This window comes from Jatropha curcas, chromosome 6 (genome assembly GCF_041381405.1).
Source record: "Jatropha curcas cultivar XTBG-Jc1 chromosome 6, XTBG_Jcur_1.0, whole genome shotgun sequence".
NCBI classification, from domain to species: Eukaryota; Viridiplantae; Streptophyta; class Magnoliopsida; order Malpighiales; family Euphorbiaceae; genus Jatropha; species Jatropha curcas.
Window position 1 is genome coordinate 5,810,012 of NC_143156.1, and position 121,896 is coordinate 5,931,907.

A 121,896-nucleotide genomic window follows, 5' to 3' on the forward strand; every position below is an offset into this window, starting at 1 on the left:
CAATATTTAGTTTCTTCAAAGTATAGCCGACAATTTCCTCAATTAACTTGGAGTCAGACCTGGTTATATACATGGAAGATACTAACTAGGTTTGCAGTTAAAATAAAATTCAGGAATCATATAAACACAAAATAATAAAATATGGACAATTGTACTTACTTAATGTTTTGTGAGACCAATCCTGACATTTCTGAAATTTCTCTAAGAGCTTGGCACCAACTATCAACCTTGTGCAAATACTTCGGTTCTTCTCTATGCCTAGCTATGGCATCCCCAAATTTCCCTGTCAGATTTTGAACATGGCTTGGATCTACTCGGTAAAAAACTGGTAAGACCATCTGCTCCATTGTTTTGTTGCACTCAAGTATCTTCACAAGCTCATCCAAACACCAGGGAGAATATGCATAATTTTCCGAGAAAATGACCACTGAGATAGATGATTTATCAATTATTGCCAAGAGGGATGAAGAGATGTCTTCACCCCTGTCAAGTTTTTCATCCACAAAAGCAACTATTTCATTTTGACTCAAAGCTTTATGGAGGTGACTGAGAAATACATCCCGGACATCTTCACTTCTAAAATTAACGAACACATCGTACTGCTTCTCCAGTTTCTTCAGTGGGGAAGTGGAAGAAGAAGAAGCCATACATAGAAGAGAGAGAGAGTTTACAGATATATAGTTGGAGATAAGACTCCAAGATTTCCACTGCAATTACTCCGAAGGAAGAAGATTACACATTTAAAAGCATCAGACAGAAAACGCGTGTAGGAAAGTTGGGTAATTGTTCTGATCTACTTTAATGACCAAAAGTGAAAATCATAGAAGAAAATAAGAAGTCTTTCCTCTCTTTTTGAAAAAATAAATAAGTTAATTTAAACATGAATTTTCATAGTAAAAATATATTAGAAAGTATTATAAAATATTGACAATCAGAGCTATTATTTTGTAATCCCACAACTTTAAACTAAAAATATCTTTTACAAATTATTATAGAATTAGTTGAAGGCCCACGATTTATAGGGTTGGTCGTTTTATGTTGTACATTATATTTTATAACTTGTATTTAGTTTATTAATAAAAGATATATTTCCTCTTGCATTATTAAATTATCATATTATAAAAATGATAATACCATTATTTATTTCAAATAATTATAAAATTTAACTAATATGTCTAGATAATTCTAGATAGATAATTTAAACTGTATATTATTATAGATAATTCTATAAATAGACAAATATTATTTATAAATTTAATTATTACAACGCATAAAAAATACAGAAAATAAATAAAATTTAAATATTAATATATAATAATTCTAAATAAAAAATATTTAATTTAATTTAATATAAAGACTTAAATAGATTAAAAATAGAAAATTTTATACAAAAGAAAGTCTTAACTATTTATCTATGTATATTTTATTTTAAAAAAACTTAAATTTGAAATTTTAAAATTTTTGAAGGCCTAATTAATTTTTAGGTTTTAATTAATTATACATATATATATATATATATAATAAAAAACTCAATCTCCAGTTAAATAGTAAAAAAATAAAGAGAATTTATTAATAATTTATTAAAGAAAAGAAAAAAATACAATTCTTATACTTATGAATACTAAATAATAAACAAATAATTATACAAGAGTCATAAAGAAATAATTATATTATTACAAACTAATGGTAATCAGAGCTATTATTTTGTTATTTAACAACTTTACAATAAATTATAATTTTACAAGATATTAAAAAATAATAAATAGTTATCTTTTATAAAATATTAAGAAATATAACATAATATTGATGAAAATATTATTATTTTGTAAAAATTATTTTAAAAATAATTATCTTTTACTTAATATTATGAAATATTTTAAATTATTATAAATTATTATGCGTTTAAAAATTTAATTGTTTTAATTTTCATTCAAGGCGTTATAGAAAAAGTCATTCCCAAAACCACAATTAGGGTTAGACTTAGTAATAATTTAATATTAAATGTATACAGACGAAATAACCCAAATTTCCACTTCTGCGTTCACTCTCTTTTCCTCCCTCGGCTACTTTCCACCGTCCAAACATCAGCTTGCCCATCTTCTTTTGTACGCCAAGATTTGCTCATTACCCATTGATAGTACCCTTATTATTGTAACGATACTTTTAGCACAGTACCTTGGCTAAACCTATTGGCCGTGGAGGTGAAATTTCCTTATGGATCTCGGTTAATTGAATCTACTGCTCCAGGAATTATATGTGCCCCACGACCACAGTAAAATATGGTGAAAGGACGGATAGTAATATTCTGATAGCGTGTGTTGCTGATGTCATGATTATTAAATTTCAGATCAATTTTATCTTAACAACTGGTTACATAGCAAAAAGTTCAGTAATTATCACAGAGTCAACTGCTACGTCATAAAAATTGGATCCCGCTAATTTGTCACGTCAATCGGAGACACCCAATTGTAATATTTTACAAGTTAAGACACACAATCATTATTGTTCTCCGTTGAGACATCAAAATAGATAAAACATAGAAAGTTAAAACACTAATAGTATAACTATCCCTTAAAAAATTAATACTAATGGAGTAACCTTAGCTCCGTGGAAGAAAATGACCGCCTTGAGGAAGGAATACTTTGGTTTCACTGCAGAATTAAGCAGAGAACTTGAGAAACTTAAAATAATACATCCTCTAAAGGTAATTTAATAATATATTGGTTGAAAATATAAAAGTAATTTAATTTTAATTAGTTATTAATTTTTCTATTTAAATATAATTTTTTTAGTTAATATATTTAAATATAAAACCTTATATGCAATTATGTTGTAGCAAATTATGATTAAAGTATTTTATTTTAAATAATATATCATTTTATATACTATTTTATTTTTTAAATATGATAAGATTATAATAAACATATGAAAATAATATAATTAAGTATATCAAATGGGACCAAGGATTACACAAATACTATTTACAATTGACATTGATTATATTATTTTATTACTAAAATTTCTTATTACGTTTGATTAGTGTAAATAAATAAATAATATTTTTTAGGGTAAGTTGATAACATATTATTTTATATACTATAAATTACAATATATTGAGAATACTAATTAAGAAGTTTTATTACATTCTAATTTAGAATTACTGAATTAGAATCCTACTGTAGAAAAACTGTCCTATCATATATATATATGTTTAGTTTAATTTGTTTTTGGTATCAAGAATTTGTTTATTTTTGTTATCAATAATTTTTGGTTTTGCTATCAAGAATATGTTCTTATTGGCTTAATAATTATTTTATATATAACTGTATATGCTACATAATTATATTTTTTTAATATTTTTGTGGGAACAATGATATGAAAGACTAAACTGATATTCAACATGATAATACTGGCAAAAATAATGAAGTATTAGAACGTTAGTCACAAGAATGGATTATTAAGAAAATAATATTAGTTGATTTTAAGATAAATATTATATTTTTATTATCTATTTATTTTTATATTTTATTTTAGAAAATATTTATTACCTTCTCTAACATTCAAACTCTAAATTCAAGAAAATAAATAGTTGAATAAAATTATATATCAAGTTAGCTAATGGATTTAATTATTTATAATATTTAATGTTCAAAATATTAATAAAAACAAAAATGGGTTAAGAATAAGGTAAAATATTCATAATATCAATTGATGATTTCATTATAATATATCAATTTCGATACATTTAAGTTTCATATTGACACGCCCTAGTTGTTGCTAACAACATTTCTAGCTCGAATTTCACCAAATCTCAAAAATTATATATTAAATCAAGAAAAACATTATAAGAACTATTAATTTGATTGTTTATTTTACATTTAATTAACTATTTGGCCAAATTTAACCTTAAACCATAACTCCAAGGACCTTAGCTCTGACTTGGCTCAAATCATTCCATGAAACTTAAAACTAATTGAGGAAAATGGTGAATTAATAAGAGGTTTATAGATATACATAAGTTAAAATATAAGTGAGAACAACGAGTAACATATAATAAAAAATATGAATGAGAAAAAGAGTAACATATAGTAAAAAAATATGTATGTGTAAATGTAAAAATTATCAAGACAAACGGTTATTAAATCAAATAAATTTACTATCAAAAAATTAAAAAAAATTATGATAATTAGATGAGATTTTTAAAAATAATAGTACTATATAATATAAAAAAGTAAAAAACTAATTTTCAATTAAAAACAACAAGTATAACATGTTGAAAAAAAAAACTAGTGTTATATTACGTATATACATAAAGTGATAATATTACGTATTATATGGTAATACAATATAATATGATAATGCTATTTGATGGATACTAAATAAGGTATATATTAAATATAATAAGAATATAATATTTTTAAGAATTTTAATGTTATTGGTTGAAAAATAAAATTGATTTAATTTTGAGTAGCTATATTATATTAAATAAGATACATATTAAATATGGTCAGTATATAATATGTTTAATTATTAATTGTAATAAATTTTTAATTTGGTTATAATTATTTTCTATAAATAATTGATTATACAAAAAATAAATGTAACTTATTAGTTTATTGAGGAATATATTATAAGCTTTATTATTTAATATAAATAGAAAATAAAACTCACCAGAAATATATACATATAATATAAAAATTATGACATAACATATTATATTAGCAAACCATGTAATATATTGAAAGAATTTTTTTCTAAAAAAAATAACTATAAAGTTAATTATATGTTCAGCAAAAAATAAAAAAAATTATAAATGATGTTCTAAAATAAAAATTGATATATTAAATTTTATAATAACTAATACTTATTTCTCATATTTTAGTAATATAAATAGTTTATGGTATTACATTATATATAAAAAAATTAAGTTAATTAAATTTAAATTGTTATACAAAATTTAAATTGATTGATAAATAGTTTTATTTCCTTTAAATTTAGTTGTCAAAGTATAGCAATGTTTTATTATTATAAATATATAATTTCCTTAACAAGTTATTTAATTATTGAAATTTTATCAGTTTTATATAAAAACTTCCTTTTTGCTTTTGCCAATCACCAATGGCAAGCCCAAGTAGTTTGAGTAACGTGATGCTTTAATAACACCAAGTAAATTACAAATAGTCTCATGCATACTTCAATCTGTATTAGCACTAAAATAAACCTCAGATTTGCTAAAATTCACCTGTTGTCTTGAGGCCTGTTAATAGAGAGACAAACAATGTTTAATAATGAAAGCTTTCGACACTTGTGCCTGAAAGAAATAATACGCATCATCCGCAAATAATAGATGTGCAATAAAAGGTGCTCCTCGAGACACACTACAATCATGTAATTGACCGCTTGCTTTAAACTTTGTCATTAAAACGGAAAGTGTTTCGGCATAGATAATAAACAGATATAGTGATATGAAATCACCCTGGTGGAATCCTCTCTCTGGAATAATAGCTCATACATCTTACCATTATGTATTAACGAGTACACTGTAGTGGTAACCATTCTCATAACATTTTCAACACATGGCACACAAAAACCCAATTTCAACAATAATTGCTTTAAAAAAAGCCATTCGGCTATATCGTAGGCTTTAGACATATCTATTTTTGGGGTAATAAAACCTTGCTTACCTTATGTTTTTCTTTTCTAAAAGTGCATCACCTCATATGCCACCATTACGTTATCATAAATATAGCACCCAAATGTAAGAATACTGTCTTTTTGAAATAACACTAACTAAACAATGTTTCATTCAGTTAGCCACGACCTTACATACAATCTTATCAACGACGTTACATAATGAAATGATTCTCGAATCAAAAACATATATAGACGTCCAGTGTAAGATTTGAGATGAGAGAAAAAAATATATATATTAAAGCGGGAGAAGTATAGAGAAGATGAATGGGAGAAAATTTTTAAGAGGAATTCACCATGCTAATACAATATTAATTATGAATTTTTTCACTCCTGCGTGCAACCTCAGTTATCAGGCGTGCTTTGATGTAAACTGATTAGAAGAGAGTTTAATGTTAAAAATTAGAAATTAAGATAGTTTTAAGTGACAAAACTAAAATGAGGTAGCATAAGTGGTACTGTAAAAGTTGGGGAAGGTCGAGTGAAAATAAACCGAGGTATGTACATATAATAATTTTTATAATTTTATTTCAACCAAAATTGAAAAGGAAAAACAACTCTCTTTCTCTGCAACTACGAAATAGATGTCTTAAACAAGATCCGTGTAATATATTTACGAGGGAGTTGGCATTTTAAGGTTTTGGTGTGAGCCAATAGAATGGCCTCCACGTCGCAGTCCCTCCGCTTTCTAGCTCCGGCCTCCGCCGGTCCCGGTGGCGGCAGCTTTGATGCTCTCAATCGCATACTTGCAGACCTCTGCACTCGTGGCAACCCCAAGGTATTGCCAATTTTTCCGTCTCTTCTTCTTCTTCGTTTTCTTTCTTTTCGTTTTGCGGGGAAATGAAGTGAGAGGGAGACGGAAGGGTAAGAATTGTGCTTCTGTTTGCATTTTGGTTGCGAATTGCGGATTAGTGATGGAGTTAGTTTGGAGTGGAATAAACAAGTGAAGTTAATTTTGGAGTTAGACTTGGTTCCCGGGGGTTAGTGTAAAATATTGTTGAGCTTCTCTGTTTGACAGTCGAGAAAGTGGTGGAAAAACAGTGACAGTGAAAATCAAAATAGTTCTATATCTCTTTCTCAATTAAGGATAAACTAGCTTGAAATGAGCTTGTAGTTGTGTTTTGTTGAGTTTATGAGTACTGGTTTTAGGATTTTATGCTACTTTACTTGAAAATACAATGCAAGAAAGAGAAGTGGACATATGTTTCAGCTTTTCGTTTTGTTGCTTTCTGTTGAATTAATTGTGTAATTTATGTTGGTGCTTTATATTAGCTTCTTTAGAACTTGCTATCTGCCTGATTCAAAGTATGTTATTTATTTTTATTGTTTATGTATGGTATTTAATTTCTGGGCTTTGATGGATAAATTTTGTGCTATATACAGGAAGGCACATCAATGGCCTTAAGAAAACATTTGGAGGAGGAAGCCCGTGATCTTAGTGGAGAAGCTTTTTCCCGTTTCATGGATCAGTTATATGAAAAGATTTCAAGTCTGCTAGAAAGTAACGAAGTTGCTGAGAATTTGGGAGCCTTAAGAGCCATTGACGAGTTGATAGATGTGGCACTTGGCGAGAATGCCTCTAAAGTCTCTAAATTTTCTATTTATATGCAGAATGTTTTCGAAGTAAAACGAGATCGTGATGTGTTGACCCTTGCTAGTAGGGTTCTTGGCCATTTGGCTAGGGCTGGAGGGGCAATGACTGCAGATGAAGTGAAATTTCAGGTTCATTCTAGCTTTATTTAATTGTTAGTATTTCTCTTGCTTTGCATCACCTTACATTTCTTTTTTGTCATAGGTGAAAATGGCACTAGACTGGCTTCGCAATGATAGAGCAGAATATCGTCTTTTTGCTGCAGTCTCAATCTTGAAAGTATAGTACTATTTTCCCTCACAAATTATTGGAAAAAATATTTCTTTTTTTTTTTTTTTTTCCTTGTTACTAGTGTTTAGTTGGAAGACTAAATTGTTTAGTTCGGAAACTCAGTTTGTCTTTAGTCAACATTTTCTTTCGATTTTCAGTAATATCTTCATGGTCGAGACATATACTCTGCATTTTGACCATGGCAGGAAATGGCAGAAAATGCTTCCACAGTATTCAATGTTCATATACCTGAATTTGTCGACGCTATCTGGGTTGCATTGAGGCATCCAACACTGGAGGTTAGAGAGCGAGCTGTTGAGGCATTGCGTGCTTGCCTTCGAGTTATTGAAAAGCGTGAGACACGTTGGCATGTGCAATGGTTAGTACAGTTATGAAATATTTCAATTTATGAAAGTAAATATATTTGGCATCAAGAAGTTCTACTTGGGCGATTGCTTGACCTGTCCTAATTCACCTGGCCACCCATTTGGGGAAAAAAAAAAAAAAGCAAAAATAAGAGAGCTCCGGAAGCTATTTGAGATGTTTGAAGGATGCAATTGGTAGAAGAGAAGAACTCTCATAGTTTTCCTGTTTAACCAATTTTCACTCATTGCACTTTGCATTTGGCAGCTGAAAAGTTGAGAAGTTATCCAGGAGAGGTTCATTTAGGAGCAGGATAATGAATTTAAATACCATTTGGTCAAAATAGACGTGTTTGCTTTTTCACTGTTGAATGCTGAGTTAGGGATCAAGACTCAAGAGTCTTATGGTTGGGAAGATTCTTTTTTGACATTTTCCATAGGTTTGTCTATGTCCTATATAGATCCCATATGCTTTGGCTGGTAAATTTGATGCATTGATGATGGAGGTTAAACTGGGAAGAGGTAGATCTAGAACCATATGGAAGGAAGTTGTCTCAAAAGATTTATTATTTCTTGACGTTAATGGGACTTGGATATGAATAGAATGGAATAGAAACAAAGGAATCATATAGCTGACTCCAACTAGTTTGGGATTAAGGTTTAGTTGTTGTAAAGATGAGGAATATTTGGACCTATAAGGACACCAAATTTCCAATTTATAGTGAATACAAGATATTACACAACAAAAGGTAAATTCTGGTGGTTATTAGTGATGAATAGTCTCTAGAATTAGTCAGTGGATTGGCGTTATAGCTTTTATGTTCTCCGGGTTGTTGCTCTGGTACCAAATGTTGCTGAGGTTAATCTAGTAATGATCATTGATCTTGAAAGAGAGGTCTAATAAAAAAAAATATGGACAATAATTGGCCATGAGGCCCATGACAAGATAACTCAAAGTTAAGAAATGAAGGTTGTGGATTTTTGGTTCAAGCGATGAAAGAAGCCTGTGTCTGAAATTCTTGATCAATTGGAAAAGATTCTTGATAGACTTTGTGCTAGTTGTTTGTTACTTTCTTTTGATTATACCACCAAAAATTGATAAGAAGCTCTTTATCTGCCCCTCTGAATGGGGGAAAACAGAGGGGTAAGAGGAAAGCTCAGAAAAAAATCCTCATTTAGTTGAATGACATATTTGTTGAAGGTCTATATTAGTATATCCTGATAAGAAAATTGTCCTGCTTGGATTTGATGGGCTTCTCTGCTGGTCCTTTTTGTAAGAAAAAAGTGTTTCCTAATGGGTTTGGTGACCTTGGTGCTGCATGCTTGTGGATTTTACTTCCAGGCTTCACGTTCTGAGATGCATTATCTTGTGACAAGAGTAAAATCTAGTATATGCTTTTCTTTTGAAAGAAAATTATGCTCTATTGAGTAATAAATGCTGTTCGGTTTTGCTTTTGAACAGGTACTATCGTATGTTCGAGGCCACACAGGATGGCTTGGGTAAAAATGCCCCTGTTCACAGTATACATGGCTCTTTACTTGCAGTTGGAGAGCTTATGAGGTCAGTTAATACGCCTCATTTATTTTTCTGAAACAGTTTTTGACCTTTTGCTTATGGACTAATTTAATTTTTGGCATAAGAACATTTGTGTTGAGAAATTTATTCCAGTTTTTGAGGTCAGTTTGTCTCAATTTTATTCATTTCAAGTTTTTGAAAATGTTGTTGAGAGTTGGGAATTCGTCCTAGTCATTTAGGGGCTGGGAAATTGAGAGGCATATGGGAACAATAACCACTATTGGTCTTTATGAGTTCTTAGACAGATTGTTCAGGGTCTTGTTAATCATGGCTTCAAGAAGTAAACAAAATGTTCTATATCAAGTGGACTGCAACATAACCTTCTGATGTGTTGTTACGATTTGAGAGAGAGAGAGAGCAAGCTCTGTCTTTTGTCTCTTTCTTTTATGAAAAGAATTTCTGTCCTTTTATTATTTTGATTATGCCCTCTTATTTGGGTATGTTTAAAACCATAATATCGGGCTTTCATTTGGAGGCCTATTAGGCCACAGTTCACCTTTTATATTTTAAATAAAAGGTTACCACTTAATTAGTTACTCACAGATAATCATAATTTATTTAAATGTTAACTTCACAGTATTGACAAGTGTACATTTAATAAGTATAGGTTAGTTCACTTGTAACCTGGAGTTCATGGGTTCAAGCCACAAACAGCTTTCCTGCGAAAAGAATGGGGAAGGTTGTATGCATCAACCCTCCTCAGATCCCACAAATGTGGGATACTTCATGCACTGGCTCTATTGCTGTTTATCTTATCTTTGTAGCTAGCTAGGATTTTCTATTGTTCTGCATTACCTTGGTTTAATCCATATTTAATATTTTTTAGCAGGAAGTGGTAAAGAAGATGATGTCAGCTTATCTCAATGCTCTCACCCTAGAAACCAAGACAAAGCTTCAATGGATGCGTCTTCTCTTCATCTCCTTTAAAACACGAGTGAGTTGATTTTGAAATTTTATTTTATTTTCAAATAAGTTTTGCTTAACTGAATTAATTTCGCCTCATAACATTTCGCATTATATATCAGAAAAAAGAAATCATGTGTTGAAGGTTTGATGATTGGCCGTGGAAGTGAGATCTTAATCAAGGTGGTTGCCTCTTGCTACTAATTGAAACTACTTTTCATTACTAAAAGTTTCATAATATGATTAAATACTTTTCATTCTATAAACAAAGTTTTTTAACATTCCATGGATCGAAATTCAGCCACACTTAACAATCGGATGGACGCCACACTTAACAATCGCGTTGTAATTGCGACGTTTTTCCTCATCTAGAGCTTAGAATTCAAAGACTGTCTTCTTGTTATCTGAAGGGAGCTCAATTCTCTCACTCAAAAAGACCACATGTTCTGAATGAAGGACCAAATCATTACTTGCCAGTGGACAATGAAATTCATAATCCTCGAGATAACCTGGTTCTTTCACAGTCTCGTTCGAGAAAATATAGACTGTGTAACCAATATTTGGTACACCATGCCAAACAGGGTCCAAAAACTTTGGATCTATAACAACGCAGAGACCAAATTGCACCCTCTCGTGTTGTTTGGATGATGAAGACCAAGTCAGAGAATATTCACAGTTATTTTGATACATCATCCTTTGTGGCAGCTCATTCCCAGGGTAAAAAATGTTCTGTACCAAGAAAATTGCAGTTATTTTGATAAAACCTACAGAGAACAGAAATTAATGGCATATATATATATATAGCAGAGGAAGAGGGAGAAAGGCATACCTTTCCCTTCGGCAGAGGTTTGGCTACTAAATGATCCACAAATTCTTTACACTCACCCAAATCCAAATTGAAGCAAATTAGCAAATTCAAATGTAACAATGTTGTCTAGTTGGAATAAGCTGGATGCTGATTTCAGACTAGTGCAATTATTTCCGCATAACCTACATAATCTCGAGAGAGATGGAAGCTCACTTGGTAAATATTTTAGTCTCTCACATTGTCTAAAACTCAAATAACGCAGCTTAGATAGTTGTTTGATGCAATCAGGTATGCTCTCGAAATTATTCCCACCTATAACTAACACTTCCAGTGATGAATCTGAATGGCAGACAGCTAGGAAATTCTGATAGGCCACAAGATTCTAGACTTATGTACCTCAATTGTCTCAACAGATTGACAGAAGACGGTAGTCCTTTGATACGAGTACCTCCAAGACGAAAATGTATTAGAGATTCTAAATCCCCCAAATTCTCTGGCAAACTATAGAAATTTCCACAGTTCCCTACCAGGATATATTCTAATTTTCTAAGATTGCAGATGCTGTCTGGTAGTCCTATTAAACCAGAATTGGTTGCATCTCAGGACCACAGAGATTTCAAATTCCCTATGTTTTCTGGCAATCTCTTTAGATTTACACATCCTCTGATTTGAAAGTTTATTAGACACTTCAGATTGCAAATGCTGTCTGGGAGACTTTCAAGCATTGTAGAGTCATTCAAGTACAGTATGGAAAGAAGAGAGAGAGACCCAATTGATGAGGGCACCTTTTCTATTCTAGTTCGTTGCAAAACTAGCACCTTTACGTTACGCGGGAACTCTGGAAACTCTGCAAGTTTTAAGCACTCAAAGGCACTAAATTCCTGGAGACTTTTCAAATCAAGGAAGCTTGGTAAAGTGCAAAGACTATTGCAATTCGTTAGAAACAATCGAGTAAGCTTGCTCAAATATTTTGGAGAGGGAAACTCAACCAAACTTTCTCAGTATCTCAGATCTAAAAACTCAAGTTTCGCGGCTTTAGACGAGTCTGAAATTCTTCTTAGGTCCTTAGAGTCCCTGAGATCGACGAATTTCAAATTTCCCAGTTGCTGCAATGAAAAAGAAGTGTAAGAATAAAATCATATATCTAAGGTTCGCAAAAACTACCTGCAAACAAGCATTTTAAATCCTACCTGAACTCCACTGCAAAGTTCTTTTAGTTTGCTTCCCCGCATGCGAAGTTCGACCAGATTCTCTACATAAGAACCCAGTGGCAAAGATTTTAAAGGGAACTGATACCAGTGGAGTAACCTTAGCCCTTCTGGCAGAAAATTGAGGCCTTTAGGAAGGTATACTTTGATTTTACTGAGTGAAGCATAGAACTTGAGAAACTTAAGATTATACATTTTCTCAAAGGCTGTAGGTTTTAAATTTAGCTCTTTGGCAGTAGACATGTCCAATGATATGCCTTTAATTGCTTCAGTCCCCTGAAAACAAATAGCCAAAATAAGTGCAAAAAGAAATCCAAAAGGTCATTAGAATTGAAGTTTTTTCTTAAAAAGTAGTAACCTTTTTATAAAGCTCAAAATATATAACAATAATATTACTCAAGGATATTGATTCTTGCCTCAGCTCTTGTGAACAGGGAATATATATCCTTGGGATCCCACAGCCACCAATGATTTCCAAAATGTTTTTCCTCGCGAACAATATCCTTGCCCATTTGCTGTAGCAAGTCATGCATATGTAACTCATTCCTTTGATGGTAATGAGAGATCTATCAACGAGACGACTTATTCCAAATTTTGAACCAGGAACATCGAATAGACTTTCAACGCGATGTTTATCTTCTCCTTCAAACATGCATGCAATAGCAAGAAAGATTTCCTTTTCATTCTTATCTAGTCCATCATAACTTATGCTCAATATATTCTTGATTTTTTCATCAGATACACATTTTAATAGTTCCAATTTGTCTTCCCATTCTTTTTCACTCTTGCCATACAAATTGGAACCTAAAACTTTGAGACCCAACGGAATGCCCTGAGCATGATCAATTGCCATATTGGACAACTCAAAATATCCTGTTCTTGGTAATTGTTGCTTGAAGGCATGCTTGCAAAACAGGCAGAGAGCTTCACTTTTATTTAATTTCTCAACTTCATATTGTGGCACCACGGTTCTTAAGCAATTGTCTATCTCTGCTTGTCATAATTATTCTACTCCCTTGACCATAATCAGCATGCTTTCCGATTAAAGGTTCTACTTGCCGCTCTAAATCATCCACATCATCAAGAACTATGAGAACTTTTTTTCTTGATAGCCTAAGTCTATCCAAACGAGACAATGTACTATGATTACTTGAATTTTCTGCCCCTAATAGATCACAACGAATTTCCTTTTCTACAACACACGATGTGCATTTTTCTAATCTTTTCTTAACATTTGCAACAAAACATCGGCTTGTAAAATGAACAGAAATTCTTTCAAACACTTGTCTAGCAATAGACCTCTCTCCTCCCTGCCCCCCCCTCTCTCTCTCTCTCTCTCTCTCCTTCCTTGTCTCAGATGTCTTCTATGTATGTGAATTATGCTTGCTAGGTGGGTGCTTGAGTGGAGTTCAATCTGATTTGTCATTTGTGAGAAACCTATGGAGTCTGAGAGTTACTTGTAGTGTTAAGAGATTTGGTAGTTGCCTAAGGAAGTATGCTTTTGAGGAATTCTACCATTTGATGCTCAATTTACTTGGTTAATTCCCAATGAGCTTCATTTTCTCCAACTATAAATGAATTTTTTTTTTGTTTTAGTGATTTGGAGGATGCTTTGGAGTTACTATTTTGACTTGTGTTTGATAAATTCTTATCGCATGAGACGGGCTCATACTTCTCTGGTTTGAGAATGTGGTTTTTTTCATCTTATTTTTGACAGACTGATGGAGGAATGGTGGGAATGATGCTGAATGAAAGGTTGATAAGACTTTATGCTTGTGAAATTTAGATTTCTAAAAGTAATTTTGGAATTGAAATGTTAATATTACTGAGGACATCCAAAATCTAAATCAAGAAGAATGGATATCCTTCAGCAAATTGATTAGTTGAATATATTGGAGGAAATAGGATGTAACCAGAAGCTGTTGATTTTCTTTTTTTAGGATTTTCAACGGTGTGTTGTTTTTTTATTTTTAAATTTTTTCCTGGTTGAAATTTAAACTAGATAAGAATGTTATACTATGTTGCACAGAAACCGAAACGTGGAAGCGTGGAAACGTGGAAACGCGGAAATGAACACGGGGAAATGGTATTTTTAAAAATATAGAAAACGGAAACGTGGGGGAAATGTGTAAATATGAAAAGTATAGGGTTTTATTTATAAAACACAAAAAAATAAATTATTATAAACCATTAAATATATTCAATAACAAGTCAAGTCCAATCAATATTTAATGGTATCCAAAAGAATTACAAGTTTCGTACTCATAAAAAATACATGATTTATGAATCTGAATTTTTTTATGTATTTATTTTAATTAAGAAATGAGCTTTTGAGTTTATGGAAATATATTTCGAGAGCGGAAACGCGTTTCCAAGTTATTCAATTTACAGAAATGGCCTCGAAACGCGTTTTCAAGTTATTCAATTTACAGAAATGGCCCCGAAACGTTTGCGTGCAGGAAACATTTCTGAAACATAGATGTTTTACGTAGTATTTTTGTTGATTGCCCTGTCTAGGGTGTTCCTTCCTTTTCTTCCTTTTTTTTGTTGCCTCTTGCTACTAATTGAAACTACTTTTCACTGAATCAATTCCTCTCTTTCGTCAATTGCTGGGTTGAGATCTTAAGGCCCAAACACATGCACTAACTAGTCCTTTAAGGGGATAGTGCCCTTCCCCCTTGTTGTAGTCTGACAGTGTACATGAATTCCATTAAATATATATATGCGATATTCACATGGTATCAATAATTTTGTTAAGTTTTAAAATTATAATAGTAAGATTCTATAGCTTTGATTGGTCATAATAAAATAAAAGTTTCAGAATATTATTAAATACTTTTCATTTCATAAACAAAGTTTTATTTACAAGCCATATTTTTTTTAATTCATTAGAGGTCTTTATGGACCGAAATAACACTACGGGCTACCCAACAGAAGGTGGTCTTCCCCTTAATTTACCAAATTGGTGAAAATAATTATTTCGCATTATTTGTAATGCACTTACGAGTACAAGTCCTACTAAAATAAAAATTATTTAATTATTTTGTTTCCAAATTAAAAGGACAATTACATTAACCTTCTCGTGAAATTTTAAATTCCACCATGTTCTCAACATTTATCATTGCTAGCGTTTAAACATAAATTGCAAAATGACGCACAAACATTTAATCGAGTATAAATATAATTAGAAGAAATGGATTTCTACAATCAGTTTCAATTGATTTAAAATTAAAATTTAATCGAGTTAAATATTCCTTCATCCTCTCATTAAGATGGTAAAATTTATTTTCATGTCCACAATTCAATGTAGTGTCAATAGCATAAGGGTCTAAATTAAAAAATATATATATATTAATTTCAAGTGTCATTTTATATATATATATATATATATATATATATATATATATATATTTTGGTTTAACTTAATTTCTTATTTCTCATGGTATCCCTATTAAATGAATATTAATTATTTAAAGAATTGATAAAAAGATAATTTTGTTAACTACAATTGTTCTTTTTTTTTTTTTTTCTCCACCAATTAGTTTTGAAGACACTCCTAGTCTTAATCAGGGTCCAACCACCTCACGCATCAGCCAATGAGAACTCCAATAAGTTGGTTTCCCTCTGGTGGGCAACCCTTAGTCTTAGTCGCCCATTATCATTCCTTTAGGATAGTGTAGAAATGATTATTTATTACCATTATTGCTCTTAAATTTAAAAATTTTAAGTAAATTGGATATTTACAATCCCATTCACCGATGAAGCTGAGTCCATGTCATCTCAATTGGGCCCCCATTCCAAGTTTAGGAAAACCCTAAAATTTGGCTAATGCTACCAAAAAAAACAAAAGCTTTATGCACTCTGCATAAAGGATAATAATGATTGACATTGTATTGGGTATTTTAAACCACTTATCTTAATACTGTTCTTGGTTTGACTTGGAGATATCCAATAGTTATATTTCAATATTTTGATGATGCCTTTGATTAAAAAGATAATCTCTTGTGTTATGCTTTTATTTTATTATAACCAAAAATCCTAAACCACAAGACCTAAATTGGCATATACCTAATCCCAAAGGGATCATTTGCTATTTTGATGACCTTATGGGCATTCCAAATTCAACATTTCTTTAATTTCCCCGAATACAATCAAGGAACTTATTCCATCCTAGGATTCAAAATGAAGAGGGGTGATATTATCCTCCTCTTTCCTTTTTTTTTTTTTTTTTTTTCCCATTCAAATTATGCTTTTCTGATTCTGTTAATAAATCACTCAATCTAAAAATCTAAACTTGAAAACCAAAATTTCAAAATTATGCATATTCATTTGGAAGGCTATTAGAGAACTAACCATTATTTAAAAAAAGAAAATTACTATTCCAATAGTTATGAAGGGAAATTAAATTAATTAGTCTATTTAAATTATAACATTATCTTCATTTCGGCTTCTTTTGGCAAACAAAAATTAAAACCAATGATTATTACTTGGATTCGGCCTAGGCAAGATTGCTATAAACTGAATATTGATGCGTCTTTCAACAAATTTTCAGCATCCGGGGGTGCTATCCTCCGAAACAGCCATGGTAATTTTGTTGTTGCCGCTTGTTTCCCGATTGATGCCAGGACAGCTTATGATGCCGAGCTTAAAGCTTTGATTTGGGGGCTTTCTTGGAGTATTGATAAAGGTTTTTATCCCATCCAGGTGGAAATGGATTGCCTGGAACTAGTTACACATGTTAATCGGACACAGTGGATTAGAGCAGGTCCTTCGGTCTTGCAGCGTGTTGCTAATTTGTTGCATCTTCACTCTTCTTCCATTCATCACATATGTCGTGAAGGAAATCAAGCTGCACATCTTTTGGCCACTCATCGTAGACTTCACTATACTTCTCTTTCTTTTACCTCTTTTAATTCTTTGCCTCCTTTGATTAAAGGAATTGTACTTTTAGAGGCTATAGGGACTCAATATTTGAGATAGAAATAAAATAAAAAATATCTTTTGCAAAAAAAAAAAAAAAAACATTATCTTCTACCTTAATATCTTTAAAAGGAAAAGAATATTATCGCTAATCATATGTGCCTTGATAGATCTTCTAACATTCTTTAAATGATATAATTAGTAATAAGTTTTAAGTGTATGTGTTTTCTCTTATAGTGTAGATGAAAATATTATTTATACCCATTTGGTTTTTATTGAAAAAATAAAGGAAAAAAAAAAACCTTATTCCTGTCTAGGATACTTAAATATGAATACTTTGAGAAAGGAAGAGAAAGGAAAAGGGTTTCTTTGATATATATGGAAGTAACTTTGGAAAATATAGTAACGAAGTCTAATGTCTTGAAGTTAACAAGAATTTGGCATATATTATAACAACATTAAGGTTGTTAAAATCAACAAGACCATGTGTTTGCAAAGTACCTTTCCCTTTGAGACTGCGAAATTTTGATTATCAAACATGAAAATTGTCTTTGTGGGGCCCACATTAAGTAGATGAACACCAACCCTGATACTTATATTAAAATAAGTGTAACAAAAGAGAGAATTACTTGACACTAACTAGTCTTTTAAGGGGATATAGCCCTTCCTCCTGGTTGTAGTCTGACAGTGTACATGAATTCCATTAAATATATATGCTATATTTACATGGTATCAATAATTTGGTTAAGTTTTAAAATTATAATAGTATGATTCTATAGCTTTGATTGGTCATAATAAAATAAAAGTTTCATAATATTATTAAATATTTTTCATTTCATAAACAAACTTTTATTTACAAGTCATACTTTTTTAATTGGTTGGAAGTTTTTATGGACCCAAATAACACTTAGTTGGAATTTCTCTGCAAAATACTTGGGCTGGCCGGCTCCCCCTAATTCCACTGCTGACTACAACATCCTCAACCTCTTCATCTTTCTCTTTTCTTCATCCTCAACCTCGTCCTCCTCACCTACCGCATTACTAAAGCTAAGGTGAGGATGGACGCCACACTTAACAATCGGATGGACGCCATACTTAACAATCGCGTTGTAATTGCGACGAAATTCCTCATCTAGAGCGTAGAATTCAAAGACTGTCTTCCTGTTATCTAAAGGGACCTTAATTCTCTCACTCCAAAAGACCACATGTTCTGAATGAAGGACCAAACAATTGCTTGACCGTTGACCAAAAAATTCATAACGCCGAGGTATAAACTCCTTAACCTGGAAATAATCTAGTTCTTTCACAGTCTCGTTCGTGAAAATATCGACTGTGTAAACAACACTTAATACACCATGCCAAACAGAGTCCAAAAACTTTGGATCTATAACAACGCAGAGACCAAATTGCACCCTCTCGTGTTGTTTGGATGATGAAGACAAAGTCACAGAATATCCACAGTTATTTTGATACATCATCCTTTGTGGCAGCTCATTTCCAGGGTAAAAAATCTTCTGTACCAAGAAAATCGCAGTTATTTTGATAAAACCTACAGAGAACAGAAATTAATGGTATATATATATATATAGCAGATGAAGAGGGAGAAAGGCATACCTTTCCATTCGGCAGAGGTGCGGCTAGTAAATGATCCACAAATTCATTACACTTACCCAAATCCAAATTGAAGCAATTAGCAAATGCAGATGTAACAATGTTGTCTAGTTGGAATAAGCTGGATGCTGATTTCAGACTAGTGCAATTATCTCCGTATATTTCATATAATTTCGAGAGAGATGGAAGCTCACTTGGTAAATATTTTAGTCTCTTACATTGTCTAAAACTCAAATAACGCAGCTTAGATAGTTGTTTGATGCAATCAGGTATGCTCTCGAAATTATTCCCACCTATAACTAACTCTTCCAGTGTTGAATCTGAACGGCAAAGACAGCTAGGAAATTCTGATAGGCCACAAGATTCTAGCCTTATTTTCCTCAATTGTCTCAACAGATTGACAGAAGACGGTAGTCCTTTGATACGAGTACCTTCAAGACCAAGCTCTGTTAGAGATTCCAAATTCCCTATGTTTTCTGGCAATCTCTTTAGATTTACACATCCGCCGAGATAAAGAACATTAGAGACTTCAGATTGCAAATGCTGTCCGGGAGACTTTCAAGCATTGTAGAATCATTCAAGTTCAGTACGGAAAGTCGAGAGAGAGACCCAATTGATGAGGGCACCTTTTCTATTCTAGTTCGTTGCAAATGTAGCTCCTCTACGTTACACGGGAACTCCGGAAACTCTGCAAGTTTTAAGCATTCAAAGGCCCTAAATTTCTGGAGACTTTTCAAATCATGGAGGCTTGGTAAAGTGCAAAGACTATTGCAATTCGTTAGATGCAATCGAGTAAGCTTGCTCCAATATTTTGGATAGGGAAACTCAACCAAACTTTCACAGTAACTCAGATCTAAAAACTCAAGTTTTGCGGCTTTAGACAAGTCTGAAATTCTTATTAGCTCCTTAGAGTTACTGAGATCGACGAATTTCAAATTTTCCAGTTGCTGCAATGAAAAAGAAGTGTAAGAATAAAATCATATATCTAAGGTTCGCAAAAACTACCTGCAAAGAAGCATTCTAAATCCTACCTGAACTCCACTGCAAAGTTCTTTTAGTTTGCTTGCACGCATGCGAAGTTCGACCAGATTCTCTACATAAGAACCCAGCGGCAAAGATTTTAAAGGGAATTGATACCAGTGGAGTAACCTTAGCTCTTCTGGCAGAAAACTGAGGCCTTTAGGAAGGTATACTTTGATTTTACTGAGTGAAGCATGGAACTTGAGAAACTTAAGATTATACATTTTCTCAAAGGCTGTAGGTTTTAAATTTAGCTCTCTGGCAGTAGACATGTCCAATGATATGCCCCCTGAAAACAAACAGCCAAAATAAGTGCAAAAAGAAATCCAAAAGGTCATTAGAATTGAAGTTTTTTCTTAAAAAGTAGTAACGTTTTTATAAAGCTCAAAATATATAACAATAATATTACTCAAATATATTGATTCTTGCCTCAGCTCTTGTGAACAGGTAATATATATCCTTGGGATCCCACAGCCACCCACGCTTTCCAAACTGTTTTTCCTCGCGAACAATATCCTTGCCCATTTGCTGTAGCAAGTCATGCATATGTAACTCATTCATTGTGATGGTGATGAGAGATCTATCAACGAGACGACTTATTCCAGATTTTGAACCAGGGACATCCAATAGACTTTCAACGCGATGTTTATCTTCTCCTTTAAACATGCATGCAATAGCAAGAAAGATTTCCTTTTCATTCTCACGTAGTCCATCATAACTTATTCTCAATATATGCTTGATTTTTTCATCAGATACACATTTTAATAGTTCCAATTCATCTACCCATACTTCTTCGCTCTTGCCATACAAATTGGAACCTAAAACTTTGAGAGCCAACGGAATGCCCTGAGCATGATCAATGGCCATATTGGACAACTCAAAATATCCTGTTCTTGGAAATTGTTGCTTGAAGGCATGCTTGCAAAACAGGCAGAAAGCTTCACTTGTATTTAATTTCTCAACTTCATATATTGTCGCACCAAAGTTCTTAAGCAATTGTCTATCTCTGCTTGTCATAATTATTCTACTCCCTTGACCATAATCAGCATGCTTTCTGATTAAAAGTTCTTCTCGCTGCACTAAATCCACCACATCATCAAGAACTATGAGAACTTTTTTTCTTGAGCGCCTACGTCTATCGAAAAGAGACAATGTACAGTGATTACTTGAATTTTCTGCCCCTAATAGATCAGAAAGAATTTCCTTTTCTACATCAAACAATGTGTATTTTTCTAATCTTTCCTTAACATTTGCAACAAAATATCGGCTCGTAAAATGAACAGAAATTCTATCAAACACTTGTCTAGCAATGGTTGTTTTGCCGATACCGCCCATCCCCCAAATTCCTACAACTCGTACATCTGGCGACCCAAGGCATAACAATGACTCAACAATCTTGACTCGTGAATCAATTCCAACTAACCCATCATCATAAGCATCATTTGGATACACAATATTTAGTTTCTTCAAAGTATAGCCGACAATTTCCTCAATTAACTTGGAGTCAGACCTGGTTATATGCATGGAAGACACGACCAATGACCCACTAAAAATATAAAAAAATAGGTAACCAAATTTATAAAGAATACTAACTAGGTTTACAGCTAAAAAAAAAAATTCAGGAATCATATAAACATAAAATAACAGAACGAGGACAATTGTACTTAATGTTTTGTGAAACCAATCCTGACATTTCTGAAATTTCTCTAAGAGCTTGGCACCAACTATCAACCTTGTGCAAATACTCCGGTTCTTCTCTATGCTTAGCTATGGCATCCCCAAATTTCCCTGTCAGATTTTGAACATGGCTTGGATCTACTCGGTAAAAAACTGGTAAGACCATCTGCTCCATTGTTTTGTTGCACTCAAGTATCTTCACAAGCTCATCCAAACACCAGGGAGAATATGCATAATTTTCCGAGAAAATGACCACTGAGATATATGATTTATCAATTATTGCAAAGAGGGATGAAGAGATGTCTTCACCCCTGTCAAGTTTTTCATCCACAAAAGCAACTATTTCATTTTGACTCAAAGCTTTATGGAGGTGACTGAGAAATACATCCCGGACATCTTCACCTCTAAAATTAACGAACACATCGTACTGCTTCTCCAGTTTCTTCAGTGGGGAAGTGGAAGAAGAAGCCATAATATATTACTCTAATAAAAAACCCAAAAAAAAAAGAGAAGAGAGATTACAGATATATAGTTGGAGATAAGACTCCAAGATTTCCACTGCAATTACTCCGAAGGAAGGAGATTACACATTTAAAAGCATCAGACAGAATTCTGATCTACTTTAATCATTTAATGACCAAAAGTGAAAATCATAGAAGAAAATAAGAATCTTTCCTCTCTTTTTGAAAAAATAAATAAGTTAATTTAAAAAGAGTGAAAACACTCATAAAAAGAATCAATAAAAAATCTGTTGAAGTTACAGGTGGAGATAAGAATGCTATTGTAGCGATACTTTTAGTACAGTACCTTGGCTAAATCTATCCGCGGTTGAGGTGAAATTTCCTTCTGAATCCCTACTCCCAGACTTATACGTGGCCCATAATTAAAGTAAAATATGGTGAAAGGACAGATAGTAATATTCTGTTAGTGGGCGATATGATATGCAACATGTTGATGATGTCATGACTATTAAATTTCAGGCCAATTTTACGTTATATGGCAAAAAAATCCATTAATTATCACCGAATCAGTTACCGAATCAGCTACCATATCATAAAAATTGATTCCCATTAATTTGTCACGTAAACTGGAGACAGCTAATTATAATATTTTATAAATTTAGATATTCAATCATTGTTGTATTTTATAAATTTAGATATTCAATCATTGTTGTTCTTCGTTGAGACATCAAAATAGAAAAAATATAGAAAGTTCAGACACTAATATAGAATAATTTTCTCTTAAAAAATTAATACTAGTGGAGTAATCTTAGCTCACGGGAAAGAGAATGAACACCTTGAGGAAGGAATAATTTGATTTCACTTCAGAATGAAGCAGAGAACTTGAGAAACTTAAGATAATACATCCTCTAAAGGTAATTTAATTTTAATTAGTTATTAATTTGTCTATTTAAATATAAATTTTTTAGTTAATATATTTAAATATAAAACTTTATATGCAATTATATTGTAGCAAAATATGATTAAAGTTTTTTATTTTAAATAATATATCATTTTATATACTATTTATTTTTTAAATATGATAAGATTATAATAAATATATGATAATAATATAATTAAGTATACCAAATGAGACCAAGGATTACACAAGTACTATTTACAATTGACATCGATTATATTATCTTATTACTAAAATTTCTTATTACGTTTGATTAGTGTAAATAAATAAATAATATTTTTTACAATAAATATATTTTATTAAGGATAAGTTGATAACATATTATTTTATATACTATAAATATATTAAATTAACTATATATTGAGAATACTAATTAAGAAGTTTTGTTCCATTCTAATTAGGAATTACTGAATTAGAATCCCACTGTAGAAAAACTTTGTCCTATCATATATATATGTTTAGTTTAAATTGCTTTTGGTATCAAGAATTTGTTTATTTTTGTTGTCAATAATTTTTGGTTTTGCTATCAAGAATATGTTCTTATTGGCTTAATAATTATTTTTATATATAACTGCATATGCTATATCATTATATTTTTTTAATACTTTTGTGGGAGATAACAATGATATGAAAGAATAAATTGATATTCAACATGATGATACTCACAAAAATAATGAAGTATTAGAATGTTAGTTACGAGAATGGATTATTAAGAAAATAATATTAGTTGATTTTAGGAGAAATATTATATTTTTATTATCTATTTATTTTAATATTTTATTTAGAAAATATTTATTACCTCCTCTAACATTCAAATTCTGGATTCAAGAAAATAAATTGTTGAGTAAAATTATATATCAAGTTAGCTAATGGATTTAATTACTTATAATATTGAATGTTCAAAATATTAATAAAACAAAAATTGACTAAGAATAAGGTAAAATATTCTTAATATCATTGATGATTTTATTATAATATATCAGTTTAGATACACTTAGGTTTCATGCTGACACGTCCTAGCTGCTGCTAATAACAGTTCCAGCTTGAATTTCACCAAATCTCATAAATTATATACTAAATTAAGAAAAATATTATAAGAACTATGAATTTGATTGTTAATTTTACATTTAATTAACTATTTGGCCAAATTTAACCTTAAATCATTACTCCAAGAACCCTAGCTATGAATTAGCTCAAATCATTCCATGAAACTTAAAACTTATTGAGAAAAATTGTGAATTAACAAGAGGTTTATGATAGGTGTTAATTTTATAGTGTTTTTAATATAGTTTTTATTAGATTTTGAGTAAGTTTTATTACTTTAAATCACTTTTAGTATAATTGTATTCAAAAGCTTCCTTGATCTTTAATCCGCTTGATCTAAGAGAAAATTTCAGGAATTTGGCACAGAAAAGAATTTTATAACACAAGGCACTTAACTTGTGGCACGCCCGGGCCGTGCTAAAAGGCACAATCGTGCTAGAAGCCAAGGAAACCAATGAAGAGACAGAAGAGAGCACGGTCTGGGTGTGTCAAAAGGCACGGCCGTGCTACAAGGATACCAGGGCGTGTCATATAGCACGCCCATGGCAGCTCTAGGCAGACTTCCAGAAAAAAGCACGCCCTTCCCGTGCTAAGTGGCACGCCCGTGCCTCAGTGCTTCACTAGACCGTGCTACCTAGCACGCCCCGTGCTTCACTGGCCAGACTTCCAGACTAAAGCACACTCAGCCTGTGCCATGAAGCACGCCCGTGCTGCGCAGGCGGAACCAGCGTGAAATTTATACGCAAATCAAGTTTTTCTCACATGGGCCGACTTCAGGGAGTTTCCTAAACACACTAAACAAGACCTGGACCTACTCTTGGGGAAAAAGGAGTCCTAATCAAGAAGAAATCAAGAACCTAAACAGTCATGATCTCCTATAAAGGATTTTGCACTAAATAAGGATTCTATTTCCTAAAAAGAGTCAGACTTGCCTTCAGGAACTCTATATAAAGAGAGGAACTTCTCATAGCAAAGGATCTCATTTTTTATGCAATTTCCTTATATAGTTCTTTTTCTCTCTCAAAGATTTGAAGCATCGAATAATTGTGCCAAGATTCAAGGAAGCTATCAACATAGTTGAGATACAGTTTTTATTCTAAACTCTTCATCTTGTTTCTTTCTCTTATTATTGTCTTTAAATATGATGAATGTTCCTAGTATGATTGAGTTTAATTTAATTACTATGTCCAGCTAAACTCTTATACTAGGGGTTTGATGTAATTTAATTCGATTCCAGTTTATAATATTAGATTTGTTTTTCTTTGTTCTTGTTATAAATTACTATTGTGCTTAAGGCTTCCAGGCAGAAAATTTCCCCTGGATTGAGTTATTTCAATAATTACATTCGGGAGAAGGGTTATTGATATGAAAAAGATAATAATTTACTTGAGAATAATAACTTGATGCGGAAGCTATATGGTTTGACTCAAGGGAGGTTTTCATAAGTTAATAAATTATTAAGTTGTGAATTCGCAGAACAACCATAAAACCTAATAATCTGATTTATGTTTAATTTCATTATTAAAGATAGGTAATTAAACTGGATTAGAATAGCTAACAATAAATCGGGAGAGCTTGTTAGTAACCTTAGGGTTGTTTCTCCTACTTGAACAATTAAAGTTGATTAATGAACTAATAGAATAAGCTGGATAGAATTAAGTGAAATCAAATTCCCTAGTAGCTTAATCCTCTGAATTCTTTTCACTTGAATTTTGTGTTTGATCTCTTCTATTTTTACTTTAAATTTTATTTACCTTACAGCGAATCTCTTTTATCGTCGTCTAAATAATAATAGGTTAACATAATTTTGGTAATTGATAAACAATCCCTGTGGATACGATACTTTCTTACTCTATACTACTTGTTGCGATTTCGTACACTTGCGAAAAACGCTGTTAAGTTTTTGGCGCCGTTGCCGGGGATTGCGTATCAATATCAATACGAATTACCCTTTTATTAATTTAGACACTCTTTTTATTTTTATTTAATTTTCTTCTAAGAATTATTCCAGGTGTTTTATGCAAAGAAGATCGAGAAGGACTGAACCTCTAGTCTTTGATCCAGAGATTGAAAGAACTTGTCGTAGGCACAACGCTGCAAGAAAAACACGGGAAATAAAACCCGAACAAGAAGCAGACATGGCCAACGAAAACGAAAACATAAATGAAAACATAGTCGGACCACCACTTCAACATCCGGTCCGTACCTTGAGAGATTATACAACACCTAGTTTGAATGGGACAACCTCAAGTATTACTAGACCTAGGGTAGAAGCCAATAACTTTGAGATTAAACCCGCAATCATCCAAATGCTCTCTACCTCGATCTAGTATGGGGGTTTGCCTAGTGAAGATCCTAATGCTCACATTACCAATTTTTTGGAAATTTGTGACACATTCAAACAAAATGGTGTTTCTGAAGATGCAATCAAATTAAGACTTTTCCCATTCACTCTTAGGGATAAAGCAAGATCTTGGTTACAATCGTGTCCCGCTGGGAGTTTTACTACATGGGATGAATTAGCTCAAAAATTCTTAGCTAAATTCTTTCCATCCTCAAAAACCACCAAGTTGCGCAATGAGATAATGACATTTGCTCATCATGATCAAGAGAGCTTGTATGAAGCTTGGGAAAGATTCAAGGACTTGTTAAGAAAGTGCCCCCATCACAGTTTGCCCAAGTGGTTACAGGTACAAACTTTCTATAATGCATTATCTCCTAACATCAAAATTACCTTAGATGCAGCTGCAGGTGGATCCTTTGAAAAGAAAGGAATTGATGAAGCATATGAGTTGATAGAGGAAATGGCAAGCAATAGCCATTACCAAAACAATACCGAAAGGAGAAGAACTGCAGGAGTCTATGAAATAGACGCCATTACAGCACTTAATGCCAAGGTAGATAACATGGTAAGGAAATTGGACATGTTAACTACTAATCCTGTAAATTCTGTTATGCAAGTTTGTGATAGGTGCAATGGACAACATGGAATTGGAGAATGTATCATGGACTCTTTAAATCCACAAACTTTGGAACAAGTGAACTATGTGATGAATCAAGGAAGAAAGAATTACCCTTATTCAAATTCATATGACAACAGGTTAAGGAACCATCCTAATCTATCCTATGGTAATCCTAACAATGCCTTGAATGCACCACCTGGTTTCCACCCTCCAGAAAAGAAATCCCATGATGACCTTCTCACTGCTCTTTCCAAATCACACATGGAATTCATGAATGAAACTAGAGAGAACCATAAAATCCAGCAGGCCGCAATAAGAAATTTGGAAATTCAGCTAGGGCAGTTTGCAAACATGATGGCATCTCGACCTCAAGGTACGTTACCTAGCAATACGGAAAAGAATCCGAAAGAACAAGTGCAGGCTATTACTTTGAGGAGCGGAAAACAATTAGATGAACCACCAAGGAAAGAAAAAGAGGAAATAGAACAAACAAAGGTGCCTATCATTAACTTAGAAGAACAGGAAAAGGTAAAACCCTATGTTCCCCCTGTTCCCTTTCCACAAAGATTAAAGAAAGCACAAGATGACAAGAGCTTCCTCAAATTTCTGGATGTGTTTAAGAAGCTTCAAATCAATATTCCTTTTGCTGAAGCTCTTGCTCAAATGCCTAGCTATGCTAAATTCCTAAAAGATATCTTGAGCAAGAAACGAAAAATTGATGATCAAGAAACGGTAATGTTAACCGAGGAGTGCAGCGCGATTATCCAAAACAAACTGCCTCCAAAGTTAAAAGATCCAGGAAGTTTTTCTATCCCTTGTAACATTGGTAATCTTGACTTTGAAAAAGCTTTGGCAGATTTAGGTGCTAGCATCAATCTTATGTCCTATGAAGTTTTTAAGATGCTTGGTATGGGAGAGCTCAAACCAACAAGGATGTCTTTGCAACTAGTAGATCGTTCAATTAAATATCCTATAGGGATTGTCGAAGACGTACTTGTAAAGGTAGGTATATTCATCTTTCCTATTGATTTTGTTATTCTTGACATTGATGAGGACAGGGAAGGATCTCTAATTTTGGGAAGGCCTTTTCTTGCAACTGCTAGAGCATTAATTGATGTTTATGAGGGTAAGTTGACCTTAAGAGTTGGACAGGAAGAAATTGTCTTTGATGTACTTAAATCGTGTAAACTTCCTATGGACTATGGAGACTGTTTTAGAATTGATATTGTTGATGAATGTGTGGAAACCACTTTGCATGTTGAAAATAACATTAATGAACCAAGCACCCTGAATGAAAAAGAAAAGGAACTTCCTAAGCATGAACTGAAACAACTTCCACCTCATTTAAAACATGCATTCTTAGGTGAGAACCATTCTTTTCCTGTTATTATTTCTTCTCACTTAACACTTGATCAAGAGGAAAGGTTGTTGCAGGTTCTAAGTAGGCACAAGAAAGCATTAGGGTGGTCTATCTCGGATCTACAAGGAATAAGTCCAAGTGTGTGCATGCATAAGATCTTGATGGAAGAAGACTACAAACCTTCAATCGAGCACCAAAGGCGATTGAATCCTAACATGAAGGAGGTAGTCAAGGCTGAAATCATCAAACTCCTAGATGCCGATGTCATCTATCCGATTTCAGATAGTAATTGGGTGAGCCCTGTCCAAGTTGTTCCAAAGAAGGGAGGTATGACTGTTATCTCAAACGAAAACAATGAACTCATCCCTACAAGAACAGTCACAGGTTGGCGTGTGTGTATAGATTATAGAAAACTAAATAAAGCAACACGCAAGGACCATTTTCCCCTTCCCTTTATTGATCAAATGCTTGAGAGACTTGCCGGCTATCCTTTTTATTGTTTCTTAGATGGCTACTCAGGGTATTTCCAAATACCTATAGCTCCTGAGGACCAAGAGAAAACCACATTCACCTGTCCTTATGGCACTTTTGCCTACAGGAGAATGCCTTTTGGGCTATGCAATGCCCCTGCAACCTTTTAAAGGTGCATGATGTCCATCTTTTCTGATATGGTGGAAAAATTTATTGAGATTTTCATGGATGACTTTTCTGTGTTTGGTTCTTCCTTCGATGCATGTCTTCATAATTTATCTCTAGTAATGCAACGATGTGAAGATGCTAACCTTGTGTTAAATTGGGAAAAATGTCACTTTATGGTGAGTGAAGGTATTGTCTTAGGGCATAAAATCTCTCAAAAAGGAATTGAAGTAGACAAGGCAAAAATTGAGGTAATTGAAAAACTACCTCCTCCTAACACAGTAAAAGGTATAAGAAGCTTTCTTGGGCATGCAGGGTTTTACAGGAGATTCATAAAGGATTTCTCAAAAATCACTAAACCTCTTTGCAATTTGTTAGTTAAAGATGTTCCATTTGATTTTGACAAAGAATGTTTAGATGCTTTCAACAGGTTAAAGAAGGAGTTAATCTCAGCCCCGATCATCACTACACCAGATTGGACTTTACCTTTTGAGCTTATGTGTGATGCTAGTGATCATGTTGTAGGAGCTGTTCTTGGACAAAGAAAAGACAAGAAGTTGCATGTTATTTATTATGCAAGTCGCACATTGAATGATGCGCAATTAAACTATGCAACTACGGAAAAAGAATTATTGGCTATTGTTTTTGCTTTTGACAAATTCAGGGCATATCTAATTGGAGCTAAAACAATCGTCTACACAGATCACTCCGCCATCAAATACTTATTGGAAAAGAAAGATGCAAAGCCGAGACTCATTCGTTGGGTACTTTTATTGCAAGAATTTGACCTAGAAATTCGCGACAAAAAGGGGACCGAGAACCTCATTGCTGACCATCTTTCCAGGCTCGAATTGGGGGAAGAAGATACAAGCGAGCCACAAATCAATGAAAGCTTTCCTCATGAGCAACTTCTTCTAGTAGCAAATGCTCAAACCCCCTGGTACGCTGACATAGTTAATTATCTTGTTTGCAAAATTCCTCCTCCCAATTTTTCTTATCAACAAAGAAAAAAATTTTTTCATGATATCAAATTCTACTATTGGGAGGAGCCATTTTTGTTCAAGTATTGCAGCGATCAGCTTTTCAGAAGATGTATACCGGAGACTGAAATAGAAAGTGTCCTTAAATTCTGCCATTCAATGGAATGTGGAGGTCACTTTGGAGCAAGCAAGACAGCTGCGCGTATACTAGAAAGTGGTTTGTATTGGCCTAATCTCTTTAAAGATGCTTATAACTATGTTCGTCTTTGTGATCGTTGTCAAAGGTTAGGTAACATTTCGAAGAGACATGAGATGCCCCTAAATAGCATCCTTGAAGTCGAAATCTTCGACGTATGGGGTCTAGACTTCATGGGACCTTTTCCGCCATCATATTCAAATCAATACATTCTAGTGGCGGTGGATTATGTGTCAAAATGGGCAGAGGCTATTGCTCTTCCAAATAACGATGCCAAAAGTGTAATGAGCTTCATCAAGAAGAACATTTTTACACGGCATGGCACTCCTAGAGCAATAATCACGGACGGAGGTAAGCATTTTTGCAATAAGTATATAGATTCCCTTCTTGCAAAATATGGTGTCACTCATCGTGTAGGTACTCCATATCATCCTCAAACAAGTGGACAAGTAGAGGTCACTAACAGAGAAATCAAAAAGATCCTCGAAACCACTGTTGGACAATCACGAAAGGATTGGTCCAAAAAGCTAGACGATGCTCTATGGGCCTACAGAACGGCATTCAAAACACCTATAGGTATGTCTCCATATCGCATGGTGTATGGTAAGGCTTGTCATCTTCCTGTAGAGTTAGAACATAAGGCGTTTTGGGCCATTCAATTTCTCAATTTTAATGCCAAAGAAGTGGGACAGAAACGCTTATTACAACTGAACATGATGGATGAAATGCGCCTTCATGCCTATGAAAGTGCTAAAATATACAAAGATCGCACTAAACAATGGCACGATAAGCGCATTATCATGAGGGATCTAAAGGTAGGTCAGCAGGTGTTGCTCTACAACTCTAGGCTCCGGTTGTTCCCTGGTAAGTTGCGCTCTCGATGGTCTGGACCATTCACAATCAAGGAAATCTTTCCTCATGGTGCAATTGAAATAGTGGATGGTAAGACAAATCGAAGTTTCTAGGTAAATGCTCAACGTCTGAGAAGCTATCATAATGACAACTTTGAACCCATCAAGAGTACAATCGGTCTTGCTTAACATAAACTAGGCTAAGTACGTCGAACTTAACGACGTTAAGCAAAAGTGCTTGTGGGAGACAACCCATCTAATTTTCCTTGTTAAATTTTCATTTCATTTAATTGTTTTATTTTCAATTTTATTGTTTCAAAAAAAAAAAATTCCCCAATTTTCTCCATAAGTGTTCTTTTATTTTAGTTAGAGTTTTTGTAGGAAAAAGTGAAAATCCAGAGCAAAGCACGCCCAGGCCGTGCTACTAAGCACGCCCGTGCCATGGGGTGAGGGCCCTGCACACCCTAGGCATGCCCAGTAGCACGCCCGTGCGTTTTTCAAGGGTGATGACACTTGAGAGGCAGAGACAAGCACGCCCAAGGCGTGCCAGACAAAACGCCCGTGCCATTGAAAAGGGACAATGACACTTGAGAGGCAGAGACAAGCACGCCCAAGGCGTGCCAGACAACACGCCCGTGCCATTGAAAAGGAACAATCACACTTGAGAGTCAGAGAAGAGCACGCCCAAGCCGTGCTAAGTAGCACGCCCGTGCTACTGAGAAAGGGCAAAAGACCACTTAAGAGGCAGAGAAGAGCACGCCCACGCCGTGCTCAGTAGCACGCCCGTGCTACTTTCGCGAGAATCATCAGCCCAAGGGTCAGAGAAAAGCACGCCCAAGGCGTGCTTGTCAGCACGCCCGTGCCAGGTATGTCCTTTTTGTTGTTTTGCAGGTCAGAGGGGAGCACGCCCAGGCCGTGCTTATCAGCACGGTCGTGCCACGATCAGACACACGCATTTATTGGCGCCCCTATTTAAAGAACACGCCTCCAACTGCCCCACTTCCCATCTCGCACGCCCTAGCCGTCACCTCTTCTCTCTCAAATTTTCTCCTTTCTTCTCCTTTTTCTCTTAAATCAAACACTCTCTACCCAAAATTTTCACATAATTAACTCCAATAATGCCTCCTAGATACAAACGTAGCAGACCCGCATCCTCAGTTGCCGCTCGAAAACGCCCAACTGCGCGATCCACCACGGCTCCTCAACCTCCTTCACCTCCTGCACTTCCATTCGATTTCGCTTCATCCGCTCAACAAGAAAGGTACACAAAATTATCTCTTCGACCTATTTTACCAAATCGATTCATTGATGAAGCTGCTTTAGCACAAGTGGGTCTTAGAGATATTGTGTTAGAACCTCTTAGGCGAATAGGGTGGGGACAGTTTCTTGAAATGAAGGACTTAGTTTATGCTCCATTAACTCTGGAATTCTTAAGTTCTTATTCTTCTTTTATCCGGTTTTTGCCTACATCTCCACCAAGCAAAATTCGTTTTAGGCTTCTTAGTTAGGATTTTGAACTGTCTGTGAATGAGATTAGCCAAATTTTCGGATTCCCCACAGAAAATAGTCAAATTCAAATATCTAGTGATTTTAGTGCACGCAATACTTGGCATGATTTTACAGGTGAAGTAAATTATAATCCTAGATATTCAAAGGCGTCCAAATTAAGAAAACCTTCCTTGCGATACATTCATAAATTTTTGTCCAACACTATATTCGGAAGGAGTGAGAGCGACGGAGTGTTAGGTTTGAATGAATTATATTTTCTGTGGGCTATTGAAAATGGGGTTTTGTTAAATGTTGGGTATTGACTCTGCCAGAGATTTGCAAGGGTGGCTAGAGCCGACAAAGGGGCTATAATGATGGGGTGTTTTGTAACCCGAATTGCTAGATATCTACAGGTTTGGAACCCAGCTAGGCCAATTTATGATAGTGTAGGAGGGGGGCGTGGTACCAGGCTGGATGTCGATGTTATGATTCATATGAAGTTGATTGAAAAAGTTGGGGATGCATATCGAGTAGTAGGTGTCCCAGAGAATGATTCTGATGATGAAGGAGCCGAGGCTGCAGGCGGTGCTGACATGGAGGAGGATATCCCTCCACCTTTTACCTCTTCTTTTGGTGCAGGTACATCTGGTGCGGGTCCATCGTTTCAAGGCACATCAAACATGTCAAATGATGAAGTCCTTGCAAGGATGATGTCTCGAATGGACCTCTTTGACACGCGCCTTAGCGGGATGGAAACAATGATCACAGACCGTTTCCAATCCATTGAGATCATGAATGGCAGTCTTGACTCTAAGATGGACACCATGCAAGGCCAACTCCAGACCATCCTCCAGCTTCTGCAACCACCACCACCACCAGAAAATTGACTGATTTCTCACTTCTATTTTATTTTATTTAGTTTTATTTTATTCTAATACATTGTCTTGGTTGTTTCATTTTAGTTTGGTTTATTTGTTATTGGGATTTTTTTTATAACTTTTTAGTAGTTTTTGTTCTTAATGCTTAGTTCCTATTTTAGCTAAGACACATTCCACAACCATTTTATTGTATTGTTCAATACAATGTTGGTAAGTTTTTTTCTTCTCTCTTACTGCTTTCTTTCTAGTAATGCAATAAGTTTGGGGAATTTATTCACATTGGGGACAATGTGATTGATTGAATTGGGGGAAGGGAATTTTAGCTAAATATTTTTTATTTTTGCTTAACATGGTTGGAATGATTACAAGCAAGCTTGAAGGTGCTCATGTAAACATAATTGATTCTCAATTCTAGCATATTTAAGTTTTGAATTTGAAATTTTGATTTAAACATGTTTATTGATCTAAATTATTTGTTTCTAGACTTTTAAACATTGATTTTTATGAGAACTATGATGTACAGGTGTGTTTTACTCTAAGTTATTTAAACCTTGGCATTCCTAGAACAAAACTTAGAAATCCCTTCGAGGCGAAAAATTTAAATGTTTACATTTTGAAAGAGATGATTTAGGCAATTTTTGTTGAAACCTATATTTAGCCTAGACCACCTAAATTAAAAATATGACTCTTGAAACCAACTTTGAAGCCTTAAAACCGTAAAATTTTCTTCTTCACCCTCAATAAACCAAGCCATTAAAACCAAAAATTCAAATTTCCTACCCTAAGTACAAAGGATTGTATGATTGAAAGATTCGATTTTTAATTAGAATGTAGCAACAAAAGAGGGAGAATTCATCAAATAATACTAGCAAATAAAGAAAAGAAGAAAGAATCAAGAAAGAGGCACATGAAAAGCAATCAAAAGAATTCAAGAAAAATAGAAAAAGGGCAAGGAAGAAAAGTGCCAAAATATTAAGAAAAGACCTTGTCCAAGATGCCTCTAGCTAGTAAGAAAGTTTCAAAACAAGACACTCCCTAGAACTAGAAAAAGTTTAATTAAAATAGAATCTTGAATGTTATACATTCTTTTGTACTCTTCGTCTACATTTTATCCCTTTCTTTGATTAAGCAAAATTTACACCAAGAAAGCCCCATTACAACCCAAAATAAAGACCTTCTGATCTTTTAATCGTATGCATTTATATCGTGGAGAAATGATGACTAATTCTGCATATGGGAATGCCACTTTTATCAATTGTCTTATTTTTAAATGCTTTAGATGATTCATGACCTGTTTATCATAATTTGAATAAGTATTAGTGTTGACAATCTCTTTAAACTTGTATTTTACTCAATGAACATGTTTTCTTCAAGAAATAAAAGACAAGCTTAAATGTGAATAGCATGGAGAACAATTGAGTCTATCCACTTATTTACTAATCATGATATATTGAAAAGTTTATTGAGATCATCTCCAACCATGGTAAGCTAGTGTCGTCAAATTATTTTAGTTTTGTTGCTTGAGGACAAGCAATGGTTTAAGTTTGGGGAATTTTGATAGGTGTTAATTTTATAGTGTTTTTAATATAGTTTTTATTAGATTTTGAGTAAGTTTTATTACTTTAAATCACTTTTAGTATAATTGTATTCAAAAGCTTCCTTGATCTTTAATCCGCTTGATCTAAGAGAAAATTTCAGGAATTTGGCACAGAAAAGAATTTTATAACACAAGGCACTTAACTTGTGGCACGCCGGGCCGTGCTAAAAGGCACAACCGTGCTAGAAGCTAAGGAAACCAACGGAGAGACAGAAGAGAGCACGGTCTGGGTGTGTCAAAAGGCACGGCCGTGCTACAAGGATATCAGGGCGTGTCATATAGCACGCCCATGGCAGCTCTAGGCAGACTTCCAAAGAAAAGCACGCCCTTCCCGTGCTAAGTGGCACGCCCGTGCCTCAGTGCTTCACTAGCCCGTGCTACCTAGCACGCCCCGTGCTTCACTGGCCAGACTTCCAGACTAAAGCACACCCAGCCCGTGCCATGAAGCACGCCCGTGCTGCGCAGGCGGAACCAGCGTGAAATTTATACGCAAATCAAGTTTTTCTCACATGGGCCGACTTCAGGGAGTTTCCTAAACACACTAAACAAGACCTGGACCTACTCTTGGGGAAAAAGGAGTCCTAATCAAGAAGAAATCAAGAACCTAAACAGTCATGATCTCCTATAAAGGATTTTGCACTAAATAAGGATTCTATTTCCTAAAAAGTGTCAGACTTGCCTTCAGGAACTCTATATAAAGAGAGGAACTTCTCATAGCAAAGGATCTCGTTTTTTATGCAATTTCCTTATATAGTTCTTTTTCTCTCTCAAAGATTTGAAGCATCGAATAATTGTGCCAAGATTCAAGGAAGCTATCAACATAGTTGAGATACAGTTTTTATTCTAAACTCTTCATCTTGTTTCTTTCTCTTATTATTGTCTTTAAATATGATGAATGTTCCTAGTATGATTGAGTTTAATTTAATTACTATGTCCAGCTAAACTCTTATACTAGGGGTTTGATGTAATTTAATTCGATTCCAGTTTATAATATTAGATTTGTTTTTCTTTGTTCTTGTTATAAATTACTATTGTGCTTAAGGCTTCCAGGCAGAAAATTTCCCCTGGATTGAGTTATTTCAATAATTACATTCGGGAGAAGGGTTATTGATATGAAAAAGATAATAATTTACTTGAGAATAATAACTTGATGCGGAAGCTATATGGTTTGACTCAAGGGAGGTTTTCATAAGTTAATAAATTATTAAGTTGTGAATTCGCAGAACAACCATAAAACCTAATAATCTGATTTATGTTTAATTTCATTATTAAAGATAGGTAATTAAACTGGATTAGAATAGCTAACAATAAATCGGGAGAGCTTGTTAGTAACCTTAGGGTTGTTTCTCCTACTTGAACAATTAAAGTTGATTAATGAACTAATAGAATAAGCTGGATAGAATTAAGTGAAATCAAATTCCCTAGTAGCTTAATCCTCTGAATTCTTTTCACTTGAATTTTGTGTTTGATCTCTTCTATTTTTACTTTAAATTTTATTTACCTTACATCGAATCTCTTTTATCGTCGTCTAAATAATAATAGGTTAACATAATTTTGGTAATTGATAAACAATCCCTGTGGATACGATACTTTCTTACTCTATACTACTTGTTGCGATTTCGTACACTTGCGAAAAACGCTGTCAGTTTATAACAAAAAGTTAAAAATATAAGTGAGAACAACGAGTAACATATAACAAAAAAATATGTATGTGTAAATGTAAAAATTATCAAGACGAACAGTTACTAAATCAAATGAATTTACTATAAAAAAAATCATGATAATTAAAATTAGATTTTAAAAAATAATAGTATTATATAATATAAAAAATTAAAAAAACTAATTTTCAATTAAAAACAACAAGTATTAACATGTACAACACATGTTAAAAAAAAAAAACTAGTATTATATAATGTATAATATTACATATGATAATATATACATAAAGTGGTAATATTCCATATTATACGGTAATACAATATAATATGATAATGCTATTTGATGAATACTAAATAAGGTATATATTAAATATAATAAAAATATAATATTTTTAAGAATTTTAATGTTATTGGTTAAAAAAATAAAATTAATTTAGTTTTGAGTAGTTATATTATACTAAATAATATACACATTAAATGTGGTAAGTACATAATATGTTTAATTATCAATTTTAATAAATTTTTAATTTGGTTATAATTATTTTCTACAAATAACTTATTTTACAAAAAATAAATGTAATTTATTAGTTTATTAAGGAATATATTATAAGACTTATTGTTTGATATAAAATAGAAAATAAAACTCACCATAAATATATACATATGATATAAAAATTATGACATAACATATTATATTAGTAAACCATGTAATATATTGAAAGAATTTTTTTTCTAAAAAAAATAACTGTAAAATTAATTATATGTTAAGCAAAAAATTAAAAAAATTATAAATGATGTTCTAAAATAAAAATTGATATATTAAATTTTATAATAACTAATACTGATTTCTCACATTTTAATAATATAAATAGTTTATGATATTACATTAGATATAAAAAAATTAAGTTAATTAAATTTAAATTGTTATATCAAAATTTAAATTGATTGATAAGTAATTTTATTTTCGTTAAATTTGGTTGTCAAATTATAGCAATTTTTTATTATTATAAATATATAATTTTCTTAACAAATTATTTAATTATTGAATTTTATTATTTCATAAAACGTTATTTTTTTTATTTTATGAATACTCTTAGATAATTTGTAATATAAATTGTATACAACATTATAATTTATAACAAAAAATTAATAAAAAATAATATATAGAAATTAAATTACATTTACTTCCAACATGTAAAGATCAATAAATACAAATAATGTGTAAGGCACGTTCAAAAAAACTAGTCTATTTAAATAGAAATATCATTTGGGGAATGCAATTCTGAAATATAGTAATGGCAAAAAAAAAGAAATGCATTAAAATTCTTTCCATCAATGCCGATTATCATGTACTTTTTGCATTATCATCATCTCTATATAATAAGTCCATACCTCCAATTATAAAATGAATATAACAACGTTAAAAAATAATGATAATGGCACAAACAAGATCTCTACTCCTTCCTCTTTCTTTCACTTGTTGTCTTTGCTCAAGCCATTGGTAATTTCTCTTTTGGTCTTCAAATTTATGTATGTGTGTTTGTATTTGTTTAGCATTTTTATTTATTTATTAAGAGGTTCAATGAGCCGAAATAATACAATGACTAAAAAATAAAAGGTAATTTTTCCTCTCATTTGCCAAATTGGCGAAAGCTCTTATGGTCATGAGGACTCAAACTCGAGATCTTTCACTCTTCACATATGTGTTCATTTACCATAGAAATAATTTTATAGTAAGTTTTAATGTTTCTAATTAATTTTATATTTATATGTTGTAGAAATGAGCGACGATCCAGACCTTAGCTGTGTTTTAGCTCCCACACCTTGTATGTCCAGGTTTGATTATACCGGCCCATGCCTTGAAAAAATTATTAGATAGAATCAGTTTGCCACGTCAGCATTTTGCCATCAAATTCAATATTTTCAATATTATTGAAAATATTGCAATCAAATGCATTTTGCCAGAAAATTAAGATGAGTAATTTTACTCAACAAATTAATTACATCAAACGTAAACATTCATTTAATCCATCTCTTTTGTTTTACTTTTTTTTTATATATTTTTTATTATCTTACATATCTTCTCTCTAAAAAGTCTCAAAATTCTTTCTAATTTTATTTCGATTTTAGAATAATATTTGAAATAGGAAAAAAAAATAAAAAAAAGAAATGTATAATTTAGAAAGTATACTTTTGTCTACTTAATAAAAGAGAAAGAATATGAGCAATCATCTTTCAACCATCTCAAATAGTTTCACGTCCGTTACCAATCTATTTTTTTGCTCAATACACATGCAAAAGAACAAATATAATTGTTTTTTTTTTACATGATTCATCTCTTTTTCCCTTTAAAATCACAATTTTTATTATTTTTAATGATATTATGTTTTAACATTATTGATTAAAATTTTGATATATATGTTACCTAAGTGGTAGCAAGCCAAAACTTTTTGAAATTGACTTTCATGCTCCTTGACAATGGCACGTTTTGTGAGGTTTAATTCAACCCGTCATGACTATTAACAAAAGGAGTTCTAACGGCTTTAATTACTTTAATTACTTTAATTACTTTAATTTAGAATTAAACCTAACTCCCTTTATGTGCACTCTAATAAGGTTAACTTTTTTTGAAGATAATATTAATATTTCATTAAAAAATTTCAAATCAATACAAATATTACTGGGAGGACATTATCCCTCTTATGAAGTACAGACATAGAATAAAAACTATAAAATAATTATTGTTCATTGATCTAATAAAAAATAAAAGATGAACTTCAAGAAAACAGATAGAACTTCGAAAGTGATTAATTAGATGAATTCTCCCAATCTTCTATACATGGCGTAGTTATCCATGAATTAATTGCTTATGATGAACACATAGGATTTGAACTACTAAATCCAGTGAAGGAACATATCATACTACTAGGGTTCAAAAGATGAATATCATCATATAGTTGAAAAATTCTCTACAAATTGCAACATATCCAAATAAGCCAAAAAAATGCAAACAACAAAACAAAACTCTACATAAAATGGAGAGATCATAAACTCCACACAAGATGGAGATAAAACACAAATAATAGTAGAAACATAAATAACATGAATCTATGCTATAATAGACATAGATACGTAATTTATTTATTGAAAATACAAAAATTTACAATAAAATTAAAAATATAAGAGGGGCTGTCACAAGAGCGGTTGGAGCATTAAGCATATGCTAGCATTGGTTCGCCAATAAAGAGATATTGAAATCTCGAAGCCTTCGAAAACTAATGCTTCCTTCCTCCTTACTCCTGAACAACTTGGTCCGAGAAGCCTAATGGATGCCAATAGATGTATCTTCATTGCTATTTTTCCACCAAAATTAATTCATAGCATTCTCAATTGTGTCACAAATATTGACAGGCAATATGTCCAGTGTAATATTTGAGATGAGAGAAAAAAAAATATTAAAGCGAGAAAAGTATAGAGAAGATGAATGAGAGAAAATTTTTGAGAGACATTCACCATGCTAACACAATATTAATTATTAATTTTTTCACTCCGGCGTGCCACCTCAGTTATTAGGTGTACTCTTGTGGAAACCGATTAGAAGAGAGTTTAATGTTAAAAAATAGAAATTGAGATAGTTTTAAGTGACAAATTTAAAATGAGGTAGCATAAAGTGGTACTCTATAAGTTGGGGAAGTTCATATAATAATTTTTATAATTTTATTTCAAGCAAAATTGAAAAGGAAAAACAACTCTCTTTCTCTGCAACTACGAAATAGATGTCTTAAACAAGATCCGTGTAATATATTTACGGGGGAGTTGGCATTTTTAGGTTTTGGTGTGAGCCAATAGAATGGCCTCCACGTCGCAGTCCCTCCGCTTTCTAGCTCCTGCCTCCGCCGGTCCCGGTGGCGGCAGCTTTGATGCTCTCAATCGCATACTTGCAGACCTCTGCACTCGTGGCAACCCCAAGGTATTGCCAATTTTTCCGTCTCTTCTTCTTCTTCGTTTTCTTTCTTTTTGTTTTGCGGGGAAATGAAGTGAGAGGGAGACGGAAGGGTGAGAATTGTGCTTCTGTTTGCATTTTGGTTGCGAATTGCGGATTAGTGATGGAGTTAGTTTGGAGTGGAATAAACAAGTGAAGTTAATTTTGCAGTTAGACTTGGTTCCCGGGGGTTAGTGTAAATATTGTTGAGATTCTCTGTTTGACAGTCGAGAAAGTGGTGGAAAAACGGTGACAGTGAAAATCAAAATAGTTCTATATCTCTTTCTGAATTAAGGATAAACTAGCTTTAAATGAGCTTGTAGTTGTGTTTTGTTGAGTTTATGAGTACTGATTTTAGGATTCTATGCTACTTTACTTGAAAATACAATGCAAGAAAGAGAAGTCGACATATGTTTCTGCTTTTCGTTTTGTTGGTTTCTGTTGAATTAATTGTGTAATTTATGTTGGTGCTTTATATTAGCTTCTTTAAAACTTGCTATCTGCCTGATTTAAAGTATGTTATTTGTTTTTATTGTTTATGTATAGTATTTAATTTCTGGGCTTTGATGGATAAATGTTGTGCTATATACAGGAAGGCACATCAATGGCCTTAAGAAAACATTTGGAGGAGGAAGCCCGTGATCTTAGTGGAGAAGCTTTTTCCCTTTTCATGGATCAGTTATATGAAAAGATTTCGAGTCTGCTAGAAAGTAACGAAGTTGCTGAGAATTTGGGAGCCTTAAGAGCCATTGACGAGTTGATAGATGTGGCACTTGGCGAGAATGCCTCTAAAGTCTCTAAATTTTCTATTTATATGCGGAATGTGTTTGAAGTAAAACGAGATCGTGATGTGTTGACCCTTGCTAGTAGGGTTCTTGGCCATTTGGCTAGGGCTGGAGGGGCAATGACTGCAGATGAAGTGGAATTTCAGGTTCATTCTAGCTTTATTTAATTGTTAGTATTTCTCTTGCTTTGCATCACCTTACATTTCTTTTTTGTCATAGGTGAAAATGGCACTAGACTGGCTTCGCAATGATAGAGCAGAATATCGTCTCTTTGCTGCAGTCTCAATCTTGAAAGTATAGTACTATTTTCCCTCACAAATTATTGGAAAAAACATTTTTTTTTCCTTGTTACTAGTGTTTAGTTGGAAGACTAAATTGTTTAGTTCGGAAACTCAGTTTGTATTTTGTCAACATTTTCTTTCGATTTTCAGTAATATCTTCATGGTCGAGACATATACTCTGCATTTTGACCATGGCAGGAAATGGCAGAAAATGCTTCCACAGTATTCAATGTTCATGTTCCTGAATTTGTCGACGCTATCTGGGTTGCATTGAGGCATCCAACACTGGAGGTTAGAGAGTGAGCTGTTGAGGCATTGCGTGCTTGCCTTCGAGTTATTGAAAAGCTTGAGACACGTTGGCGTGTGCAATGGTTAGTACAGTTATGAAATATTTCAATTTATGAAAGTAAATATATTTCGCATCAAGAAGTTCTACTTGGGTGATTGCTTGACCTGTCCTAATTCACCTGGCCACTCATTTGGGGAAGAAAAAAAAAGCAAAAATAAGAGAGCTCCGGAAGCTATTTGAGATGTTTGAAGGATGCAATTGGTAGAAGAGAAGAACTCTCATAGTTTTCCTGTTTAACCAATTTACACTCATTGCACTTTGCATTTGGCAGCTGAAAAGTTGAGAAGTTATCCAGGAGAGGTTCATTTAGGAGCAAGATAATGAATTTAAATACCATTTGGTCAAAATAGACGTGTTTGCTTTTTCACTGTTGAAAGCTGAGTTAGGGATCAAGACTCAAGAGTCTTTTGGTTGGGAAGATTCTTTTTTGACATTTTCCATAGGTTTGTGTATGTCCTATATAGATCCCATATGCTTTGGCTGGTAAATTTGATGCATTGATGATGGAGGTTAAACTGGGAAGAGGTAGATCTAGAACCATATGGAAGGAAGTTGTCTCAAAAGATTTATTACTTCTTGACGTTAATGGGACTTGGATATGAATAGAATGGAATAGAAACAAAGGAATCATATAGCCGACTCCAACTAGTTTGGGATTAAGGTTTAGTTGTTGTAAAGATGAGGAATATTTGGACCTATAAGGACACCAAATTTCCAATTTATAGTGAATACAAGATATTATACAACAAAAGGTAAATTCTGGTGGTTATTAGTGATGAATAGTCTCTAGAATTAGTCAGTGGATTGGCGTTATAGCTTTTATGTTCTCCGGGTTGTTGCTCTGGTACCAAATGTTGCTGAGGTTAATCTAGTAATGATCATTGATCTTGAAAGAGAGGTCTAATAAAAAAAAATATGGAGAATAATTGGCCATGAGGCCCATGACAAGATAACTCAAAGTTAAGAAATGAAGTTTGTGGATTTTTGGTTCAAGCGATGAAAGAAGCCTGTGTCTGAAATTCTTGATCAATTGGAAAAGATTCTTGACAGACTTTGTGCTAATAGTTTGTTACTTTCTTTTGATTATACCACAAAAAATTGATAAGAAGCTCTTTATCTGCCCCTCTGAATGGGGGAAAACAGAGGGGTAAGAGGAAAGCTCAGAAAAAAATCCTCATTTAGTTGAATGACATATTTGTTGAAGGTCTATATTAGTATATTCTGATAAGAAAATTGTCCTGCTTGGATTTGATGGGCTTCTCTGCTGGTCCTTTTTGTAAGAAAAAAGTGTTTCCTAATGTGTTTGTTGACCTTGGTGCTGCATGCTTGTGGAATTTACTTCCAGGCTTCACGTTCTGAGATGCTTTATCTTGTGACAAGAGTAAAATCTAGTATATGCTTTTCTTTTGAAAGAAAATTATGCTCTATTGAGTAATAAATGCTGTTTGGTTTTGCTTTTGAACTGGTACTATCGTATGTTCGAGGCCACACAGGATGGCTTGGGTAAAAATGCGCCTGTTCACAGTATACATGGCTCTTTACTTGCAGTTGGAGAGCTTTTGAGGTCAGTTAATACGCCTTATTTCTTTTTCTGAAACAGTTTTTGACCTTTGGCTTATGGACTAATTTAATTTTTGGTATAAGAACATTTGTGTTGAGAAATTTATTCCAGTTTTTGAGGTCAGTTTGTCTCAATTTTATTCATTTCAAGTTTTTGAAAATGTTGTTGAGAGTTGGGAATTCGTCCTACTCATTTAGGGGCTGGGAAATTGAAAGGCATATGGGAACAATAACCACTATTGGTCTTTATGAGTTCTTAGACAGATTGTTCCAGGTCTTGTTAATCATTGCTTCAAGAACTAAACAAAATGTTCTATATCAAGTGGACTGCAACATAACCTGCTGATGTGTTGTTACGATTTGAGAGAGAGAGAGAGCAAGCTCTGTCTTTTGTCTCTTTCTTTTATGAAAAGAATTTCTGTCCTTTTATTATTTTGATTATGCCCTCTTATTTGGGTATGTTTAAAACCATAATATCGGGCTTTCATTTGGAGGCCTATTAGGCTACAGTTCACCTTTTGTATTTTAAATAAAGGGTTACCACTTAATTAGTTACTCACAGATAATCATAATTTATTTATATGTTAACTTCACAGTATTGACAAGTGTACATTTAATAAGTATAGGTTAGTTCACTTGTAACCTGGAGTTCATGGGTTCAAGCCACATAAACAGCTTTCCTGTGAAAAGAATGGGGAAGGTTGTATGCATCAACCCTCCTCAGATCCCACAAATGTGGGATACTTCATGCACTGGCTCTCGCTTTTTTATATATGTTAAGTAATAAATTTGAGTCATTTTGCATATTTTTTAATTGTATCCCTAGCCATCACAGTCTAATATGCTTCGATACTGGGACACTGTGATAACAATTTTTAGAATCTTGGTGGTACCTTTTTAATGGCGGGGAGTTTAAGGACCTTATTTTGAAAACTTACATTAATGTTGTTCTGCTTCAAGGATTAAAGTTATATGATGTTGATGTTATTAATTTGAAGCAAGCGGACCCCTTCTTGTGGCTCCTTGAGGGATATTTTTATCTTTTAGGATATGAGGTTTGTTTGTAATTGTAAGGCTTATAGTTCATCGGTTCTTTTTTCATTTTTGTTTTGTTAGATGTTTGGGCCTTAGGGATCAGAGCGTGGGTGACATGATGGTTTATGATCTAAATAGGCCTAGGAAGAAACCTCTCTCCTCCCTGCCCCCCCCCCCCCCTCTCTCTCTCTCTCTCTCTCTCTCTCTCTCTCGCTCTCTCTCCCCTTCCTTTTCGCAGATGTCTTCTATGTATGTGAATTATGCTTGCTAGGTGGGTGCTTGAGTGGAGTTCAATCTGATTTGGCATTTGTGGAAAACCTATGGAGTCTGAGAGTTACTTGTAGTGTTAAGAGATTTGGTAGTTGCCTAAGGAAGTATGCTTTTGAGGAATTCTACCATTTGATGCTCAATTTACTTGGTTAATTTCCAATGAGCTTCATTTTCTCCAACTATAAATGGATTTTTTTTTGTTTTAGTGATTTGGAGGATGCTTTGGAGTTACTAGAGTTACTATTTTGACTTGTGTTTGATAAATTCTTATCACATGAGACGGGCTCATACTTCTCTTGTTTGAGAATGTGGTTTTTTTCATCTTATTTTTGACAGACTGATGGAGGAATGGTGGGAATGATGCTGAATGAAAGGTTGATAAGACTTTATGCTTGTGAAATTTAGATTTCTAAAAGTAATTTCGGAATTGAAATGTTAATATTATTGAGGACATCCAAAATCTAAATCAAGAAGTATGGATATCCTTCAGCAAATTGATTAGTTGAATATATTGGAGTAAATAGGATGTAACCAGAAGCTGTTGATTTTCTTTTTTTAGGATTTTCAACAGTGTGTTGTTTTTTTATTTTTAAATTTTTTCCTGGTTGAAATTTAAACTAGATAAGAATGTTATACTATGTTGCACAGAAACCGAAACGTGGAAGCGTGGAAACGCGGAAATGGACACGGGGAAATGGTATTTTTAAAAATATAGAAAACGGAAACGTGGGGGAAATGGGTAAATATGAAAAGTATAGGGTTTTATTTATAAAATACAAAAAAATAAATTATTATAAACCATTAAATATATTCAATAACAAGTCAAGTCCAATCAATATTTAATGATATCCAAAAGAATTACAAGTTTCATGCTCATAAAAAATACATGTTTTATGAATCTATATTTATTTATGTTTTTATTTTAATTAAGAAATGAGCTTTTGAGTTTATGGAAACATATTTCGAGAGCGGAAACGCGTTTCCAAATTATTCAATTTACAGAAATGGCCCCGAAACGTTTCCGTGCTGGAAACATTTCTGAAACATAGATGTTTTATGTAGTATTCTTGTTGATTTTCCTGTCTAGGGTGTTCCTTCCTTTTCTTCCTTTTTTTTGCTCCCATGAGAGTTCCTTTATCCTTACGTCTGTTAGATGTGCAAGAGAGAAAGAGCTCTTACTTGAAAAGCAATTAGCAATCAATCTGGTAAGAGAAACGAAAGAGAAAGAAAGGAAAGTTCTAAATCGTCTTAGAAGATGGATTATAAGCTTGTAATGGGAGGAATTCTAGCCTCTATTTGGGCATTGGTTTTGTTTTATAGATTAATAGGAAAGTACAGTAAAGTTTCCATGAATAACTTTAAAGATGAAATGCTGAAGAGACGTAGAAAAGAAATATGCCTACCTGAGATGGCTGCGACACCAGAAGTAATAATTGTTGGTGCTGGTGTTGCTGGCTCAGCTCTTGCTTATGCTCTTGGCAAGGTAAATTTTGTTATTTAGCATTGTATTATCAATCAATCAAACGAGTTTGAGATGAACAAATCTCAATGCATCAGTTCAAGTGCTATTTTTTTTTTACTACACTGAAACATAATAGTTTGGATATTAACTGCAGGATGGATGCCGGGTGCATGTAATTGAGAGAGACTTGAATGAGCCTGATAGAATTGTTGGTGAACTGTTGCAGCCCGGCGGGTATCTTAAATTGATTGAGTTGGGTCCTGAAGGTATATGGAAAATTCAGCACATCAGATCTTCTGTAGTTCAGAAATTTATTAGAGTTTCAAATTTTACTCAATTAGTTAATGATGCTGCAGATTGTGTAGAACAGATTGATGCTCAGCAAATTTTTGGATATGCTATTTTCAAGAATGGAAAAAGTAGCAAGCTGTCATATCCTCTGATGGCTTTTCATAATTCAAATGTGGCTAGAAGAAGCTTCCACAACGGACGTTTCATACAAAGAATGCGAGAGAAGCTTCTTGAATTTACCAAAACAGAAAAATACAGTTTTATTCTTGTATTCCATGGCCTTGAATTTCAGTACAGCCGCTTCTCCTTCTTCAACTACTCACTTTCTAATAATACCAAAACATAACAATAATCTTTTCAAGCTCTACTCTTGTTGTAGAAAATTATTAGTGTTTTCCAAATCAGAAAGAGCCGAAAGTACTGGAGTTACAGAGCAAGATCTTCCTTCTTCGTTTTCTGGTATGCTTATTAAAAATTTTCAATTCAAAGCTTAAGAAATTTAAATTTAATGGCTTTTAAATCTTATTTTGTATTTTCTTTCTAAAGGGTCATTATCTTCTACTCGGACACAGCTAGATCTCTTCAACAGCTGACACCACTGGTATGTTAATGGATATTTCTTGAATTTAGCATAATAGCTATTTGCAGAAACAAGACAGCACTGAAATACGAAAATTTTTGGTGATCAGGTTATGCAAGTGATGGCAGTTCCCGTAGACTTACAATTAAGGGAGCAGCTTGTGAAATTAGTAGGAGAAAGAGATGATGATGAAAATTTCAGCATTCCATTAGGTAAAAATCTGAAGAAGGTTAGTACAAAGTTCTTGACCATTTCACAGAAGAGAAACATTAGAAGACAAGCTTATTTGAATGAAGTTTCTCAAAGGAATGATTCAGTTTTCTTTGCAACTATTGGAGCTTTCGTAATTTTTGCTTAGCTAATATACTTATTATCATAGTTAGAATAAAACTATAAAGTTATATAAAACTCATTTATAAAATTACAACATCCAAATGGGTCTTATAAGATGTAACTTTTAATTGCAAGTTTCCTCTGCCCAACAAGAAATAGTAACATCTGTTAGACCATGAAATGAAAGAAAATCTGCCATGGTAATACAGAAATTTGATCCATATATATATGGTTTAAAAAGAAAACATACCAATGATGTAAGGAAATAGCAAGACAGAAGACGGCATCCAAGTTCAATAAAAGATAGCAAGTTGCAATTCCAACTCAGCCGCAGTTTGCTCTGCGTTTTGCTTTAACCGGAATACTAGCGTTAGGACGCACGATGGGCGGAGTAATATCAAATAATAAAATAATTTTTTATAACATTATTTAAAAATAACAAAATTGTATAATAAATTGATCGTGAAATGCATTATAAGATTGTATTTCATTGAGATAAAAATGTCTTTTTAAGTATCCTGCGAAGCCTTTCACCAAGGTAGATGTGTCAAAAAGGTTAGCATTTCGGATTTCACACGGTTTCATTTAACATGTGACACAATTATGGTCAAAGCAAACAAGATACAAAAATTAGGCGGGCTACATGAACACGACACATGCAACTCGCCTAATATCATAAGCGAGAAATGTAAAAAAAATAAAAAAAAGTTGTATGTATATAATATGTTTGAAAAATTAATTGTTTGTCCTGCTGATTCTATTTTGGTTTTTTAATTTTGAATTTTTAATAATTTATGAAACTTTTAGAAATATAAAACACTTTATCTTCTTACAACTGTTCTAAATAATTATTATCTCCTCACACTTGACTTTTTCAGAGACTTAAACTTAACTTCCATATAATGCAAACTGATATATATATATATATATATATATATATATATATATATATATATATATATATATATATATATATATATATATATATATATACTTCAATTTTAAATAGTTACTTACTACAACATCCTGAACCTCTTCCTGTTTCTCCTTCCCTCATTCTCAATCTCTTCGTCCTCCTCGCCGCGGTCATTCTCCTTAATGTACCAGCGACCATCATTGTCAGCAGTCAATGGATGTACACCACATTTGATGATATGAAAATCTGGTATCCTGCTCCCTTCGTTATCTATGGCATAGGATTTGAAGGAGGCCTGCCTCAAATGATATTTGGACATAAATACATTAGACTCGCACCACAAGACAACGTGTTCTGATTGGAGGGTCATGCCATCTTTGTTAGAGAAATATTGCCTCAACTGGTATTTCGACTCGGCAGTAAATACATCAAGAGTCACCGTATTCAGTTATAAACCGGCGATCACATTGAATGTCCGAAAGTGGAGTATTATTGCCTTGGCATGAAACAACAGCGCAAAAAGCGCAACCCAGCAATTTAGGACTGTAACCTGCCTCGAGCGATAATGATAATGAAGATCCAGTACTTTGATAGCTGAACCAATTTGGGACTTCAGTCCCAGGTATGCACAACCTAACTTCACATAGATCTTCGCAATCAGATGGATCTTTTCGGTGAATAACATTGGTAATGATTCAAGAGAACTGCAGCTAGGCATATTCACAAGTTCTAACCCAGATGGAAGCTGTGGCACACGTTGAAGGTTCTTACAATTACTTAAATTTAGTATAGTCAGGTTAGTAAGTCCTTTGATGGTTACTGGCAAGCTCCTGAAATCATTGCTTGATAAATTTAACTCTCTCAAGGACACTGAGAAGCCAAGACTCTTGGGAATTTCTTTTATACCGCAGTTCATTAGCTGAAGCTCTTGTAGACTCGTCAATGCTCCCAGAGAAGGCAATGTCATACCTACATATCCTGAATAACCTAAATCTACTAGGTTTTGCAAGCGGGATATGGAGGATGGTAGTTCCTTTATACCGCTAAAAGTGGTATCTATCCTCTTCAAAGATTCTAAATTCCCCAAGTCTTCAGGCAATTTTTTGAGGCGAGGACATTCTCTAAGAAGCAAACTTTCAAGAGACTTGATATTGCATATGCTTTTTGGAAGTCTTGCCAGTTTTGAGCATCCGCTAAGATCAAGCAGTTGGAGAGATCTTAACTTACCGATACCGCTTGCGAGGCTATTGAGGCTTGTGCAGGATACCAACTCCAGTTTAACAAGTTGGAACTGGCGTCTAATTGATGGGGGCACTTCTATTGCAGTTCCGCTTAAATTTAACCTCTTTGTAACTTTTGGAATCTCCGGAAACCTTGTGATTTTTTTGCAATTGCGGAGAGATAGACATTCAAGTCTTGTTAATTGGAGGCAGCCTGGGAAACTACTGATAAGTTTACACTCATTTAGATTCAGATGAGTAATCTTTGTGCAAAATCCAATAGATGAGGGAACTTCAACCAAACTTGTGCAACCTTAGAAATTGACAAACTCAAGATTTGGAGCTTCAGACAAGATTAGGTACAGAGTAGCTAAAACGCACTAGATTTTCAAGAAGCTGTAAAGAAAACGAAGAAAAAAAGGCAATATTTGGTTTTGGTACATCGGAAAATCTTAAAGGGAAGAGACTGCAAGGTTTGGAGTTTGAACCCTTCATGACCTCCTGCACTGCGAAGCAAATGCTGACCTACTGTTCCAGTAAATATTATATAAAAAAAATTAACAAAGGTTAACTACATTTGTTATAGAACTAAATGCCTTAACTCCACTCCAAATTTGTCTAAATCTGCTATGGGGCATTTCCAGTTCAACAAGATTTCTTGGATTAAAACTCGCCGGCAAAGATTCCAATGGGTATTGCTCCCAGTGGAGACACCTTATCTCGTCAGGAAGAAAACTGGGGCCTCCAGGGAGCTGCACGTTGATTCTGCTGGAGAAAGGATTATAGAATTTAAGGATTCTAAGGTTATTCATCCCTTCAAAAGCACGAGCAGATAAATTTACATCTGGAATTTTAGACAACGTTGAACATTTGTAACGCACTTATGAGTACAAGTCCTCCTAAAAAATATAGTTGGAGTTCCTCTGCAAAATACTTCGGCTGGCCGGCTCCCCTTAATTCCACCGCTGACTACAACATCCTCAACCTCTTCGTCTTTCTCTTTTCTTCTTCCTCAACCTCGTCCTCCTCACCTACCACATTACTAAACCTAAGGTGATGATGGACGCCACACTTAACAATCGCGTTGTAATTGCGACGGTTTTCCATATCTAGAGCGTAGAATTCAAAGACTGTCTTCTTGTTATCTAAAGGGAGCTCAATTCTCTCACTCCAAAAGACCACATGTTCTGAATGAAGGACGAAACCTTCGCTTGACTCTGGATAAAAAACTTCATAACGCGGAGGTATAAACTCCTTAACCTCGAGATAACCTAGTTCTTTCAGAGTCTCGTTGGTGAAAATATAGACTGTGTAACCAATACTTGATACACCATGCCAAACAGAGTCCAAAAACTTTGGATCTATAACAACGCAGAGACCAAATTGCACCCTCTCGCATTGTTTGGATGATGAAGACAAAGTCAGAGAATATCCACAGTTATTTTGATACATCATCGTTTGTGGCAGCTCATTCCCAGGGTAAAAAATAGTCTGTACCAAGAAAATCGCAGTTATTTTGATAAAACCTACAGAGAACAGAAATTAATGGTATATATCTATATATATAAATAGCAGATGAAGAGGGAGAAAGGCATACCTTTCTACTCGCCAGAGGTGTGGCTAGTAAATGATCCACAAATTCATTACACTTACCCAAATCCAAATTGAAGCAATTAGCAAATGCAAATGTAACAATGTTGTCTAGTTGGAATAAGCTGGATGCTGATTTCAAACTAGTGCAATTATCTCCGAATATATTAAATAATTTCGAGAGAGATGGAAGTTCACTTGGTAAATATTTTAGTCTCTTACATTGTCCAAAACTCAAATAAAGCAGCTTAGATAGTTGTTTGATGCAATCAGGTATGCTCTCGAAATTATTCCCACCTATCAGTAAATATTCCAGTGATGAATCCGAATGGCAAAGACAGCTAGGAAATTCTGATAGGCCACAAGATTCTAGTTTTATGAACGTCAATTGTCTCCACAGATTGACAGAAGACAGTAGTCCTTTGATACGAATACCTCCAAGATGAAGCGCTGTTAGAGATTCTAAATCCCCCAATTTCTCTGGCACACTATGGAGATTTGCACAGTTCCCTACCAGGAGAGTTCTTAATTTTCTAAGATTGCAGATGCTGTCTGGTAGTTCTATTAAACCAGAATTGATTGCATTTAAGCCCCCTAGAGATTCCAAATTCCCTATGTTTTCTGGCAATCTCTTTAGATTTACACATCCTGTGATTTGAAAGTCCATTAGAGACTTCAGATTGCAAATGCTGTCCGGGAGACTTTCAAGCATTGTACAATCACTCAAGTCAAGTGAGGAAAGACGAGAGAGAGACCCAATTGATGGGGGCACCTTTTCTATTCTAGTTCGTTGCAAAACTAGCTCCTCTACGTTATACGGGAACTCTGGAAACTCTGCAAGTTTTAAGCATTCAGAGGCCCTAAATTCCTTGAGACTTTTCAAATCAAGGAGGCTTGGTAAAGTGCAAAGACTATCGCATTTCGTTAGATGCAATCGAGTAAGCTTGCTCAAATATTTTGGAGAGGGAATCTCAACCAAACTTTCACAGTAACTCAGATCTAAAAACTCAAGTTTCGCGGCTTTAGACAAGTCTGGAACTCTTATTAGCTCCTTAGAGTGACTGAGATTGACGAATTTCAAATTTCCCAGTTGCTGTAATGAAAAAGAAGTGTAAGAATAAAATCATATATCTAAGGTTCACAAAAACTACCTGCAAAGAAGCATTCTAAATCCTACCTGAACTCCACTGCAAAGTTCTTTTAGTTTGCTTGCACACATGCGAAGTTCGACCAGATTCTCTACATAAGAACCCAGCGGCAAAGATTTTAAAGGGAATTGATACCAGTGGAGTAACCTTAGCTCTTCTGGCAGAAAACTGAGGCCTTTAGGAAGGTATACTTTGATTTTACTGGGTGAAGCATAGAACTTGAGAAACTTAAGATTATACATTTTCTCGAAGGCTGTAGGTTTTAAATTTAGCTCTTTGGCAGTAGACATGTTCAATGATATGCCTTTAATTGCTTCAGTCCCCTGAAAACAAACAGCCAAAATAAGTGCAAAAAGAAATCCAAAAGGTCATTAGAATTGAAGTTTTTTCTTAAAAAGTAGTAACGTTTTTATAAAGCTCAAAATATATAACAATAATATTACTCAAATACATTGATTCTTGCCTCAGCTCTTGTGAACAGGTAATATATATCCTTGGGATCCCACAGCCACCCACGCTTTCCAAACTGTTTTTCCTCGCGAACAATATCCTTGCCCATTTTCTGTAGCAAGTCATGCATATGTAACTGATTCATTGTGATGGTGATGAGAGATCTATCAACGAGACGACTTATTCCAAATTTTGAACCAGGGACATCTAATAGACTTTCAACGCGATGTTTATCTTCTCCTTTAAACATGCATGCAATAGCAAGAAAGATTTCCTTTTCATTCTCACGTAGTCCATCATAACTTATTCTCAATATATGCTTGATTTTTTCATCAGATACACATTTTAATAGTTCCAATTCATCTACCCATACTTCTTCACTCTTGCCATACAAATTGGAACCTAAAACTCTGAGAGCCAACGGAATGCCCTGAGCATGAGCAATGGCCATATTGGACAACTCAAAATATCCTGTTCTTGGAAATTGTTGCTTGAAGGCATGCTTGCAAAACAGGCAGAGAGCTTCACTTTTATTTAATTTCTCAACTTCATATATTGTGGCACCAAAGTTCTTAAGCAATTGTCTATCTCTGCTTGTCATAATTATTCTACTCCCTTGACCATAATCAGCATGCTTTCTGATTAAAAGTTCTACTTGCTGCACTAAATCATCCACATCATCAAGAACTATGAGAACTTTTTTTCTTGAGAGCCTACGTCTATTGAAAAGAGACAATGTACTACGATTACTTGAATTTTCTGCCTCTAATAGATGAGAAAGAATTTCCTTTTCTAAATCACAAAATGTGCACTTTTCTAATCTTTCCTTAACATTTGCAACAAAACATCGGCTGGTAAATTGAACAGAAATTCTATCAAACACTTGTCTAGCAATGGTTGTTTTGCCGATACCGCCCATCCCCCAAATTCCTACAACTCGTACATCTGGCGACCCAAGGCATAACAATGACTCAACAATCTTGACTCGTGAATCAATTCCAACTAACCCATCATCATAAGCATCACTTGGATACACAATATTTAGTTTCTTCGAAGTATAGCCGACAATTTCCTCAATTAACTTGGAGTCAGACCTGGTTATATACATGGAAGGTACGACCAATCATCCACTAAAAATATAAAAAAAATAGGTAACCAAATTTATAAAGAATACTAACTAGGAATCATATAAACATAAAATAATAGAACAAGGACAATTGTACTTGCTTAATGTTTTGTGAAACCAATCCTGACATTTCTGAAATTTCTCTAAGAGCTTGGCACCAACTATCAACCTTGTGCAAATACTCCGGTCCTTCTCTATGCTTAGCTATGGCATCCCCAAATTTCCCTGTCAGATTTTGAACATGGCTTGGATCTACTCGGTAAAAAACTGGTAAGACCATCTGCTCCATTGTTTTGTTGCACTCAAGTATCTTCACAAGCTCATCCAAACACCAGGGAGAATATGCATAATTTTCTGAGAAAATGACCACTGAGATATATGATTTATCAATTATTGCCAAGAGGGATGAAGAGATGTCTTCACCCCTGTCAAGTTTTTCATCCACGAAAGCAACTATTTCATTTTGACTCAAAGCTTTATGGAGGTGACTGAGAAATACATCCCGGACATCTTCACCTCTAAAATTAACGAACACATCGTACTGCTTCTCCAGTTTCTTCAGTGGCGAAGTGGAAGAAGAAGCCATAATATATTACTCTAATAAAAACAAAAAAATAAAAAAATAAGAGAGAGAGAGTTTACAGATATATAGTTGGAGATAAGACTCCAAGATTTCCACTGCAATTACTCCGAAGGAAGGAGATTACACATTTAAAAGCATCAGACAGAAAACGCGTGTAGGAAAGTTGGGTAATTGTTCTGATCTACTTTAATGACCAAAATTGCAAATCATAGAAGAAAATAAGAATCTTTCCTCTCTTTTTTAAAAAATAAATAAGTTAATTTAAATATGAATTTTCATGGTATAAATATATTACTTAATTGAATTTATGTAATAATATATGAAATAAATTCATAATTGAAAATTTTATGTACTTTTATTTTCTTAATTATCTTTGAAATTATAATAAAAATAAATAACAAATACCAATTATATTTAGTTATGTCATATAATTTTTTATACTTTTATTAAAATAAATATATAAAATAAAAACATTATTAATAAAATTATTACATTTAATTTAGTGATAGTTATATATTTAACTTGGATCTCTTTATTCAATAGTAAAATAATGTTAAAAAATACTAAATTAAAAGATAAAAATATTAAAATAAAAATCACAATAATAAAAAATATTTTTCTAAAAAAATAAATTTTAGAAATGCTCAGTGATCAAATTTGATAAAATAAATAACTTAAATAAGTAAAAAAATTTTGAAAAATTGACATCTATAAAAGAGGAATTTTGTCATACAAAGATGATTCCTCAATTTTGTTGAATTCATTTGAAAAATTCATTTATAAAAAGAATTTGGTGTAATTATGTTAAATTTCATATAATTAAATTCATAGAATTGAAATTAAAATTTTTTTTTTCATTCCAAACATAAAAATATAGATTTTTAAATATAATTTAGAAAAAATTAATTACATCCCCGTGTATATCAAAATACAACTATTTTATTTCTACCATTTTAAAAATATTTTTTAGAGTTTATACCTTTAGAAATATTAAATTAATAGGTCCGTCCAATTTTATAACTCCCCCGTCAGTTCAATTCAAAAAATAATGATCAAATGAAAGAGATTAAAATTTTATACCTAATGTACCCTTAAGAATTATCCCATCCCCACCTCAGTCTCTCATCTCTCCTTAATCTCCGTCACTCTCAAAACCATAACTATTATTTTTCAGACAAAGTATTTCTCAATGTCAAAAAGTAAAGAAATTTGCTCTAAGGACCATACTTTTTGACTTAGCACCACGCTCTCCTGTGGGCTCAACCTGTTCCCCCAAAAATGGTAAGTTCGGGACACTTACCTCTTTTTTTTTTTTTTTTTTTTAAAAAAGCAAAGCAACATCACGTTGCATTAATAATCACAAAAAGGAAACAAGCACTGCAGGATAGTACCCCATAGCTGCAAACGAGCGTAGGAATATGATGTCCGAGCTAACGAATGAGCATCTATATTTATTTATCTATAAATCCACCTAATGGTTATATCAAGTTTAGAAGCTAAAAAAAAAACCTTGCAATCATTTAAAATAATCCCAGATTCAGTATAAATTATTCGAATTGAAAAGGTATAAAATAGCTTGACATCAGTATAAATGGATCCCGCTAAAGCAGATGGTCTTGGAGCCAAAGAAGCGAGGTTCCTCTTGAACTATGTTTTTTCTACTCTGATGCATTGTTTCAACTTTCAATCAATCGCTTGAAAAGCTAACTGTTATATTACATTACAAAACAATATTTCATATTATCTCATGTCTGTTGCTTTTATGTTTGCTTTTGTTTTAGAAGATCTCTGTTTTCTTATTTGAATAGACTTTACTCAATTACCCAATTTACCCATAACAAGTAAGTCAACCTCTTCGGTCTTCACCCCCAATGTAATGCTAGGATTCATCTTATATTTACAATACATCATTATATTTACAACCAATGGTTATTTCATCTTATAGTTATTGATTTTATTTTTTTATTTTTATATTATTTTACTTTGTTTTTTATTTTGAGTTTATTGGTATTTGATTGAATATTTCATTATTTTTTATTTTGATTTTAAATATTTTATTGATTTTTTATTAAAATTATTTGGATGAAGTTTAAACCGTGACATTTGGTTATGAAGATAATAAAGAAGGGGATGGTTTGGCATAAAATAAAAATGTAATATGAAAATAAGGATATTTTTGTCTTTTCTGTTGACTTAACAACTAAATTGACAAAATAGAATGGAAGAATTAATGATATGACAAATGTAAAATACGGAGTCTTCAAAAAATATTTACCGAAATGGAGGGATTTACTAGTTTTTTATATATATAGGAATGTAATAGTAATTTTCCTTAGAATTTATTGTTTCAAATAAGGGGGTTTAAAGTCAAAATTTGGGAAATTTTTTATTTCCTTGGTTATTTGAGAAGGTTCAGCCACATCTTCCAAATGGGAACGGCAATAAAGACTTCTTTAGGCAAAGTAAGAAAATTACTACTATTTAGTACTTACAACACGAAATTTTTACAAACTATTGAAATTTGAGTTTATTATTTTGTAAGTCAGCAACTTAAAAAAATAAAAATCACTCCATAAAGTATTTACGAATTAAAACACTCTCATAAAATATTTACTTCATCCAAGAGAAAAAAATTACTGAGATACTCATTCCAACACTTATTGATTCAATAAGTTACTTTTTGATAAAATGAAATAGTTAAATTACCGTAAAAAGCATGAACTTTAATGTGATATTTTTTGGCCGATTCAGCTAATTCCTTGTCAATTATAACCTCTGTGTCAATTTCAGCGTTTATCCAGAGTTTGTCAATTTGTTGATTATTTCACCGTTAATTGACCCCATAACACGCCAACTCACATTCATGTTGCAATTCTTTGGTCATTCATCCTCACTTTTAATATCTCTACATTGAAAGATTGCGTTGTTGAGACAATCTTTTTCCCATTCAATCGCAAGCTTGAAAAAGTTTGGTACAATTACACAATTAATGGATTCTTGATGGAACCTCAACAAGCAACTCGTTGTCAATAATCCCAAGGTTCACCTAGTAGATTTCTTTGCTTCCTGAGTTGCATCACTCAATTGCACCCAATCGAACTCTAGACAAAGACCACAATTGATAATAAAAAATAAATCCATAGTATTGATTGATAGAATTAAAAATGTTGACCAAATAATGAAAAAAAAAACCCAAAAATTCAGGCTTTTTTAAGTGATTAAGCCAAAAAAAAAAATGTTTGTTTTGTTAACGATCAATTAAGGGACTAATACCATAAAACTGTTAATTCATATTTTTGTGGCACAGGATTAATATGAACTAATAGTACATTCCCTTCATTGTTAATGGAATAAAACAAAATCTTTTTTATAAAAAAAATTCACCGGCCTTAAAAGTGAAAAAAATATGTGGATGCCAAAGAAGCTTGATCAGTAATTGCACTTGATTGAATCATTTTGCTCGAGTTGTACATGCAAGATGATTTGGTGCAGCAAACAAATGCATCAATTCAATTTCAGGTTTCAATCTCAGTTTTTTCTCCAGAAGCAAGCCAACTCTTAAGTCTGAGTTCTTCCATATAAGCTGTTATTCAAGCTTGGAAACACATGCTGCAAAAGGAAAGCATAGGAAATAGGAATGATAACATAGTATATTATTTCAAAATGCCAACCAGATTCATTGAAAATAAGATCAAACAAACCTCTACGGCCAGCCACAGCCTGAAAGGTATTGCACATCCTCGTTCCACAGAAAAAATACTTAGCACTAATCAGTCTTTTAAGGGATATTGTTCTTCCTCCTGGATGTATAGTCTGACAGTGTACATGAATTCCATTAAATATATGTGCTATATTTACCTGGTATCAATAAGTTTTTAAGTTTTAAAATTATAATAGTAAGACTCTATAGCTTTGATTGGTCATAATAAAATAAAAGTTTCATAATATTATTAAATATTTTTCATTTGATAAACAAAGTTTTAATTACAAGTCATACTTTTTTTAATTCATTGGATCTTTTTATGGGCCGAAATAACACTGCAGGCTACTCAACAGATAGTAGTCTTCTCTTTAACTTACCAAATTGGTGAAAACAATTGTGGTCGAAAGGATTCCACTCACTCCTCACTCACATAAGCGAGAATATCAATTAAACCACCACCTGATTGACAATTACAAACTATACTTTTAAATTGACAAATAAAAAAAAAAAAAAATATATATATATATATATATATATATAATATTTTTAACACATACATGACAACGTGAACATTTGTAATGCACTTATAAGCACAAGTCCTACTAAAAAATAAGTTGAGCAAAGGGACAATTCTTACTGGTGTGGGGTGGGTGATTCAACTGGAATTTTAGTTAAGCTATAGCATAAAAAATAAATAAATAAAAAGTCGCCTTACAGCTTAGTCGGTAAATATTTTAGTCTCTCACATTGTCTAAAAGACAATACACTCAGCTTAGATAGTTGTTTGATGCAATCAGATATGCTCTCGAAATTATTCCCACCTATCAGTAAATATTCCAGTGATGAATCTGAACGGCAAAGACAGCTAGGAAATTCTGATAGGCCACAAGATTCTAGCTCTATGAACCACAATTGTCTCGACAGATTGACAGAAGACGGTAGTCCTTTGATACGAGTACCTCCAAGATCAAGCTCTGTTAGAGATTCCAAATTCCCTATGTTTTCTGGCAATCTCTTTAGATTTACACATCCGCCGAGATAAAAGTACATTAGAGACTTCAGATTGCAAATGCTGTCTGGGAGACTTTCAAGCATTGTAGAATCATTCAAGGACACTAAGGAAAGACGAGAGAGGGACCCAATTGATGAGGGCACCTTTTCTATTCTAGTTCGTTCCAAAACTAGCACCTCTATGTTACACGGGAACTCTGGAAACTCTGCAAGTTTTAAGCATTCAGAGGCCCTAAATTCCTTGAGACTTTTCAAATCAAGGAGGGTTGGTAAAGTGCAAAGACTATTGCAATTCATTAGATGCAATCGAGTAAGCTTGCTCAAATATTTTGGAGAGGGAAACTCAACCAAACTTTCACAGTAATTCAGATCTAAAACCTCAAGTTTACAGGCTCTAGACAAGTCTGAAATTCTTATTAGCTCCTTAGAGTGACTGAGATCGACGAATTTCAAATTTCCCAGTTGCTGCAATGAAAAAGAAGTGTAAGAATAAAATCATATATCTAAGGTTCGCAAAAAGTACCTGCAAAGAAGCATTTTAAATCCTACCTGAACTCCACTGCAAAGTTCTTTTAGTTTGCTTTTATGCATGCGAAGTTCGACCAGATTCTCTACATAAGAACCCAGCGGCAAAGATTTTAAAGGGAATTGATACCAGTGGAGTAACCTTAGCTCTTCTGGCAGAAAACTGAGGCCTTTAGGAAGGTATACTTTGATTTTACTGAGTGAAGCATAGAACTTGAGAAACTTAAGATTATACATTTTCTCAAAGGCTGTAGGTTTTAAATTTAGCTCTTTGGCAGTAGACATGTCCAATGATATGCCTTTAATTGCTTCAGTCCCCTGAAAACAAACAGCCAAAATAAGTGCAAAAAGAAATCCAAAAGGTCATTAGCATTGAAGTTTTTTCTTAAAAAGTAGTAACGTTTTTATAAAGCTGAAAATATATAACAATAATATTACTCAAATATAGTGATTCTTGCCTCAGCTCTTGTGAACAGGTAATATATATCCTTGGGATCCCACAGCCACCCACGCTTTCCAAACTGTTTTTCCTCGCGAACAATATCCTCGCCGATTTGCTGTAGCAAGTCATGCATATGTAACTGATTCACTGTGATGGTGATGAGAGATCTATCAAGGAGACGACTTATTCCAAATTTTGAACCAGGGACATCCAATAGACTTTCAACGCGATGTTTATCTCCTCCTTTAAACATGCATGCAATAGCAAGAAAGATTTCCTTTTCATTCTCACGTAGTCCATCATAACTTATTCTCAATATATGCTTGATTTTTCCATCAGATACACCTTTTAATTGTTCCAATTCATCTACCCATACTTCTTCACTCTTGCCATACAAATTGGAACCTAAAACTTTGAGAGCCAACGGAATGCCCTGAGCATGATGAATTGCCATATTGGACAACTCAAAATATCCTGTTCTTGGAAATTGTTGCTTGAAGGAATGCTTGCAAAACAGGCAGAGAGCTTCACTTTTATTTAATTTCTCAACTTCATATATTGAGGCACCACAGTTCTTAAAGCAATTGTCTATCTCTGCTTGTCATAATTATTCTACTCCCTTGACCATAATCAGCATGCTTTCTGATTAAAAGTTCTACTTGCTGCACTAAATCATCTACATCATCAAGAACTATGAGAACTTTTTTTCTTGAGAGCCTACGTCTATTGAAAAGAGACAATGTACTATGATTACTTGAATTTTCTGCCTCTGATAGATCAGAAAGAATTTCCTTTTCTACATCACACAATGTGCATTTTTCTAATCTTTCCTTAACATTTGCAACAAAACATCGGCTTGTAAATTGAACAGAAATTCTATCAAACACTTGTCTAGCAATGGTTGTTTTGCCGATACCGCCCATCCCCCAAATTCCTACAACTCGTACATCTGGCGACCCAAGGCATAACAATGACTCAACAATCTTGACTCGTGAATCAATTCCAACTAACCCATCGTCATAAGCATCACTCGGATACACAATATTTAGTTTCTTCAAAGTATAGCTGACAATTTCCTCAATTAACTTGGAGTCAGACCTGGTTATATACATGGAAGATACGACCAATGACCCACTAAAAATATAAAAAAATAGGTAACCAAATTTATAAAGAATACTAACTAGGTTTACAGCTAAAATAAAATTCAGGAATTATATAAACATAAAATAATAGAACAAGGACAATTGCACTTACTTAATGTTTTGTGAAACCAATCCTGACATTTCTGAAATTTCTCTAAGAGCTTGGCACCAACTATCAACCTTGTGCAAATACCCCGGTTCTTCTCTATGCTGAGCTATGAATCCCCAAATTTCCCTGTCAGCTTTTGAACATGGCTTGGATCTACTCGGTAAAAAACTGGTAAGACCATCTGCTCCATTGTTTTGTTGCACTCATCTTCACAAGCTCATCCAAACACCAGGGAGAATATGCATAATTTTCCGAGAAAATGACCACTGAGATATATGATTTATCAATTATTGCCAAGAGGGATGAAGAGATGTCTTCACCCCTGTCAAGTTTTTCATCCACAAAAGCAACTATTTCATTTTGACTCAAAGCTTTATGGAGGTGACTGAGAAATACATCCCGGACATCTTCACCTCTAAAATTAACGAACACATCGTACTGCTTCTCCAGTTTCTTCAGTGGGGAAGTGGAAGAAGAAGCCATAATATATTACTCAAAAAAAAAAAAATTACGAGAGAGAGAGTTTACAGATATATAGTTGGAGATAAGACTCCAAGATTTCCACTGCAATTACTCCGAAGGAAGGAGATCACACATTTAAAAGCATAAGACAGAAAACGCGTGTAGGAAAGTTGGGTAATTGTTTATTGTTCTGATCTACTTTAATGACCAAAAGTCAAAATCATACAAGAAAATAAGAATCTTTCCTCTCTTTTTGAAAAAATAAATAAGCTAATTTAAATATGAATTTTCATGGTATAAATATATTAGAAAGTATTATAAAATATTTACAATCGGAGCTATTATTTTATAATCCGACGACTTTAAACTAAAAATATTTTTTACAAATTATTATAGAATTAGTTGAAGACTCATGGTTTATAGGATTGGTTGTTTTATGTTGTAAATTATATTTTATAAATTGCATTTCGTACATTATTAAAAGATATATTTCCTTTTGCATTATTAAATTATCATATTATAAAAATGATAATACCATTATTTATTTCAAATAATTATAAAATTTGACTAATATGTCTCGATAATTCTAGATAGATAATTTAAACAATTTAAACCGTATATTGTTATAGATAATTCTATAGATCGACAAATATTATTTATAAATTTTATTATTACAAAGCATAAAAAATAAATTAAATAAATAAAATTTAAATATTAATATATAATAATTATAAATAAAAAATATTTTATTTAATTTAATATAAAGACTTAAATAGATTAAAAATAGAAAAGTTTATACAAAAGAAAGTCTTAACTATTTATATATGTATATTTTATTTAAAAAAAACTTAATTTGAAATTTTAAAATTTTTGAAGGCCTAATTAATTTTTAAGTTTTAATTATATATATATAATAAAATTTAAAAAATCAATCTCCAGTTAAATAGTAAAAAATAAAGAGAATTTATTAATAATTTCTTAAAGAAAATAAAAAAATAGTATTCTTTTACTTATGAATACTAAATAATAAACAAATAATTATACGAGAGTGAAATACTTTGAATTTTTATTTTCGAAACTTTCAAATTTTTATTAAATTAAAAATCAAAAATTTTGGCCGTGTGGGCTGCAATTGGAATGTGGTTTCAATTTGAGCCCAACATTTTCGAATTAGGCCCAAGCCCAAAAACTGATTATCTGGAATGTTCGATCGGAGAACCACTAAATATCTTGATGAAATAAAATGGAACACTAATTATTAATCGATTATAAATGTATGTATATGTATGTAACTATTATATAAATTAATTATTCTAAAATCAAATATCATTACTATTACTATTTTTATTATTATCGAGTAAATGGAGGAAATATTTTCTAACCTAACTAAATAATTAAAATAAATCAAACCGAACCTGGGAATCAAAGCGATTTTTCGAAAACCACCACGAATAATTGGAAAACCGAGCAAAAAACTCGAAAAGCAAACGAAATGAGGTCAAATCACTAAATCGGACCGAACCGGTTCGAATCGAACCGGAATGGCCTAATTCCTTTCCTTTCCTTTCCTTTTTTTTTTTCTTCTTTCCTTCTTCTTCTTCATTTTCCTCTCGCGCACGACAGCCTCTCCTCTTCCTCTCCTTCGCGTTTTCGACCACCGTTCAGCAAGATGAAGATGGCGATCGATTCCTCTGGCGATGCTGGACACGGTTCCAACTTCCCCTCGCTCCGATCGGACCTCCAGCGGCGCGAATCGAGGCCATCTGCTCCAACAGTCACGCTCTTCGATCTCCGGCGACTTCTCGCCATTTTCGACGGGCTCAAGGTGAACCGAAGGTCTCGATCGACTCCTCTGCCCCATGTGAACATTTCCCCTCCATCAATTTGTGATTTTGCTTGAGTTTAGATGAACCACCATGGACGGCGGCTTGAAGGTGGCTGTGGAGGTCGATCCGGCCAAACGAGCCACTGGCTCAATAAATTGATAGCAGATTTGGATTCCTCACGAAAATTGGAGTCGGGTGGTGGTGACCTTGCAATTTTCTAGGCGGTTTAATTTTGCCGGCCACCGTGTACGGCGGATATGGCGGCATTCCGGCGAGGACTTCAAGAGGCAGAATGATCTCCTCTTCTCGCGGATCACGAAAATCAAATCCGATTTTTGATCGTTACATTGTAAGGCCTAGTTGCTTATTTTTGGTATAAATTTCAAAACTTGAATTAATTAATTAATTGAATATAAGGTTAATTGAATTAGTAAAAATTGGAGAATTATGAATTTAGATACAGATAATTGAAGTATATGAACATCGATTATAGAATCAGACTTCTAGATAGTTAAAGGATAATAAAGATTTTCACCGAAAATAGAAATGCTTAAATTCAAATTAATACGTAAATATCATTAATTGTGGGTAATTAATAATTATAATACTACGGTGGTATAAGAACCAGTCTAGTTAATTACGCTACTCTCATTTTAATATTGCTAATATTATTAATATCATCATTATTATGGAACATTAATTTACTAACGGCACTTATCTGAAAGATATGAACACATGAATAAATAAACAAGAGTAACGAATTTCTATATAGTTTACTAAATTAAATACCGACTAAGATTATTGTCGTTATGAATATTATATGATCAATCGTATTATCATTATTAATATTATTATTATTATTAATCATATTAATATTTTGATTAGTATTATCATAAAATATTATTTACCGAATAACTAGACGTTTTACTTAAAGAATAAATTAAAAGAAATAAATCAAATAAAGATACACTATAGATATACAGTTTAGTTTGATAAGTTAGTGAACCAACGGGTAACGAAAACAAATAAATGAATGTAAACTGCATTTCCCAAATTAGAATTCTTATGTAGAATTTTCTTATTATATAGATGCTTATAAAGTTTCGGAATGTGAAGACAATGGCTGGAAGCGCACAATAAGAAAGGCAGTCCTTTTAAGGACAACAAAAACTGTGAGTAGTGTTAGATAATTCGCATCATCCGCCTGCATTCATGCATTCACGGCTAAATGTTATCATGCATTATTTTGCTTAATTGCCATATTGTGCTGCATTATTGTTCTGATTAAGAATTGCTTGATTACTTGTGCTGTGTATGTATATACTGTGCTTTGTTTGTGTGGAATTGGGATGAAGTGGGTCACCATGGGTTTGTGAGGACAGTCGGTAAAGTATGGATCCTGATTATGATGAAATTATGAAATTGGACCGTCGGCCGGATAAATGGGAGATCGGCGCCCCCATGTGCACCTGATGATATGATATGGATGATATGGAAAAGAAAAGGGAGAATGTAAAAAGAATGAGAGGACTGGTCATGTGAGGATTAGACCGGTCGGCCAGATATGGGGGATTGGCTCCCTGGGTGCACATGTTTGAGAGGATGGGCCGTGTAAGAGGATGACTCGTCGGGGGTTTAGGTGACGCCACTGACTAATTTCCACGTAATGTGATTATATGAAGGTGATAATGATTGTGATTGCTGTTGTATTGCTATTTGTGTGACAAACTGCATGATCATATAACTAAACGAGTGACCAGACTAAAATATTTTAGCATTTGTGTAACTGTATGGGGTGAGAGGATTATCTAACCCTACTTATTAAGTTTGGCGCTCACCCCTGCCTACTATTTTTTTTCAGGTAATAGAAAGAAAGGAAAGCTCTATGGAGTTGAAACAGTTATTATAGAAGACTGTTAATGATAGAAATAACGATGTAAATGTAAAGGTAGAGTTCCGCAATTGTATTCCAGTTGGGTTGTAAATAAATAATAAAAATCCATATTAAATATCTGAACCGTATTTTGGATACATATGTGAAATAAGTTAATGGGCCTGAATCCATAATTATGAATAGAATGTGAGATTTAAAAGTTAGGCTTACTACGGGCTTCGGGGGCCTTAAGCCTATTCAGGCTCTAGTGCCGGTTCAGCCCACGGAAATGGGTCGTGACAGAGAGTCATAAACAAATAATTATATTATTACAAAATAATGGTAACCAGAGATATTATTTTGTTATCTAACAACTTTACAAAAAATAATAGTTTTACAAAATATTAAAAAATAATAAATAGTTATCTTTTATAAAATATTAAGAAATATGACATAATATTGATGAAAATATTATTATTTTGTAATAATTATTTTAAAAATAATTATCTTTTACAGAATAATTTAAATTATTATAAATTATTATGCGTTTAAAAATTTAATTGTCTTAATTCTCATTCAACGCGTTATAGAAAATGTCATTCCCAAAACGCAATTAGGGTAGACTTAGTAATAATTTAATATTAAATGTGTACAAACAAAATAACCCAAATTTCCACTTCTCTTTTCCTCCCTCGGCTACTTTCCACCGTTCAAACATCAGCTTGCCCATCTTCTTTTGTACGCAAAGATTTACTCATTACTCGTTGACTGCGCCCTTATTATTGTAGCGATAATTTTAGCACAGTACCTTGACTAAATCTACCGGCGGTTGAGGTGAAATTTCCTTGTGAATCTCGGTTAATTGAATCTCAGTTCAAGAATTATACGTGCCCCATAACAACAATAAAATATGGTGAAAGGACAGATAGTAATATTCTGTTAGTGGGCGATACGATGATGTAACGTGTTGATGATGTCATGATTATTAAATTTCAGGGCAATTTTATGTTAGCAACTAGTTATATGGTAAAAAGTCCATTAATTATCACCGAATCAGCTGCCATGTCATAAAAATTGAATCCCACTAGTTTGTCACGTCAACTGGAGACACATAATTGTAATATTTTATAAATTTAGACATTCAATCATTGTTGTTCTTCGTTGAGACATCAAAATAGAAAAGACATAGAAAGTTCAGACACTAATAATATAATTATCCTTTGAAAAATTAATACTAGTGGAGTAATCTTAGCTCACGGGAAAGAAAATGAACGCCTTGAGGAAGGAATAATTGATTTCACTGCAGAATGAAGCAGAGAACTTGAGGAACTTAAGATAATACATCCTCTAAAGGTAATTTAATAATATATTAGTTGAAAAAATAAAGGTAATTTAATTTTAATTAGTTATTAATTTGTCTATTTAAATATAAATTTTTTAGTATAATATATTTAAATATAAAACTTTATATGCAATTATGTTGTAGCAAAATATGATTAAAGTTTTTTATTTTAAATAATATATCATTTTATATACTATTTATTTTTAAATATGATAAGATTATAATAAATATATGATAATAATATAATTAAGTATACCAAATGAGACCAAGGATTACACAAGTACTATTTACAATTGACATTGATTATATTATTTTATTACTAAAATTTCTTATTACGTTTGATTAGTGTAAATAAATAAACAATATTTTTTACAATAAATATATTTTATTAAGGGTAAGTTGATAACATATTATTTTATATACTATAAATATATTAAATTAAAAATATATTGAGAATACTAATTAAGAATCCTACTGCAGAAAAACTTTGTTCTATATATATATAGGTATACATGTTTAGTTTAAATTGCTTTTGGTATCAAGAATTTGTTTATTTTTGTTATCAATAATTTTTGGTTTTGCTATCAAGAATATTTTCTTATTGGCTTAATAATTATTTTATATATAACTGTATATGCTACATAATTATATTTTTTTAATACTTTTGTGGGAGATAACAATGATATGAAAGACTAAACTGATATTCAACATGACGATACTTGCAAAAATAATGAAGTATTAGAATGTTAGTCACAAAAATGGATTATTAAGAAAATAATATTAGTTGATTTTAAGATAAATATTATATTTTTATTATCTATTTATTTTTATATTTTATTTTAGAAAATATTTATTACATTCTCTAACATTCAAACTCTGAATTCAAGAAAATAAATAGTTGAATAAAAATTATATATCAAGTTAGCTAATGGATTTAATTATTTACAATATTGAATGTTCAAAATATTAATAAAACAAATGGCTAAGAATAAGGTAAAATATTCATAATATCAATTAATGATTTCATTATAATATATCAGTTTAGATACACTTAGGTTTCATATTGACACGCTTTAGTTATTGCTAACAATAGTTTCAGCTCGAATTTCACCAAATCTCATAAATTATATATTAAATTAAGAAAAATATTATAAGAACTATGAATTTGATTGTTAATTTTACATTTAATTAACTATTTGGCCAAAATTAACCTTAAACCATAATTCCAAGAACCCTAGCTATGACTAGACTCAAATTGTTCCATGAAACTTAAAATTAATTGAGGAAAATGGTGAATTAACAAGAGGTTTATAGATATATAAAAGTTAAAATATAAGTGAGAACAACGAGTAACATACAATAAAAAAATATGAATGAGAACAACGAGTAACATATAATAAAAAGATATGTATGCGTAAACGTAAAAATTATCAAGACAAGCAGTTATTAAATCAAACAAATTTACTATAAAAAATTAAAAAAAATTAATAATAAATTATGATAATTAAAATTAGATTTTAAAAAATAATAGTATTATATAATATAAAAAAGTAAAAAACTAATTTTCAATTAAAAACAATAAGCACATGTTGAAAAAAAACTACTATTATATATATAATGTATAATATTAAATATGATAATATATACATAAAGTGGTAATATTCCATATTATATGGTAATACAATATAATATGATAATGCTATTTGATGATACTAAATAAGGTATATATTAAATATAATAAAAATATAATATTTTTAAGAATTTTAATGTTATTGGTTAAAAAATAAAATTAATTTAATTTTGAGTGGTTATGTTATACTAAATAATATACATATTAAATATGGTAAGTACATAATATGTTTAATTATCAATTTTAATAAATTTTTAATTTGGTTATAATTATTTTCTACAAATAACTTATTTTACAAAAAAATAAATATAATTTATTAGTTTATGAAGGAATTTACTATAAGATTTATTGTTTGAATATAAAATAGAAAATAAAACTCACCAGAAATATATACATATAATGTAAAAATTATGACATAACATATTATATTAGTAAACCATGTAATATATTGAAAGAATTTTTTTCTAAATAAAATAACTATAAAATTAATTATATGTTCAGCAAAAAATTAAAAAAATTATAAATGATGTTCTACAATAAAAATTGATATATTAAATTTTATAATAACTAATCATGATTTCTCACATTTAGTAATATAAATAGTTCATGGTATTACATTATATATTAAAAATTAAGTTAATTAAAATTAAATTGTTATATCAAAATTTAAATTGATTGATAAGTAATTTTATTTTCATTAAATTTGGTTGTCAAATTATATCAATGTTTTATTATTATAAATATATAATTTCCTTAACAAGTTATTTAATTATTGAAATTTTATATTAATTTTATATAAAAACTTCCTTTTTGCTTTTGCCAATCACCAATGGCAAGCCCAAGTAGTTTGAGTAACACGATGCTTTACTAACACCAAGTTAATTACAAATAGTCTCATGCATACCTCAATCTGTATTAGCACTAAAATGAACCTTAGATTTACTAAAATTCACCTGTTGTCTTGAGGCCTGTTAATAGAGAGACAAACAATGTTTAATAATGAAAGCTTTCGACACTTGTGCCTGCAAAAAATAATACGCATCATCCGCAAATAATAGATGTGCAATAAAAGGTGCTCCTCGAGACACACTACAACCATGTAATTAACCGCTTACTTCAAACTTTGTCATTAAAACGGAAAGTGCTTCGGCATAGATAATAAACAGATATGGTGATATGAGATTACCCTGGTGGAATCCCCTTTTCGGAATAATAGGCTCATACATCTTACCATTATGTATCACTGAGTACACTGCAGCGGTAACCATTCTCAAAACATTTTCAACCCATGGCACACAAAAACCCAACATCAACAATAATTGCTTTAAAAAAAGTCATTCGGCTATATCGTAGGCTTTAGACATATGTATTTTTGGAGCAACAAAACCTTGCTTACCTTATGTTTTTCTTTTCTAAAAGTGCATCACCTCATCTGCCACCATTATGCTATCATAAATATAGCACCCAAGTATAAAAACACTTTGCCTTTTTGAAATAACACTGACTAAACAATGTTTCATTCAGTTACCCATGACTTTACTTACAATCTTATCAACAACATTACATAATAAAATGATTCTCGAATCAGAAACATATATAGACATCCTGTGTAAGATTTGAGATGAGAGAAAAAAAAAAATATTAAAGCGTGAGAAGTATAGAGAAGATGAATGAGAGGAAATTTTTGAGAGGCATTCACCATGCTAACACAATATTAATTATTAATTTCTTCAGTCCGGCATGCAACCTCGGTTGTTAGGTGCACTTTGATGGAAACTGATTAGAAGAGAGTTTAATGTTAAAAAATAGAAATTGAGATTATTTTAAGTGACAAATTTAAAATGAGGTAGCATAAAGTGGTACTTTATAACGTATGTACATATAATAATTTTTATAATTTTATTTCAACCAAAATTGAAAAGGAAAAACAATTCTCTTTCTCTGCAACTACGAAATAGATGTCTTAAACAAGATCCGTGTAATATATTTACGAGGGAGTTGGCATTTTTAGGTTTTGGTGTGAGCCAATAGAATGGCCTCCACGTTGCAGTCCCTCCGCTTTCTAGCTCCTGCCTCCGCCGGTCCCGGTGGCGGCAGCTTTGATGCTCTCAATCGCATACTTGCAGACCTCTGCACTCGTGGCAACCCCAAGGTATTGCCAATTTTTACCGTCTCTTCTTCTTCTTCGTTTTCTTTCTTTTTATTTTGCGGGGAAATGAAGTGAGAGGGAGACGGAAGGGTGAGAATTGTGCTTCTGTTTGCATTTTGGTTGCGAATTGCGGATTAGTGATGGAGTTAGTTTGGAGTGGAATAAACAAGTGAAGTTAATTTTGGAGTTAGACTTGGTTCCCGGAGGTTAGTGTAAAATATTGTTGAGCTTCTCTGTTTGACAGTCGAGAAAGTGGTGGAAAAAAGTGACAGTGAAAATCAAAATAGTTCTATATCTCTTTCTCAATTAAGGATAAACTAGCTTGAAATGAGCTTGTAGTTGTGTTTTGTTGAGTTTATGAGTACTGGTTTTAGGATTTTATGCTACTTTACTTGAAAATACAATGCAAGAAAGAGAAGTGGACAGATGTTTCAGCTTTTCGTTTTGTTGCTTTCTGTTGAATTAATTGTGTAATTTATGTTGGCGCTTTATATTAGCTTCTTGAGAACTTGCTATCTGCCTGATTCAAAGTATGTTATTTATTTTTATTGTTTATGTATGGTATTTAATTTCTGGGCTTTGGTGGATAAATGTTGTGCTATATACAGGAAGGCACATCAATGGCCTTAAGAAAACATTTGGAGGAGGAAGCCCGTGATCTTAGTGGAGAAGCTTTTTCCCGTTTCATGGATCAGTTATATGAAAAGATTTCAAGTCAGCTAGAAAGTAACGAAGTTGCTGAGAATTTGGGAGCCTTAAGAGCCATTGACGAGTTGATAGATGTGGCACTTGGCGAGAATGCCTCTAAAGTCTCTAAATTTTCTATTTATATGCGGAATGTGTTTGAAGTAAAACGAGATCGTGATGTGTTGACCCTTGCTAGTAGGGTTCTTGGCCATTTGGCTAGGGCTGGAGGGGCAATGACTGCAGATGAAGCGGAATTTCAGGTTCATTCTAGCTTTATTTAATTGTTAGTATTTCTCTTGCTTTGCATCACCTTACATTTCTTTTTTGTCATAGGTGAAAATGGCACTAGACTGGCTTCGCAATGATAGAGCAGAATATCGTCTTTTTGCTGCAGTCTCAATCTTGAAAGTATAGTACTATTTTCCCTCACAAATTATTGGAAAAAACATTTCTTTTTTTTTTTTTCCTTGTTACTAGTGTTTAGTTGGAAGACTAAATTGTTTAGTTCGGAAACTCAGTTTGTCTTTAGTCAACATTTTCTTTCGATTTTCAGTAATATCTTCATGGTCGAGACATATACTCTGCATTTTGACCATGGCAGGAAATGGCAGAAAATGCTTCCACAGTATTCAATGTTCATGTACCTGAATTTGTCGCCGCTATCTGGGTTGCATTGAGGCATCCAACACTGGAGGTTAGAGAGCGAGCTGTTGAGGCATTGCGTGCTTGCCTTCGAGTTATTGAAAAGCGTGAGACACGTTGGCCTGTGCAATGGTTAGTACAGTTATGAAATATTTCAATTTGTGAAAGTAAATATATTTGGCATCAAGAAGTTCTACTTGGGCGATTGCTTGACCTGTCCTAATTCACCTGGCCACTCATTTGGGAAAAAAAAAAAAAAGCGCAAAAATAAGAGAGCTCCGGAAGCTATTTGAGATGTTTGAAGGATGCAATTGGTAGAAGAGAAGAACTCTCATAGTTTTCCTGTTTAACCAATTTACACTCATTGCACTTTGCATTTGGCAGCTGAAAAGTTGAGAAGTTATCCAGGAGAGGTTCATTTAGGAGCAGGATAATGAATTTAAATAACATTTGGTCAAAATAGACGTGTTTGCTTTTTCACTGTTGAAAGCTGAGTTAGGGATCAAGACTCAAGAGTCTTATGGTTGGGAAGATTCTTTTTTGACATTTTCCATAGGTTTGTCTATGTCCTATATAGATCCCATATGCTTTGGCTGGTAAATTTGATGCATTGATGATGGAGGTTAAACTGGGAAGAGGTAGATCTAGAACCATATGGAAGGAAGTTGTCTCAAAAGATTTATTATTTCTTGACGTTAATGGGACTTGGATATGAATAGAATGGAATAGAAACAAAGGAATCATATAGCCGACTCCAACTAGTTTGGGATTAAGGTTTAGTTGTTGTAAAGATGAGGAATATTTGGACCTATAAGGACACCAAATTTCCAATTTATAGTGAATACAAGATATCACACAACAAAAGGTAAATTCTGGTGGTTATTAGTGATGAATAGTCTCTAGAATTAGTCAGTGGATTGGCGTTATAGCTTTTATGTTCTCCGGGTTGTTGCTCTGGTACCAAATGTTGCTGAGGTTAATCTAGTAATGATCATTGATCTTGAAAGAGAGGTCTAATAAAAAAAAATATGGAGAATAATTGGCCATGAGGCCCATGACAAGATAACTCAAAGTTAAGAAATGAAGGTTGTGGATTTTTGGTTCAAGCGATAAAAGAAGCCTGTGTCTGAAATTCTTGACCAATTGGAAAAGATTCTTGACAGACTTTGTGCTAGTTGTTTGTTACTTTCTTTTGATTATACCACCAAAAATTGATAAGAAGCTCTTTATCTGCCCCTCTGAATGGGGGGAAAACAGAGGGGTATGAGGAAAGCTCAGAAAAAAATCCTCATTTAGTTGAATGACATATTTGTTGAAGGTCTATATTAGTATATTCCGATAAGAAAATTGTCCTCCTTGGATTTGATGGGCTTCTCTGCTGGTCCTTTATGTAAGAAAAAAGTGTTTCCTAATGGGTTTGGTGACCTTGGTGCTGCATGCTTGTGGATTTTACTTCCAGGCTTCATGTTCTGAGATGCATTATCTTGTGACAAGAGTAAAATCTAGTATATGCTTTTCTTTCGAAAGAAATTTATGCTCTATTGAGTAATAAATGCTGTTTGGTTTTGCTTTTGAACAGGTACTATCGTATGTTCGAGGCCACACAGGATGGGTTGGGTAAAAATGCCCCTGTTCACAGTATACATGGCTCTTTACTTGCAGTTGGAGAGCTTTTGAGGTAAGTTAATATGCCTCATTTCTTTTTCTGAAACAGTTTTTGACCTTTTGCTTATGGACTAATTTAATTTTTGGTATAAGAACATTTGTGTTGAGAAATTTATTCCAGTTTTTGAAAATGTTGTTGAGAGTTGGGAATTGGTCCTAGTCATTTAGGGGCTGGGAAATTGAGAGGCATTTGGGAACAATAACCACTATTGGTCTTTATGAGTTCTTAGACAGATTGTTCAGGGTCTTGTTAATCATGGCTTCAAGAATAAACAAAATCATTTGGAGGCCTATTAGGCCACAGTTCACCTTTTATATTTTAAATAAAAGGTTACCACTTAATTAGTTACTCTCAGATAATCATAATTTATTTATATGTTAACTTCACAGTATTGACAAGTGTACATTTAATAAGTATAGGTTAGTTCACTTATAACCTGGAGTTCATGGGTTCAAGCCACATAAACAGCTTTCCTGTGAAAAGAATGGGGAAGGTTGTATGCATCAACCCTCCTCAGATCCCACAAATTTGGGATACTTCATGCACTGGCTCTCGCTTTTTTATATATGTTAAGTAATAAAATTGAGTCATTTTGCATATTTTTTTAATTGTATCCCTAGCCATCACAGTCTAATATGCTTCGATACTGGGACACTGTGATAACAATTTTTAGAATCTTGGTGGTACCTTTTTAATGGCGGGGAGTTTAAGGACCTTATTTTGAAAACTTACATTAATGTTGTTATGCATCAAGGATTAAAGTTATATGATGTTGATGTTATTAATTTGAAGCAAGCGGACCCCTTCTTGTGGCTCCTGGGTTTGTTTGTAATTGTAAGGCTTATAGTTCATCGGTTCTTTTTTCATTTTTGTTTTGTTAGATGTTTGGGCCTTAGGGATCAGAGCGTTGATGACATGATGGTTTATGATCTAAATAGGTCTAGGAAGAAACCTCTCTCCTCCCTGCCCCCCCTCCTCTCTCTCTCTCTCTCTCCTTCCTTGTCTCAGATGTCTTCTATGTATGTGAATTATGCTTGGTAGGTGGGTGCTTGAGTGGAGTTCAATCTGATTTGGCATTTGTGAGAAACCTATGGAGTCTGAGAGTTACTTGTAGTGTTAAGAGATTTGGTAGTTGCCTAAGGAAGTATGCTTTTGAGGAATTCTACCATTTGATGCTCAATTTACTTGGTTAATTTCCAATGAGCTTCATTTTCTCCAACTATAAATGGATTTTTTTTTTGTTTTAGTGATTTGGAGGATGCTTTGGAGTTATTATTTTGACTTGTGTTTGATAAATTCTTATCACATGAGACGGGCTCATACTTCTCTGGTTTGAGAATGTGGTTTTTTTCATCTTATTTTTGACAGACTGATGGAGGAATGGTGGGAATGATGCTGAATGAAAGGTTGATAAGACTTTATGCTTGTGAAATTTAGATTTCTAAAAGTAATTTCGGAATTGAAATGTTAATATTATTGAGGACATCCAAAATCTAAATCAAGAAGTATGGATATCCTTCAGCAAATTGATTAGTTGAATATATTGGAGTAAATAGGATGTAACCAGAAGCTGTTGATTTTCTTTTTTAGGATTTTCAACAGTGTGTTATATAACAGCTAATAGATGGCGCCAAGCATATTCTGTTGCTCTTTTAAGGGGATATTGCCTCCTGGTTGGAGTCTGACAGTGTCCATAAATTCCATTAAATATATATGCTATATTTACATGGTATCAATAATTTTGTTAGGTTTTAAAATTATAATAGTAAGATTCTATAGCTTTGATTGGTCATAATAAAATAAAAGTTTCAGAATATTATTAAATACTTTTCATTTCATAAACAAAGTTTTATTTACAAGCCATACTTTTTTTAATTCATTGGAGGTCTTTATGGACCGAAATAACACTACGGGCTACCCAACAGAAGGTGGTCTTCCCCTTAATTTACCAAATTGGTGAAAACAATTATTTCGCATTATTTGTAATGCACTTACGAATACAAGTCCTACTAAAATAAAAATTATTTAATTATTTTGTTTCCAAATTAAAAGGACAATTACATTAACCTTCTCGTGAAATTTTAAATTCCACCATATTCTCAACATTTATCATTGCTAGCGTTTAAACATAAATTGCAAAATGAAGCACAAACATTTAATCGAGTATAAATATAATTAGAAGAAATGGATTTCTACAATCAGTTTCAATTGATTTAAAATTAAAATTTAATCGAGTTAAATATTCCTTCATCCTCTCATTAAGATGGTAAAATTTATTTTCATGTCCACAATTCAATATAGTGTCAATAGCATAAGGGTCTAAACTTAGTTGAATATATTGGAGGAAATAGGATGTAACCAGAAGCTGTTGATTTTCTTTTTTTAGGATTTTCAACAGTGTGTTGTTTTTTTATTTTTAAATTTTTTCCTGGTTGAAATTTAAACTAGATAAAAATGTTATACTATGTTGCACAGAAACTGAAACGTGGAAGCGTGGAAACGCGGAAATGGACACGGGGAAATGGTATTTTTAAAAATATAGAAAACGGAAACGTGGGGGAAATGTGTAAATATGAAAAGTATAGGGTTTTATTTATAAAACACAAAAAAATAAATTATTATAAACCATTAAATATATTCAATAACAAGTCAAGTCCAATCAATATTTAATGGTATCCAAAAGAATTACAAGTTTCGTACTCATAAAAAATACATGATTTATGAATCTGAATTTTTTTATGTATTTATTTTAATTAAGAAATGAGCTTTTGAGTTTATGGAAACATATTTCGAGAGCGGAAACGCGTTTCCAAGTTATTCAATTTACAGAAATGGCCTCGAAACGCGTTTTCAAGTTATTCAATTTACAGAAATGGCCCCGAAACGTTTGCGTGCAGGAAACATTTCTGAAACATAGATGTTTTACGTAGTATTTTTGTTGATTGCCCTGTCTAGGGTGTTCCTTCCTTTTCTTCCTTTTTTTTGTTGCCTCTTGCTACTAATTGAAACTACTTTTCACTGAATCAATTCCTCTCTTTCGTCAATTGCTGGGTTGAGATCTTAAGGCCCAAACACATGCACTAACTAGTCCTTTAAGGGGATAGTGCCCTTCCCCCTTGTTGTAGTCTGACAGTGTACATGAATTCCATTAAATATATATATGCGATATTCACATGGTATCAATAATTTTGTTAAGTTTTAAAATTATAATAGTAAGATTCTATAGCTTTGATTGGTCATAATAAAATAAAAGTTTCAGAATATTATTAAATACTTTTCATTTCATAAACAAAGTTTTATTTACAAGCCATATTTTTTTTAATTCATTAGAGGTCTTTATGGACCGAAATAACACTACGGGCTACCCAACAGAAGGTGGTCTTCCCCTTAATTTATCAAATTGGTGAAAATAATTATTTCGCATTATTTGTAATGCACTTACGAGTACAAGTCCTACTAAAATAAAAATTATTTAATTATTTTGTTTCCAAATTAAAAGGACAATTACATTAACCTTCTCGTGAAATTTTAAATTCCACCATGTTCTCAACATTTATCATTGCTAGCGTTTAAACATAAATTGCAAAATGACGCACAAACATTTAATCGAGTATAAATATAATTAGAAGAAATGGATTTCTACAATCAGTTTCAATTGATTTAAAATTAAAATTTAATCGAGTTAAATATTCCTTCATCCTCTCATTAAGATGGTAAAATTTATTTTCATGTCCACAATTCAATGTAGTGTCAATAGCATAAGGGTCTAAATTAAAAAATATATATATATTAATTTCAAGTGTCATTTTATATATATATATATATATATATATATATATATATATATATTTTGGTTTAACTTAATTTCTTATTTCTCATGGTATCCCTATTAAATGAATATTAATTATTTAAAGAATTGATAAAAAGATAATTTTGTTAACTACAATTGTTCTTTTTTTTTTTTTTTCTCCACCAATTAGTTTTGAAGACACTCCTAGTCTTAATCAGGGTCCAACCACCTCACGCATCAGCCAATGAGAACTCCAATAAGTTGGTTTCCCTCTGGTGGGCAACCCTTAGTCTTAGTCGCCCATTATCATTCCTTTAGGATAGTGTAGAAATGATTATTTATTACCATTATTGCTCTTAAATTTAAAAATTTTAAGTAAATTGGATATTTACAATCCCATTCACCGATGAAGCTGAGTCCATGTCATCTCAATTGGGCCCCCATTCCAAGTTTAGGAAAACCCTAAAATTTGGCTAATGCTACCAAAAAAAACAAAAGCTTTATGCACTCTGCATAAAGGATAATAATGATTGACATTGTATTGGGTATTTTAAACCACTTATCTTAATACTGTTCTTGGTTTGACTTGGAGATATCCAATAGTTATATTTCAATATTTTGATGATGCCTTTGATTAAAAAGATAATCTCTTGTGTTATGCTTTTATTTTATTATAACCAAAAATCCTAAACCACAAGACCTAAATTGGCATATACCTAATCCCAAAGGGATCATTTGCTATTTTGATGACCTTATGGGCATTCCAAATTCAACATTTCTTTAATTTCCCCGAATACAATCAAGGAACTTATTCCATCCTAGGATTCAAAATGAAGAGGGGTGATATTATCCTCCTCTTTCCTTTTTTTTTTTTTTTTTTTCCCATTCAAATTATGCTTTTCTGATTCTGTTAATAAATCACTCAATCTAAAAATCTAAACTTGAAAACCAAAATTTCAAAATTATGCATATTCATTTGGAAGGCTATTAGAGAACTAACCATTATTTAAAAAAAGAAAATTACTATTCCAATAGTTATGAAGGGAAATTAAATTAATTAGTCTATTTAAATTATAACATTATCTTCATTTCGGCTTCTTTTGGCAAACAAAAATTAAAACCAATGATTATTACTTGGATTCGGCCTAGGCAAGATTGCTATAAACTGAATATTGATGCGTCTTTCAACAAATTTTCAGCATCCGGGGGTGCTATCCTCCGAAACAGCCATGGTAATTTTGTTGTTGCCGCTTGTTTCCCGATTGATGCCAGGACAGCTTATGATGCCGAGCTTAAAGCTTTGATTTGGGGGCTTTCTTGGAGTATTGATAAAGGTTTTTATCCCATCCAGGTGGAAATGGATTGCCTGGAACTAGTTACACATGTTAATCGGACACAGTGGATTAGAGCAGGTCCTTCGGTCTTGCAGCGTGTTGCTAATTTGTTGCATCTTCACTCTTCTTCCATTCATCACATATGTCGTGAAGGAAATCAAGCTGCACATCTTTTGGCCACTCATCGTAGACTTCACTATACTTCTCTTTCTTTTACCTCTTTTAATTCTTTGCCTCCTTTGATTAAAGGAATTGTACTTTTAGAGGCTATAGGGACTCAATATTTGAGATAGAAATAAAATAAAAAATATCTTTTGCAAAAAAAAAAAAAAAAACATTATCTTCTACCTTAATATCTTTAAAAGGAAAAGAATATTATCGCTAATCATATGTGCCTTGATAGATCTTCTAACATTCTTTAAATGATATAATTAGTAATAAGTTTTAAGTGTATGTGTTTTCTCTTATAGTGTAGATGAAAATATTATTTATACCCATTTGGTTTTTATTGAAAAAATAAAGGAAAAAAAAAAACCTTATTCCTGTCTAGGATACTTAAATATGAATACTTTGAGAAAGGAAGAGAAAGGAAAAGGGTTTCTTTGATATATATGGAAGTAACTTTGGAAAATATAGTAACGAAGTCTAATGTCTTGAAGTTAACAAGAATTTGGCATATATTATAACAACATTAAGGTTGTTAAAATCAACAAGACCATGTGTTTGCAAAGTACCTTTCCCTTTGAGACTGCGAAATTTTGATTATCAAACATGAAAATTGTCTTTGTGGGGCCCACATTAAGTAGATGAACACCAACCCTGATACTTTTATAAAAATAAGTGTAACAAAAGAAAGAATTACTTGGCACTAACTACTCTTTTAAGGGGATATTGCCCTTCCTCCTGGTTGTAGTCTGACAGTGTACATGTATTCCATTAAATATATATATATGCTGTATTTACATGGTATCAATAATTTTGTTAAGTTTTAAAATTATAATAGTATGATTCTATAGCTTTGATTGGTCATAATAAAATAAAATTTTCATAATATTATTAAATATTTTTCATTTCATAAACAAAGTTTTATTTACAAGCCATACTTTTTTTAATTCATTGAAAGTTTTTATGTACCGAAATAACACTCAGATGGAGTTTCTCTGCAAAATACTTGGGCTGGCCGGCTCCCCCTAATTCCACCGCTGACTACAACATCCTCAACCTCTTCATCTTTCTCTTTTCTTCATCCTCAACCTCGTCCTCCTCACCTACCGCATTACTAAAGCTAAGGTGAGGATGGACGCCACACTTAACAATCGGATGGACGCCATACTTAACAATCGCGTTGTAATTGCGACGAAATTCCTCATCTAGAGCGTAGAATTCAAAGACTGTCTTCCTGTTATCTAAAGGGACCTTAATTCTCTCACTCCAAAAGACCACATGTTCTGAATGAAGGACCAAACAATTGCTTGACCGTTGACCAAAAAATTCATAACGCCGAGGTATAAACTCCTTAACCTGGAAATAATCTAGTTCTTTCACAGTCTCGTTCGTGAAAATATCGACTGTGTAAACAACACTTAATACACCATGCCAAACAGAGTCCAAAAACTTTGGATCTATAACAACGCAGAGACCAAATTGCACCCTCTCGTGTTGTTTGGATGATGAAGACAAAGTCACAGAATATCCACAGTTATTTTGATACATCATCCTTTGTGGCAGCTCATTCCCAGGGTAAAAAATCTTCTGTACCAAGAAAATCGCAGTTATTTTGATAAAACCTACAGAGAACAGAAATTAATGGTATATATCTATATATATATATATATATATATAGCAGATGAAGAGGGAGAAAGGCATACCTTTCTATTCGCCAGAGGTGCGGCTAGTAAATGATCCACAAATTCATTACACTTACCCAAATCCAAATTGAAGCAATTAGCAAATGCAAATGTAACAATGTTGTCTAGTTGGAATAAGCTGGATGCTGATTTCAGACTAGTGCAATTATCTCCGTATATTTCATATAATTTCGAGAGAGATGGAAGCTCACTTGGTAAATATTTTAGTCTCTTACATTGTCTAAAACTCAAATAACGCAGCTTAGATAGTTGTTTGATGCAATCAGGTATGCTCTCGAAATTATTCCCACCTATAACTAACTCTTCCAGTGATGAATCTGAACGGCAAAGACAGCTAGGAAATTCTGATAGGCCACAAGATTCTAGCCTTATTTTCCTCAATTGTCTCAACAGATTGACAGAAGACGGTAGTCCCTTGATACGAGTACCTTCAAGACCAAGCTCTGTTAGAGATTCCAAATTCCCTAGGTTTCTGGCAATCTCTTTAGATTTACACATCCGCCGAGATAAAAGAACATTAGAGACTTCAGATTGCAAATGCTGTCTGGGAGACTTTCAAGCATTGTAGAATCATTCGAGTTCAGTACGGAAAGACGAGAGGGAGACCCAATTGATGAGGGCACCTTTTCTATTCTAGTTCGTTGCAAATGTAGCTCCTCTACGTTACACGGGAACTCTGGAAACTCTGCAAGTTTTAAGCATTCAAAGGCCCTAAATTTCAGGAGACTTTTCAAATCATGGAGGCTTGGTAAAGTGCAAAGACTATTGCAATTCGTTAGATGCAATCGAGTAAGCTTGCTCCAATATTTTGGATAGGGAAACTCAACCAAACTTTCACAGTAACTCAGATCTAAAAACTCAAGTTTTGCGGCTTTAGACAAGTCTGAAATTCTTATTAGCTCCTTAGAGTTACTGAGATCGACGAATTTCAAATTTTCCAGTTGCTGCAATGAAAAAGAAGTGTAAGAATAAAATCATATATCTAAGGTTCGCAAAAAGTACCTGCAAAGAAGCATTCTAAATCCTACCTGAACTCCACTGCAAAGTTCTTTTAGTTTGCTTGCACGCATGCGAAGTTCGACCAGATTCTCTACATGAGAACCCAGCGGCAAAGATTTTAAAGGGAATTGATACCAGTGGAGTAACCTTAGCTCTTCTGGCAGAAAACTGAGGCCTTTAGGAAGGTATACTTTGATTTTACTGAGTGAAGCATGGAACTTGAGAAACTTAAGATTATACATTTTCTCAAAGGCTGTAGGTTTTAAATTTAGCTCTCTGGCAGTAGACATGTCCAATGATATGCCTTTAATTGCTTCAGTCCCCTGAAAACAAACAGCCAAAATAAGTGCAAAAAGAAATCCAAAAGGTCATTAGAATTGAAGTTTTTTCTTAAAAAGTAGTAACGTTTTTATAAAGCTCAAAATATATAACAATAATATTACTCAAATATATTGATTCTTGCCTCAGCTCTTGTGAACAGGTAATATATATCCTTGGGATCCCACAGCCACCCACGCTTTCCAAACTGTTTTTCCTCGCGAACAATATCCTTGCCCATTTGCTGTAGCAAGTCATGCATATGTAACTCATTCATTGTGATGGTGATGAGAGATCTATCAACGAGACGACTTATTCCAGATTTTGAACCAGGGACATCCAATAGACTTTCAACGCGATGTTTATCTCCTCCTTTAAACATGCATGCAATAGCAAGAAAGATTTCCTTTTCATTCTCACGTAGTCCATCATAACTTATTCTCAATATATGCTTGATTTTTTCATCAGATACACATTTTAATAGTTCCAATTCATCTACCCATACTTCTTCGCTCTTGCCATACAAATTGGAACCTAAAACTTTGAGAGCCAACGGAATGCCCTGAGCATGATCAATGGCCATATTGGACAACTCAAAATATCCTGTTCTTGGAAATTGTTGCTTGAAGGCATGCTTGCAAAACAGGCAGAAAGCTTCACTTGTATTTAATTTCTCAACTTCATATATTGTCGCACCAAAGTTCTTAAGCAATTGTCTATCTCTGCTTGTCATAATTATTCTACTCCCTTGACCATAATCAGCATGCTTTCTGATTAAAAGTTCTTCTCGCTGCACTAAATCCACCACATCATCAAGAACTATGAGAACTTTTTTTCTTGAGCGCCTACGTCTATCGAAAAGAGACAATGTACAGTGATTACTTGAATTTTCTGCCCCTAATAGATCAGAAAGAATTTCCTTTTCTACATCAAACAATGTGCATTTTTCTAATCTTTCCTTAACATTTGCAACAAAATATCGGCTTGTAAAATGAACAGAAATTCTATCAAACGCTTGTCTAGCAATGGTTGTTTTGCCGATACCGCCCATCCCCCAAATTCCTACAACTCGTACATCTGGCGACCCAAGGCATAACAATGACTCAACAATCTTGACTCGTGAATCAATTCCAACTAACCCATCATCATAAGCATCATTTGGATACACAATATTTAGTTTCTTCAAAGTATAGCCGACAATTTCCTCAATTAACTTGGAGTCAGACCTGGTTATATACATGGAAGATACGAACAATGACCCACTAAAAATATAAAAAAATAGGTAACCAAATTTATAAAGAATACTAACTAGGTTTACAGCTAAAAAAAAATTCAGGAATCATATAAACATAAAATAATAGAACAAGGACAATTGTACTTAATGTTTTGTGAAACCAATCCTGACATTTCTGAAATTTCTCTAAGAGCTTGGCACCAACTATCAACCTTGTGCAAATACTCCGGTTCTTCTCTATGCTTAGCTATGGCATCCCCAAATTTCCCTGTCAGATTTTGAACATGGCTTGGATCTACTCGGTAAAAAAATGGTAAGACCATCTGCTCCATTGTTTTGTTGCACTCAAGTATCTTCACTGATGGGAGCGGGTATAAAGCGGAAACAACCCTTAATGAAACCATATGAGGTAAACTAAAAATATTATCGAACAAATCAATAAACTGATCTCTTGAAGCGCAGAATCGCTCACCGGTCTTCTTTCCAGAGATCTTGGAGTCACCCACGATCTTCTGCAGTAATCCCTAATTATCTCTCTTTTGGAACTCTCTGAGTGGCAGAGAATAGAATAACGTGCGTCTCTCTATTCTTAGGGTTTTCCAATCTTATATTAAAAAAAAACCTCTCTTCGATAGGAAGATATTTTTTTAATATAAAATAAATTAAATAAAAAATTATTTAATTAAAATAATTATCAATTATTTTAAAACTAAATAATTTATCTATTATTTAATACACCTTTAACTTTCCAAATAATTAGGGCACTACAGGGACCGCAGGAATAAAATAAATCAGGCTACTAATTGTAATAAGAACCTATGTAGACCAACATATTCTTATTATAATTAATCATGAATTATTCCACTAAAAACTCATGACTGAACTCCTTATTTATTTTACAATTCCACAACATAATAAAATAATGTTCCCCACGTTAAGATTACAGATGCTGTCATTTAAATAACTTACTGACAATTTATTTAAATCACAATATAACTTTAAGATTGTCGCTCAACTTATTTCATGTGTCGGATTCAATATCCACCTGTAGGGTTTGCACTATGAAACCTTATAAGCTTACTTAAAGTGCATCATCAATCTCTAAACCGAGACATGGATTCTATCATTAATTAATATTTCACAAACACAAAATATCTTTGCCCAATTCACCGAGAATATTATTCCAATAATGAAACTCACCCTTTAATGAATCAAAGCACAAGACAATCAATGTTTGCTCATATTAAAATAAATCAAGATTAAGAACAATAAACATTATTTCTAATGTCCTAGAGAATATGTTTAACAGTCAGTACTAAACATCCATTCTCTACTTGGTCCAATTAAATACATACAAAATGTACTAATCACAATTATTGTTCATATGCTAATAACATTTATTTAATGCAAATTTCCAATTAAATACAAAGAAATAATTGTCAATAGAAAATCATTCATAGCTATACTATTACATATGCATGGTTAATACTATATCTCTATCAATCTCCCACTTAGACTTATAACCATGCATCTATAATTTTAACTCTCATTCCTTCTACATGACTGTCAAAAGTCTTTGCTGGTAAGCTTTTTGTAAAAGGATCTGCCAGGTTGTTTTCCGATGCAATCTTTGTCACTACCACATCTCCCCTTTGAACTATGTCTCGTATCAAATGATACTTCCTCTCAATGTGTTTTGCCCTTTTATGGCTCCGTGGCTCCTTCGAGTTTGCAACTGCCCCACTATTATCACAATAAAGTGTAATAGGCAATTGCACTGAAGAAACTACGCCTAGATCCATAAGGAAGTTCCTAAGCCATACAGCTTCCTTTGCAGCTTCAGAAGCTGCCACATATTCAGCTTCCATGGTGGAGTCAGCAACACAAGTTTGCTTAATACTCCTCCAACTTATGGCTCCACCTCCCAAGACAAAAACATTACCAGAGGTTGACTTCCGAGAGTCCTTATCAGTCTGAAAATCCGAATCTGTATACCCAATGGGTACAAGATCGTCAGATTGATAAACTAACATATAATCCCTAGTCCTTTTCAAGTACTTGATTATATGCTTGACTGCAGTCCAGTGTTCTCGCCCAGGATTAGATTGAAATCTGCTAACCATGCCAACAGCAAAACAGATATCAGGTCTGGTACACAACATTGCATACATAAAGCTTCCAACTGCAGAAGCATATGGAACTGCCTTCATGTTCTCTATCTCCTCAGGTGTCTTAGGACATTGGTCCTTAGATAGAGTGATTCCATGTCTGAAGGGAAGAAAACCCTTCTTGGAATCCTGCATGCTGAAACGAGCAAGAATGGTATCAATATAAAGTGCTTGAGATAAGCCAATCATCCTTTTCTTGCGATCTTGCATAAGCTTAATCCCAAGAATATGAGCAGCCTCTCCCAAATCCTTCATATCAAAACGTTGGGATAGCCAATCTTTGACAGAATTCAACATACCTACACAATTCCCTATAAGCAGAATATCATCCACATATAGTACCAGAAAAACAACCTTACTACCATTCCATTTCTTGTACACACAAGACTCATCATGACACTGATCAAAGCCAAAACTTTTAATCGCCTGGTCAAAACAAGTATTCCATGACTTAGATGCTTGTTTAAGCCCATAAATGGACCTATTCAATTTGCAAAGCAAATTTTCTTGTCCATTGTTTATGAAACCTTCTGGTTGCTTCATATAGATGCATTCATCAAGACTTCCATTTAGGAAAGCTGTCTTGACATCCATTTGCCAAATCTCATAATCATAATGAGCTGCAATGTATAGAAGAGTTCTAATAGACTTTAGCATGGCTACCGGCGAAAAAGTTTCCTCATAATCGATCCCTTCTTTCTGAGTAAACCCTTTCGCAACGAGCCTTGCCTTATAAGTTTGCACTTTACCGTCTATACCCCTCTTTTTCTTATAGATCCACTTGCATCCGATGGGTTTAACCCCTTCAGGTGGTTCTACAAGTTCCCAGACTTGATTAGAGTACATGGACTCCATCTCAGATTTCATAGCTACAAGCCACTTATCAACATCTTTATCTTGTAGTGCTTCATCGTAACAGACAGGTTCAATAGTCACTTCTTCAGGGATTCTATCAAAAGCTTCTCCCAAAAGTGTATATCGAACCGGTGGTCGTCTAATTCTCCCACTACGACGAAGTACTATAGGTTCTGCAATCACACCTTCATTTTGCTGTGGCTGTAAAGCTGGCAAGTCCATGACTGGTGGGACTACATCTTGATCATGTTCTGGAACTTCAACATGTCTGTCATCACCAGGAGGCAATGAAATGTTAGAAGCCCCAACATTGTGCTCCTGTATATTTGGATCAACAGCTGCCACTTCAGTTTCTACATAACTCCCACTACTTTCAGGTGGTAGTGAAATGTTAGGTATTGAATATTCAGGCTGATGTTGATTTACTGGTCGACTAACATTTCTTCCACTACGACTAGGCAATGGAATGTCAGCTCCAACCATTGATGGTTTAGGTTGTTGTTCTAATGGAAAGGTTCTAGTTGGTATATTTTCTCCTCTCAATTCATACAAGGCTAATCGACTTTTGGGAATATGGTTTTTAATATAGTCTTCCTCAAGATAATGTGCATTGGTGCTAACAATGACCGTTTTATCTTGAGAACTATAAAATAAACCACCTTTCGTTCCTCTAGGATATCCAATAAAGAAGCATAAGTCTGTTTTGATTCCAACTTATCTGCTTTCCCTTTCAGCACATGGGCTGGACAACCCCACATCCGAACATGTCTTAGACTTGGCTTTCGCCCAGTCCACAGTTCTGTAGGAGTTTTAGGTACTGACTTAGATGGAACCAAATTCAGAATATATGCTGCCGTTTCTATGGCATACCCCCAAAACGAAATGGGCAAATCTGAATAACTCATCATTGATCTAACCATTTCCATAAGCGTCCTATTTCTTCTTTCTGCTACACCATTCTGTTGTGGCATACCAGGTGCAGATAACTGTGAAGTAATTCCTTGTTCTGATAAGTAATGAATTCCCTAGAGAGGTATTCGCCACCACGGTCAGACCGTAACGACTTGATATATTTTCCATGTCGTTTCTCCGTTTCTGCCTTGAACTCTTTGAATTTCTCAAAGCATTCAGACTTACGACGCAACAGGTAAATGTATCCATATCTTGAGTAATCATCTGTGAAAGTCACAAAATACTCAAAACCACCCCTAGCTTGGACACTCATTGGACCACACAAATCAGAATGAATTAATTCAAGTACATCATTAGTTCTATTACCCTTTATAGGAAAAGGCCTCTTAGTCATTTTACCTTCTAAACAAGATTCACAGGTTGGTAGTGCCTCCACTTTCAATGAACTCAATGGTCCATCCTTGACCAACCTAGAAATCCTATCTAAATTAATATGACCAAGCCTTAAATGCCACAAATAGGTATGACTAAATTCAATAGGACGTTTTCTTTTCAATGGAACAATGACATCAAAGTTATTAACTTCAGAATTAGGAATTTGCAGTTCAGGTGAAACTTTGAGAATAAAAAGATCATCAATCATTGAGCCAGAACATATCATTTGTTTTCTAAATTTAATAACGACAGAATCATCATAAAATTCATTAAAACAAACCGAATATCCATTCTTGCTCAAACTAGAAACTGAAATTAAATTCCTTCTAATTGAAGGTACATATAAAACATCCTTCAAAAACAAAGTTCTATTATTCTCAAAATTCAAAGAAACATTTCCTATAGCTAGAACTGCAACTTTTGTGCCATCTCCCAGAAAAATGCTTACATCTCCTTTATTTAGCTGACGAGTTACCTGAAACCCCTGCAATGAATTGCAGACATGATTAGTGGCTCCAGAATCTACACACCATTGGAGTGTAGTCAACACCGCTAAACAAGTTTCAACTATCAGCATATAAAACAGAGACATACCTTGCTTTTTCTTGGCTAACCATGTTGGACATTGTGACTTCCAGTGCCCAGGTTGCTTGCAGTGAAAACACTTACCCTTAGGCTTTTTCACAGCAACACTTGCACTAGTAGATGCACCACTTGTTTTAGGCTTAGCCTTGTGAGCATTTTTCTTCTTCTTACCCTTGTTCTGGGCAGAAGAAGAACCTCGCTCAACATTAAGCACAACAGGTGCAGCTCCTTGCTTAATGATAGTCTCAGCAGCCACCAGCTCATTCAGCAACTTAGACAGAGTGAAATCCATCTTATTCATGTTATAGTTCAAACGAAACTGCTGAAAACTGGCTGGCAAAGTGTTCAAGATCATTTCTATCTGTGTAGCATTGTCAACCTCAGCACCAAGAACCTCCATGTCATTCAGAAGACTCATCATCTTCAAGACATGAGTTCTAACTGGAGTTCCCTCCTCCATTTTGGAAGTAAGAATCTCCCTCAGTGCATTTTGCCTTGCTGCACTAGTTTGATCTCCAAACATCTCCTTGAGATTTTCGAGCATGTCAAAAGCTGTGTCCATCTTCTGATGCTGATGTTGCAAAACATTTGACACAGAAGCCAAAATGTAACATCGCGCCATCTCATCAGCTTTAACCCATTTCTGGTAAGTTCTAGTGACCTCCTCAGAGGCACCCTCACCGGGTTTTTCAGGACAAACTTCAGTAAGCACAAACTTATACTCCTCAGCAGTAAGCAAAATGTCCAAATTCCTCTTCCAATCAACATAGTTTGGACCCTCAAGTTTGTTTTGGGTTAAGATGTTTGCAAGGGGACTGAATGATGCCATTTCTATATCATGCATTAAACAAAAATAGCATATCAATAATAAACATTGAATAAATCAAATTGCAAATATACAACATTGATATCACAATTCAAAAAAAAATACACATTCACAACATTCATGAATAGCAACCTCGATGGGAGAATTCAACCAATCACATGTTTTGTATATTATAATTAGATAAGACCGGCACATACTACTCGATGGGAGATAACATGCCTCTTAAATTAACATTAATGTGTGAGAAAATATTACATCTGATTCATGTCACTAATTAATTTACTCAGATGGAGAGTTAAATCAATACAGACAAATTAGACTAGCTCAGTAATTATATTAAAACATGACATCTTCCGATGGGGAAGAAATGCAAATAATTACAACTAGAAAGTAATAAAAAACCACTCACAAATTAATTCATATAATTAAAATAAATTAATTATAATCAAAATTGCAAAATAATATATTTTTAAGACAATTTTGCAAATAAAATTAACATTTTTGGTTGAAAATGTTAAAAATTTAGTGTTCTGGTCTATTTATGCAAAAAAAAAATAAAACATTCTGGGTTTATCTTGCAAAAATAGAAAAGTTCTGGGCCATTTCGTAAGTTTCAGAACTTATTTGGACTATTTTGCATAAAATAGAAACTATTGGGCCAAAATTGCAAAAACCGAAAATAGTCTAGGCAATTTTAATAAAATCAGAAACAATCAGGGTCACTTTATAATTTAAATAACTCCAGGGGGCCAAAACGGAATAACTGATACTTTCTGGGTCAAAATATAAAAAATTAAAGTCCAGGGGTTAAAATATAATAAACAGAAGATCCAGGGTCAAAAAAATAAAAACTTAAAGATCAGGGGTCAAAATATAAAATTTAAAAAATTGAGGGATCAGATGGGAATTTTGGCAAGCAACAGCTTCTTCTTCACGAAGAAGCCCTAGCCGCCGCCCCTTTTCCTTTCAACCTCCATTAACGCCGCTGCCCTTTTTTTTTTTTTTTTTTTCTCGTTGCCCCTCTACTGATCTTCAAAACAAAAACCAAATTTTATTTTTTCTTGCCCCTCTCCTGTTCATCAAAACAAAATCCAATATATATATATATATATATATATATATATATATATATATATATATATATATATATTAATGCCCATTAAAAACCACAGTTTCAAAAAAAAGTTTGTATCAGTTACTGCACTTTTGTGCTACTGTCCTTCAAAAACTCTTGAAGCTCTCTTAACCACGTACCAATCAAACAATCAAAACAGATTATAGATACACGATTGAAACATGACAAAATAGCCACCATCATACAGTTTCGTATGGCTCTGATACCAATTGATGGGAGCGGGTATAAAGCGAAAACAACCCTTAACGAAACCATATGAGGCAAACTAAAAATATTATCGAACAAATCAATAAACTGACCTCTTGAAGCGCAGAATCGCTCACCGGTCTTCTTTCCAGAGATCTTGGAGTCACCCACGATCTTCTGCAGTAATCCCTAATTATCTCTCTTTTGGAACTCTCTGAGTGGCAGAGAATAGAATAACGTGCGTCTCTCTATTCTTAGGGTTTTCCAATCTTATATTAAAAAAAAACCTCTCTTCGATAGGAAGATATTTTTTTAATATAAAATAAATTAAATAAAAAATTATTTAATTAAAATAATTATCAATTATTTTAAAACTAAATAATTTATCTATTATTTAATACACCCTTAACTTTCCAAATAATTAGGGCACTACAGGGACCGCAGGAATAAAATAAATCAGGCTACTAATTGTAATAAGAACCTATATAGACCAACATATTCTTATTATAATTAATCATGAATTATTCCACTAAAAACTCATGACTGAACTCCTTATTTATTTTACAATTCCACAACATAATAAAATAATGTTCCCCACGTTAAGATTACAGATGCTGTCATTTAAATAACTTACTGACAATTTATTTAAATCACAATATAACTTTAAGATTGTCGCTCAACTTATTTCATGTGTCGGATTCAATATCCACCTGCAGGGTTTGCACTATGAAACCTTATAAGCTTACTTAAAGTGCATCATCAATCTCTAAACCGAGACATGGATTCTATCATTAATTAATATTTCACAAACACAAAATATCTTTGCCCAATTCACCGAGAATATTATTCCAATAATGAAACTCACCCTTTAATGAATCAAAGCACAAGACAATCAATGTTTGCTCATATTAAAATAAATCAAGATTAAAAACAATAAACATTATTTCTAATGTCCTAGAGAATATGTTTAACAGTCAGTACTAAACATTCATTCTCTACTTGGTCCAATTAAATACATACAAAATGTACTAATCACAATTATTGTTCATATGCTAATAACATTTATTTAATGCAAATTTCCAATTAAATACAAAGAAATAATTGTCTATAGAAAATCATTCATAGCTATACTATTACATAGTTAATAGTATATCTCTATCATTCACAAGCTCGTCCAAACACCAGGGAGAACATGCATAATTTTCCGAGAAAATGACCACTGAGATATATGATTTATCAATTATTGCCAAGAGGGATGAAGAGATGTCTTCACCCCTGTCAAGTTTTTCATCCACAAAAGCAACTATTTCATTTTGACTCAAAGCTTTGTGGAGGTGACTGAGAAATACATCCCGGACATCTTCACCTCTAAAATTAACGAACGCATCGTACTGCTTCTCCAGTTTCTTCAGTGGGGAAGTGGAAGAAGAAGCCATAATATATTACTCTAATAAAAACAAAAAAAAAAAAAAAAAAAAAAAAAAAAAAAAAGAGAGAGAGAGAGAGAGAGAGAGTTTACAGATATATAGTTGGAGATAAGACTCCAAGATTTCCACTGCAATTACTCCGAAGGAAGGAGATTACACATTTAAAAGCATCAGACAGAATTCTGATCTACTTTAATCATTTAATGACCAAAAGTGAAAATCATAGAAGAAAATAAGAATCTTTCCTCTCTTTTTGAAAAAATAAATAAGTTAATTTAAAAAGAGTGAAAACACTCATAAAAAGAATCAATAAAAAATCTGTTGAAGTTACAGGCGGAGATAAGAATGTTATTGTAGCGATACTTTTAGTACAGTACCTTGACTAAATTTATCTGCGGTTGAGGTGAAATTTCCTTCTGAATCTCGGTTAATTGAATCTCCTACCCCCGGAATTATACGTGCCCCATAATCAAAGTAAAATATGGTGAAAGGACAGATAGTAATATTCTGTTAGTGGGCAATATGATGATGCAACGTGTTGATGATGTCATGACTATTAAATTTCAACCCAATTTTACGTTAGCAACTAGTTATATGGCAAAAAATCCATTAATTATCACCGAATCAGCTGCCATGTCATAAAAATTGATTTCCATTAGTTTGTCACGTAAACTGGAGACAGCTAATTGTAATATTTTATAAATTTAGATATTCAATCATTGTTGTTTTTCGTTGAGACATCAAAATAGAAAAAATATAAAAAGTTCAGACACTAATATAGAATAATTTTCCCTTAAAAATTTAATACTAGTGGAGTAATCTTAGCTCACGGGAAAGAGAATGAACGCCTTGAGGAAGGAATAATTTGATTTCACTGCAGAATGAAGCAGAGAACTTGAGCAACTTAAGATAATACATCCTCTAAAGGTAATTTAATAATATATTAGTTGAAAAAATAAAGATAATTTAATTTTAATTAGTTATTAATTTGTCTATTTAAATATAAATTTTTTAGTTAATATATTTAAATATAAAACTTTATATGCAATTATATTGTAGCAAAATATGATTAAAGTTTTTTATTTTAAATAATATATCATTTTATATACTATTTATTTTTTAAATATGATAAGATTATAATAAATATATGATAATAATATAATTAAGTATACCAAATGAGACCAAGGATTACACTGACATTGATTATATTATCTTATTTTTTAAATATGATAAGATTATAATAAATATATCATTTTATATACTATTTACAATTGACATTGATTATATTATTTTATTACTAAAATTTCTTATTACGTTTGATTAGTGTAAATAAATAAATAATATTTTTTAGGGTAAGTTGATAACATATTATTTTATATACTATAAATATATTAAATTAACTATATATTGAGAATACTAATTAAGAAGTTTTGTTCCATTCTGATTAGGAATTACTGAATTAGAATCCCACTGTATAAAAACTTTGTCCTATCATATATATATATATATATATATATATATATATATATATATATATATATATATATATATATATGTTTAGTTTAAATTGCTTTTGGTATCAAGAATTTGTTTATTTTTGTTGTCAATAATTTTTGGTTTTGCTGTCAAGAATATGTTCTTATTGGCTTAATAATTATTTTTATATATAACTGCATATGCTATATCATTATATTTTTTTTAACACTTTTGTGGGAGATAACAATGATATGAAAGAATAAATTGATATTCAACATGATGATACTCACAAAAATAATGAAGTATTAGAATGTTAGTCACGAGAATGGATTATTAAGAAAATAATATTAGTTGATTTTAGGAGAAATATTATATTTTTATTATCTATTTATTTTAATATTTTATTCTAGAAAATATTTATTACCTCCTCTAACATTCAAACTCTGGATTCAAGAAAATAAATTGTTGAGTAAAATTATATATCAAGTTAGCTAATGGATTTAATTATTTATAATATTGAATGTTCAAAATATTAATAAAACAAAAATTGACTAAGAATAAGGTAAAATATTCTTAATATCATTGATGATTTTATTATAATATATCAGTTTAGATACACTTAGGTTTCATGCTGACACGTCCTAACTGCTGCTAACAACAGTTCCAACTTGAATTTCACCAAATCTCATAAATTATATACTAAATTAAGAAAAATATTATAAGAACTATGAATTTGATTATTAATTTTACATTTAATTAACTATTTGGCCAAATTTAATCTTAAACCATTACTCCAAGAACCCTAGCTATGACTTAGCTCAATTCATTCCATGAAACTTAAAACTAATTGAGAAAGAAGGTGAATTAACAAGAGGTTTATAGATATACAAAAGTTAAAAATATAAGTGAGAACAATGAGTAACGTATAACAAAAAAATATGTATGTGTAAATGTAAAAATTATCAAGACGAACAGTTACTAAATCAAATGAATTTACTATCAAAAAAAAAATCATGATAATTAAAATTAGATTTTAAAAAATAATAGTATTATATAATATAAAAAATTTAAAAACTAATTTTCAATTAAAAACAACAAGTATTAACATGTACAACACATGTTAAAAAAAAAAACTAGTATTATATAATGTATAATATTACATATGATAATATATACATAAAGTGGTAATATTCCATATTATACGGTAATACAATATAATATGATAATGCTATTTGATGAATACTAACTAAGGTATATATTAAATATAATAAGAATATAATATTTTTAAGAATTTTAATGTTATTGGTTAAAAAAATAAAATTAATTTAATTTTGAGTAGTTATATTATACTAAATAATATACATATTAAATGTGGTAAGTACATAATATGTTTAATTATCAATTTTAATAAATTTTTAATTTGGTTATAATTATTTTCTACAAATAACTTATTTTACAAAAAATAAATGTAATTTATTAGTTTATTAAGGAATATATTATAAGATTTATTGTTTGATATAAAATAGAAAATAAAACTCACCAGAAATATATACATATGATATAAAAATTATGACATAACATATTATATTAGTAAACCATGTAATATATTGAAGGAATTTTTTTCTAAAAAAAATAACTATAAAATTAATTATATGTTCAGCAAAAAAATTAAAAAAATTATAAATGATGTTCTAAAATAAAAATTGATATATTAAATTTTATAATAACTAATACTGATTTCTCACATTTTAATAATATAAATAGTTTATGATATTACATTAGATATAAAAAAAATTAAGTTAATTAAATTTAAATTGTTATATCAAAATTTAAATTGATTGATAAGTAATTTTATTTTCGTTAAATTTGGTTGTCAAATTATAGCAATTTATTATTATTATAAATATATAATTTTCTTAACAAATTATTTAATTATTGAATTTTATTATTTCATAAAACGTTATTTTTTTATTTTATGAATACTCTTAGATAATTTGTAATATAAATTGTTTACAACATTATAATTTATAACAAAAAATTAATAAAAAATAATATATAGAAATTAAATTACATTTACTTCCCAATAAATACAGATAATTTGTAAGGCACGTTCAAGAAAACTAGTCTATTTAAATAGAAATATCATTTGGGGAATGCAATTCTGAAATATAGTAATGGCAAAAAAAAGAAATGTATTAAAATTCTTTCCATCAATGACGATTATCATGTACTTTTTGCATTATCATCATCTCTATATAATAAGTCCATACCTCCAATTATAAAATGAATATAACAACATAAAAAAATAATGATAATGGCACAAACAAGATCTCTACTCCTTCTTCTTTCTTTCACTTGTTGTCTTTGCTCAAGCCATTGGTAATTTCTCTTTTGGTCTTCAAATTTATGTACGTGTGTTTGTATTTGTTTAGCATTTTTATTTATTTATTAAGAGATTCAATGAGCCGAAATAATACAATGACTAAATAATAAAAGGTAATTTTTCCTCTCATTCACCAAATTGACGAAAACTCTTATGGTCATGAGGACTCAAACTCGAGATCTCTCACTCTTCACACGTGTGTTCATTTACCATAGAAATAATTTTCTAGTAAGTTTTAATGTTTCTATTTAATTTTATATTTATATGTTATAGAAATGAGCGACGATCCAGACTTTAGCTGTGTTTTTAGCTCCCACACCTTGTATGTCCAGGTTTGATTATACCGGCCCATGCCTTGGAAAAATTCTTAGATAGAATCAGTTTACCACGTCAGCATTTTGCCATCAAATTCAATATTTTCAATATTATTGAAAATATTGCAATCAAATGCATTTTACTCAACAAATTAATTACATCAAACGTAAACATTCATTTAATCCATCTCTTTTGTTTTACTTTTTTTTTTATATATTTTTTATTATCTTACATATCTTCTCTCTAAAAAGTCTCAAAATTCTTTCTAATTTTATTTCGATTTTAGAATAATATTTGAAATAGGAAAAAAATAAAAAAAAGAAATGTATAATTTAGAAAGTTAAATAAAGTGAAGCAATTGAGTAAAATAGTTCATTTTGATTTTGTGATGAGAAAATTCTAGCTAAACCCACTTAATTGTATTAAAATAATCAATTTAGACATTTAATTGCAAATGTTTCTCATTCAAACACTAAAATAGAAAATACTAAAGAATTCAAACACTAAATTTATAATTATCCTATAATTTAAATTTTATTCTACAATGCTCTTTTTTTGGTTGAAAAAGATACGGTTAATCTGCTAATATCAATTGTGTTTCAGTGTAAAAAACAAGAAAAAATATGCGAGTGGAGTGGCGCAGAGTGAAAGAAATTGATGATTTAATGATTTTATGAGACAATGAAATGCATGGAATCAAATCAATCAGGATTCCCATAATTTTATTAAAATTATTTTTTTATCAAAAAATATAAATTGCTATTGTTATCAAATGCAAACAAGCAAAATTCATAATTAAGAATTTGCATAAAAAACATCAAATCAAATAATTTCAATTATTTACTCACCAACTGTCCGTTATGCAAAATTAACTGTTTTGATAGTTGTTAACTATTTTAATAACACTGAGCTGTTTTAATAGCGTGAATTAACTTTTTACAAAAACACTACCATAATTTTTAAATAGCCTCAAAACACGGTTACCAAACATAGCCTAAATAATTTAGAATAAGAAACTCGTTAGTTGTTACTTGTTGATTATTGAAAGCTAACCCCAAAAACAAATTAAAATTCTAGCCTTCATACCAAATATTTAAAGGTGAAACTCCCTTGTACTTCAAAAATGTTCAGTATATGAGTTAACGCTTCAACTTTATATAATAATAAATTAAAAAAAAAAATCTAATGACATCCTTTTAATTTTAGAATCACATATATTAAACATTTGGCCTTCTAAAATTGCACATTTTAAACAATGTTCAATTATTGAATAGATATTTGATAATTGTAATCATTCGAAAAAGCATCCAATGACAATAAATATAATTTTCTAAAGTCTAAAGTGTCCAACAGTAGTATTCAATAGATATATTTTTATAAGTTTAAGGGTTTAATACATCAAATGTAGAACTAAGGTGCCACTAGATATTTCTAGTAAAGCTCAGGCATCAATTTATACTTTTGTCTACTTAATAAAAGAGAAAGAATATGAGCAATCATCTTTCAACCATCTCAAATAGTTTCACGTCTGTTATCAATCTATTTTTTTGCTCAATACACATGCAAAAGAACAAATATAATTGTTCCTTTTACATGATTCATCTCTTTTTCCCTTTAAAATCACAATTTTTATTATTTTAATGATAGTATATTTTAACATTATTGATTAAAATTTTGATATATTTGTTACCTAAGTGTAGCAAGCCAAAACTTTTTGAAATTGACTTTCATGCTCCTTGACAATTAACAAAAGGAGTTCTAACGGCTTTAATTACTTTATTAGTGACAATATATGTTTTCCCAACCTCAAAACAATCATTGAAATGCTACATAGTAACTTATTTGGGTATGTTTAAAACCATAATAGCGGGCTTTCATTTGGAGCCACAATTCACCTTTTATATTTTAAATAAAAGGTTACCACTTAATTAGTTAGTCACAGATAATCATAATTTATTTATATGTTAACTTCACAGTATTGACAAGTGTACATTTAATAAGTATAGGTTAGTTCACTTGTAACCTGGAGTTCATGGGTTCAAGCCACATAAACAGCTTTCCTGTGAAAAGAATGGGGAAGGTTGTATGCATCAACCCTCCTCAGATCCCACAAATGTGGGATACTTCATGCACTGGCTCTCGCTTTTTTATATATGTTAAGTAATAAATTTGAGTCATTTTGCATATTTTTTTAATTGTATCCCTAGCCCTCACAGTCTAATATGCTTCGATACGGGGACACTGTGATAACAATTTTTAGAATCTTGGTGGTATCTTTTTAATGGCGGGGAGTTTAAGGACCTTATTTTGAAAACTTACATTAATGTTGTTATGCTTCAAGGATTAAAGTTATATGATGTTGATGTTATTAATTTGAAGCAAGCGGACCCCTTCTTGTGGCTCCTTGAGGGATATTTTTATTTTTTAGGATATGAGGTTTGTTTGTAATTGTAAGGCTTATAGTTCATCGGTTCTTTTTTCATTTTTGTTTTGTTATATGTTTGGGCCTTAGGGATCATAGCGTTGATGACATGATGGTTTATGATCTAAATAGGCCTTGGAAGAAACCTCTCTCCTCCCTGCCCCCTCCCCCCCCCCCCCCCCCCTCTCTCTCTCTCTCTCTCTCTCTCTCTCTCTCCTTCCTTGTCTCAGATGTCTTCTATGTATGTGAATTATGCTTGTTAGGTGGGTGCTTGAGTGGAGTTCAATCTGATTTGGCATTTGTGAGAAACCTATGCTTTTGAGTGGAGTTACTTGTAGTGTTAAGAGATTTGGTAGTTGCCTAAGGAAGTATGCTTTTGAGGAATTCTACCATTTGATGCTCAATTTACTTGGTTAATTTCCAATGAGCTTCATTTTCTCCAACTATAAATGGATTTTTTTTTTGTTTTAGTGATTTGGAGGATGCTTTGGAGTTATTATTTTGACTTGTGTTTGATAAATTCTTATCACATGAGACGGGCTCATACTTCTCTGGTTTGAGAATGTGGTTTTTTTCATCTTATTTTTGACAGACTGATGGAGGAATGGTGGGAATGATGCTGAATGAAAGGTTGATAAGACTTTATGCTTGTGAAATTTAGATTTCTAAAAGTAATTTCGGAATTGAAATGTTAATATTATTGAGGACATCCAAAATCTAAATCAAGAAGTATGGATATCCTTCAGCAAATTGATTAGTTGAATATATTGGAGGAAATAGGATGTAACCAGAAGCTGTTGATTTTCTTTTTTTAGGATTTTCAACGGTGTGCTGTTTTTTTATTTTTAATTTTTTTCCTGGTTGAAATTTAAACTAGATAAGAATGTTATACTATGTTGCACAGAAACCGAAACGTGGAAGCGTGGAAACGCGGAAATGAACACAGGGAAATGGTATTTTTAAAAATATAGAAAACGGAAACGTGGGAAAATGCGTAAATATGAAAAGTATAGGGTTTTATTTATAAAATACAAAAAAATAAATTATTATAAACCATTAAATATATTCAATAACAAGTCAAGTCCAATCAATATTTAATAATATCCAAAAGAATTACAAGTTTCATACTCATAAAAAATACATATTTTATGAATCTGTATTTATTTATGTATTTATTTTAATTAAAAAATGAGCTTTTGAGTTTATGGAAACATATTTCGAGTGCGGAAACGCATTTCCAAATTATTCAATTTACAGAAATGGCCAATTTACAGAAATGGCCCGAAACGTTTCCGTGCAGGAAACATTTCTGAAACATAGATGTTTTATGTAGTATTCTTGTTGATTTTCCTGTCTAGGGTGTTCCTTCCTTTTCTTCCTTTTTTTTGCTCCCATGAGAGTTCCTTTATCCTGACGTCTGTTAGATGTGCAAGAAGAGAAAGAGCTCTTACTTGAAAAGCAATTAGCAATCAATCTGGTAAGAGAAACTACAGAGAAAGAAAGGAAAGTTCTAAATCGTCTTAGAAGATGGATTATAAGCTTGTAATGGGAGGAATTCTAGCCTCTATTTGGGCATTGGTTTTGTTTTATAGATTAAGAGGAAAGTACAGTAGAGTTTCCATGAATAACTTTAAAGATGGAATGCTGAAGAGACGTAGAAAAGAAATATGCCTACCTGAGATGGCTGCAACACCAGAAGTAATAATTGTTGGTGCTGTTGTTGCTGGTTCAGCTCTTGCTTATGCTCTTGGCAAGGTAAATTTTGTGATTTAGCATTGTATTATCAATCAATCAAACGAGTTTGAGATGAACAAATCTCCATGCATCAGTTCAAGTGCTATTTTTTTACTACACTGAAACATAATAGTTTGGATATTAACTGCAGGATGGACGCCGGGTGCATGTAACTGAGAGAGACTTGAATGAGCCTGATAGAATTGTTGGTGAACTGTTGCAGCCCGGCGGGTATCTTAAATTGATTGAGTTGGGTCTTGAAGGTATATGGAAAATTCAGCACATCGGATCTTCTGTAGTTCAGAAATTTATTAGAGTTTCAAATTTTACTCAATTAGTTAATGATGCTGCAGATTGTGTAGAACAGATTGATGCTCAGCAAATTTTTGGATATGCTATTTTCAAGAATGGAAAAAGTAGCAAGCTGTCATATCCTCTGAAGGCTTTTCATAATTCAAATGTGGCTGGAAGAAGCTTCCACAACGGACGTTTCATACAAAGAATGCGAGAGAAGGCTGCATCTCTTCCTAAGTAATCTTCCTTCTCATACATTTTCAGTTTTTCCCCGTTCTCTGCTTCAAGGAAATGAACAGAAACTCACAAATATAGGCTCAGCCTATATGTTATTCACCATTCTCTTTCTTTTTCCTTATATATGTAGTGTAAGATTGGAGCAAGGAACAGTAACATCACTTCTTGAGGAAAATGGAAATGTTAAAGGGGTAAATTACAAAACTAGAAATGGTGAAGAGCTGACTGCTCATGCTCCCCTCACAGTAGTTTGTGATGGTTGCTTTTCAAATTTCCAACGCTCTCTCTGCAGCTCAAAGGTATTTCTGCTGAGTAAACCTTGTGCTCTGTATGCCCTTTACAATTCATAATACTGAAGTTAAAACTTACTGCAAATTCTACAGGTTGATAGCCCTTCTTGTTTCGTTGCTATGGCACTGGAGAACTGTGAACTTCCTCATGCAAATCACGGACACGTTATTCTAGCGGACCCATCGCCCATCCTGTTTTATCCTATTAGCAGCAATGAGGTGCGCTGCTTAGTTGATATACCAGGCCAAAAAGTACCCTCCATTTCTAGAAAGGATTATAGAATTTAAGGATTCTAAGGTTATTCATCCCTTCAAAAGCACGAGCAGATAAATGTACATCTGGAATTTTAGACATATTTACTGAGATGCCTTCTATTGTATCTGTCATCTGATCACCAAAAACAAAAGAACATAAAGAGCTTGACATAATATCATAATCATTATCAACTTAAAACAATGAACATCAAATTTTTGTTCATGTTTATTATATAATAATTAAATCGATATGTCATCTCAATTTAACAAGAAGGAAATAGAGGAATAATATAATTATTTTGAAGATAGAAGTTTTGAGTCGTAAAATTACTAAATTATAGGAACTAAGTGGTAATTTATCAATAAAACAAAGTAGATTTTTTATGCACATACCATATTTGGAAGGATGGTTCATTCTCTGTTGAATACTGGTTCTGAAGTCAAAGAATGAATATTTGAATCCCTTCAATTGCTTTTCAAGTTTAAAAAGGAGGTTGGAGAGAGCTTCATTATGTAATGATGCCAGCAATGAAGTTTCTTCTAAGCATCTGCCATTGTTGTCTGGTTTAAGTACTCTAATAGCAGGAGCACAGCCTAATGCTGGCAAATTCATGAACGCAAATTTTCTGCCACCTATAGCAAATCAAGCATTCCATGGACTTCTCCTGGAGAATGGATATCCCAACTGATGCATTAAAACCACAACCATTTAATATATTTTCTACACGATCTCTACACTTTCCTTTAAAAAAGCAAGCAATATCCAGAAAAATTTTCTTCTCATTCAGATCTAGCCCATCATAACTGATTCTCAGGATTGGATTGATGTCACTGGAAATAATATTGCAGTTTATTTAAAATTGTTTCCCATTCTATTGGACTTCTGTTATATAAACAAGAGCCTAAAACCCTAAGAGCTAATGGATGGCGCCAAGCATATTCTGTTGCTCTTTTTGATGGCTTCATAAACCCATCCATGGGATGATTTTGTTTAAAGGCATCTTGGCTGAAGAGTTGAAGAGCTTCATCATCAGTTAAATTTTTAACCTCATTTATAAATTCTCCTCGACATGCACTTCTAAGCAACTGCCTTTCTCTGCTTGTTAGAATAATTCTACTTCCTGCACCGTACCAATTACACTGTCCAATTAGCTGCGTTATTTGGCGTTCATCATTCACATCATCAAGGACAATGAGAACCTTTCTTTTCCGAAGCCTTCTGAAAATGAAAGACTGTGAAACAAAGGGGCTGTCGTATCTTCAATTTGTCATCCTCTAATATTTCACCAAGTATTTGATCTCGTGCATCAGTTACTGTACCATCTATATATATATATATATATATATATATATATATGAAAGCTAAAACAAGAGAAGATTCAATGCTCTCTCTTTGTCCAACTTTCTATAGTTGGTTACAGCTTAGTTGCTTACAGCTTAATTGGAGTTCCTCTGCAAAATACTTTGGCTGGCCGGCTCCCCCTAATTCCACCGCGGACTACAACGTCCTCAACCTCTTCATCTTTCTATTTTCTTCATCCTCAACCTCATCCTCCTCACTTATCACATTACTAAAGCTAAGGTGAGGATGGACGCCACACTTAACAATCGCGTTGTAATTGCGACGATCTTTCCTATCTAGTGCGTAGAATTCAAAGACTGTCTTCTTGTTATCTAAAGGGACCTCAATTCTCTCACTCCAAAAAGATCACATGTTCTGAATAAAGGACGAAATCATCGCTTGACAGTGGCCATAAAAATTCATAATCCTCGAGATAACCTAGTTCTTTCACAGTCTCGTTCGTGAAAATATAGACTGTGTAACCAATTCTTGATACAACATGCCAAACAGGGTCCAAAAACTTTGGATCTATAACAACGCAGAGACCAAATTGCACCCTCTCGTGTTGTTTGGATGATGAAGACAAAGTCGGAGAATATCCACAGTTATTTTGATACATCATCCTTTGTGGCAGCTCATTCCCAGGGTAAAAAATGTTCTGTACCAAGAAAATCGCAGTTATTTTGATAAAACCTACAGAGAACAGAAATTAATGGTATATATCTATATATATATATATATAGCAGATGAAGAGGGAGAAAGGCTAGTAAATGATCCACAAATTCATTACACTTACCCAAATCCAAATTGAAGCAATTAGCAACTTCAAATGCAACAATGTTGTCTAGTTGGAATAAGCTGGATGCTGATTTCAGACTAGTGCAATTATTTCCGTATATTTTACATAATTTCGAGAGAGATGGATGCTCAGTTGGTAAATATTTTAGTCTCTTACATTGTCTAAAACTCAAAAAACGCAGCTTAGATAGTTGTTTGATGCAATCAGGTATGCTCTCGAAATTATTCCCACCTATCAGTAACCATTCCAGTGATGAATCTGAATGGCAAAGACAGCTAGGAAATTCTGATAGGCCACAAGATTCTAGCCTTATGACCCTCAATTGTCTCAACAGATTGACAGAAGACGGTAGTCCTTTGATACAAGTACCTCCAAGATCAAGCTGTGTTAGAGATTCCAAATTCCCTATGTTTTCTGGCAATCTCTTTAGATTTACACATCCGCCGAGATAAAAGTACATTAGAGACTTCAGATTGCAAATGCTGTCTGGGAGACTTTCAAGCATTGTAGAATCACTCAGGTAAAGTGAGGAAAGACGAGAGAGAGACCCAATTGATGGGTGCACCGTTTTTATTCTAGTTCGTTGCAAAACTAGCTTCTCTACGTTACACGGCAACTCTGGAAACTCTGCAAGTTTTAAGCATTCAGAGGCCCTAAATTCCTTGAGACTTTTCAAATCAAGGAAGCTTGGTAAAGTGCAAAGACTATTGCAACCCGTTAGATACAATCGAGTAAGCTTGCTCAAATATTTTGGAGAGGGAAACTCAACCAAACTTTCACAGTAACTCAGATCTAAAAACTCAAGTTTCGCGGCTTTGGACAAGTCTGAAATTCTTATTAGCTCCTTAGAGTCCCTGAGATCGACAAATTTCAAATTTCCCAGTTGCTGCAATGAAAAAGAAGTGTAAGAATGAAATCATATATCTAAGGTTCGCAAAAACTACCTGCAAAGAAGCATTTTAAATCCTACCTGAACTCCACTGCAAAGTTCTTTTAGTTTGCTTTCATGCATGCGAAGTTCGACCAAATTCTCTACATAAGAACCCAGTGGCAAAGATTTTAAAGGGAATTGATACCAGTGGATTAACCTTAGCTCTTCTGGCAGAAAACTGAGGCCTTTAGGAAGGTATACTTTGATTTTACTGAGTGAAGCATAGAACTTGAGAAACTTAAGATTATACATTTTCGCAAAGGCTCTAGGTTTTAAATTTAGCTCTTTGGCAGTAGACATGTTCAATGATATGCCTTTAATTGCTTCAGTCCCCTGAAAACAAACAGCCAAAATAAGTGCAAAAAGAAATCCAAAAGGTCATTAGAATTGAAGTTTTTTCTTAAAAAGTAGTAACGTTTTTATAAAGCTCAAAATATATAACAATAATATTACTCAAATATATTGATTCTTGCCTCAGCGCTTGTGAACAGGTAATATATATCCTTGGGATCCCACAGCCACCCACGCTTTCCAAATTGTTTTTCCTCGCGAACAATATCCTTGCCCATTTGCTGTAGCAAGTCATGCATGTGTAACTGATTCATTGTGATGGTGATGAGAGATCTATCAACGAGACGACTTATTCCAAATTTTGAACCAGGGACATCCAATAGACTTTCAACGCGATGTTTATCTCCTCCTTTAAACATGCATGCAATAGCAAGAAAGATTTCCTTTTCATTCTCACGTAGTCCATCATAACTTATTCTCAATATATGCTTGATTTTTTCATCAGATACACCTTTTAATTGTTCCAATTCATCTACCCATACTTCTTCACTCTTGCCATACAAATTGGAACCTAAAACTTTGAGAGCCAATGGAATGCCCTGAGCATGATCAATTGCCATATTGGACAACTCAAAATATCCTGTTCTTGGAAATTGTTGCTTGAAGGAATGCTTGCAAAACAGGCAGAGAGCTTCACTTTTATTTAATTTCTCAACTTCATATATTGTGGCACCACAGTTCTTAAGCAATTGTCTATCTCTGCTTGTCATAATTATTCTACTCCCTTGACCATAATCAGCATGCTTTCCGATTAAAAGTTCTACTTGCTGCACTAAATCATCCACATCATCAAGAACTATGAGAACTTTTTTTCTTGAGAGCCTACGTCTATTGAAAAGAGACAATGTACTACGATTACTTGAATTTTCTGCCTCTAATAGATCAGAAAGAATTTCCTTTTCTACGTCTAATCTTTCCTTAACATTTGCAACAAAACATCGGCTTGTAAATTGAACAGAAATTCTATCAAACACTTGTCTAGCAATGGTTGTTTTGCCGATACCGCCCATCCCCCAAATTCCTACAACTCGTACATCTGGCGACCCAAGGCATAACAATGACTCAACAATCTTGACTCGTGAATCAATTCCAACTAACCCATCATCATAAGCATCACTTGGATACACAATATTTAGTTTCTTCGAAGTATAGCTGACAATTTCCTCAATTAACTTGGAGTCAGACCTGGTTATATACATGGAAGGTACGACCAATCATCCACTAAAAATATAAAAAAAAAATAGGTAACCAAATTTATAAAGAATACTAACTAGGTTTACAGCTAAAATAAAATTCAGGAATCATATAAACATAAAATAGTAAAATAAGGACAATTGTACTTACTTAATGTTTTGTGAAACCAATCCTGAAATTTCTGAAATTTCTCTAAGAGCTTGGCACCAACTATCAACCTTGTGCAAATACTCCGGTTCTTCTCTATGCTTAGCTATGGCATCCCCAAATTTCCCTGTCAGATTTTGAACATGGCTTGGATCTACTCGGTAAAAAACTGGTAACACCATCTGCTCCATTGTTTTGTTGCAGTCAAGTATCTTCACAAGCTCATCCAAACACCAGGGAGAATATGCATAATTTTCCGAGAAAATGACCACTGAGATATATGATTTATCAATTATTGCCAAGAGGGATGAAGAGATGTCTTCACCCCTGTCAAGTTTTTCATCCACAAAAGCAACCATTTCATTTTGACTCAAAGCTTTATGGAGGTGACTGAGAAATACATCCCAGACATCTTCACCTCTAAAATTAACGAACACATCGTACTGCTTCTCCAGTTTCTTCAGTGGGGAAGTGGACGAAGAATCCATAATATATTACTCTGATAAAAAAAAAAAAAAAAAAAAAAAAAAAAAAAAAAAAAGAGAGAGAGAGTTTACAGATATATAGTTGGAGATAAGACTCCAAGATTTCCACTGCAATCACTCCGAAGGAAGGAGATGAAACACATAAAAGCATCAGAGCAGAAATCACTGCAAGATTTCAACTTTATTTGTTTCAAATAAGGGGGTTTAAAGTCAAAATTTGGGAAATTTTTTATTTCCTTGGTTATTTGAGAAGGTTCTGCCACATCTTACAAATGGGAACCGCGATAAAGTCTTCTTTAGGCAAAGGAAGGAAATTATTACTATTTAGATTTACAACATGAAATTTTTACAAATTATTGAAATTTGAGTTTATTATTTTATAAATCAGCAACTTAAAAAAAAAAATCACTCGTTACAAAATACATAAAAACATTACAAAATATTAATAAAAAAGTTATAAATTTTACAATTCATCGGAATTTTAAAAAAACAACTACTTTCTAGAAAATATTACAAAAATAATGGTAACTAGAACTATTATTTTGTAATCCTAGAATTTTATAAATAAAAAAATCGCTTTACAAATTTCTAAGAAATTTGTAAAAATAATGGTAATCAGAGCTATTATTTTATATACCACCAACTTTTACAGAAAATAATCACCATTTACTATATATTAGGAAGCATTACAAGATATTGACAGTTTTATAAAAAATAACCACCTTGTACAAAGTATAAAGTGTTATAAAAATTCGGTAATTTTACTTATTATTTTTTAATTTGGTAACTCTATCAAATTTAGCCAATTTTTAAAAATTATTAGAAAGTATTATAAAATATTGACAATCGGAGCTATTATTTTATAATCCGACAACTTTATCAAAAATATTTTTTTACAAATTATTAAGAACCAGTTGAAGGCCCACAGTTTATAGGGTTCGTTGTTTTATGTTGTACATTATATTTTATAAATTGAATTTAGTATATTATTAAAAGATATATTTCCTCTTGCATTATTAAATTATCATATTATAAAAATTATAATACCATTATTTATTTCAAATAATTATAAAATTTAACTAATATGTCTAGACAATTCTAGATAGATAATTTAAACAATTTAAACCGTATATTATTATAGATAATTTTATAAATTTTATGATTCAAATAATTCAATATATAGATAAATATTATTTATAAATATAATTATTACAAAACAGAGAAAATAAAGAAAATAAAAAAATAAATATTAATATATAATAATTCTAAATAAAAAATATTTTAGTTTAATTTAATACAAAGGCTAAAATAGATTAAAAATAGAAAATTTATACAAAAGAAAGTCATAACTATTTATCAATGTATATTTTATTTAAAAAAAAACTTAAATTTGAAATTTTAAAACTTTTGAAGGCCTAATTAATTTTTAGGTTTTAATTATTGATATATATATATATATATATATATATATATATATATATATAATTATATATATATATATAATTAAAAAAAAACTCAATCTCCAGTTAAATAGTAAAAAAATAAAGAGAATTTATTAATAACTTCTTAAAGAAAAGAAAAAAAAGAATTCTTATACTTATGAATAACAAATAATAAACAAATAATTATACAAGAGTCATAAACAAATAGTTATATTATTACAAAATAATGGTAATCAGAGCTATTATTTTGTTATCTAACAACTTTACAAAAAATAATAAATTTACAAAACATTAAAAATTAATAAATAGTTATCTTTTATAAAATATTATGAAATATGACATAATATTGATGAAAATATTATTATTTTGTAAAAATTATTTTAAAAATAATTATCTTTTACAGAATATTATGAAATATTTTAAATTATTATGTGTTTAAAAATTTAATTGTCTTAATTTTCATTCAAGGCGTTATAGAAAAAGTCATTCCCAAAACCGCAATTAGGGTTAGACTTAGTAATAATTTAATATTAAATGTATACAGACAAAACAACCCAAATTTCCACTTCTGCGTTCCTTCTCTTTTCCTCCCTCAGCTACTTTCCACCGTCCAAACATCAGCTTGCCCATCTTCTTTTGTACGCCAAGATTTGCTCATTACCCATTGATTGTGCCCTTATTATTGTGACGATACTTTTAGCACAGTACCTTGGCTAAACCTATTTGCGGTTGAAGTGAAATTTCCTTATGCATCTCGGTTAATTGAATCTCTTGCTCCAGGAATTATATATGCCCCACAACTATAGTAATTATGGTGAATGGACGGATAGTAATAATCTGTTAGAGAGCAATGTGATGATGCAATGTATTGTTGATGTCATAATTATTAAATTTTTGACCAATTTTAAGTTAGCAACTAGTTACATGGCAAAAAGTCAAGTAATTATCGTCGAGTCAACTGTCACGTTATAAAAATTAGATCCCACTAATATGTCACGTCAATTGAAAACACCTAATTGTAATATTTTATAAATTTAGACACTCAATCATTGTTGTTCTCGTTGAGACATTAAAATAGAAAAAACATAGAAAATTCAGAAACTAATAATATAATTATCCCTCAATAAATTAACACTAGTAGAGCTCAGTTCACGTGGAAGAAAATGAACGCCATGAGGAAGGAATACTTTGATTTCACTGCAGAATGAAGCAGAGAACTTAAGAAACTTAAGATAATACATCCTCTAAAGGTAATTTAATTTTAATTAGTTTATTAATTTTTCTATTTAAATATAAATTTTTAGTTAATATATTTAAATATAAAACTATATATGCAATTATGTTGTGGCAAAATATGATTAAAGTTTTTTATTTTAAATAATATATCATTTTATATACTATTTATTTTTTAAATATGATAACATTATAATAAACATTGATAATAATATAATTACGAATATCAAATGAGACCAAGGATTACACAAATACTATTTACAATTTGTAAATGTGGAAAGAATTGGGTTTTCTATATATCTCGTATTAAATAATACAACTCTATTTATACAACTCTGTATATAGAGTAGTTACAAAGGATAACTATATGAGTGTAAGACTATCGTTATAATACAACTACATACAGCTATTTAATAACAAATAATATAACCAATATTATCGGTAACACAATTGACATTGATTATATTATTTTATTACTAAAACTTCTTATTACGTTTGATCGGTGTAAATAAATAAATAATATTTTTTACAATAAATATATTTTATTAAGGATAAGTTGATAACATATTATTTTATATACTATAAATATATTAAATTAACTATATATTGAGAATACTAATTAAGAAGTTTTGTTCCATTCTAATTAGGAATTGCTGAATTAAAATCCTACTGTAGAAAAACTGTCCTATCATATATATATTTAGTTTAAATTGCTTTTGGTATCAAGAATTTGTTTATTTTTGTTATCAATAATTTTTTTGGTTTTTCTATCAAGAATATGTTCTTACTGGCTTAATAATTATTTTATATATAACTGTATATGCTACATAATTATATTTTTTTAATACTTTTGTGGGAACGGAAGGCCCAAACACATGCACTAACTAGTCTTTTAAGGGGATATTGCCCTTCCTCCTGGTTGTAGTCTGACAGTGTACATGTATTCCATTAAATATAAATATATGCTATATTTACATGGTATCAATAATTTTGTTAAGTTTTAAAATTATAATAGTAAGATTCTATAGCTTTGATTGGTCATAATAAAATAAAAATTTCATAATATTATTAAATACTTTTCATTTGATAAACAAAGTTTTATTTACAAAGCCATGCTTTTTTTAATTCATTTGAGGTCTTTATGGACCGAAATAACACTACGGGCTAACCAACAGAAAGTACTCTCCCTCTTAAACTTACTAAATTGGTGAAAACAATTGTGGTCGGTAGAATTCCTCTCACTCCAACTAGACCACCACCATACTACACTTTTAAATTATTGACAAATAAAAAAAAATATATAAAATAAGTTTAATACATACACGACAACGTGAACATTTGTAATGCACTTACGAGTACAAGTCCTACTAAAAAATAAGTTGAGCAAAGGGACAATTCTTACCGGTGATTCAACTGGAATTTTAGTTAAGCTATAGCATAGAAATAAATAAATAAATAAATAAAAAGTTGCCTTACGGCTTAGTTGGAGTTCCTCTGCAAAATACTTGGGCTGGCCGGCTCCCCCTAATTCCACCGCAGACTACAACATCCTCAACCTCTTCATCTTTCTCTTTTCTTCATCCTCAACCTCGTCCTCCTCACCTTCCACATTACTAAAGCTAAGATGAGGATGGACGCCACACTTAACAATCGCGTTGTAATTGCGACGATATTCCCTATCTAGAGCGTAGAATTCAAAGACTGTCTTCTTGTTATCTAAAGGGAGCTCAATTCTCTCACTCCAAAAGACCACATGTTCTGAATGAAGGACCAAACCATTGCTTGACAGTGGACAAAAAAATTCATAACGCAGAGGTATAATCTCCTTAACCTGGAAATAATCTAGTTCTTTCACAGTCTCGTTCGTGAAAATATAGACCGTGTAACCAATTCTTGATACACCATGCCAAACAGGGTCCAAAAACTTTGGATCTATAACAACACAGAGACAAAATTGCACCCTCTCGTGTTGTTTGGATGATGAAGACCAATTCAGAGAATATCCACAGTTATTTTGATACATCATCCTTTGTGGCAGCTCATTCCCAGGGTAAAAAATGTTCTGTACCAAGAAAATCGCAGTCACTTTGATAAAACCTACAGAGAACAGAAATTAATGGTATATATATATATATATATATAGCAGATGAAGAGGGAGAAAGGCATACCTTTCTATTCCGCAGAGGTGTGGCTAGTAAATGATCCAAAAATTCATTACACTTGCCCAAATCCAAATTGAAGCAATTAGCAAATGCAAATCTAACAATGTTGTCTAGTTGGAATAAGCTGGATGCTGATTTCAGACTAGTGCAATTATTTCCGTATAATTCATATAATTTCGAGAGAGATGGAAGCTCACTTGGTAAATATTTTAGTCTCTTACATTGTCTAAAATTCAAATGACGCAGCTTAGATAGTTGTTTGATGCAATCAGGTATGCTCTCGAAATTATTCCCACCTATCAGTAACCATTCCAGTGATGAATCTGAACGGCAAAGACAGCTAGGAAATTCTAATAGGCCACAAGATTCTAGCCTTATGTACCTCAATTGCCTCAACAGATTGACAGAAGACGGTAGTCCTTTGATGCGAGTACCTTCAAGACCAAGCTCCGTTAGAGATTCTAAATCCCCCAATTTCTCTGGCAAACTATGGAGATTTGCACAGTTCCCTACCTGGAGAGTTTCTAATTTTCTAAGATTGCAGATACTGTCTGGTAGTTCTATTAAACCAGAATTGGTTGCATCTAAGCCCCCTAGAGATTCCAAATTCCCTATGTTTTCTGGCAATCTCTTTAGATTTACACATCCTCTGATTTGAAAGTATGTTAGAGACTTCAGATTGCAAATGCTGTCTGGGAGACTTTCAAGCATTGTAAAATCATTCAAGTACAATAAGGAGAGACGAGAGAGAGACCCAATTGATGACGGCACCTTTTCTATTCTAGTTCGTTGCAAATGCAGCTCCTCTATGTTACACGGGAACTCTGGAAACTCTGCAAGTTTTAAGCATTCAAAGGCCCAAAATTCCTGGAGACTTTTCAAATCAAGGAAGCTTGGTAAGGTGCAAAGACTATTGCAATTCGTTAGACGCAATCGAGTAAGCTTGCTCAAATATTTTGGAGAGGGAAACTCAACCAAACTTTCACAGTAACTCAGATCTAAAAACTCAAGTTTCGCGGCTTTAGACAAGGCTGGAATTCTTATTAGCTCCTTAGAGTTTCTGAGATCGACGAATTTTAAATTTCCCAGTTGCTGCAATGAAAACGAAGTGTAAGAATAAAATCATATATCTAAGGTTCACAAAAACTACCTGCAAAGAAGTATTCTAAATCCTACCTGAACTCCACTGCAAAGTTCTTTTAGTTTGCTTTCCTGCATGCGAAGTTCGACCAGATTCTCTACATAAGAACCCAGTGGCAAAGATTTTAAAGGGAATTGATACCAGTGGAGTAACCTTAGGTCTTCTGGCAGAAAATTGAGGCCTTTAGGAAGGTATACTTTGTTTTTACTGAGTGAAGCATAGAACTTGAGAAACTTAAGATTATACATTTTCTCAAAGGCTGTAGGTTTTAAATTTAGCTCTTTGGCAGTAGACATGTCCAACGATATGCCTTTAATTGCTTCAGTCCCCTGAAAACAAATAGCCAAAATACATGCAAAAAGAAATCCAAAAGGTCATTAGAATTGAAGTTTTTTCTTAAAAAGTAGTAACCTTTTATATAAAGCTCAAAATATATAACAATAATATTACTCAAGTTTATTGATTCTTGCCTCAGCTCTTGTGAACAGGTAATATATATCCTTGGGATCCCACAGCCACCCACGCTTTCCAAACTGTTTTTCCTCGCAAACAATATCCTTGCCCATTTGCTGTGGCAAGTCATGCATATGTAACTGATTCATTGTGATGGTGATGAGAGATCTATCAACGAGACGACTTATTCCAAATTTTGAACCAAGGACATCCAATAGACTTTCAACGCGATGTTTATCTTCTCCTTTAAACATGCATGCAATAGCAAGAAAGATTTCCTTTTCATTCTCACGTAGTCCATCATAACTTATTCTCAATATACGCTTGATTTTTTCATCAGATACACCTTTTAATTGTTCCAATTCATCTACCCATACTTCTTCACTCTTGCCATACAAATTGGAACCTAAAACTTTGATAGCCAACGGAATGCCCTGAGCATGATCAATTGCCATATTGGACAACTCAAAATATCCTGTTCTTGGAAATTGTTGCTTGAAGGCATGCTTGAAAAACAGGCAGAGAGCTTCACTTTTATTTAATTTCTCAACTTCATATATTGTGGCACCACAGTTCTTAAGCAATTGTCTATCTCTGCTTGTCATAATTATTCTACTCCCTTGACCATAATCAGCATGCTTTCCGATTAAAAGTTCCACTTGCTGCACTAAATCGTCCACATCATCAAGAACTACGAGAACTTTTTTCCTTGAGAGCCTACGTCTATTGAAAAGAGACAATGTACTACGATTACTTGAATTTTCTGCCTCTAATAGATGAGAAAGAATTTCCTTTTCTACATCACACAATGTGCATTTTTCTAATCTTTCCTTAACATTTGCAACAAAACATCGGCTTGTAAAATGAACAGAAATTCTATCAAACACTTGTCTAGCAATGGTTGTTTTGCCGATACCGCCCATCCCCCAAATTCCTACAACTCGTACATCTGGCGACCCAAGGCATAACAACGACTCAACAATCTTGACTCGTGAATCAATTCCAACTAACCCATCATCATAAGCATCATTTGGATACACAATATTTAGTTTCTTCAAAGTATAGCCGACAATTTCCTCAATTAACTTGGAGTCAGACCTGGTTATATACATGGAAGATACGACCAATGACCCACTAAAAATATAAAAAAAATAGGTAACCAAATTTATAAAGAATACTAACTAGGTTTACAGCTAAAATAAAATTCAGGAATCATATAAACATAAAATAATAGAACAAGGACAATTGTACTTACTTAATGTTTTGTGAAACCAATCCTGACATTTCTGAAATTTCTCTAAGAGCTTGGCACCAACTATCAACCTTGTGCAAATACTCCGGTTCTTCTCTATGCTTAGCTATGGCATCCCCAAATTTCCCCGTCAGATTTTGAACATGGCTTGGATCTACTCGGTAAAAAACTGGTAAGACCATCTGCTCCATTGTTTTGTTGCACTCAAGTATCTTCAAAAGCTCATCCAAACACCAGGGAGAATATGCATAATTTTCCGAGAAAATGACCACTGAGATATATGATTTATCAATTATTGCCAAGAGGGATGAAGAGATGTCTTCACCCCTGTCAAGTTTTTCATCCACAAAAGCAACTATTTCATTTTGACTCAAAGCTTTATGGAGGTGACTGAGAAATACATCCCGGACATCTTCACCTCTAAAATTAACGAACACATCGTACTGCTTCTCCAGTTTCTTCAGTGGGGAAGCGGAAGAAGAAGCCATAATATATTACTCGAATAAAAACCAAAAAAAAAAAAAAAAAGAGAGAGAGAGAGTGTTTACAGATATATAGTTGGAGATAAGACTCCGAAAGAAGAAGATTACACACAGTTAAAAGCGTCAGACAGAAAACGCGTGTAGGAAAGTTGGGTAATTGTTCTGATCTACTTTAATGACCAAAAGTGAAAATCATAGAAGAAAATAAGAATCTTTCCTCTCTTTTTGAAAAAATAAATAAGTTAATTTAAATATGAATTTTCATGGTATAAATATATTACTTAATTGAATTTATGTAATAATATATGAAATAAATTCATAATTGAAAATTTTATGTACTTTTATTTCTTAATTATCTTTGAAATTATAATAAAAATAAATAATAAATATCAATTTATGCCATATAATTTTTTATACTTTTATTAAAATAAAAACGTTATTAATAAAATTCTTTCATTTAATTTAGTGATAGTTATATATTTAACTTGGATCTCTTTATTCAATAGCACAGTAATGTTAAAAAATATTAAAATAAAAGATAAAAATATTAAAATAACAATCATAATAATAAAAAATATTTTGCTAAAAAATTAAATTTTTTAAATGCTCGTGGTCAAATTTGATAAAATAAACAAGTTAAATAAGTAAAAAATTTTGAAAAATTGACTTCTACAAACCAGGAATCAATTTTGTCCGTTTTGTTGAATTCATTTGAAAACTCCACCTATTTTTATGCAATTTGGTGTAATTATCTTAAATTTCATATAATTAAAATCATAGAATTGAAATTTAAATTTTCTTCTTCATTCTAAACATAAAAATATAGATTTCTAAATATAATTTAGAAAAAATTAATTACAATTATTTCATCCTTACCATTTTAAAAATGCCTTTTGAAATCTATACCTTTTGAAAGGAGCATCTATATTTGTTTGTTTATAAATCCGTCTAATGGCTATATCAGGCTTAGAAGTTATAAAAAACCTTGCAATCATTTAAAATAACCCCAGATTCAGTATAAATTGTTCGAGTTCAAAAGATATAAAATAGCTTGACATCAGCATAAATGGATCCCGCTAAAGCAGATGGTCTTGGAGCCAAAGAAGTGAGGTTCTTCCTGAACTCTGTTTTTTCTGCTCTGGTGCACTGTTTCAACTTTCAATCAATCGCTTGAAAAGCTAACTGTTATATTACATTACAAAACAACATTGCATATTATCTCATGTCTGTTGCGTTTATGTTTGCTTTTGTTTCAGAAGATCTCTGTTTTCTTATTTGAATAGGCTTTACTCAAATACCCAATTTACCCATAACAAGTAAGCCAACCTCTTCAGTCTTCACCCCCAATGCAATGCTAGGATTCATCTTATATTTACAATACACATTATATTTACAACAAATGGTTATTTCACCTTATAGTTCTTGATTTGATTTTTTTATTTTGATATTATTTTACTTTGTTTTTTTATTTTGAGCTAATTGGTCTTTGATTGAATATTTCATTATTTTTTATTTTGATCTTAAATATTTTATTGATTTTTGATTAAAGTTGTTTGGATGAAGTTTAAATAGTAACCTTTGGTGATGAAGATAATGAAAAAGGGGATGGTTTAACATAAAACAAAAATGTGATATGAAAATAAGGATATTTTTGTCTTTTCTTATTGACCTAACGACCAAATTGATTAAAATAGAATGGGAGAATTAATGTTATGACAAAAGTAAAATACAGAGACTTCAAAAAATATTTATCGAAATGGAGGGATTTACTAGTTGCTTTCGATATACACAGGAATGTAATAGTCATTTTCCTTACAATTTATTTATTTCAAATAAGGGGGTCATTCCTTAGAATGTGATAAAATAAGTTATAAATTTTACAATTCCTCGGCATTTTAAAAAAACAACTGCTTTCTAGAAAATATTACAAAAATAATGGTAACTAGAACTATTATTTTGTAATCCGAGAATTTTATAAATAAAAAAAAATCGTTTTACAAATTTCTTAGAAATTTTACAAAATATTGGTAATTAGAGCTATTATTTTATATACCACCAAATTTTACAGAAAATAATCACCATGTACTATATATTAGGAAGCATTACAAGTTATTGACAGTTTTACAAAAAATAACCACCTTTTACAAAAGTATAAAGTATTATAAAAATTCGGTAATTTTACTTATTATTTTGTAATTTGGTAACTATATAAAATACAGCCAATTTTTACAAATTATTAGAAAGTATTTTAAAATATTGACAATCGGAGCTATTATTTTATAATCCGAGATAACTTTAAACTAAAAATATTTTTTACAAATTATTATAAAATTAGTTGAAGGCCCACGGTTTATAGGGTTGGTTGTTTTATGTTGTACATTATATTTTATAAATTGGATTTAGTATATGAAATACCCTTAATTTTTATTTTCGAAACCTTTGAATTTTTATTAAATCAAAAATCTGAATTTTTGACTGTCTGAACTGCAACTGCTATTTAATTATAATTCGAGCCCAAGTTTACGGAGCTGGGCTCAAGCCCAAGTCGTATTATTAAATAATTGCCGAGTGGAGAACCTTTGGAAATGTATATGTATATGTGAGTGATTACTATATAAAATAATTATTCTAAAAATCTATTATTATTACTATTTAGTAAATTGAGGAAATGTTCTAGAACCTAACTAAAAGAGTCAAAATAAATCAAATCGGATTAGAAAATATGCAAATCGAGCCAAAAATCGAATCAGACCAAACCGGTTCGAATGGAACCGGAATGATCTAGAAACCGACCCACTTTCTTTCTTTCTTTCTTTCTTTTTTTCTCTCCTTTCTTCTTCTTCCTCCAGCGTTGACTTCACCCCCGCCCTTCACCTCCTCTCGTTTTTCCGACGACTAGAGACCCACGCCGCGCCTCCTCGCTGATAAGTGTTATTTTTATAGTATTTTTATTGTGATTTTGAATAAAATTTCTATTACTTTTAATTTATTTAAATTAGTTTTTATGTAATATTAATATGTTTTTACTTAAAAGCTTCCTTGAAACACAACTCACTTGATTTGGAGGAAAATGTAGGGTTTTGCAAGAAAAAGGACAAAAATAAGGTAAAAATTCATTAAGCACGCCCGTGCTACAGTAGCACGCCCGTGCTGCTACAGTACCCCGTGCTACAGTGCCGTGCTGTTATTGCATAAGACTTCCAGAGGAGTGCACGCCCCAGCCCGTGCTACAGTGCACGCCCGTGCTGCTACAGTACCCCGTGCTACAGTGCCGTGCTGTTATTGCATAAGACTTCCAGAGGAGTGCACGCCCCAGCCCGTGCTACAGTGCACGCCCGTGCCAAGCAAAGAATCCTAAACTTAGTCAAAAGTTGCCAACTAACTTCCACCAATTTATGGAGCTAATCTTGGACAACTTTCTTCACATACAAATCAAGCCTTAATTTATGCACATGGAAGACATAATTGAGAGAAATTCAAGGCTTGATTGAGAGCTTTATTCCGTAAACAAGGTGGAATTTATTCCATAAACAAGGTGGAATTTATTCCTTAAACAATGTAGAAGTTCTCTCCCAAGAAGTCTATATAAAGAGAGGAAGGATGCATTGTAAAAGGATTGGCATACTCTACAACTCTCCATCTTTCTCTCATTTTATAGTTTTGTATATAGTTTATTTTTAGAAGTTAAGTATTCAAGAGTTGTGCAAAGTTTCAAGGAAGTCATCCAAGCAATTCATCACTAGTTCTTATTTCTAAACTCTTAATCTTGTTTATTTCTTTCATTATCCTTATTGATTATGGAATATTTATCAAGGATTATTGGGTTTTATTTAAGTACTATGTGTAACTAAATTCTTATACTAGGGGTTTGATGTAGCTTAATCTCTTTTCCAATTTATGCAATTAGATTTATTTTTCCTTATTCAAGTTATGATTTATTAATGAACTTAATGCTTCTAGGCAAAATTTTCCCCTAGATTGATTTATTTCAATTATCACTATCGGAAGAAGGATCTTTGATATGAAAAGGTTAATAAAACACATGAGAATAATAACTTGATGCGGAAGCTATACGGTTTGACTCATGGGGGGTTTTCATAAGTTAATGACCTTAGGTTATGAATTCACAAAACAAACCATAAAACTTAATGATTTAATTCATGTTTGATTGCACTATTGGAAGATAGGTAATTAGATCGAGTTAAAATAGCTAACAATACATCGGGAGAGCTTGTTAGTGATTTTTGGGTTGTTTCCCCTACTTGAATAATTAAATTGATCAATGAACTAATGAAATAAATTGGATAGAGTTAAGCGAAATCAAAACCCCTAGTAGTTTCATTTCCTTGATTTCTTTAATCACTAATTGCTTGCTTAACTTCTTATTTTTACTTGTTGAATTTAATTTCTATAAACAATTTCCTCATTTATCGTTTAAATAATAACAAGATAACATAATTTTGGTACTTGGTATACAATCCCTGTGGATACGATACTCTACTCACTCTATATTACTTGTAGCGATTTCGTACACTTGCGAAAATAAGCTGTCAAGTTTTTGGCGCCGTTGCCGGGGATTGGCAATTCCAATAACAATACGAATTATCTTGTTATTAATTTAGACATTTTGTTTTTATTTCTTGATTAAAATATTTGTTTATATTATTTGTAGTTTCTTGTTCCTCTGTTTTTTATTGATTTTTATTTTCATTATTTTCTTGCGAATTATTTTGAGATGTTTCATCAACAAGTAGTCGCAAGTTTTGTTCAACAACATTTAGAGCCATTTTATGCAGCTTGGGCAAGATTTAATGAATTGTTAGAGAGATGTCCTTATCATAATTTTGCTAATAAATATCTCCCTTACATATTCTATTGTGGATTAGATGAAGAAACTAAAAATTGGATAGATAATGGATTTTCTACAACCAATATTCACCTTCTTGAAAGTAGCCATGAAGATGTACTTTACATATTAAATGATATGGCAGATTTTGACTACCGTTGTCATTTGGATCCTTCATTGCAGGATTGGAATCACCAATATCCTCAAAATTTTGAGTATGAAGAAGAAAAGCAAAAGAATTTAGAGGATTTGATTTCTGCCCTTACTAATTCTCACATTGAATTTATGAATGAAACTCGTGAGAATTTTAAGATCCAACAAGCAACAATAAAGAATTTGGAGATACAAGCAACGGAATTGATAAGCATGGCAATTAATGGATATCAAGATAATGAGTGCAAAATGAATTCTGAGGAAACTTCATGGGAAATTGCATATTTAGAAGATGTAAAACCTACATGTGAAAAATGCTATTCCTTTGAAGATGAGTTAGATCTCAATTTCTTGTTTTCAGACATGATTATTAATGAGGTACAATTGGAAGGGACCTTGGTTGAGAGTCTAAATGAAAACAAGAAGAAAACAATATTGGTGGATGAAGAAAAAATTGAGACTATTGATTTGAGCTCATCAATGGTCTTTATATATACACCACCAGAAGATCCATTCTTTCCAATAATCCCACATTTAATAAATTGTGTTCTTCATGATCTAATACAGGTTTTTCCCCAAGTTCAACATTCAAAGCAAAATGTTGTTGGTATGACGAGCATAAATTTTCTTAAATTAGCCAATCTTGAGGGCATTTTCAACCAAGACCCATGTGTGATACTACATGATACATACTATGGGCGAATGCCGTTATTTGATAAACTTCTCAAAAGTCGAGTTTAAAGACTTTAAACAAAACGCTAATGGGAGGCAACCCATAATTTTCTTTCTCTTCCTTTGCAAATTTTTATTTTCATTTCTTTTATTACTTATATTTTTTTATTTTGTTCTCCCATCCTTAAACCATTATTTTCTTTTATTTTGGTGTTTTGTATTGCAGGTCAAAAAAAAAAAAAAAAAAAAAAAGGAGTCAGGCTCTAGCACCCCCTGACAGCACCCTCGTGCTACAGTGGCACGCCCGTGCCACAGTGCACGCCCTGGCCCGTGCAAGCTTCTGACTCTTGAAGTAGAGAAAGCACGCCCGTGCTACAGTTCCCGTGCTATCCAGCACGCCCGTGCTACTGTGCACGCCCTGGCCCGTGCAACCTTCTGACTCTTGGAGCCTGTGCTACAGTACCCGTGCTACAGTTACAGTACCCGTGCTACAGCTACAGTACCTGTGCTACAGTGCATGCTTCCTTTCCATTTTTATTTTTATTTTTATTTTTTTTATTATTTTTTTATTTTTATTTTTTATTTTTTTTTCGATTTTTTTTTCTTCTTAACAATTATGCCTATATTATTATTATTATTATTATTATTATTATTATTATTATTGTGTTATGTTGTTATATCTTTTTATTTTTGTGTAGTATTTAATCCTTTCTCACTGTTAGAATGTAGGCATTGGAACTATGCACTTGGCTTCCTTGAATATTATTGTATTTTTCAATACAATGGTGGTAAGGTGTTCTCAACTCTATTTTATTCTTATACCTTGTTTTGATGAATTATGATAAATTTGGGGAATTGATCTTATTTTTGCACACATTGGGGACAATGTGCTAGATTAAGTTGGGGAAAGGAAAATTTTAGTCAAAATTTTATTTTATTTTTATTTATTTTTATTTTTATTTTTATTTTTATTTTTTTTATTTCATTAGTTTAATATAGATGGGATAATTATGAGCAAAATTTATGATTTATCTTAAAATCATTAACATTTGAATAAATTAATGATGTTTCCAAAGTTAATTGTTTTTAACCAAATTGATATTGTTAACATACTTCTTTGATTTAACCATTTGTTTAGAAAATTTTGAATCCTAACTTGAATATAAAACAAGGGACACTAAAGCCATATTAAATGTATGTTTTAAATCAATAAAGGATGAAGGTTTTATTTTAAACAAAGTAGTAGGGAGCATAAAATGCAACTACTTATTACTTATATTCCTATAAATATATAAGTGGTATGGAGCATAAAATGCAACCACAAAAGAAGAAAAAGATGAGAAGTGGTATGGAGCATAAAATGCAACCAATTTCTTTAATAGAAGTAGGTTACCTAAAAATGCCTTGAGATGAGAAATATTACATGTAGGCTAAACTTGTCCCAAGTAACTAATAT

General features: G+C 32.4%; 10 protein-coding genes, 2 non-coding genes and 2 pseudogenes across 35 annotated transcripts in view; 5 read left to right on the forward strand and 9 right to left on the reverse strand.

Moving 5' to 3' along the window:
- LOC149495399 (disease resistance protein RPV1-like) overlaps positions 1-797 on the reverse strand; it is a 3,921-nt gene extending 3,124 nt beyond the window's left edge. For both annotated transcript variants that reach the window (XR_016321225.1, XM_089722580.1), the window contains exons 1-2: positions 160-797; positions 1-59 (exon numbers count right to left, since the gene is read on the reverse strand). The exon at positions 1-59 is cut by the window's left edge and continues 1,025 nt beyond it. Coding sequence is in view for 1 of the 2 variants with exons in the window: in XM_089722580.1 (XP_089578706.1) it covers positions 1-59; positions 160-647 (547 nt within the window). In the remaining variant the exon portion in view is untranslated. The remainder of the gene's footprint in view (positions 60-159) is intronic.
- A 5,425-nt stretch (positions 798-6,222) lies between these two features.
- Positions 6,223-10,424, forward strand: LOC149495400 (serine/threonine-protein kinase TOR-like). Of its 2 annotated transcripts, none has more exons than XM_089722591.1 (6): positions 6,223-6,469; positions 7,075-7,413; positions 7,487-7,561; positions 7,759-7,931; positions 9,377-9,475; positions 10,317-10,424. In XM_089722591.1, the coding sequence occupies exons 1-6, from the start codon at positions 6,350-6,352 to the stop codon at positions 10,327-10,329; spliced, it is 819 nt and encodes a 272-aa protein (XP_089578717.1). In that variant the 5' UTR covers positions 6,223-6,349; the 3' UTR covers positions 10,330-10,424. The 2 variants fall into 2 exon arrangements, with proteins under 2 accessions (XP_089578717.1, XP_089578718.1); XM_089722592.1 differs by having other exon boundaries at positions 10,320-10,424.
- Positions 10,425-10,944: 520 nt separating this feature from the next.
- Positions 10,945-16,183, reverse strand: LOC149495401 (disease resistance protein RUN1-like; annotated as a pseudogene). Its single transcript, XR_016321368.1, has 4 exons — positions 16,154-16,183; positions 12,826-13,773; positions 12,392-12,685; positions 10,945-12,307 (listed from the first exon to the last, which is right to left on the reverse strand). The product of XR_016321368.1 is annotated as a disease resistance protein RUN1-like (transcript).
- A 702-nt stretch (positions 16,184-16,885) lies between these two features.
- Positions 16,886-17,389, forward strand: LOC149495402 (uncharacterized). The gene has a single exon (XM_089723160.1). The coding sequence runs from the start codon at positions 16,886-16,888 to the stop codon at positions 17,387-17,389; it is 504 nt and encodes a 167-aa protein (XP_089579286.1).
- A 746-nt stretch (positions 17,390-18,135) lies between these two features.
- LOC105636035 (disease resistance-like protein DSC1) lies at positions 18,136-22,353 on the reverse strand. Its single transcript, XM_089722593.1, is given in 6 exon segments — positions 18,136-18,843; positions 18,944-19,458; positions 19,461-19,887; positions 19,972-20,265; positions 20,390-21,470; positions 21,625-22,353. Coding segments are annotated over 6 exon segments (3,348 nt in total). The 5' UTR covers positions 22,110-22,353; the 3' UTR covers positions 18,136-18,297.
- Positions 22,354-26,667: 4,314 nt separating this feature from the next.
- On the reverse strand, positions 26,668-26,773 carry LOC149495403 (small nucleolar RNA R71). The gene has a single exon (XR_016321557.1). It is a non-coding gene; the product is annotated as a small nucleolar RNA R71 (small nucleolar RNA).
- Positions 26,774-40,415: 13,642 nt separating this feature from the next.
- On the forward strand, positions 40,416-47,425 carry LOC105646415 (serine/threonine-protein kinase TOR). Of its 10 annotated transcripts, none has more exons than XM_089722608.1 (9): positions 41,556-41,620; positions 41,694-41,768; positions 41,906-43,668; positions 45,306-46,452; positions 46,586-46,697; positions 46,788-47,013; positions 47,102-47,181; positions 47,269-47,323; positions 47,412-47,425. In XM_089722608.1, the coding sequence occupies exons 4-8, from the start codon at positions 46,225-46,227 to the stop codon at positions 47,313-47,315; spliced, it is 693 nt and encodes a 230-aa protein (XP_089578734.1). In that variant the 5' UTR covers positions 41,556-41,620; positions 41,694-41,768; positions 41,906-43,668; positions 45,306-46,224; the 3' UTR covers positions 47,316-47,323; positions 47,412-47,425. The 10 variants fall into 10 exon arrangements, 5 of the variants coding, with proteins under 5 accessions (XP_089578737.1, XP_089578735.1, XP_089578734.1 ...); XM_089722610.1 differs by having other exon boundaries at positions 46,348-46,452; XR_016321228.1 differs by lacking the exons at positions 47,102-47,181; positions 47,269-47,323; positions 47,412-47,425 and adding an exon at positions 40,416-40,677 and having other exon boundaries at positions 41,282-41,620; positions 41,954-42,126; positions 43,598-43,668; positions 46,348-46,452; positions 46,788-47,044.
- Positions 47,426-48,333: 908 nt separating this feature from the next.
- On the reverse strand, positions 48,334-54,835 carry LOC110010785 (disease resistance-like protein DSC1). Its single transcript, XR_016321369.1, has 7 exons — positions 54,187-54,835; positions 52,961-54,053; positions 52,539-52,832; positions 51,369-52,454; positions 50,745-51,262; positions 50,332-50,653; positions 48,334-50,151 (listed from the first exon to the last, which is right to left on the reverse strand). It is a non-coding gene; the product is annotated as a disease resistance-like protein DSC1 (transcript).
- A 2,697-nt stretch (positions 54,836-57,532) lies between these two features.
- On the reverse strand, positions 57,533-106,869 carry LOC105650836 (disease resistance-like protein DSC1). 2 transcript variants are annotated; one of them, XM_089722595.1, is made up of 6 exons: positions 106,123-106,869; positions 104,901-105,963; positions 104,467-104,760; positions 103,494-104,382; positions 102,790-103,355; positions 57,533-58,277 (listed from the first exon to the last, which is right to left on the reverse strand). In XM_089722595.1, exons 1-5 carry the CDS (start codon positions 106,605-106,607, stop codon positions 103,333-103,335), a joined length of 2,754 nt encoding a protein of 917 aa, XP_089578721.1. In that variant the 5' UTR covers positions 106,608-106,869; the 3' UTR covers positions 57,533-58,277; positions 102,790-103,332. The 2 variants fall into 2 exon arrangements, with proteins under 2 accessions (XP_089578721.1, XP_089578720.1); XM_089722594.1 differs by lacking the exon at positions 57,533-58,277 and adding an exon at positions 100,877-101,488 and having other exon boundaries at positions 101,749-103,355.
- LOC105635654 (disease resistance-like protein DSC1) lies at positions 58,932-62,216 on the reverse strand (annotated as a pseudogene). Its single transcript, XR_005177018.2, has 4 exons — positions 61,604-62,216; positions 60,366-61,447; positions 59,932-60,225; positions 58,932-59,847 (listed from the first exon to the last, which is right to left on the reverse strand). The product of XR_005177018.2 is annotated as a disease resistance-like protein DSC1 (transcript).
- On the forward strand, positions 70,640-79,309 carry LOC119369345 (serine/threonine-protein kinase TOR). Of its 7 annotated transcripts, none has more exons than XM_089722598.1 (6): positions 70,640-70,885; positions 71,491-71,829; positions 71,903-71,977; positions 72,171-72,343; positions 73,791-73,889; positions 78,940-79,309. In XM_089722598.1, the coding sequence occupies exons 1-6, from the start codon at positions 70,766-70,768 to the stop codon at positions 79,292-79,294; spliced, it is 1,161 nt and encodes a 386-aa protein (XP_089578724.1). In that variant the 5' UTR covers positions 70,640-70,765; the 3' UTR covers positions 79,295-79,309. The 7 variants fall into 7 exon arrangements, with proteins under 7 accessions (XP_089578724.1, XP_089578728.1, XP_089578725.1 ...); XM_089722602.1 differs by having other exon boundaries at positions 70,645-70,885; positions 79,019-79,171; XM_089722599.1 differs by lacking the exon at positions 78,940-79,309 and adding an exon at positions 78,867-78,918 and having other exon boundaries at positions 70,645-70,885.
- On the reverse strand, positions 80,031-83,765 carry LOC149495404 (disease resistance protein RPP2B-like). 2 transcript variants are annotated; one of them, XM_089722597.1, is made up of 5 exons: positions 83,565-83,765; positions 82,332-83,412; positions 81,898-82,191; positions 80,870-81,813; positions 80,031-80,750 (listed from the first exon to the last, which is right to left on the reverse strand). In XM_089722597.1, the coding sequence occupies exons 1-4, from the start codon at positions 83,750-83,752 to the stop codon at positions 81,334-81,336; spliced, it is 2,043 nt and encodes a 680-aa protein (XP_089578723.1). In that variant the 5' UTR covers positions 83,753-83,765; the 3' UTR covers positions 80,031-80,750; positions 80,870-81,333. The 2 variants fall into 2 exon arrangements, with proteins under 2 accessions (XP_089578723.1, XP_089578722.1); XM_089722596.1 differs by having other exon boundaries at positions 80,031-80,753.
- On the forward strand, positions 99,868-101,568 carry LOC149495405 (squalene epoxidase 1-like). Of its 2 annotated transcripts, XM_089722605.1 has the most exons (5): positions 99,871-100,300; positions 100,431-100,542; positions 100,633-100,810; positions 100,941-101,109; positions 101,194-101,568. In XM_089722605.1, exons 1-5 carry the CDS (start codon positions 100,073-100,075, stop codon positions 101,386-101,388), a joined length of 882 nt encoding a protein of 293 aa, XP_089578731.1. In that variant the 5' UTR covers positions 99,871-100,072; the 3' UTR covers positions 101,389-101,568. The 2 variants fall into 2 exon arrangements, with proteins under 2 accessions (XP_089578730.1, XP_089578731.1); XM_089722604.1 differs by having other exon boundaries at positions 99,868-100,300; positions 100,431-100,810.
- Positions 106,870-110,540: 3,671 nt separating the features above from the next.
- On the reverse strand, positions 110,541-114,863 carry LOC119369963 (disease resistance protein RPV1-like). 2 transcript variants are annotated; one of them, XM_089722612.1, is made up of 5 exons: positions 114,291-114,859; positions 113,053-114,133; positions 112,618-112,911; positions 111,448-112,533; positions 110,541-111,341 (listed from the first exon to the last, which is right to left on the reverse strand). In XM_089722612.1, exons 1-5 carry the CDS (start codon positions 114,773-114,775, stop codon positions 110,820-110,822), a joined length of 3,468 nt encoding a protein of 1,155 aa, XP_089578738.1. In that variant the 5' UTR covers positions 114,776-114,859; the 3' UTR covers positions 110,541-110,819. The 2 variants fall into 2 exon arrangements, with proteins under 2 accessions (XP_089578738.1, XP_089578739.1); XM_089722613.1 differs by having other exon boundaries at positions 111,205-111,376; positions 114,291-114,863.
- Between the last annotated feature and the right edge of the window lie 7,033 nt (positions 114,864-121,896).

Bases quoted from the DNA above. Each gene is read 5' to 3' on its own strand.
- LOC149495400 (XM_089722591.1), top strand. From the start codon at position 6,350: ATGGCCTCCACGTCGCAGTCCCTCCGCTTTCTAGCTCCGGCCTCCGCC. The intron at 7,562-7,758 runs GTATAGTACTAT...TGACCATGGCAG, and splicing joins CTGCAGTCTCAATCTTGAAA to GAAATGGCAGAAAATGCTTC. The intron at 7,932-9,376 runs GTTAGTACAGTT...GCTTTTGAACAG, and splicing joins ACACGTTGGCATGTGCAATG to GTACTATCGTATGTTCGAGG.
- LOC149495402 (XM_089723160.1), top strand. From the start codon at position 16,886: ATGATTATTACTTGGATTCGGCCTAGGCAAGATTGCTATAAACTGAAT.
- LOC105646415 (XM_089722607.1), top strand. From the start codon at position 46,225: ATGGATTATAAGCTTGTAATGGGAGGAATTCTAGCCTCTATTTGGGCA. The intron at 46,453-46,585 runs GTAAATTTTGTT...TATTAACTGCAG, and splicing joins TTGCTTATGCTCTTGGCAAG to GATGGATGCCGGGTGCATGT. The intron at 47,182-47,268 runs GTATGCTTATTA...TTCTTTCTAAAG, and splicing joins TCTTCCTTCTTCGTTTTCTG to GGTCATTATCTTCTACTCGG.
- LOC119369345 (XM_089722598.1), top strand. From the start codon at position 70,766: ATGGCCTCCACGTTGCAGTCCCTCCGCTTTCTAGCTCCTGCCTCCGCC. The intron at 71,978-72,170 runs GTATAGTACTAT...TGACCATGGCAG, and splicing joins CTGCAGTCTCAATCTTGAAA to GAAATGGCAGAAAATGCTTC. The intron at 73,890-78,939 runs GTAAGTTAATAT...GATTGATGCCAG, and splicing joins GCAGTTGGAGAGCTTTTGAG to GACAGCTTATGATGCCGAGC.
- LOC149495404 (XM_089722597.1), bottom strand. From the start codon at position 83,752: ATGGAGCAGATGGTCTTACCATTTTTTTACCGAGTAGATCCAAGCCAT. The intron at 83,413-83,564 runs GTACAATTGTCC...GTATATAACCAG, and splicing joins TTGGTTTCACAAAACATTAA to GTCTGACTCCAAGTTAATTG. The intron at 82,192-82,331 runs GCAAGAATCAAT...GTTTGTTTTCAG, and splicing joins ACCTGTTCACAAGAGCTGAG to GGGACTGAAGCAATTAAAGG.
- LOC149495405 (XM_089722604.1), top strand. From the start codon at position 100,073: ATGGATTATAAGCTTGTAATGGGAGGAATTCTAGCCTCTATTTGGGCA. The intron at 100,301-100,430 runs GTAAATTTTGTG...TATTAACTGCAG, and splicing joins TTGCTTATGCTCTTGGCAAG to GATGGACGCCGGGTGCATGT. The intron at 100,811-100,940 runs GTAATCTTCCTT...TTATATATGTAG, and splicing joins AAGGCTGCATCTCTTCCTAA to TGTAAGATTGGAGCAAGGAA.
- LOC105650836 (XM_089722595.1), bottom strand. From the start codon at position 106,607: ATGGATTCTTCGTCCACTTCCCCACTGAAGAAACTGGAGAAGCAGTAC. The intron at 105,964-106,122 runs GTAAGTACAATT...GTATATAACCAG, and splicing joins TTGGTTTCACAAAACATTAA to GTCTGACTCCAAGTTAATTG. The intron at 103,356-103,493 runs GTAAGTGTAATG...TTCTTGGTACAG, and splicing joins TTGCTTCAATTTGGATTTGG to AACATTTTTTACCCTGGGAA.
- LOC119369963 (XM_089722612.1), bottom strand. From the start codon at position 114,775: ATGGCTTCTTCTTCCGCTTCCCCACTGAAGAAACTGGAGAAGCAGTAC. The intron at 114,134-114,290 runs GTAAGTACAATT...GTATATAACCAG, and splicing joins TTGGTTTCACAAAACATTAA to GTCTGACTCCAAGTTAATTG. The intron at 112,534-112,617 runs GTAGGATTTAGA...TTTTCATTGCAG, and splicing joins AACTTTGCAGTGGAGTTCAG to CAACTGGGAAATTTAAAATT.